Here is a 144,179-nt window from a genome sequence, read left to right on the forward strand (position 1 = left end):
AAAATAAATTAAGTAATTATAACAGTTTTAATAGATTACAGCTTGAACTCAAAAATGTCGCATGTTAAATAGAAATTTTAGTTATTTTGTGATGTTTTTTTTCCTCAACGATTTCAATGGGCACCTATTTTGTTTTTTAGTAGAAATATAAGTAAGTTCGTGAATTCATTTTTACAATTTCCTTGTTGTGTTGAGATTATATTGGCGTTATTGTGATTCGATGTTTGTACATTTTATCTTGTTATATGTGATAAATTTAATAATTATTTAACTTATAAGTTTTATTTTATCGCTGGTAATTTCAAATAATTTAAAACTTTTTTCTTTTGAAAAATAATAACTGTATTTCTTAGATGTATTTATTTTTTAAAATAATTGTAACTCTTTTATTCCTGAAGGAATAACACTGAAATAGTGTGTTTCAGTTATTATTACACATTTCTTCTACTTTTATCGTTAACTTTCTATGGTTTTAATTTTTTCATATTTTTTATTTATATTATATATTAGTTTTTTAAAAATTCCATACAAATCTACTTTTACACATATAGTAAATGTTAGCACTGTAACTCTCTAAAAAAGATAATAATACCCGTATGCAGAGACAAACCTTAAAGTGAGGAGAGTACATTCTATTGTCTTCACCTTCGGGTTATTCTCTGCAATTGAAAGTAGAATGTACTTTCCTCACCTTAAGTTTTGTCTCTGCTTACGGGTATAACTCTTGTGCTTGGAGAGTGACTTACACTGTTGTAGTTGTTTATTTATGAGAGTTTATATAATTTTAAATACGAGTACTCATGTAAGAAAATGAAAGAAAAATAAAAACATAGGATATATAAAGAAAAATCTTAAAACAATAATACATTCATACTATTAAAAATTAAATATTGTTTTTACACGTGTTCAAAAATTTCCTTTAGATTTATTTTAAATTTATTTATCGATATATTATTTTTAATAGTTTTTAGTTCATTGGGAAGATTATTATAATTTTTACACCCTTGAAGACAAAGCTATTTTGACCATGACTTGTGTGGAATTTAGGAATGTTCATATTATGTTGGTATCTGAGTGACTTATTCATGACAAATTCTTTTATTTTTTCTTCTGTATAAATTTGTATAATAGAATTTATTTTATATAGTGTCTACTGTATGAACCTTAAATATTTTATGAAGACTTTCCGTATTGAATGTTGAGGGTTTCTTTAAAAAAAAAACTTTGAAAAAAATTTAAATATTTGCGTTCTTACGATTTACACAAATATTTAATTTTGAGTGCCATTTTCAACGAGTTGTAAATAACTCACTATTAGAAAATGGGAATCAAGTTGGGATAGAGTAGAATTCGAACCACGGACTTTTGGTGCGTGAGTCCTAGACACTAGCCACAGGACCACAACCCTATTCATTACTTTTATCCGATCAATTACTTTAATAATTAATCTTCGTACTATTTTAAGAGGGTTTAATATATTGACATATGCACCACCTCACCCTACAATACCATATTGTAACAAATATCGTACAATTGAGTAACAAGCTATTTTTAAATGATTGATTTTTAAAATATTCCTTAATCTAATAAATATGTATATACATTTTCTAATTCGTTTAACTAGTTCACTAATATGGTCTTTCCTTTTTAAGTTTTGGTCTATGTATACACCAAGATATTTAATTTTATCTGTTTTATCAAGTACCGAACATGTAAGATCGCAGTTAGTTTTGTTGCAATTTCTTTGGTGAATAATTATTTGTACTATCAGTAGTATCTAAATTTAAATTAAATTAAATCTATTTTTTTTTGTTAATGGGAGGATTCTTGTCTTTTCCGTATTTAAAGATAATATATTTTTGTCAAACCATAATTTCAATTTATTTATAACATCATTAACTACTAAATTTTCTGAACTCCAGTTAATTCCCTCAACTAAAACAACCTATCATCGTCATATGATATTATTTTTTAATTTAAATTTTGACAAAATATGTCATTGATACGGAGAATAAATAAAAGCGAACCAAAGTTCTTGCAGTCAGTATATATTATCTCTTGTCAATAAATTAATAAGCAACCATCACTATAACTAAGTCAATATATTATTTTCACACGAATATGGTAATTTCATGTAAAAATTCAATCGAAATCTGTTTTCTAATTAGAACCAGTTTATAAATAACAACAATGAAATAGGGGGGGAAGGGTTGAAACAGTTGAAGACAGTAAGTTTATAAAATATATTTTTAGAAAGTTTGAAGAATGCTTAAATGTTTTTAACCCAATTCTTGGACAAGCCTTTATAATTTTTAAAAGCGTTTATTGAAGAAGTGATTTGTAATGAAATAAAATCGTTTTTTTTAATCTTCGTAAATTTTTAAGTTATAACAAATTGTCGTACTGTAAATTAAAAGCAGTTTTTAACCTTGTGGTAGAACCGAAATCGGTTGTAAAAGTTATTTCATTCAAAATGGTAATTTTTTTTGTGCGTAACTAGTTTTAAAAAAACATGTTTATGTTGTCATTTTTGTGTATGTGTAGTTATGTTTTGATTATTTCACTTATTGCGTATTGTTATTTTTTGCTGATTTTTTAGGTTTTATTTCAATATTATTCTAAGAATATGTTTTATCAACGTTTTTTTTCATGTTAATAAAATCTAGTATTTTATTCGTAATAAAAAATTGAAATATTTTTTTCATTCATTCATTTATTTTTTGCACTCATGTTTATGAGTCAAAGCAAATTAAGCAAAGTATACTTCCTAGTCTCCCGGTTGCGTTTACTTCGTAGGCCGAGTAATCTGGAAATGACTGGAAATTCAGTTGACAATCAAACGCGAGCGGGAGCGCACGCTGGCGAAATTTTTAAAGGAATGAACACCATTTCAACATAATTTTGCATAAATATGCTTTAATTATATATTTTTCATGTAACATCTTGAAATAAAGACCTTTTTTAACACATACCATTGTAAATAATTTGGTATTTTAGCTTATATTTTAAAATATCTCGACTTATACATGCGGTAACATTGTGTGACCGCATCGGCTGTAGAGGTATTTTTTAGCACAGTCTTTTAAGAGTTAATGTACCAAATTTACTGAAATCAAATGGAAATATATTTTTTTAAAGGTTGATCAGACTTTTTGGGCAAAATATCTATCCAGGGCAAAATTTGACGGTTTCGCGGTCCTCAAAGTAAATTACTGACAACTATACTTTTACAATATGATGGAAGCCGTTGAGCTTCGCCCTTATTGCCGCGCCCCCGCACTAGCAGAGAAAGTTTCTTTTTCGCCATTCACCTAGTATCTACTTCATAGAATTATTTAAACTGTTTTAAACTGCAAGACATGGAAACAATAATCGACTAATAAAATTTATCACGTAGTCAGGTACCCAACAATCATAACGTCTATCCGTATTTCTATGGTTGTTTGTGGTTTGCATATAACATTTCAGATTATCTGTGGGTCTTCTGTCAAGCGCTAAGGACGCGTCCCTGTCTAATTATAAATACTTAATTTTAATGTTATTGGACGATTTAACGAAGTTTTTACCCACTAATTACCGCAAAGAGTAAGTTGAAATTCCAATATGTAAATTAGAAAAGTATGTATTTTATTTATAGCACCTAAATAGGCGGCCAGGAGGCGCAAAATTTTAGCATCTAGAGAGAGTTCCCGTTCTTGCTAGGATGTCTTGCATTTTTATGAGAATTCTTCGCCCTTGTGCAATGCCGCATTTAATATTCCATTGTATGAACCATTCATCCAAGGTACTTATAAGAGCTCGCTCGCTCCAATCTTGTACCATTTACAACAATATATATTTTTTTAATTAAAATTTTTATTAATAAAATTTCATAAATGGTACATGTTTTTTAAACATTCTATTCATATCTACTTTTATACATCTAGTAAATGTTATCACTGTAACTCTCCAAAAAAAGAGACCAACTCTTGTGCTTGGAGAGTGACTTACACTGTTTTACTTGTTTTATCTTGAATTCTGTATTTATTTATATTATATTTATAAGAGTTTATATCATTTTGAGTAAACGAGTACATGAGAAAATAAACAAAAACATAGGATACATAAATATAAACAGAAAATAATAATACAGCATCAATGATGCTAATTAATTAATTAGTTAATTAATGTAATTTTTACACTTGTTCAAAAATTTTCTGTATATTTACTTTGAATTTATTAATGGATATATTAGTTTCAATAGTTTTAAGTTCATTGGGGAAATTATTGTAATTTTTGACTCCTTTGAAGACAAAGCTATTTTGACCATGACTTGTGTGGAATTTAGGGATTTTAATATTATTTTGGTATCTGAGTGACTTATTCGTCTCAAATTCTTTTATTTTTTCTTCTTTATAAATTTGTGTAATAGAATTTATTTTATTAAGAGTGTCTACTGTATCAACCTTAAATATTTTATACAGACTTTCCGTATTGAATGTTGAGGGATTATTTAAAATTACTTTAATATTAATCTCTGTACTATTTTAAGAGGGTTTAATATATTGGCATATGCTCCACCCCATCCTACAATACCATATTGTAACAAAGATTGTACAATTGAGTAATAAGCTATTTTTAAATTATTGATTTTTTAAATATTTCTTAATCTATTTTATTATTTGTCTTTACACGTCTCAGCCTTTATGGAATTTCAAACTCACTTCAGACCAATGAAATAAAAGATTATGTTCACTTAACAATTGCCTTTTAATATAAAATTAGATTAAAAACACAAAAGTGTCTACTGTATGAACTTTAAATAATTTATATAGACTTTCCGTATTGAATGTTGAGGGTTGCTTTAAAATTACTTTCATAATTAATCTTTGTACTATTATATCAATACTCGGCGTTTTACTAACAGTGATTATTTTACATAAAAATTTACATGTTATTTATTTTCAGATTGATCAAAGATCCTTATATTTATCGTATCCATTCTCGACAGCAAAAATATGGAGTTCGCTTCAGTGAATATTAAAGCTGAACTCGGGACTGGCGATGTAGATGGAGATATTCTCCTTACTGCGGAAGGGGCGCCATGTTCTTTTAAAAGGGAGGAGCCAGCTGTTGCTACCGTGAAGTCCGAACCGAGTTCTGGCGACGCAGGAAATATTTTACATACTGAGGAAGGGGCGCCATGTCCCTTTGAAAGAGAAGAACTAGCTGTTGCTCTCGTGAAGTGTGAACCGGAGACTGTCGATGAAGAAGAAGATATTCTCCATGCTGGGGAAGTGACGCTATATCCCTATAAGAGCGAGGAGCCAGGTGTTGCTACCGTAAAGGCTGAACCGGGGACCAGTACTGATCAGCCCAGGATAACCAGTGACGTAACCATCCACAGAAAGATTGATATTGATAATCCGGACATTAAACAAGAATGTTTGAATGCCTCTCGTAACCATGAAATTCCCCCAAGTAAGTGATACTTTTTTTAAGCCAATCAACGGGCTCATGAAAGCCCTAACAGATTGGCATTATTGACTATATATTATAAAATAATATTTAATCTAAACAATCTCAAAGTCTCTTTAAATTTACAAAGGTATAATTATGGCATAATCTAGGCGGACATGGCAAGTGTGTCATCGCGAATCAGGAGTGATAACACCGCTTGCTTCTTGAATGCTTACCTTTGCTGTAAGAACACATCGACAGTACCGTTTAATGAGCTTTTGTTTGTTGTTCTGAGGATCCTCGGCGGAGGGGAAAAAGTCCGATGTTAGTTTTATAATTTCCCGCAGTACGGTAAGGTACATTGAGGTTAATCTGAGAAAGAACATCATGGGTAATTTAAGTCAATGATTATGATAAAATTATAAATAAACTTATCAATGAAACTTCTTGGTTTAGTTTTACTTTTTATTATTTTAACCCACGAGCGCTTTCGCCTAAGTAGGCATCTTCAAGACTGGTGACTTGTTTACAACATTTACAGTTTTTATACTATTCTTAACATATTTCGGAGATAAGATCAAATAATTATTTTAACAGGGGACAGTAAACATAAATATTTACAACTAGTTTGCTAAACAGTTAATTTTTTGGAGTTTTGGGACCGAAATTGGGATTAAGCTTTTATTATTTAAAAGGTGGGAAAAGAACAGAAAATAACACATGGCGGAAAATTAACTGTTTAGCAAACTAGCAGTTCATAATGGAGTTCTGGTACCAACCCTAATGTATGGAAGCGAAGCATGGAGTTGGAAAAAAAGGGACGAAAGTAGACTGAATGCTGTTGAAATGCGATCCCTCAGGCGAATGTGCGGAAAAACAATGTATGATAGGTGCCCTAATGTCGAAATTAGAGCAGAATGCAAGGCTGAGTTAAGCATTATCGACAAAATTAAGAAAGGTCTTTTGCGATGGTTCGGTCATGTGGAGCGAATGAATGATGAAAGAACGGCTAAAAAGATTTATGATGCGAATGTGTCTGGTTGTAGAAGTCGAGGAAGGCCGAGAAAGACATGGCATGATCAAGTACAACAAATTCTTGAAAGTGGTCATGTGAAAAGTCGGAATAATCGACGTGCGTGCATGAGAAGATGTATGAATGTGAAGGAAGCAAAGGAAGTGTGCCAGGACAGAGTGGTGTGGCGTTCTATCCTCTCTGCCTACCCCCCTGGGGAAATGGCGTGATGGTTAGTTTTAGTTAGTTAGTTAGTTGTTAATATTTATGTTTTCTGTCCCATGTTAAAATAATTATTTGATCTTATCTACAAAATATGTTAAGAATAGTATAAAAGCTGTAAACGTTGTAAACAATTCACCAGTCTTGAAGATGCATACTCAGGCGTAAGCGCTCGTTGGTCAAAATAATAAAAAGTCAAACTTAGCCAAGAAGTTTCATTGATACGTTTATTTATAATTTTATCATAATCATTAACTATGGAGTTTTATCAAGAAATATCAACAAATAATCAATATATTGAGTTTTTCTACCAACATTTGTTGGTGGAACTGCATTTTAATTATAAAAATAAAAATACGTAGATAGTTTTATTCCACTTTTATTTACACCAGTCTGACGATGTCGGTCGCGACAAAACCCGGTCACGTGTAAAAAATTAATAAAAAAATAAAATTATAAATAAAAGGAGAATAAAACCATATATTTATTTTTATTATTATAAATAATCAGTATTCACAAAAGTCAACAAATGGAAGTTGTATTCTAGTATAGTATAAGTCAACTTCATCTCTGTTGTAATATGCTAATATTAACAGCTCCCCGGGTAGTCGAATCCAGTCCTTGTCTACAAAAATTTGGACAAACTCGAAATATTGTTGATAAATCCACCTGGTCCATGAAGAAGTACAGAAATTGAAAAAATAAAATTTTCATGCGTTGCCTAGTACGCAGGTGAAATAATTCAATTAGATGAATCTCACCCGCATAAATAAATGTTTCAGCTCTTAAACTTTACAAACATCAATAGATGAAAGAGCTGAAGGAATAGAGATGTTCAAATATGGGCAGAATGGTGAATGTTACACATTGTGTAAAGTGGCCACTTAAACCAGCCAATGACAGGTCATACGCCTTTCTTTGGTTTTTTCTTGCAATTGGCGAGAATCGAACCCGATTTTGATTAAATGTCTTCATATTAAATAATCAAATGATTTTGAAAAGCCCCAATCACATTTTAGTGTTTTGTCGCTGTGCTTTTAATAATCAATTTAAATAAAGCGATTTAAAAAATATATTCTATAAACTTCTTTTTACATGTATGAATATCGTAATATTTCATTCCTTTGCTTGTCTCCTTTTTTTATTAAAATACTCACCGGTTTCAATGTTACATTGCTATTTTTTTTGTTTCAGGTTTACAAGAAAGCCAGAAACATTTTGCTTGTTCAAAGTGTCAATTTAAATGTTCACAAGAGAGTATTTTGATATCGCACATGACAACTCATTCCGATGAGAAACCATTCTCATGCTTAGAGTGCCAATATAAGTCTTCACGCAAAGATGCATTAAAATCTCACATGTTCACTCATACTGGTGAGAAACCACTCTCGTGCTCGGAGTGCCAGTATAAATGTTCGCGTAAAAGCAATTTAAAATTACACTTGTTGACTCATACTGGTGAGAAACCATTTTCATGCTCAGTATGCCAGTTCAAATTTTCGCGTAGGGGTTCTTTAAAATCACACATGCTGACTCATACGATTGAGAAATCATTCTCATGCTCAGTGTGCCAATTCAAATGTTCGCAAGGACGTACATTAAAGTCACACATGTTTACTCATTCTGGCAAGAAACCATTCTCATGCTCAGAGTGCCAGTATAAATGTTCAGATAGAAGTACTTTGAAATCACACATGTTGACTCATGCTGCTCAAAAGGCATTTTCCTGTTCAGTGTGCCAGTATAAATGTTCACGTAGAACTCATTTAAAATCACACATGTTAACTCATACTGGTGAAAGACCATTTTCATGCAAAGAGTGTCCGTATAAATGTTCACGTAGTGAATCATTGAAATCACATATGTTGACTCATACAGGCGAGAAACCATTCTCATGCTCAATGTGCCAATTTACATGCTCACTGAGAGGTAATTTAAAATCTCACATGTTCACTCATACAGGTGAAAAACCATTCTCTTGCCCGGAATGCCAATATTCGTGTTCACAAAGGGGCACATTAAAAAATCACATTTTGACTCATACTGGTGAAAAAATTTTTTCGTGCTCAATGTGCCAGTATAAATGTACGCTAAAAAACACTCTTAAAGCCCACGTGCTAACTCACACTGGTGAGAAACCATTGTCCTGTTCAGAGTGCCAATTTAAATGCTCGCACCGAAGTTCATTAAAATTACACATGTTTACCCATACTGGCGAGAAACCATTCTCATGCTCGGAGTGCCAATATAAATGTTCTCGCAGAGATGCGTTAAAATCACACATGTTCACTCATACTGGTGAGAAACCACTATCGTGCTCAAAGTGCCAATTTAAATGTTCGCAAGGACGTACATTAAAGTCGCACATTTTAACTCATACCGTCGAGAAGTCCTAGAATGCAAAATGTTTTGTAATCACGCGCGTTTACTCATCCATGACATAAACCATCGTCATACTCAGCGTGCCAATTTTAATGTTTACAGAAAAATATTTTGCCTTATAACACAAAACACATTTGGCTGTTGTCCACACATCTGTCACGGCAAAGACCGTTGTCCTCTTCTCTTTCGTCTCTGCCCCGCTGACGTCACTCCCATTTCTGCGGTCCGATCGTTCGTAGTGAATTTACATTCACATTCACATTACTTAGATTAAGCACCTACGATATCAATTATTATTATTTTTTTATAAAAAAAAAAAAAAGTTTTATTCATTTTAACAAATCAGTAACATACACAATTGTGTTTTTGTTCCCGCAAAGCCGAAGCTTGTCTGCGGGTTACATTTTTTTTTAAAAATTATAAGTAAGTTCATAATTCAAAAATAAATGAAGAATAAAATATATTTATATGCACACTTCAGTTTCACTTGCTGTTTATAATAATTTTTTGACTATTTTTTAAAAATGAATTTAGGTTTTTTCCCTCAGGATTTTTAGCTGGTATTGAATTGTACAGTTTTGGTACTACACTCCCCATTGTTCTATCTCCATAGTAGTTCTTCTATCGTCGTTCCGTCAGCTGCTGTGCCGATTCTTACTGGTGGGTTATTTTGGATTTAAAAGATCGGGTTGTGGTCCCGTGGCTAGTGTCTCGGACTCGCGGACCAAAGGTCCCTGTTTCGAATCCCTCTGTACCCCAACATGATACCCATTTTCTAATAGTGAGTTATTTAAAACTCGTTGAAAATGGCCCTCAAAATTAAATATTTGGGTAAATTATAAGAACGCAAATATTTAAATTTATTTCAACAGAGAAGGAAAAATTTTGTTGAGAAGGGAATATGGAAGTCTAGGCATTCACAGGGCTTATGACCCGTCATCTGCAAGCATTTGGACATAATCAAACACGCAAATATTTATTAAAAAAAAAAAAAAAAACTGCAATCCAGGAAATGATCTGGCATTATCTTATACTGACACTGTCTGTTAATTGGCAAAACGTTAGCATAATCAAATAATATTTTATTGTTGTCTTTTGCCTCAATCTTTTTATTTTAAATAAACCTGCATTATCAAGTGCGGACTTTTTAATTCCATTCCATAAGTGAGAGGTGACAATAATTCCTAAACTAGCGACCCCGATGTGTTTGTAAAATAATTGAGGGTGTTAGAAGCATATTTAGAAATCTCTACCATAAACAGAAATTTAGTTCATGCCAAAATAAACTATACATAAAAACCTACCTATATAAATAATAGCGTAATTCAAACCCGTCTCTAAATCTTGCCAAAACAGATTTCAATTAGACTTGATACCGCAAACTTAACATTCTCCATTGAGTTGGCGAAGCATAATTAGAAATCTCACAATTATTTTTTTAAAGTTTTTCGCAAATGTCTCAGTAACTCCTTCAATGGAGATTTCTAAGTTTGCTATTAATACCCTCAATTATTTTTAACCATAAAATATTATTAATATTTATTTTTATATTAATTTATTATTGACTTTGTGCGGAATGAAGTAATAAGAGAACGGACGCAGCAAACTCGTGACAACTGTCATCAAACGGAGGCTATACGGTTGGCTTAGCCATGTACTGCGGATGCCTCCTGAGAGCCTTGACCACGCTTGCCTACTTTACAAGGCATCAGGTTCTCGACGTCCTGGACGTCCACTGCTGACTGTTCGCCGGCAGTTCATGTCAGAACTACGGGACGCGACTCTGACTTGGGAGCACGCACAGGAACTGGCAGCTGACAGAGATGCCTGGAGGATCTTAATGGACACCATATGCTTCATCTAGGGAGCGGACATGGAATGATGATAAAATATTTTATCCGATTATTAAATCAGGTGACCTCGCAGATCTGAGATACAGAGGCGCACAATGATATTCGTACAAGCGCGCATTCGGATTTTCGTGAAGAATATCTGTCAAATGATTATATATATAAACATCTTCCTTTTTTATTTTACATCCTTAGCTATTCTGAATTGGATTGCAATAAATAAATGTAAACGAAATTCGAATTAGAATTTTAAATCATTTCGCGAAAAAATACAAAAAACTCACCAATACGAAATTGAATCTCGCACTGATACTCGTACTTTTACAGCCCGCGCGTGCGGAAGCCGCGTTAAAACATGTCCATTAAGAAACAATCTATTGCGTCATCTTCGTCTTTTTTCTAGCCTATATATTTATTTATTTATGCTTTACTATGTTAGTTCATACATTTTAAGAACTAATGTATCATATTCTCTAAAATTAAATTGAAATAATTCAATTCCTTCTTGGTTGCGCGAGTGGTTAATGGAATTGAGTGGTTTGTGGCTGGATGAACCGCCAGTGGATGAAGGTCCACCTATCCTACCCATCCCGTGATCTCCCAACTTGCAGTGTTTGTTATTCTCCTCGTCTCTATGGCCATGGGTAGCTACAGTTGCTATGGAAACTATTTTCCATATCCATATCAACCTACATCAACAACAACACATTTGTTTTCTTCTTGATAATTTCTGTCGACTACCGCATGTTCATAATTTTATCTGCCCGCATCTGCTCGTCCTTTAATCATCTGCCCGCTTCTGAACATCTTTACATCATCTGACCGCCGCTCCACCACATTCATCATTATATTTTGCAAATAGTAAAAGCGCCGTGTTTACCAAAAAAGGAAAAAATTACCCAAAAACCAGGACTTGGAGATATCATCCGGTTCCTGTCCCTGATTCCCTTACCTGTCTTCCTAAAGGTAGGATTTTTGTCTGCTAAAGTTTGTTTGGCCGCATCTGTTCGTTTCCGAATTTTCCATCTTCGCGCAACGCACCTTTTCTCACCCCGCAAAAATTAACACGGATCAAGTAGATTCGGTCAAGTATTATCCATGCAAGATTTTAATCCCCGCCCCACTTCTATTTATTTTATCTCTTGAGGTAACTCATTGAACAGCTTCAATCCCTTGTACAATGAGTTTTGATATTTTGTTATTCTCCTCAGTGGTAATCTTATCTTTTTTTTATCCATTGTTTCATATGTATGTCATAGTTGGTTGATTTTTAACTAACTAACTAACTAACCATCACGCCATTTCCCCGGAGGGGTAGGCAGAGAGGATAGAACGCCATACCACTCTGTCCTGGCACACTTCCTTTGCTTCCTTCACATTCATACATCTTCTCATGCACGCACGTCGATTATTCCGACTTTTCACATGACCACTTTCAAGAATTTGTTGTACTTGATCATGCCATGTCTTTCTCGGCCTTCCTCGACCTCTACAACCAGACACTTTCGCATCATAAATCTTTTTAGCCGTTCTTTCATCATTCATTCATTCGCGGTTAATTTTTTATTTATTTTATTCATCCCCTTAATTATTTTATGTACAAAAATTGCCACATTATATTTTATTTGCTGCTTCACTGTGAGCGAGCCATTCTTTCTATATTAGAATATTTTTTTATGTGTGAAACGCCGATGATGAATTGCATTTAAACCAATCTTCTTATCTACTCGTTATTGTCTATGGGTGATGATAGTACGTGCTCTATGTTTTGTATGATGTGAAGCTCAAGTCTCTATGACAGAGTATTTGACATTTGATGCTTCTGCGCTTGATACTGAGCGGTCGCCTCTGAGCGATAGAGTGGAAAAGTGTATTAGTTAACAGGAGACAGAGACGCAGTTACAGATAACGTTACTTTGCGGTTCTTACTTGGCGTCTCCGGCTGGATAATATCCTGCCACTTCAATATGCGGCGATAGATATCGCCTTGTCATTTGCCACAATTAGGTCCCCGGGAGGGCAGCTTTCGAAATTTGCGCTTATAGAATATGAACCAGGTTAGCTAGTCTTCAAATAGCACAGCCACATTCTGTTCTCGTGTAAAAATATGGATTTCACTTCAGTGAATGTCAAGGCGGAACCGGGGACTCGCGATATAAAAGGAGATGTTTTCTATACTGGGGCAGGGGAGCCGTGGACCTACAGAAGCGAGGAGCTTCGCGGTGCTACCGTGAAGGCTGAACCCGAAACTTGCGATGTAAAAAGGGATATTCTCCATACCGGGGCAGGGGCGCAATACCCCTACAGAAGCAAGGAGCCTTTTGTTGTCGCCGTGAAGACTGAACCGGGGACTGGCGATGAAGGAGATATTTTCCATACTGGGGAAGATGCTCCATGTCTCTACAGAAGCGAGGGGCTTAGTATTGCTACCGTGAAGGCTGAACCGAAATCTTGCGATGTAAAAGTGGATATTCTCCATGCTCAGGAAGGGGCGCCATGTCCCTACAAAAGTGAAGAGCTAGGTGTTGCTACCGTGAAGGCTGAACCGGGGATCAGTACTGAACGGCCTAAGATAACCAGCCTTATAATTATCCGTAAAAAGACTGATAATCATTATCCTGCTGTTAAGAAAAAATATTTAGAATCCTGTCCTAGCAATACAGACGTCTCCAGTAAGTATATCTTGCTTTTTTATCATTGCAATTATATATATATCTAGAAAATATATTTTTTTTTATTTAGGAAACATACAGTACAGTTACAAAGTTTTATATTTTACACAGTTAGACTTAACTCTAATGGACCAGCGAAGTTTCCATATTATAAAGTAATTATATGTAAGGTTATTAATTAAAGTACAAAAAAGAGAAGGAAAAAAAACAAATAGAAGTTGTTTAAAAATTAAAATTAAAGTAAAAAAATGAAGAAAATTTGTAAAAGTAATTAAAAGTTAAGAATCAAAATAATAAATGAAAAACATGCTCAGATGTAAAAATAAAATAATAATATCATTTTTTTAAAAAGGAAAAACATAAATATACACATTTTAGGGATTCAAAAAAACGATGAGACGAATCTTTAAAGAATCTTTAAGTAAGAAAATAAATTTAAGTCAATTTAAAAAAACATCTTCAACATTAATTTTGAACACATAGTAAGAGCAGCAATATATCGATTTTATATACATATACAGTATAAGTAATTAAAAGTAGTTTAAAAGTATAAAAACATGCCAATGCAGCAGAGAAAAATATAGTAAAAACATAGAAAATAATGGTTATAATAATTTTTATTTTTTAGGAAAATAAATAATCTTTTTTCCTATTAACTAACTAACTAACTAACTAACCATCACGCCATTTCCCCGGAGGGGTAGGCAGAGAGGATAGAACGCCACACCACTCTGTCCTGGCACACTTCCTTTGCTTCCTTCACATTCATACATCTTCTCATGCACGCACGTCGATTATTCCGACTTTTCACATAAATGTAATTAAACTTTTTTAATACTAGTAATGATATAATGAAGCCATTCTATCAGTGGAATAATTAGACATTCATCATAGTTATTGCGTAATATTCATTGTTTCAATTTTTATATTTACACATAAGTTATTACTTTAAAAATACTTGGTACACTTCCACTTATTTATTTGACCAATTAGCGCTTTCACCCTCTAATGGGCATCTTCAGACTGGTGAATTTTATACAGCGTAAGGATAATTTATATAAAACTAAATATTATCTTAAGTGTACGTACATTCAAAAAATGTAATTCACTAGTCTGAAGATGCCCATTACAGGGTGAAAGCGCTAATTGGTCAAACGAATAAGTGGAAGTGTGCCGAGTATTTTTTAAGTAACAACTTATGTGTAAATATAAGTTATTACATCATTATAATGGAATTCCATCAAGATTTGTCAATAAATAATTTTAATAAAAAAATATGTATTTCATTTGTTTTAATTTTGTTTCAGATTCTAAAACCCAAGAAAAGTTTTTCTCATGTCTTACATGTCCGTATAAATGTTCCAGTGAAGGCAGTTTTAAATCTCACCAGTTGACTCACAGTGGCCGAAAACAATTCTTTTGTTCAAACTGCGAATACAAGAGTTATCACAGAAGCGCGATAAAAGTACACGAGCTGATTCACACTGGAGAGAAACCATTCTCTTGCAACAACTGTTCGTATAAATGCTCTCGCAAAGCAAGTTTGAAAATTCACATGTTGACCCACAGTGGTCATAAACCGTTCTCCTGCTCAGTATGCCAATTCAAGTTCTCACACAGAAGTGCGTTAAAAGATCACATGTCAAAGCACACTGCTGAGAAGCCATTCTCATGCTCTCTTTGTCCATATAAATGTTCTCGTAGAACCAGTTTGAAATCTCACTCGTTACGTCACAGTGGTCAAAAACCATTTTGTTGCCCAACATGCCAACACAGGTGTTCAAATAGTTACATGCTAAAACTTCACATCTCTCGTGTTCATACTGGCGATAAACCGTTTGCGTGCTCTATATGTCAATATAAGTGCATACAAAAATGTACTTTGAAGCTGCACATGTTAACTCATACTGGAGAAAAACCATTCAAATGTTCGATGTGTCAGTATTCGTGTTCGCAAAGAGGTTCGCTAAAATCACACATGTCAGTTCATACCGGGGAGAAACCTTTCTCGTGCTCAGTGTGTGAATACAAGTGTTTACGGAAAAGCCTGTTAAAATCACACATGTCAACTCATTCTAAGAAGAAACCGTTTTTGTGCTCAGTATGCCAGCATGGGTATTCACGGAGAAATACATTGAATAATCACATGACCAAACATTCCGGGGACAAATCATCTTCCTAGCTAATTTGTTAACGCCAGAAATTCGGAATTTTTTTCAGAAATTTGGAAGGATCAACCATCCCACCTTTCCGCTAAAGTAATACCGTTTAATATTATACTAAGGTTTGTTAATAGAAAGCCGGGTTAAACATTCGGCTACCCTGGCAATACTAACAAAATGTCTACCTTGTTTTATTTAACAATCTGACAGACGGTGAAATTATGGAATACTTAAACTTATTTGCAAATTTTCTGCTTACACATGGAATGTGATCCCATTGTATTCCTTTTTAATCCTAGCAATATTTTGACGCTAACAAACGACACAACAAATGGCGGACAAACTCAAAACATTGTTGATAAATCCACCTGCCCAAGAAGAAGTATTACAATTGAAAAATATTTTCAGGCGTTGCCAAGTATGTAGGTGAAATAATTCCATCAAATGAATCTCTCATTTTTACGGCGTCGTGAACACTCACCCAAAACACTTCAAAAAAGATTGAAGCCTTTGAAATGTGGTGCTACAGGAGGATATTAAAAATCTCCTGGGTTTTTTGAAAAAATTTTTTTTAAATATATATGGACCCCTGTATTTAGTAGCCTCACGTGTCTTGTACAAGGCTAAGGTACTCGGAAAAAAAAAGTTTTTGTTTGTCTTGGAAATGGGATGTTCGATCACTGATTTTGGTTTATTACCTTTATGAGTCCAATCACCATTGTTGTAAAGTTCAAGAACAATGGCACGTGATAACTACTTTTAACTACAGTGTGGATATCTGTTAAGGATATTCCATCTTTCCTGCATTCTGCTTCAAGATTATGGCGTTGCAAACTGAAAAATGGGCACTGAAATAACAGATGTTCTATACTCTGTGAAGAAATATCATCGCATGGACAATAGTCATCATTCCTTCATTTAAACCTATATAGATAACTTCTCATAGCTCCGTGTCCGGTAAAAATTTGGGTCGTTTCGAAAGTACTTTGGTGATGATGACGGAAGTTTGCTGCATCAGCCAGCGTTGGGAAAAATATTTTAGTGATTTAAAAAAAAATCTCCTGGGTGGATAGAGTCCGAAACGATGATGTTCTCCGACGGATGGAAAAAGATAAAGAGGTACTGAAGACCATAAAGAAAAGGAAACTCGAGTACTTGAGAGGTGAAAAATATCAAATTTTACATGTCATTCTACAGGGAAGGATTGAAGGGAGACGCAGTGCAGGTACAAGGCGCATCTCTCGGCTTAAGAACTTGCGCGACTGGTTCCATTGCAGCACTCAGTCCTTGTTCAGGGCAGCTTCCAATAAAGTAAGAATCGCAATGATGATTTCCAACCTCCGCCAGGGAGAGGAACTATAAGAAGAAAAAGAATCTCACCCACAAATATAAAAGGTTTCAGCTCTTTAACTTTACAAACTTCAACAGATAGAAGAGCCCAAGGAATGTAGATGTTCGAATATAGGCAGAATAGTGAATGTTACAGTGTGTAAAGTGGCCAATTAAACCAGCCAATGACAGGTCATAAGCCCTGTGTATAACTAGACCTCTCTACTCCCTTCTGTAAAATGTTCTTCATGTCTGTTGTAACATGTTAATTAAAATAAATAGAAAAACCGATGTGAGTTTACCAATTTCGCTTTTTATTTTGAATTGACGGGGCACGGGGGACTTATGAGCTACCTGCTCAGATTTAAGATATCCGAGATCGATACTCGCCCATGCGATAACGTTACTTCTCAAGATGTCCCCCGTCAGCTGATGCATTGCCCCTTTTTCAGTTTACAGAGAATACAATTGGAGACTTGTCAAGAGCCAAATGCCGAACACTCTTCAAATGGATCGGAAAGTCTGTCGAAGAACGACAACAGTCCGCCTTCCCGTGGAGAGTTTTTGTGGTTTCCTCGACATCAGAGTGAAGGCGGAGAAGCTCCCAAAACAGGCGACAGCTGAAATAAAATACCTGATCCTTAAATACACATTATAAATATCACTTTATAAAGTTTATTTTTAAGTGACACATAAATAATTATCCCTTTAAAGTAAATATAGACCCTAAACATTATTAGCAAGGTAGAAAAATGCAACTCAGATTAAATTAAATATTTAAAAACCGGCAAAACAATATGTTCTTTTTAATTCGTCCATTTGTGTGCTTGGTTTAGGAACGCAATTTCTAGTAAATTTCGATTTTATTTGCCCTTTGCTTTTAACTGCACCCCGAACTTAATGTTTTTAAAAAAATGCTGTCTATGGTCAACTCACAATCTATGCTCTGTAAAACGTAAATTTTCTGCGGTTGACAGGTTCTTCGCTTGCTGCACGCAAATATTATTTAGAACGCGTCTGCACGAGCGGTCCCATCGCTATAAGCTGCAAATTTAGTAGAATATTAGTTGACTGGAGACGGAGACGTAGTTACAGATAATGTTTATTGGCGGTAATGGAATATGAATCAGGTTAGTACAAGTTTCTCTATTCGCCCTTAGGAGGTAATCGCTAGCGTAATATATGTTTTACAAGGAAGCTAACATTATTAAATCATTTGAATAAATCCGTAGCACGTGACAACAAAATAAATTATTTTAATTAAATTACAAATTTAAAAGCTTCAATTAAATTAACTTAACAATAGAATCACCATGTAAAGCGCCCTTGAGGTATTTTATTACGAAAATGGCGCTATATAAGTTATCCACAATAAATTATGCTCACAACAGGACAATATTTAGTCCGCATTACGCTATAGTAGTGGAGCGCGCTCGCCTGCAGTTCTGTAGGGAGTCGCACATGGCTACTTCTTTGCTAACAGTTGTTGTCAATATGAATCCTGTACAGCTAGTTGGTTCGGACCAGACTTGAGAGTGGCTCGGTGATATGGAGTTCGCACGAGGCGAGATATTCCCTCATATCGGAGAGGTATCTCTTTATGAGGGAGTATAATAGTTATCCGTGGCTGTATCCCACTGCATTCTGGGCACGCTTGAGACCCATTATTTCAGACTGAAAAAGAGTTTTATCGAGAACTCATCCATTTTAGAAAGTATCAATTTTCATTTTCCTGCATCTCCGGTAGCGTCAGCACAAACTGTTTTACCAACCTGCCTCTGGTTATGCCGATTGGAAGAGCAGTCAGGCCGCTGAAGATTATCACTTTAGAGATCAACATATTTCACATCAGTGAAACTATGTTTAAGAGGCAAATACTCTCGCTATCAGAGAGTATTATACCTTAACAATGTCAAACCATTGCTCACGAGTTCCTGTGGTAGTATTCTGAACGCAAAAACGCGCGTAGAAAACGCATTTTTAACGCGTATTTACGTACTTAATACACGCCAACAGAGCGATCTCTTTGCGAATACCAGGCCTGGTTTGATATGTTGTCAAAAGTTTGGAGTCCCAGTAACGCAGACCAGAAACCAATCTCTATTTAAAATTTCTAAATGTTCCCCTAAATCTTTTCAAAATTCATTTGTAAATAGAACCTGCAATTTATGTAGTCAGAAATCAAATTGTATTCATATTAATAACATATCTTTATACCTTTATACCCATACCTTTAAAAAAGAAGTTTCCAAAAATAATTCAAGTTATGATGTTGCGCCTTGAATCCGCAGCCTATAATATCCAGGTTATGTTCAGTTCTGTATGTAGGCACATTATAAATGTACACTGTATGGTCAACTACAGTTGTATAATATATTATAATGTGTATGTGTGACCAATATTCAAAAGTAGATATATTTTGAATAATATGTATTACATTTAAATTTCTAGTAATATTATAAGTTTTGAATGATTAGTTATTTTATGTTATGTATAATTTTGATGTGACAACATTTACAATAACAATATTATGTGGAAGCCTCTAATTGGACTTCACGATATGTATTTTTAATATAATTGTATCTTATAAATTTATAAATGTCTGTTGGCTTTCCAATGAAATAAAATAAAATAACGCCCTAAATATTTTGTTATTTGTAATGTTATTTTTCGGCCACTTGGTGTGATGGTCAGCGCGTTTGCCTACCATGCAAGAGGTCTCGGGTTCGATTCCCGACATGGTTGACATGAAATATTATTAAAAGGGGTGTTTTTACACTTGAATATTTCATAGTCCATTGACCGGTACCTGAAAAATAAGACGGATCATCTTACCTTCATGTAACAAAAATGATCAAGATACGTTGCGATTGGTGTACCAATGCAGTGCCCTATGCACCATTAGGTGCGGAAAGGGAATAATGAATGAAGTTAATGTTGTTTTTATCAAATAAATTAATTTGAATTTTTAATGAAAAATGTCCATGTTTGTGTACCATTATTTAAGGTTTGCAGGTGGTTGGTCTTCAGATAAAAAAGCCACAATCTGTATCTAAACTCGAAGCGATGGAGTTCGCTTCAGTGACTTTCAAGGCTGAACCGGCGACTGGCGATGTAAAAGAAGATGTTCTCAATACTGGGGAAGAGGCGCCGAATCCCCACCGAAGCAAGGAGCCAGGAGTTGCTACCGTGAAGACTGAACCAGAAACTGACGATATAAAACGGTTTATATTTCATACTGGGGAAGTAGCGTCATTGCCCCAGAGAAGCCAGGAGCCAGGTGATGCTATTGTTAAGGCTGAACCAGGAACTTTCGATGCAAAAGGAGATATTCTTCATACTAGAGAAGGGGCGCCATGTCCCTATGTAAGCCAAGAGCCAGGTGTTGCTACCGTGAAAGCTGAACCGGGGACCAGTACTGACCAGCCTAGGATAAACAGTGATGTAATTACTAGCTCAGAGATAAATATTGATTATTCTGATACAAAACAAGAATGTTTGGATTCCATTCGCAAAAATAAAGACGCCTCTAGTAAGTTTAAATAAAATATTTAATCAGTGCATGTTTGTCCTAATCAGTGCATGTGCTTATTAAAATGCATGTCGTATTGGTTTTATATTTTTGTGCAACAACTATGGTGAAGGTGTATAATGGGTTTTGCATGTTGGTTTAATTGTTCTCCTGTCGAAGAGACGGGTACGTCTCGAAACCAGTAGAGATAGAAAAGTCCGTAAGTGGTTATATACAAATATTTAATAACATTTCGTGAAATATTTAACTTCGCTTTCTAAAATATAAATTGTTGAACGGTGTTTATTCAACAAATTACAACAGAGCTGAAGAACATTTTCGAGAAGAAAATATGGATGTCCAGGCATTTACATGGCTTATGACCTGTCATTGGTTGGTTTGAGTGGCCATTAAACAATTAAGTAATATAAATGACGGTATAAGAAGCAAACTTAGATATCTCCAGTGAAGGAGTTACGGAGATATTTGTGAATATTGTCGGCTTTTGAGCGCGAGTCAAAGGACCGGCAATATGAGCGCGAGTGGCTGGCCACATAATCCCGCGGTCGCAGTACGCATGTGGTACGCATCGAGCGCTCACACAAGACACACGCGTCATTTTTTCATGATGTATATTTCTTTGTATGACATTGATATAATGAGCTATACTAAAAATGCATAGCGCGCATGCTGCCACGGTTTCATCGTCCATTGTACAGAAAGACAAATGACAAGTGCGGAGCGTCGCGATTAATTGCGCGAGTAGAGCAGCGTGTGGGCGGAGAGGGCAACATCGGGCGAGAGGGCGGCAGCGCGAGGAGCAAAGTGAGGAGCAGCGCAAGGAGCATAGTGTAGCGGGGCTATAAGTTTGCGGTGTCGAGTAGTGTCATTTAATTCGGTTTTTGCAAGATTTAGAGACGGTTTTGAATTACGCTATTATTTAGGTAGGTACGTTTTTATGTATAGTTTATCTTGGCATCAATTACTACTCATTTTCTGTTTTTGGTGGAGATTTTTAAGTTTGCTTCTCTTCACTACAACAAAAGTTTCAGCCCTTTCCTTTTGTATTTTTTTGTACCACAGTAGATCAGGAGGCCTTATTACAGTGGTGAATTACAGCACAGACCATCCAGGCGTCAGAAAAATCTCATTTTATTTTTGTGTTCTCTCGGGAACCGAACCCGGAACCTTCCGTGAGCGGGTCGAGTATCTTCGCCATTACACCACGGAGGTCGCAACTTCCCTAAAACCAACAGAAGAAAGAATTTAAGAAATCTGACGTCCAAAGATCGGCAGAATGGTGAATGTTACGCAATGCGTAAAATGGCCGCTTAAACTAGCCAATGACAGGTCATAAGCCCTGTAAATTCTATATTCCTCTCTCTAAAATGTTATCCGTTGTATTTTGTTTATCTTATCTAGGGGTTGAAATCCGGTATTTTGTCTACAGACATTTGGATAGTCTCAAAATACTGTAATGTTTTTATTTATTATGCATTTTTTTCAGATTCTAAAAATATTAAAGAAAGTTTCCTATGCTCAGAGTGCCAATATACGTGTGAAAAAGAAAGTATATTAAAAGATCACGTGATAACCCACACTGGAGAGAAACCATTTTCGTGCGATGTATGTTCATGTAAATTTCTTCGTAAAAGCAGTTTGATGTCTCACATGTCAACCCATACTGGTCGAAAGCCATTCTCCTGTTCAACATGTCAGTATAAGTGTTCAGAGAAAAAGAGATTGAGATTACACACGTTAACTCATACTGGCGAGAAACCATTATCGTGCTCAGAGTGTGAATTTAGATGCTCACAAAAAGTTTCGTTGAATAAACACGTGTTAACTCATACTGGAGAGAAACCATTCTCGTGTTCGACGTGTCAATACAAATGCTCTCGAAAAGACAATTTGAAAACTCACATGTTAACCCACAGCGGTCTGAAATCATTCTCCTGTCCCAAATGTGCATTCCAATGTTTTCGTAAAGACAGTTTAAAATACCACATGTCGACCCACAGTGGTCGAAAACCATTCTCCTGTTCTATATGCCAATATAAGTTCTCACAGAAAGCTCATTTAAAAAAGCACATGTTGACTTATACCGGGAAGAAACGGTTCTTATGCTCCATATGTCGATGTTCCTGTTCGACAAAATGCACATTGAACGTCCACACGGCGACTCACGCCGACGAGAAGCCATTTTCTTGCTCGGAATGTCAATACACGTCTTCAGAGAGAATTGATTTAATGGAACATTCGTCGATACACGTCGGTGAGAAGATTCTCACGGTGAAATTACTTAAAATGAACGAGAGGGAGGCTTAAAAAAGTTTGATATACTCTCTACTGGAGAGAACACCTTCCATTCCTCAACATAGCACATCATTTTTCAGCTATTCTTTTTCTGTCCATGGTGCTAAACTTCTACCTCTTCATATAAAAAATGCGCCTTCTCTAGCCTCCTTCCAGAAATCCTGACCTCCCTGTATTTATATATTTTGTTCCTCTTTCAAACTCATTATCTGATTCCACATTCTTCGTCCTTTAATATATATATCACATAATGTACTTTTATTGAAGTTAATATGTGCAAGCCTTATATCCCACTAAAAAAACAGCTGTTATTTTTTATTATTTAGGTTTTTACATGCATGTATTTTTTTATATTTTCGTTTTTTTTACTCGCTCGCTCGTTTTAGTACCAAAAAACCTGACTTGGTTGAAGATGTAAAATAAAGTGTACTATTTTGTATGGAGGAATAAGCTGAGGTAATCGGCTAGTTTCATCGTTCACCGAGAACGGGCTGGGTGCACTTTGTAGATTTTTTTAGATGGAAGATTTGTACAGAAAAAACCCTTTTTTTCGTTTTTCAAGGGAGCAAAAAAAAGTGTAAAACTGAGGAAAACGCCAAAGCGAGGAAATGAAAAATGTACGGAAAAAATGAAATATTAAATATAATTATTGTACAAGACTATACTAAATAATATACTGCAATTATTCATATTTACCAATGATTCAATTAAAAATGTTTTGAATTTTTTAAGTTAAATTTTACTTAACCTTAAAAACACGAAAATAAATATTTGAATTAGCATAAAATTCATGCAACGATTTTTCTCCTAAATATTGGAAAAAATTATGTATATGGTATTACTTTTTTTAGTCTGGCGAAAAAAAGTCTTGTTGGGACTCGAACCAAACAATATTCAACAAACATCGTTCCATGTCCGCTCCACCGTTTGAGGAAGCGTCGGGGATTGAACCCGAGACCTCTCGCATGGGAGGCAAACGCGCTGACCACTACACCACGAGGCCGACGCAAAAGAATTATCATTCGCCTGGATTATTTTTTGTACATACTTGCCTGTTCACCATTGCCATAATCACATACATTAAGCTGTATATTGTAAGAGTCCTCTGGGTAAATAAGTAAATATTTACATTATATTTCTGAAAAATACCTTGACTTTTGTAACCCTTCCTTTACTGTGCCAAAAACATCTCCGCGTTACGGTGATGTGTAATGACTACACATGCAAAAAATGAGAGATTTTAAATCGGAAAAATGTAAGTCCATAGGCAATTGCTTCTAGTGATAATATTTTAAATCTATTTGCTAAACGATTACCGAATAATCTACACGCTAATATCACTTATGAAATGTCACGTCCTGAGTATTTGAGTTTTTTTTCTCCCCCTCTACCGCCTCCTCCTCTCTTCATAGTAAAGTGTAGATATTAAGTCAATTTTTATTTCTAAAAAATATATATGTTTTGTTTTACAATAAAAATACAATAATATAAGTACAATATGCAATTGCCACTGATTTCCTCAATTCAAACGGTTTGGGCTTTAAGTTCTGTCAGCAAAAGGGAGAAATCAAATGAGAGATTTTAAGTCACGAGAAACTGTTTTTATTTGAAAAACACAAATTTCATAGCGTTTCACCGGATGTATCTTTCTTTTTGTTTTTCTATGCATTTATCATCTTTCCCATGTATTATCACAGCGTGTAGCATCATTCTCGCGTATCACCACATGTAGCTTCCTTCTCACGTATCATTGCATGTAGCATCATTCTCGCATATCACCACAAGTAGGTTATTTCTCACATATCACCGCATGTGGCTACATTCTCATGTATTATCACCCCATGTAGCTTCCGTCTCACGTATCACCGCATGTGGCTACATTCTCATGTATTATCACCGCATGTAGCATCATTCTCACGTATCACCAAATATAGCTTCTTTCTCGCATATCACCACATGTAGCTTTCTCACGTATCACCGCATGTAGCTTATTTCTCACATATCACCGCATATGGCTACATTCTCATGTATTATCACCGCATGTAGCATCATTCTCACGTATCACCAAATGTAACTTCTTTCTTGCATATCACCACATGTAGCTTTCTCACGTATCACCGCATGTGGCTACTTTATTATCACTGCGTGTATCTTTTTTTCCGCATTTAAAAACAAATACGTGTATCTTTCTTCTCGCATATCATCGCTTGTATCTTCCTTCTCGTGTGTCACTGCTTATATTTGCCTTCTCGAGGTTCGCTGCGCGTAACTTCCTCTCGCGTTTCACTGCACCCATCTTCCTTCTCGCATATCGCCGCTTGCATCTTCCTTCTGATGATTCGCCGCATGCATCTCCCTTCTCGTCTTTCTCGACGCGAATCTTCCCTCTCGCGCTCCCCAGCGGACGGCGGTATACCCTAGACAGGCCGGTGGGGGAAGGCTTGGGTCACCCGCCCGATGCCCTTGGCGTGAAGGGCCTGCCGCAACAGGAGCCCGCTGCCGCAGCGGACGTACTCCGGGTGCCGCAGGAACCTGAACAGCACGGACGCCCGCTCGCCGGCTCCCAGCACGGACCGAGAAGACAGTATACCCTGGAGGAGAAATATTACACATCAGCGAAGACCTTCAAATCACTAGAAGTCCTCAACATAAGACTAATCTATAAAATAAAGTCGTCGATCAAAGCAAGAAACGATTGATTGATACCCAAACCGTGTCCAGCATTATTCCAAAAATCGTTTCTATATAAAGGATCTAAACTAGATGTTGTCCTGCCCGAGCATTCGCTTTCCTGCTGTTAGCTGGTTCAGTCATACTTTTTTTGAAAAACTTTATGTTGATAAATCGAAAGTGATGGTTTTGAAAGGGATGAAAATATAACTAAATGCGAGATCAGCGTGAACGGAGATATTCTGAATCAGGTAGAAGAATTTGTGTACCCGGGAAGTATGTTTGCTAGGGATGGAAAGGAGGGTGAGTGCCGGGAACAGGGTGAACGGTGCACTGAAATCTACTTAGGCAAACAAATGTTTATCGCAGGAGGCTAAACTAGCAGTTCACAACGGAGTTCTAGTGCCAACTCTAATGCATGGGAGCGAAGTATGGAATTGGAAAAATGATGATGAAAGTAGGTTAAATGCTGTCAAAATGCGATCTCTCAGGCGAATGTGTGGTAAAACGATGTATGATAGGTGCACAAATGTCGAGATTCGTGAACCGTGTAAGGCCGAAAAGTGCATTATCGACAGAATCAAGAAAGGGGTGCTGCGTCGGTTTGGACATGTGGAGTGAATGGACAGAAAAGGAACGTGTAAAAGGATTTACGATGCGAATGTTGATGGATGCAGAAAACGAGGAAGACCGAGAAAGACATGGCACGATCGAGTCCATCAAATACTTGAAGATGGACATGTCAAAAGTAGGAATAATCGATGTGCGTGCATGAGAAGATGTATGAATGCAGCGGAAGCGAGGTCTGTATGCAAAGATAGAGTGATATGGCATTCTATCCTCTCTGCTACCCCTATGTATTTATTATTCTTGATATGCGAAGAATAATTACATGAAGGAAAGTGATGCCAATACCACAATAAATCTGTTTTACTGTAAAAGAAAGAGCGAGAGAATAGAACTGGCTTTAAAGAGATGACACTCACAAAAATACGCACTTTTAAAGGTTACCATGAGATGACATTCATATGCACTTTTAAAGGTTACTATGAGATGACACTCGCATTAATATGCACTTTTAAAGGTTACTATGAGATGACACTCGCATTCATATGCACTTTTCAAGGTTACTATGAGATGACACTCGCATTAATATGCACTTTTAAAGGTTACTATGAGATGACACTCGCATTCATATGCACTTTTCAAGGTTACTATGAGATGACACTCGCATTAATATGCACTTTTAAAGGTTACTATGAGATGACACTCGCATTCATATGCACTTTTAAAGGTTACTATGAGATGACACTCGCATTCATATGCACTTTTAAATGTTACTATGAGATGACACTCGCATTAATATGCACTTTTAAAGGTTACTATGAGATGACACTCGCATTCATATGCACTTTTCAAGGTTACTATGAGATGACACTCGCATTCATACTTTTAAAGGTTACTATGAGATGACACTCGCATTCATATGCACTTTTAATGGTTACTATGAGATGACACTCACATTCTTATGCACTTTTAATGAGTTCATAATGTAATTTAAACAAACCTCAATGACCGCTGTTTGTCGAATGCTCCCAATATGGACAGTGGCTTGAAATCCGGGATAGATAGCCGTAGAGTTGTGTAACACAGATACACTTGCCTGAAATAAAACATTGTGATCACTTAACACTCCATGTGGCATTCACCATTCTACCTATGGCCAGTTGACTTCCATATATGAAATTTTAGGATTTTCTATATATTCTCGGTTCGAACATTACTTTCACATGCAGGCTGGCCCACTATAGAAAATTTATGTATGGAGCAAACAAGCGACAGGAATCGAACCCAAGACCACAAGCTACTACTTCTTCACTACTCAGATTATTCCTGCCTGATTTTCTTTTTCAGGATTTTTGCCTAAAAGCGGCCTTCGAGCCACTCATCTAAAGTTCTGGATCTATTTCACATGAAGAACTGTATTCCCGAGAGGGTAAACATTTTTGAGAAAGGAATATGGAAGTCCAGGCATTTACCGGTCAAAAGCTGAAACAAACCAAAGGTCAAGGAGAGGCACCCGAGTACAGCCGAATGTAATTCGACGCGTCCGACTACAAGTTTTGGCCATTTTTTGGCGGAAACCGAAACTTCAGCCGGCCACTAGTAACATGAATTTAAGATGATCTGTCTTACGCTTCAATTGCCAGTCCAGGGACAGCGAAATATTTAAGCGGAAAAACACTTTTTTAATCAAATATTTCATGTCAACAATGTTGGGAATTGAACCCGAGACCTCTTGCGTGGTAGGCAAATGCGCCGGCTACTAGACCAAGAGGCGAACAATAAATAAATAAATAAAAATGAAATGGACTAACTTGGAAGAAAAAACATCCGCGAGGGTCATCAGGATCCTCTTCAAAAATCTTGTCCTCATTCTTCTGGAAGATCGTGCTGTCACTTTCTTTCTTGAACATCATCTCATTACCTCCGTCTCTCTCCCGCCCGGCCGACGCTTCCGTCTCGCTCGTCCCGGCGAATTTGTCGAGAGAGAGCGGCGCAACCCCGCCGATTAAATTCGGCTCCGAGTCGCGAGCGTCCTTGCAATCGATGTCCTCGATCAGCCGGTGGATGAGGGCCTCCTCGGCCGCCCGGGGGCCCGGCGCCGCCGCCGCGCCCCGGGTCCCGTTGAGCCTCTTGCGCAGCTTCTTGCACGCCTTCGGCGAGACCTTCTCGCTGTTCCACGCGCCGGCCGACATGATGGCCTCGCGGGAGACCGCCGCCCGCGCGCCGGCCGCGCCGCGCGGGCGCTGCTCGCCCGGCACGGCCAGCAGCACCATGCCCTGGCGCAGGCCGGGCACGGCCCGCGCGAGGCCGAGGGAGGCGGCCTGGCCGGCGCGCACCACTCGGCACGGTACCTTGTTCCGATGCAGAGACTCGACTCGTATCGGAATAAACTCCCCGCTGTCCAAAGGTCCTAAACCAATAAAAAAAAAATTGCTTTCAATACAATTTATTAATAAAGCTAAAATTCAACAATATTTTGAGTTTGTCCAAATTTTTGTAGACAAGGACTGGATTCAACTCCCGGAAAGCTGTTTATATTAACATATTACAACAGAGATGAAGAACATTTAAGATAAGAAAATATATAAATCTAGGCATCTACAGGGCTTATGACCTGTCAATGGCTGGTTTAAGTGGCCACTTTACACACTGTGTAACATTGACCATTCTGCCTATATTTGAACATCTATATTCCTTCAATTCTTTCATCTGTTGATGTTTGTGAAGTTAAAAGCTGAAACCTTTACTTATGCGGGTGAGATTCATCTAATTGAATTATTTCACCTACATACTAGGCACTGCCTGAAAATGTTATTTTTTCAATTTCTATACTTCTTCATGGACCAGGTAATTTATCAACAATATTTTGAGTTTGTCCAAATTTTTGTAGACAAGGACTGCATTCAAGTCCCTGGGGAGCTGTTTATATTTACATGTTACAAGAGAGATGAAGAACATTTAAGAGAAGGTTATATAGAAGTATAGGCATCTACAGGGCTTATGACCTGTCAATGGCTGGTTTAAGTGGCCACTTTACACACTGTGTAACATTCACCATTCTGCCTATTTTTGAACATCTATTAATAAAGTTAAAATTCAACAATATTTTGAAGACAAGGACTGGATTCAACTTCCGGAAAGCTGTTTGTATGAACATATTACAACAGAGATGAAGAACATTTAAGATAAGGAAATATATAAATCTAGGCATCTACAGGGCTTATGACCTTGGATATTATTATATCCCCCATATTTGAACATCTATATTTCTTAAATTTTTTCATCTGTTGATGTTCAAATATGGGCAGAATGGTGAATGTTACACCGTGTGTAAAGTGGCCACTTAAACCAGCCATTGACAGGTCATAAGGCCTGTAGATTTTCATTTTCTAATTATTTTTTTTTGCACAACAACAGGCCAGGAGGCCCAATTACAGTTGTGAATTACATCACAGAACACCCAGGCTTGAGAAAAATCACATTTATTTTTTGTGTTCTCACCGGGAATCGAACACGGAACCTTCCGTGTGTGACTCAAGCGTCTTGACCACTACACCACGGAGGCTGCCAAGATGCCTAGACTTCTATATTACCTTTTCTTAAATGTTCTTCATCTCTGTTGTAATATGTTAAAGCTAAAAATGTCTAATTTTTTAATTTGTACACAATACCCAATTTAACTATTGCACAACAAGAAAATTTGCTTGTTGAGACGAGAAAAGCTGCCCGAAGGAGCTTTCTGTAATCTGGTAGCCTTAGCATCTTTGTGCTGAATGAAAGTAATCCAGAAGTACATATCGTGTACTTTATCGGATTGAGAAAAGAGGGAAGTGAATTCTTCATTGACTGGGATTAAATTGATTGGACATGATTCGCCTGTATATCCGACAGAACTTATAACAGGGCCACGGATAGTAGCGAGAAGCTCCATTCGGTAATCGTAGAGAAGGAGAAAGAGACAAGACCACAGGATGTGTTCAGAAGATTGATTAGGATATCAGCAGCAGCACGAAGGGGAGTCAACAATACTGTAAGTTGGCGAGGTAACGTCAGCTCAACGAAGTCAGTCTGTTCAACCACTCAATCGGTTAAACTCATCGCCGTTACTCCCAACATAATTTCTTCTGTCAATTCCCAACTGGGGTAGGAGCTTCGACACCCCTAGCAACCACCGAAATCCTACAGATGTAGCTATTTATGTCAGTGGCACAAGCCCGTTAGATACTATAGCAGAGTAACACTCACCGATGAGAAGCTCGGTCCGTTCTGTGATGACGCCTTTAGTGAGTAGACCGGCCACGACGGGTCCGCTGGAGTCTCCGACCTTGAAGGTCTCGTCAACTTGAAACTCGACAGGCTCCTGGAAGAGATTTATATGTCAATAAAGATGTACCACCACAAGTCTATTCCTAACAAATATTTTGCCAAACATGGCCTTCAGTTGTGTCTGCTTTTGACATGACCAGACTTGAGATTTTGGTTTTTCTGATCGTGCCAGGTCTTCCTTGGTCCTCTTCGTCCCATAGAACCGTTAATTCTCGCCATATACATCTGTTTTACAATTCTTTCGTCATCCATTCGTTCTACGTGACCCAACCATCTCAGAGACCCTTTCTCGGTCTTCAATCTCGACCCTGATGTATAAGAGCGTAGTATGGATGTGGGAAAACATAACCTAAAATGATTTGACAGCGAGTTCCTTATGTTCGTACCAGTCCGGTGATGAGAGGGACAGCGCTTTTCAAAATGATTTAGGACGCATGTGTATTCCACCAGTCCAGTGATGAGAGAGACAGCGCTTTACAAACCAGTTCGGTGATGAAAGAGACAGCGCTTTACAAAACGATTTAGGACGCATGTGTATTACTATAAGTGGCATATTGAACATCACGTGGATTCATTAATAATATTTTTTTAATTATTTCATTTATCAATAGGCAGGCAAAAACATGAAACAGTACGCCACGAGGCCGACTAATCTCTACTCAACTTCTTTTAGCAAAATTTTCACTCGCGAGTAGAAACTAAATAAATAAAACCAAAAAAGAAAAGAATAAATGTGTCAACCCACCCTAGTTTTACCGGACGAGTGGATTGGGGCGATACGCGTGAAACGGGCCTGTACATGACATTGTATTTGTACAACAATCTAAAATAAATACATAGCAAAAATGATCAAGATAAGCTGAAGGGAATGACGACGAGTCCGGCGATCAGGGACAAGAAGCCCAGGAGTCTCCCGGCCACGTCGGAAGTAGGGCGGTTTACCTGTTGGCAGTCGCTGCTGACGGCCACGCTGGGCGTGAGGAACAGGAACCAGCGCAGGGCGTCCAGGCCGCCCCCCGACACGCTGGACACAGGGAACACCGGCACCAGGAGCCTCCCGGCCATGTTGGACGCCGACAGCACCACGTCGTCGCGAGTCTGCACTTGCAGAGGGACCTGGCCATAAATTATCACATCGTGAATCCCCTTATTTTCCATTGATGGGGTTAGTCGATTCATTTCATGAAGGGTATTCGGACAAGTAATGTATGTTTGTAAATGGTGTTATCCCTCTCTGTTGCAACAAATTTAATTTGTGTTCAGTCTAAAATATGATTAAAATTTTATAAATAAAAATAAACCTAATTATTAACGACGTTCTTACAAGGTTACGTTAGAGATGGGACAAATTGATCAATGTAAATTGATCGAGTAAAAAAACTTTTCATTTCATGTTGTTCATGAAAAAAGTATAAATGTCTTATTTTTGGTGAATAATTGTCTTAAACACACTATAATAGGCTTGTTTTTGCGTTTTTATATCAATTTTCGGGAACAGAGTTTCATGTTTGCATGAAAAACCTGATAAAATCGATTTGATCGGTACATGATCTGTGCTCAGTACTTCCCCACCGCTAGTCACATTAGTTTGACAGCTGTCATTTTAATCATTAAGATTGTATTTGCTTGAAAAATGTATAGAAATACAGTAAAAAATAGCCTTTAAGAAAATTAGATTTAGTTTGAGACTTTTTTAAAATGAATCCAGGTTCCAGAGTATGGTACGATACCTTGCGACAGCCGAGCGTGGCCAACTCCTGACGAAGCCTCTGCAGCACCGTATTCGGAGGCGTCTGGTCAGTTTTGGTGATGACAATGAAGAACGGAAGGTCCAGAGCTCTCACCAGCTCCAGATGTTCCAGGGTCATGCGGTTGACTCCCGCAGTGGCAGACACCTGGAAATAATTTGAATGAGTACAGCCAGAGGAAAAGGGAAAATTCAAATATTTTGATGGTGACATTTATTATGATTTATTTAAATTTTAAATCATTCTGAGGCAAGCACTTTTTTTCTTAAAAGCTTATTTAAAATTAACAAATTACAACTGGGATGGAGAATACCTTAAGGGAATATGGAAGTCTAGGCATTTACAGGGCTTAAGACCTGTCATTGGCTGGTTTAAGTGGCCACTTTACACACAGTGTGACATTCACCATTTTGCCTATGTTTGAACATCCATATTTCTTCAGTTCTTCCATTTGTTGATTTAAGTGAAGTTAAAGAGCTGAAACCTTTATTGTTGTAAAGAGATTCATCAGACTGAATTATTTCCCATACTAGGCAACGCCTGAAAACAATTTTTCAATTTTTAAACTTCTTCTTGGACCAGTTGGTTTCATTACAATATTTGAGTTTGTCCAAATGTTCGTAGAAAAGACTGGATTTCACCCCCTCGGGAGTCATTAAGATTAACAAATTACAACAGGGATGGAGAATACCTAAAAGTACAAAAGAGAAATAAGTCAACTTTGAAAACAAATAATTTTTTTATATAAATGTCAGTTTAGTAACCAAATGCCTAGATGCAGAGATAATGTGGCTAGATGCTGACTTATTAACATATAGCAGCATTTGACCGTAAAAATATTACCACTTTAAAAAATAAAACTATGGTGAAGGTGACAGCCTCGTGGTGTAATGGTCAGCGCATTTGCCTTCAATTCAAGAGGTCTTGGTTCGATTCAGACATGATATGAAATATTTATTTAAAAGGGTGTTTTTGCACTAGAATATTTCATAGTCCCTGGACAGACACTTGAAGTGTAAGACTGATCATCTTACCTTCATGTAACAACAATGATCAAGTGTACCAATGCAGTGCCCTATGCACCATTAGGTGCGGAAAAGGAATGATGATGAAGTTTTCAGTACAGCCCTCTTTTTTAATTAAAATAAAACCAATCTGGTAACCCCACCTCTACCCCCTCCCTACCAATTCTTCAATATAAGATAACATATTTTTTAATTAAGCTTAGTGCATGTTTAGACATGGTGGAGTTCGCATCTCTATAAATCTGCATGTGATTTATGTATTTTTAGAAAAACTATACATATATTACGGTGATGTTGAAGGTGGGGGTGTATTTTAGTATTTGCATGTTGGTGTAGTGAGCGTCCTGACGAAGAGACGGGTACGTGTCGAAGCTGGTATATAGTCTCTGGACTAGTATCTGAAGCGTAAGACTGATCATCTAACCTTCATGTAACAACAATGATCAAGATACGCTGCGATTGGTGTACCGATGCAGTGCCCTATGCACCATTAGATACGGAAAGGGAATGATGATGAAGGTAGATAGTGGGTTTTGCGTGTTAGTTTAATTGGTGTCCTGACGAAGAGACGGGTACGTCTCGAAACCGGTAGACTTAGAAAAGTCGGTAAGTGTTTATATACAAATATTGAACAGCATTTAGTAAAATTTTCGACCACAAAGCTAATGCTTTAAATATTAATTATTTTTTTTTTTTAAAAAGAAATATTTGCGTTCTTATGATTTACCCAAATATTTAATTTTGAGGGCCATTCTCAACGAGTTGTAAATAACTCACTATTAGAAAATGGAATCAAGTTGGGGTAGAGTGGGATTCGAACCACGGACCTTTGGTCTGTGAGTCCGAGACACTAGCCACGGGACCACAACCCGATATTATATTTTTTCTACATTTTTTCCTATCTTTGTGAGAGCTTGTATCGAAATCTCGATAGAGCCGGCTTTGTTATACGTAGATAGAGATATTCTGAAATTTAACTATACCGTCCTAGGAACTGTCAAAAGTCGTATAAAAATCACGTTCAAGCAAAAAATAAAATTTTTATTCGTTTTGAAGTGGCTGCTTCTTATCCCAGAAGCCTATTAAAACACGAAAAATAAATATTTTTTATTTTAATTTAGTAAGGAACAAAGTTACAGCGTCACTTATTGGTTGATGCGACGTCAGATATGACACGTTAATTAAGATTTATTTTTTAAAAAATATCCTTTTGATGTGGCTGCTTCTCATCACAGAAGCCTATTAAAACACGAAAAATAAATATTTTAAATTTTTATTTAGTTAGGAACAAAGTTGCAGCGTCACTTATTGGTTGAATTCGATCATGTGACGTTAGATATGACAAGTGAATTGAGATTTATAAAAAAAACCTTTTGGTGCGGCTGCTTCTTATCACAGAAGCCTATTAAAACACGAAAAATAAATATTTTAAATTTTTATTTAGTTAGGAACAAAGTTGCAGCGTCACTTATTGGTTGAATTCGATCATGTGACGTTAGATATGACAAGTGAATTGAGATTTATAAAAAAAAACCTTTTTTTGCGGCTGCTTCTTATCACAGAAGCCTATTAAAACACGAAAGATAAATATTAAAAAAAAATAATTTAGTAAGGAACAAAGTTACAGCGTCACTTATTGGTTGAATTCGATCATGTGACGTCAGATATGACAAGTTAATTGAGATTTATTTAAAAAAACCTTTTGGTGTGGCTGCTTCTTATCACAGAAGCCTATTAAAACACGAAAAATAAATATTTTAAATTTTAATTTAGTAAGGAACAGAGTTACAGCGTCACTTATTGGTTGAATTCAATCATGTGACGTCAGAGATGACAAAAATACTCACGACGAGCATGGCGAGGTGAGGGGAATAGCCCGTGAGACCCTGCACCGTGGTCTTCAGATACTTGCGGTGTCCAGCGAGGTCTATGAAGGACACCAGCTTGGAGCTCTTCTCGAGAATCTCTTCGGGGGTGATGAGGTCACTGTAGGCGTAGTTGATCGGTCGGCCCTGAGGAACAATGCCAGTTTGAGAGGATGGCGGGTATATTGAGAGATTGAGAAAATTTTATTTTTATTTATTATTACATACGCCCAGAGGGCTTTTACATGACAGGTACAAAATAAAAAATCAAGCGTTTCACAGTATGCCAAGTCTATATGTAAGTCAAATAAATATGTATTTTAACGCGTCGGGTTATATTTCATGGCCGAAGTAGCCGGTTAAACCAAATAAGGTAAGCGACTAGGTGGCAGAGGCAGATCAGTATAACATGATCTTACGGAGGGAGAGCCAAGGCGCCAAGTCTATATGTAAGCCTAATAAATGTATTTTAACGCGTCGGGTTATATTTCATGGCCGAAGAAGCCGGTTGAACCAAATAAGGTAAGCGACTAGGTGGCAGAGGCAGATCAGTATAACATGATCTTACGGAGCGAGAGCCAAGGCGACAGGTCTATATGTAAGCCTAATAAATGTATTTTAACGCGTCGGGTTATATTTCATGGCCGAAGTAGCCGGTTAAACCAAATAAGGTAAGCGACTAGGTGGCAGAGGCAGATCAGTATAACATGATCTTACGGAGCGAGAGCCAAGGCGCCAAGTCTATATGTAAGTCTAATAAATATGTATTTTAACCCGTCGGGTTATATTTCATGGCCGAAGAAGCCGGTTGAACCAAATAAGGTAAGCGACTAGGTGGCAGAGGCAGACCAGTATAACATGATCTTACAGAGTGAGAGTGAATTAAAGGGGGATGACAAATTTAGGGGTCCCGCGGGGCTTGTTTTTAATTACCTATACATATATTTTTTTATGATTTTACGGTTATGTACTAGGAAAAGGACAATAGACCCTGTATACCTAAAACTGGAACCCCTCGAGTTCGAGCATCGGTCACCGCTTCCGACATCTTGCTAACCTAAATAATAAGTTAAGGAGTGCCATCTTTGTTTGGTTTTTTTATCGTTTACTTTTTGTGCTGATTCATGTTCACTAAATTGTCATACTTACTAGTTCTTTGCTAGATGTATTATTGTGTTTTTTTTTTATTGTAAACTTTTTTAAATCATTCTTATGTAGCTAAAATTCCACTCGTCGATGCGCTTTGTAGCTGCAAGAGTTTTTGTGATGTTAGCTATCATATTATACAAATCATATTATGTAAATGTTATCAAATATCTAAATTTAGTAAATGGGGTCTAGAATTTCAACCGTCCATGCGCTCAGTAGCTGCGAGAGTTGTTTTTTATTTCGTTTTTTAAAATATCAATTGAACTTTAAACTTCATTGTCAAATATTTTTTTTTTTAAATGTAAATAGGGGCTGGATTTCTTACTGTCCATGCGCTCTGTAGCTGCAAGACGTGCTGTAATCTAGCTCCTATATATCAAAATTGTTATATATCATAATTGGAGACGAGGAACTAGAAACCCAACCGTCCATGCGCTCTGTAGCTGCAAGACGTGCTGGGATATTTATTTATTGTACAACGCCCTTGCGGTGTTTTTCACAAAAATGGCGCTATATAAATTATCTAAAAATATAACATATATATTTATATATATGTAGGCAAACATTTAAAGATTATTTACTAAGATTAATTTATAGTTAGTGAAAAGGGTTACCTTACACATTTATTTTTGTTATTAAAGGATTTCATTCACGATGACCAAGTTTGGTCTTTATGATCAATTTTGTTCACAGTGTCTGAGTCTGTTTGTGGTGACTGAGTTTGTTCGCTATAACTGAATTTGTTCACTATGACTGAATTTGTTCACTATGACTGAATTTGTTCGCTATGATTTGAGTTTGTTCGCTATGACTGACTTTGATTAATTTACCTGCGAGTCGAATCCTAGAGCCTCATGACTGACCGAGCTAGTACGTCCAGTGCGCACTTCGTGCAAATGTCGGAACATATTCAGTCGGGCACTACCTCTTCCATTGTCCAATTCGCCTAAAAAATTACAAATTCGTCAACCACAATTTACGTTTATTCAATAAAGAAGCAATCCGGTGAATACGGTAGCTGGGGGCATCAATGCAGTCTGGTTTTTTTTCAAAAAGATCATGCCATCTCTCCGTAGGCGTAGGCAGACAGGACGGACCACCACACACGTCTATCCTGACATATATCTTGCTATACGTGGCCTACTGTTGGGTCTGCTTGACATGACCAGACTTGAGATTTTTGTTCATCAGATCATGCCATGTCGTCCTTGATTGTCCTCATCCTACACCATTCATTCTCACCGCATATTTTATCATTTTTATCATTGATTCGTCATCCATTTGTTCTGCATGACCAAACATGTTAATGATATAGGAGCCATTCAGAAATCAATTCTCAGTGTCAGCACCTGCTATTGTATCAAATACAAGTTTCCTGTTTGTAAACAACTAATTATCAAAACATTCAATTTACTATTAACAAACTGCTGACACGAGCGGTTGAAAATCGCTGAGACACAGGGAATCAGTACGCGACCTCAAAATCTCATCAGGAAGTAAAATGAACACCGGACAAAATATAAGTGATAACATCCTCAGTTACAATAGGCAGTTTATGCAGCGAGTTCCAATATTATTGTATTAAGTACAAGTTTCCTGTTTGTAAACAACTAATTATCAAAACATTCAATTGACTATTAAAAAACTGCTGATACTAATGAAAATCGCTGAGACACAGGGAATTAGTACGCGACCTCAAAATCTCTTCAGGAAGTAAAATGAACACTGGACAAAATATAAATGATAACATTCTCAATTACAATAGGCAGTTCATGCAGTGAGTTCCAATATGTAGTCCACTAACTTCTCTGTTAACCTATTTATTCAATATATAATAAATACACTTCAACTCGCTACATCATTCTCTTCTGTCAGCCTCCAACTGGGTAGGAGCTCCCGATGCATCCACATGCATTCAAATCCTACAGTAATAATAAATAAGGGCGACAGTCAATTTGTTTACCTTGTGTTAAAACCCCCACAAGAGTAGATTTCCCCGCATCGTTGGATCCCATGACCGCTACTCGGAGCTCTATATTATGCTGGTCATCTGGAATCTAAAAATACAAAATATCACATTTAATTTAATTAACCTCTACGCTTCCCAATCCAGAGATTCTAGATTAGGTTTTACTTTTGAATTTCAAATATTATCCAAACAAAAGATTCACGCTTCTACGAGGCACAAAAATTTAAACAAATCGTAATTAAAGGAAAAACTGCCCGGTGAAACAAAATAATTGACACTTCATGCGTAGATAGGAGTGCCGAAAGGTACTAGACCCGTAGATACATACCGATGTACCTGCCTCAAAACTTGAAGGTTGGGGAATCGGTAGTGTATCTTTGTAATCACTCGAAAGAATTTATCTTCAACTTTACCGTCATGGTAAAGGTATGACATCCTTAGCTTCCCATAATAATCGCGGCCCTCGAAGTATATATTTCTTGTTCATGTATGTCTCCTTGTTTTGTCCATATTTATCTTATTTTAATATATAGTAGATTTATTATTTATATAGTTTAAACTTTAAGCCGTCGTCGCTTTATTACAGTATTATTTAGTGAATACATATAATTGGATGGCAGGCCCTACTATGTATACATTTTTTAATTTTTTTTTTAAATATTCATTTAACCTGTACATCTGTTTGTATTCAAAATAAATAAAAAAATATGTAAAAATAAATGTTTAATTCATAATAAAAAATCATTTTTAAAAAATCTAATTCAACCAGCGCGGCAACGTGAAAAGGAGTGACCTTTCGGTAGGAGAATATGAAAGGGGGTTACCTTGTCGGTAGGAGAACATAAAAAGGGTTTTTTTTTGTCTCTAGGAGAGTATGAAAGGGGGTTACCTTGTCGGTAGGATAACATAAAAGGGAGTTACCTTGTCGGTAGGAGAACATGAAAGGGGGTTACCTCGCCGGTAGAAAAACATCAAAGGGGGTTACCTTGCCGGTAGAATAACATAAAAGTGGATTACCTTGCTGGTAGGAGAACATGAAAGGGAGTTTACCTTGCCGGTAGGAGAACATGAAAGGAAGTTTACCTTGCCGGTAGGAGAACATGAAAGGAAGTTTACCTTGCCGGTAGGAGAATATAAAGGGGCTTACATTGTCGGTAAGAGAACATGAGAGCGGGTTACCTTGCGGACCAGCACCTCGGCCGTGTAGCGCGGCGGCGCGGGCAGCACGGCCAGCAACGCGCAGCGGGCGCCCAGGCGCGCGGCCATGCGGCGCAGCGTGCGCAGGGAGGCGCGCAGGCGGGCGGCGCGCAGTCCGCGCACGCGCCCGCAGTCGCGCACGCCCACGCCGTACACCGCCTCGCCGCGCCCCTCGCGCAGCCGCCACTTCATCTGGAGCAGAGGAACAAACACCTGAGCGAACTCTCGTGGGGAATCGGTAGTGACAAAGGTAAAATAAAAGGGCAAATACCTGGGTCACGAGGTGCTCGAATCTTTGCTTGGAAGGCTTCACCAACTTGAGTTTGTATTCGACGTTGCCTATTTGCGGTTCCGGCGGCAGCAGGACGCCGTCGCTCTTCACCGCCTCGTCGTCGGACTCGAAGTCCACGTCGTCGGAGCCGGACTCGCAGTCCGAACCGTCGTCCGAACCCGAGCACTCGAAGTCGTAGTCGTCGTCGAAAATCTTCTGCAGGGAGTCCCTGACCGCCGACTCGCATTCCGACATCACGGCCGGGGCCGCGAGCCCGGCCTCCCCGGCCGCCGCGGCGGAGCCCGAGAACAGACTGCGCTTGTTCTCGACGGCGGTTTCGCTCAGGAAGCTGCACAGGTTGTTCGGGATCTCCCAGGCCGTGTGCTCGGCGACCGGCTCCCTCTTCGCGCCGCCCGGCTCGCCGACGACGCCGTCAGACTGCTCGGCGAAGTCGAACGGCTCCGTTTTCCGCCGGCTGCGCTTCGTGCCGTCGAACTTCTTGCCGAGGGCGTTGACGTTGACGCCGATCTTGTTGGCCGCCGCGTCTCTCGCGACGGCCTTCTCGTTGTTCCACGAATCGCACCTGACCTTGACCGCGTCACCTTTTTCGCACGCGTCCAGGCTCACCGCGTCGTTTTTGCTGAATGTAAACCTGCTTTTGTACGCGTCCAATTGGACGTTATTTTCCCTAATATTCTTGCCGGCTTTGGCTTCCGTCGGCCTTTCTATCTCGACGGCCGGGCTCTCTTCCTCTTCTAGCGAGAAGTCCAACCAGCTCTCGTTGTTCCTGGCCTTGCCCGCCTTCCTATCGTTGTGCATTTGTCCTTTAATAGATACATTTTGCTCTAACTTATTATTATCACAACCAAATTTCGGAGGACTTAATCTAGATTGCGTTTGCTTTGCGCTATTTTTTTTATTCTTTTCCTCTTTTGTTTCACATTCCGCGAACCCAATTGCTTTATCTTGTGTTGAAATCGCGTCCTCGACACAAGCTTCCTTAATATTAATGCTAATATTTTCTGGCTCCGGGGTGCTCTCGATTTTAGGAGTATTGATTCCCCTCTTTCTATGCCGCGCCCTCCTGCGTTTCTTTTTTTTAATAAGTTCTAAGGCTTCCATATCTGGTGTAGTTTCTCTGCTGCTTTCCCGACTGTATAAAAGAGTTTCGAGCACTTTGACAGAGTTCCCTGTTATTTCCGATACGATGTCTATCTCATTTGACTCGCACGAACCGACGACAAAATCCATTTATACCTGTAACAAAATAAGGCGATTAAATAATATTAAACCATTAGAGACTGTTCGAAAATTTATCTTAAAAATAATGCTTCACAAAAATCGCACTTTTCCCAATTTCCGATTGTTCCAAGAAGCTAAACTTTTGGAAATAAGACAATTATATTGTTTTCAAACAAACAGGCAGAGAGGATAGAACGCCATAACACTCTATTTTGGCATACAGGCCTCGCTTCCTTTACATTTTTTTAATTTTTTTATTTAAATCTTAAAGTAGGGCACACATATCATACATATTGTTATGTGTGTTCTAATAATAACATTGCAAATATATTTAATTTATAAATTGTTTATCACATATGTCTTGACCATTATTTTAAATTTTGGTATGTTTTTTTCCATTTCGTAATACTTTTTAATTGCTTTAAATAAAATGGAATTTTGTGACTTTGCCTTTTTCCTAAATGGAAGTCTAATTTTGTTCTTTTCTCTAGTATTGTGATCGTGTTCAGCTGGTTCCGATCATTTTTTTTCCAAAATTCTGTTTTTTTATTAGAGTTTATAATTTTATGAACAAATATCATTGTATTGTAAAATATTCTTTGTTTATATGTTAATAATTTCATTTCATTTACCATCGACTTTACCCTCGTATATCTGTTTTTGTTCAAAATGATTCTAAAGGCTTTATTTTGTAATACAGTTAGTTTATCTATGTTTTCTTTGTTTGATAAAAATAAAATGCTACTACAGTAGTTAACGTGTGGTTCAATAATTGCTTTGTAAATAGTTTTGCAAGAGTCCTTATCAATAAATCTTCTGATCCTTCCCAAAATTGATATTTTATATCCTTATCCTCATTCATACATCTTCTCATGCACGCACGCCGATTATTCCTACTTTTGACATGTCCATCTTCAATTATTTGATGGACTCGATTGTGCAAACGACCTTGCAGATTACAAATATTATTTGAAGATTATCTATTTGGAAACTAGTACTTCTCAGTAGAATCGAAGACGAGAGGCACCTAATCAAAACCATCTCAGAGAGGCGAGCCCGATGGATCGGCCACATGGCAGGGGTGAATTCTCCTTATAATCGATTATTTGCAGCTTACCATATTTTTTGACATCGAAAGTGATGTTTTATTTTACATTATTATAAGAAAAAACACACAACCAAAAAAATCATTGGCATTTCTTGGGTTAGTAAATCATCATATTCCTTTATCGCGTACAGCGAGCCAATTGCGCCTCTATCGGCCAAAATTATTACTACTGGATTACACGAGATTACTCTGCTGAAGAAAAAACATGAACGTCTTAAACGCAAAGTTTTAGAATCATGTTCATAAAATTACGCCTGCAATTACAGTAGAATCTCGCGGCTTTTCTTAATGCAATTTGGTCTTTCAACACTTCTTCATAAGGACTATTATTCTTTAAAATAAATCTATTTGACTTACGACGGTCCAAAAGAGGTGGCATTATACGCACTCGTTATGTGTGAGAAAGGGATGACGAATATATATCTTATTACGATGAATTATACAGTTCTATAAATTACTTTTAAGGCCGCTGGTGCCATTTGTTATGGATTTATTTATCAAATATAAAAAAACTGATCTTTTAATGCATAAAAAATGGCACCAGCGGCTTAATTTTTTTTTATAGATATGCTTAATAATTTATAGATACCGCTATGGACATTTTATCAGAATTTTCGTAGCTTACCAATCTAAAAACTAACCGCTCGCCACTGCCACATGGGGTCTCCTGCATTTATTTATTTAACTTTTTGTACATAATGTTATTTGTACATTGGCGGGCTTATTGCCAAATGGCAATTTCTTCCAACCAACCAATAAAATAAAAGTTTTATTTTTATAATTCAAGTTACAGAACATATTCAATAGAAAAAAAAAAAAGGATTAAAAAGTGAAAAATATATAAAAATAGAAATAAACGTATTTGTTTATAAATTACCTTAAATCAAAACTATTACTCAATGGGAAAAAGGAAAAAAGCGGAAAGAGGAAAAAGGAAAGGAGGAGAGATTAAGGAAGAGAAAGGAGATGTTTCTTCAGACGTGATTTAAACAGAGATAATGTAGTAACATCTTTGATGGTGGATGGGAGATGATTCCACAGTCGAGCCGCATGGACACTATATGAGTTAGAGAAGAAAGAGGAATTGTGTATGGGTATTAAGAGAGTGCCTTGAGAATGAGAACGAAGAGGTAAACCATGAACTGATAAGCGTTGAAATTTTTCACACAGGTATATAGGAGCGTTAGGACTATGAAGTACATTGAACAGAAGTGAGAGGGAGTGATAGTCTCTCCGCTGTCTAATTTTGAGCCATTTCAGTTGCCTACGATAATCAGAAATGTGGTCATATTTCCTAAGACCAAAAATGCATCACATAATGGAGGGAACGGCTGAGGGGACAAAGCGCAGAGAGCGCCCCGGATGGGAGTATTTGGAGCGAGTGTGCGAGGATTCGAGCTGCGCCTCGCATGTCGAGCTGAAGGGGGCGGCAGAGAACAGAGAGCAGCGGAGGACGAGATGCGGGACTTTGCTGCGAGCCGATCCCCAGGATTGGGACTGCGATGAAAGCAGTATGCATGTCAAAAAAAGATGCGAAACTACATCCACAGTACCGGATTTAACAAGGAGTATTGGTGTTCAAGGTTTGTTAAGGTCAAGTCGTGAATAGAATTGCTTTGGCTCATTTCTCGGTCAATACGAATACACTTTGTTTGTACTTTCGAATGCCAAATTTTAATCACATGCCAAATATGTTTCAAATTGTTTCAATTCTTGATAAACACAAGCAACAGTATTATGAGTTTGTCCAAATTGCTGTAGACAGGGACTCTATTTTTTATCCCGTAGGGTGTTGTCTATTTATTTATATTTGGATAATTTATATAGCGCCGTTTTTGTGAAAATCACCTCAAGGGCGCTGTACAATAAATAAATATCCCAGCACGTCTTGCAGCTACAGAGCGCATGGACGGTTAGGATTCTTGTTTCTCGTCTCCAGTTATTTATTATGGATAACTTATACAGCGCCATTTTCAAGGGCGCTTTACATAGTGATTCTATTGTTAAATTAATTTAATTGAAGCTTTTAAATTTGTAATTTAATTAAAATAATTTATTTTGTTGTCACGTGCTACGGATTTATTCAAATGATTTAGAGAACAAGTGGGTTTTAAGTTTTTTCCGAAACATCACTTCACTTTCACAGCCTCGCACCTCTGCTGGGAGAGCATTCCATGCACTAGGGCCTGCGACCGCAAATGCGCGTTCACTAAATTTAGTGGGCTGTTTGCGTAGAGGTATAATAACTTTTCCTTTCGCCGTAGACGTCGCTGATCTAAGCGTGAGACGCCTGTCAGCTAGTTCACCTGGAATGCATAGTTCCCTTAGATATTCCGGAGCCGAGTTGTGCAGTGACTTATACATAAGCCAACAGAGTTTGTATTCGACCCTCTGTGGAAAACGTAGCCAGTGTAGTTCCCGAAGTAGTGGAGTGATATGACTGGACTTAGAGATTCCGAAAATAAGTCTCGCTGCGGCATTCAATACAGATTGTAGGCGAGTCATTTTGTTCATTGGTAGACCTGCGTAGATACCATTACAATAATAGACTCTAGACACTACAAATGCATTTATTAATTGACGGGCGGCATCAACCGGCAAATTTTTGCGTATGCATTTAATTTGTCTCATCTGGTAGAAGCATGAACTTATCGTTCTACTAATTTGAGCGTCAAGAGATAGGTCAGAATTGAGTAAAACTCCCAGTAGTTTAACGGTGGGTAAAGCGGTACTCCCTGCATTGGGTAGAGCCGTATCCTGGATCAAATTCTGTCGTCTGGCTGAAGCCACCCACAGTTGTTCAGTTATGATATATAGGAGCTAGATTACACGTCTTGCAGCTACAGAGCGCATGGACAATAAGAAATCTAGCCCCTGTTTACATTTCTATTTTTTTATTTGACAATGGAGTTTAGAGTTTTAGTGATATTTAAAAAAATGAAATAAAAAACAAATTTATAAAAATAGAAGTAAGATAAAAACAAGTCTCGCAGCTACTGAGCGCATGGACGGTTGGAATTCTAGACCTCATTTACTAAATTTGGATATTTGATAGTTGATAACATTTACATATTGAAGCTAGATTACTAATCGTCTTGCAGCTACAAAGTGCACGGACGAGTGAAATTCTGGCAACTTAAAATTATCAATAAATTTACAAAAACAAACATTGAGCATAATAGTAAATTTGTAAAGTGTTCGTGCTAAAAAGTACACAATAAAAAACTAAACAGATAAAGCACTTCAACACTATGGATAGCAAAACAGATAAAAATATCCGAAGGGTAGCTTTCGTAGATGTTCGGTAGTCACTAGTCACTGTCGCAGTATCGCACAAGTGCAAACAAATGTTTTTTCTAAATTCCTAGAAGATGGTCCGGTCCACGTGTAGTTGCCGGGGGGGGGGGAAGAAGCCTATTGTTATTTATTTTATTATGTAAACAAACAGTATGTACATAAATACTGACAATTTCTTTGTGAGACACTCGAGCACAAACCAAAAAAATTGTTTGTAGGTGAAATAATTCAATAAGACGAATCTCACCCGCATAAACAAAGATTTCAGCTCCTTAACTTCGCAAACATCAACAGATGAAAGAATTGAAGGAATATATATGTTCAAATATGGGCAGAATGGTGAATGCGCCAGCTTAAGTTAAACCACAAGAATGTGTGTCGAGGAAGCGAGGTTTGTGCGTATCGATCTGAACCGTTTAAGTTAGGGTTTCCTAGGACAGCGGCGACCGTATCTTAACGGCCGTAGTGAACGGTGATGCGGTGGACAGCCATCGTAACGGTGACTAGACAGTGGTTTTATTTTTTAACGGGGTTATCAATACGATTTTCCTAGGAAACCACTTTCTAGTCACCGTAACGACGGCTGTCCACTGCATCACCGTTCACTACGGCCGTTAAGATACGGCCACCGCTGTCCTAGGAAACCCTAGCTTTAGGGGTGTGTTATTTATTCGCCCAGATACAGAAGCGTATTGATATATTCCCATGGAAACGTGTGCTGATGACCTCCGTCGCATTATGTATGGAGTCGATTTGGCACCTGGCCAAGAATGTTGGATAAAAATATGACATTGCCAATTCTATTTCAAACAAATAATCAAAATAAAAACAGTCACGCCATTTCCCGTAAGGGTGGGCAGAGAGAATAGGGGGAGATATTATTATTATTATTATTTATATCTTAAAGTAGGGCACACATATCATACATATTGTTATGTGTGTTCTAATAATAACATTGCAAATATATTTAATTTATAAATTGTTTATCACATATGTCTTGACCATTATTTTAAATTTTGATATGTTTTTTTCTTCATAAATATTTTTTTCCATTTCGTAATACTTTTTAATTGCTTTAAATAAAATGGAATTTTGTGACTTTGCCTTTTTCCTAAATGGAAGTCTAATTTTGTTCTTTTCTCTAGTATTGTGATCGTGTTCACGCTGGTTCCGAGCAATTTTTTTCCAAAATTCTGTTTTTTTTTTAGAGTTTATAATTTTATGAACAAATATCATTGTATTGTAAAATATTATTTGTTTATATGTTAATAATTTCATTTCATTTACCATCGACTTTACCCTCGTGTATCTGTTTTTTTTCAAAATGATTCTAAAGGCTTTATTTTGTAATACAGTTAGTTTATCTATGTTTTCTTTGTTTGATAAAAATAAAATGCTACCACAGTAGTTAACGTGTGGTTCAATAATTGCTTTGTAAATAGTTTTGCAGGAGTCCTTATCAATTAATCTTCTGATCCTTCCCAAAATTGATATTTTTTTGCAATCTTATTTATTACCATCTTAGCGTTTTGGTGAAATTAAGTTACTCTGTCTTTGCATAAATTTGAAATTTGGTAAAGACGAATTTAAAGATAGCATCAAAAGTTTAAAAAAATGGGAACTAGTACTTCGATTCTTAAATAGGTAGAAGAATTATTTATATACTAAAACAAGTAGAGGAATTTTTGTATCTGGGAATTATGTTTACTATAGTCCTTAATTTTCAAGAGATGGAAGAGTAGAAAAAGATGTTGGAAGAAGAGTGAATGCGGGCAACAAAATGAACGGAGCACTAAGCACAGTAATTTCTAATAAAAACATGTCGATCGAAGCTAAACTGGCAGTGCACAACGGAGTTTTAGTCCCAACACTTATGCATGGAAGTGAAACATGGAACTGGCGGAGGAAGGATGAAAGCCGAGTGAACGCGGTTGAAATGCGATCTCTTAGACGAATGTGTGGGAGATCAATGTATGACAGGGTTACGAATGATGAAATCAGGCGAGAGTGTAAATCTGAGACAAGTATAATTGATAAGATTAAGAAAGGGTCTCCGACCGAGATGGTTCGGTCACGTAGAACGAATGGACGACGAGAGAATGGTAAAACAAGTATATATGGCAAAAATGAACGGCAACGCGAGACGAGGACGACCGAGGAAGACGTGGCATGATCGGATAAACCAAAATCTTAAGTCTGGTCATGTCAAAAGCAGACAGAACCGAAGGGCGTGTATGACAAGATGTATGAATGTGGAAGAGGCTAGGATTGTATGCCAGGATAGACGTGTGTGGCGGTCCATTCTCTCTGCCTACCCCTACGGGGAAATGGCGTGATGGTAGTAGTAGTAGTAGTCCTTAAAATACAGCTTGATTAGAATGACAGCCGTCAAACTAATTTCATTAGTGATGGGAAATTACTGATCACTGATCAAATCGATTCTATCAGTTATTTCATGCAATCATGAAACTCTGTTTCCGAAAGTTGATATAAAAACGCAAAAACAAGAATATTATAGTGTGCTTAAGACAATTATTCACCAAAAAATAAGACATTTATACTTTTTTCATGAACAACATCAAATGAATTATTTTTTTATTCGATCAATTTACATTGATCAATTTGTCCCTCTCTAACGTTTTTGCAAAACGATGTAACCTTGTAACGTCGTTAATAATTAGGTTTATTTTTATTTATAAAATATTAATCACTTTTTAGCCTGAACACTTTAAAAATTAAATTTGTTGCAACAGAGAGGGATAACACCATTTACAAACATACATTACTTGTCCGAATACCCTTCGTGAAATGAATCGACTAACCTCATCAATGGAAACTGTATTGGACGAAATAAAAATATTTTAATTTATTGCAACAGAGAGGGAAAACATTATTGAGAAGGAATATGGAAGTCTAGGCATTTACAGGGCTTATGACCTGTCATTGGCTGGTTTAAGTGCCACTTTACACACTGTAACATTCACCATTCTGCCATGTTTTAACATCCACATTTCCTCAACTCTTCCATCTGTTGACTTTTGTGAAGCAAAGGAGCTGAAACCTTCATTATGTTCACCATTTTGCCTATGTTTGAACATCCGTACTTCTTAAATTCTTCCATATGTTGATTTTACTAAAGTTAAAGATCTGACACCTTTATTGTTGCGGAGAGATTCATCTGACTGAATTATCTTTCATACTTGGCAAAGCCTGAAAACAATTATCCAATTTTTAAACTTTGTCTTGGACCAGTTGGTTTTATTACAATATTTTGAGTTTGTCCAAATGTTTGTAGACAAAATACTGGATTTAACCCTCTAGGGAGTCATTAAGATTTAAAAAAATTACAACAGCGATGGAGAACATTGTAGAGAAGGGAATATGGAAGTCACAACAATAAAGAATAGAAGAAAAATGGATGTTCAAGCATAGGCAAAATGATGAATGTTACACAGTGTGTAAAGAGCTCACTTTGACCAGCCAATGACAGGTCGTAAGCCCTGTAAATGCCTACACAATAATCAGAAATTTTAAGCGGGAAACATGCGTCTAATAATTGACAAGAAGCGGATATATCCCTTGGTACCTACACTCTACACTACGCACACAGATGCGTTTCTACTATCATCTCCCGGGGAACAGCCAAATGTGAACCAAATGTTTTTACAGTTATTTACTAGGAAAAGGACGATAGATCCTGTTTACTGCATACCTAAATAAAACAGGGACCCTTCGAGTTTGAGTATCGTCTATCATGTTGTTAACCTTAATAATAAGTTAAGGAATGCTATCTTTATTCAGTTTTTTATCGTTTACTTTTTGTGCTGTTACATGTTCACTTAATTGCCATGCTTACTACTTCTTTGCCCGATGTATTATTATTGTGTTTTTTTAAATTATTTTTATTGTTCTTTTTGAAATCATTCTTATGTTGTTGAAATTCCACTTGTCAATGCGTTTTGAAGCTACCAGAGTTTTTGTGATGTTAGCTATCATATTATATTTATCAACAATATTTTGAGTTTGTCCAAATTTTTGTAGACAAGGATTGGATTCAACTCGCTGGGGAGCTGTTTATATTAACATATGTTGATAAATCCACCTGGTCCATGAAGAAGTATAGAAATTGAAAAATAACATTTTCAAGCGTTGCCTAGTCTAGTATGTAGGTGAAATAATTCAATTAGATTAATCTCACCCGCATAAATAAAGGTTTCAGCTCTTTAACTTCACAAACATCAACAGATGAAAGGATTGAAGGAATATAGATGTTCAAATATGGGCAGAATGGTGAATGTTACACAGAGTGTAAAGTGGCCACTTAAACCAGCCATTGACAGGTCATAAGCCCTGTAGATGCCTAGACTTATATATTTACTTCTCTTAAATGTTCTTCATCTCTGTTGTAATATGTTATTATATTTATCATATTTTGTAAATGTTATCAACTATCAAATATCTAAATTTAGTAAATGGGGTCTAGAATTTCAACCGTCCATGCGCTCAGTAGCTGCAAGACTTGTTGTTATCTTACTTCTATTATTATAAATTTGCTTTTTATTTCGTTTTTAAAATATCACTTAAACTTTAAACTTCACTGTTACATAAAAAAAAATAAAAAAAATTGTAAATAGGGGCTAGATTTCTTACTGTCCATGCGCTCTGTAGCTGCAAGACATGCTGTAATCTAGCTCCTATATATCATAATTGGAGACGAGGAACTAGAATCCCAACCGTCCATGCGCTCTGTAGCTGCAAGACGTGCTGGAATATTTATTTATTGTACAGCGCCCTTGAGGTGATTTTCACAAAAATGGCCCTATATAAATTATCCAAACATATATATAAATATATACACTTTCATATTACCTTCTTTAAAAATTTTCCCATCTCTGTTGTAATTAATTAATATTCCAGCATTTTTCAAACAGCCGGTGATCAATTAAACCACAATTAAATACTTTAATTATTGCTAAAACCTTTCTAAACTACATACGTTTTATTCAATTGCTAAATTCACAGTAAAATTTTGAATGGTAAGAAATTTCCGCACGCAAAAAGGAATCTTATTGATATGAGCAGTAAGAACTAAAATCGCTTGCTTGTCAGATGCGAAAAATGGCGGGCCAAAACAAAAGAAAACCGGAAGAAAAAAATCGAATAAGAATCAAATTTAAAATATTCAAACGTCTGGTGTAATTTGTGATTTAAATACATCCGCGTTCAGCTCGCAATGTAAATAATGTTTTAATTACTGATTTTTCTTACCTTAAACCGCGTTCTTGAACCGACAGCTGTTGCGCTCGGACGTCAGAACGTACGTAAACTAAACTGTATACTTGATTCTAAACTAAAACAAATCTGTTCACAGGGTAACATCACAACACCGAGTTATGCAATAGTCAGACGGTGCCAAACACAGTACTTTGCGTCATCACACGTAAACTCGCGTACAGATGCACTCAAAACAAACAAAGGAACCTCAAACGAGCATTAAAATCACGACAGCACATCGAAAATTGTGCAATTCGCGATATTCCGATAACCTATATCCCCACACATGTTTCTCTATGTAATCATATTAATATGTCTGCATTGACTAGTTAGCATATTTTTTATAATTTCGCGGTGAGTCACAGCGGTGAATTTCATCAATCCACGCAATAATTACACATTACCTGTCAGCCGACCTCTATTACAGCGCGGTTATGTCAGATCGTTCAACACTATAATTCGTATCGAATTAAGTCTGTGTTATTCTTGTTTGCACTGTCGAATTCCGCGCATACTTGCGTCGTGATATGTTTTTATTTTGTTTACGTATTTACGCGGGATTTGGTAAAGTTTCGAGGCTTTTGACAGCGGGCGAGCGGGCGCCATCGATTTTCACTCGCGATAATCGCGATGTGCAATGTGCATTCGAATCCGATTCGAGCTCGAATCGAATACATTAATTCAAAAATATTCCGAATAATTATTTTATTAAAGCTAGGGTTTCCTAGGACAGCGGTGCCCATATTTTAACGGCCGTAGTAAACGGCGATGCAGTGGACAGCCATCGTAACGGTGACTAGAGTGTGGTTTCCTAGGAAAACGGTGTTATCAACACCGTTTCCCTAGGAAACCACTCTCTAGTCGACGTTACGACGACTGTCCACTGCATCACCGTTCACTACGGCCGTTAAAATACGGGCGCCGCTCTCCTAGGAAACCCTAGCTTAAGAGGATATGCGGCAGCGTTGTCAACCCCTTTTCGGTAGATCTACCGATTTTGAAACATAAAAGAATAAAAGTGAATTTATTGTCGGTTAATATCGAAGTTTTCCGTGGCATATGTGGAAGCAATAATATTTCAAATATCGTCTTCAACGTGAAAGACTCTTCTCTCTTACTTGAAAATCTACTCATCACTTAACATCGGTTTGACATATTGAGATATGATTATTATTTTTAAAATAATGTACACAGGGTGTTCATTTAACCATGTCACATCCGAAACCACGATGATCAGTATGAGCAAGAAGACATATTGGCACATTAAAATATTTTTTAGAACGAATAAAATTTTAAAAAATAAAATACCAAAAAAAGCAAATGGTTATACTTCTACAGGGGTGAAATGGCGAGGGGAGGGGGGGAGTCTGATACTGCGCCCCGTTCCATCTCTTCTCCCCTGCAGAAGTAAACAACCATCTGTTTTTTTTAAATATTTTATTTTTTAAACTTTTCATGTTCTACATATTTTTTTAAATATCCTATGTCTTCTTGCCCATACTGATCATCGTGGTTTCGGATGTGATAGGGTTTACAGAACACCCTGTATTTTTAGAAAAACAAAACATGAACTAAACAAAATGATGTTTTTAATGTAATTTATAAAGTCGTTATCATTATAAATACAATTCTTACACCTTATCGGTTCAAAAATAACACAAGGTACTCAATAAAACGATCAACGCACAGTTCCATAGAGATAACGTAATACGACACTCGAGATACGGCTTGAGGTCACTGCCGAGCGGGAAGTTTAAAACTATTGCGTCATTTTTTCACCCGCTCTGATTAAAATCTTTTATAACATAAATAAATATAATCATAGGAGTTATTCAGAGATGTCAACAAATGTTCAAGAAATTTTTCGATACAAACTTTTTGGCCATCTATCGTGCACTTATCAAAGTTGCTCGTAAAGTCGAAAATTAAGACATTTGCCACGTACGGGGCACGATTTTTCATACTGTCAAAAGATAGTCCCCGCTGGAATTGGGTTAAAGGCTTTTGCATGGTCCTAGCTCTTATTAATGACAATTTATAATAAAATCGATCAATATGGATACGCCCGTGGTGGATATCTATAGTGTGAAAAAATCATCATTCTAGTGTTATAAACTAGGGAGCAAATAGAAAAATACGTTTGTATAAAGAAAAGGCAGACCTCTTAAGATTTAATTTAATTCGGGAAAAATCAATAGAATTTTTATACAAATTAGAACAAAACTATGGTAAAATTCGCATATTGAACTATTACTGTTTCTTCGAATACAGTGCAATTTATAAAATGATTCGATTATCTTAACCATTCGATTAATTAAAACTTGTTTTTTACCGATGTTATCATATTTTGGTAAACGGCCCTAAAAAAGAAAGACTGTTACCAAAAACAATATTCGTAATTTTACCACAGACAAACGGATGCGTATCGAAAACGTGACGCTCAAATACAGCATCCAAATGATTTTTGAATTGGTTGACGGAAATGGAATGGACCACTTGGCAATTTATTCCAGTCCAAAACTACCCTGCTGGAAAGGAAGTTTATCTTGGGATTGAGGTGGAATTGGGGACGATAGAGCTTCCAGTTATTACCCCGTAAATTTGTATTGGGATCAGTTAGGGGAGATTATTATTTAATTCGTAAATAAAAATGTGTATATTTTACAAAATTTATTTTATTTATATCTGGCCGAAAATTTACGGCGCCTACCGCGTACTTATTGAGCGATTAATTCCTAACAATATTATATACAAAACTTCAAACAAAACTAACAAACCACTACGCTGTTTCACTGAGGAGAAGGCAGAGAGGATAAAACGCCACATCACTCTATCTTTTTTATTATTATTATGAATAACTTATATAGCGCCATTTCCGTAATATAATACCTCAAGGGCGCTTTACAAAGTGATTATATAAATATGTAAATTTAATTTTAACTTTTTAATTTAAGAAAAATAATTAACTTTGTCACCACATGCTAAGAATTTATTCAAATGATTTAGAGAACAAGTGGGTTTTAAGGTTTTTCCGAAATATCACTTCACTCTCACAGCCTCGCACCTCTGCTGGGAGAGCATTCCATGCCATAGGGCCTGCGACCTCAAATGCGCGTTTACTAAATTTAGTGGGCTATTTGCGTAGAGGTTAAATAACTTTTCCTCTCGCCGTAGACGCAGCTGATCTAAGCGTGAGACGCCTGTCAGCTAGTTCATCTGGAATGCAGAGTTCCCTTAGATATTCCGGAGCAGAGTTGCGCAGTGACTTATACAAAGGCCAACAGAGTTTGTATTCGACCCTCTGTGGAAAACGTAGCCAGTGTAGTTCCCGAAGTAGTGGAGTGATATGACTGGACTTAGAGATTCCGAAAATAAGTCTCGCTGCGGCATTCAATACAGATTGTAGGCGAGTCATTTTGTTCATTGGTAGACCTGCATAGATACCATTACAATAATCGACTCTAGACACTACAAACGCATTTATTAATTGACGGGCGGCATCAACCGGCAAATTTTTGCGTATGCATTTAATTTGTCTCAGCTGGTAGAAGCATGAACTTATCGTTCTACTAATTTGAGCGTCAAGAGAAAGGTCAGAATTGAGTAAAACTCCCAGTAGTTTAACGGTGGGTAAAGCGGTACTCCCTACATTGGGTAGGGCCGTATCCTGAATCAAATTCTGTCATCTGGCTGAAGCCACCCATAGTCACCCATCTTTGCATACAGACTTCGCTTCCCCTACATTCATATATCTTCTCATGCACGCACGCCGATTATTTCTACTCTTGACATGTCCATCCTTTCTCCGTCTTTTGTGTTTTCTGCATCCATCAACATTCGCATCTTTTTAGCCGTTCTTTTGATGTCCATTTGCTCCACATGTCCAAACCAGCGCAGCACCCCTTTCTTGATTCTGTCTATGATGCTCGTCTCAGCCTAACACAGTTCACGGATCTCGACATACGTGAACCTATCATGCATCGTTTTACCACACATTCGCCCGATAGATCTTCTGAGAGATCCATTATATACGAACTCTTTTCTTTTAAGAAAATTAAGGTAAAAACAAACAAAAAACAAATTAGGATAACAATTGGTACTTTTATTAAACAGAACAAAGTTATATTTAAATTCATTTCAACAGAGAGGGAAAACATTTTTGAGAAGGCAATATGGAATTCTAGGCATTTACAGGGCTTATGACCTGTCTGGTTTAAGTGGCCACTTTACACAGCCAGTCTGCAAGCATTTGGACATAATCAAACATTGTTGAATTACTACCTGGTAAAAGAAGAAGTATAAAAAATGGAAAATTGTTTTCAGGCGTTGCCTAGTAGGTGATTTGGTTCAGCCGGATGAATCTCACCAGCGTGATAAAGGTTTCAGATCTTTTACTTCACAAAAGTCAATAGATGGAAGAGTTGAGGAAACGTGGATGTTTAAACATGGGCAGAATGGTGAATGTTACACAGTGTGTAAAGTGGCCACTTAAACCAGCCAATATCATAAGCCCTGTAAATGCCTAGACTTCCATATTGCCTTCTCAAAAATGTTTTCCCTCTCTGTTGAAATTAATTTAAATATGAACAACTCCCTAGGGAGGAAATCCAGCCAGTCTGCAAGCATTTGGACATAATCAAACATTGTAGAACAAAGTAATTTCATGACTTCAAAATTTAAAAAAAGCATTGTGATGATAATACGATACATAAAAATATATATTTTTTAATTTCAGCTTAGTTTGAATGTCTCTGTCGGCCTCGTGGTGCGTTTGCCTACCTTGATGTCATTTTCACAAAAATGGCGCTATATAAATTATCCAACTATATATACAGGGTGTTTTTTAAACCCTGTCACACCGAAACCACGATTATCAGTATGAGCAAGAAGACATATTGGCACAATAAAATTCATTTTTAGAACGACTCTTTAAAAAAAAAATAAAAAAATATTTAAAAAAAAACAATGGTTGCTTACTTCTGCAGGGGAGAAACGAGGAGGGGGGAGGGGGAGTCTGATACACCATCATCCGCGCGACCGCACCCCCCTCGCTTTTCCCCTGCAGAAGTTAGCAACCATTTGTTTTTTTTTAATATTTTTTTTTTTTTAATTTTCTTCGTTGTAAATATTTTTTTCAATATGCTTATATGTCTTCTCGCCCATACTGATCATCCTGGTTTCGGATGTGACAGGGTTTAAAGAACACCCTGTATATATGTGCGAGAGGTCTCGGGTTCGATTCCCGACAGGGTTGAAATGAAACTTTTATTTAAAAGGGTGTTTTTACACCAGAATGTTTCACAGTCCCTGGACTGGTACCTGAGGCGTAAGACTGATCATCTCACCTTCATGTAACAAAAATGATCAAGATACGCTGCAATTGGTGTACCAATGCAGTGCCCTATGCACCAATATGTGCGGAAAGGGAATGATGATGATGATTGAATGTCTATTAATAAATCACAAAAATCGCACTTTTCCCTCTTTCCAATCGTTCTAAAAAGCTAAACTTTTAGATCTAAGACAAATACATTGTTTTCAATGTTTAAAATATACATTTAAGTACTAAAATTTATTTACAAGTAATTCAAATAGATCAAGTCAAAGAAGGAATCGTGTGTTAAATAAAACATTGTAAAACGAGGCTCGCACAGAGACATGCATATTTTATAGGCCCAAAAATTTTTAATTCTTTTTTTACTGATAATATTTCATTAAACCCAAACTTTTGAAATTTTCATTCTTTTAAAGAACACGCACTATCCTGGATTCAAACTAAAGATATAAACTCTTTTTTTCTATGATATATTTTGTGGCCCTTTAATAACAAGGAATATTTATATGTTATTTTATATTTTTTATTTCATTTTTTAATTACTATAAAAAATATAAAAATACCATATAATCTTTTACAGAATATTTTATTTTCTCTTTCATATGTTACAAAAAAATATTATAACTGTCTATTTATTATAGGAGCAAAAATTCTTGTATACCCACGAACAGGCTTTGCCTTTGTGGGATATTTTTGTTCACTATTTTTACTATTAATATGTAGTTCATTGCTATGTAATTATCCTTTATTTCTTTAATACTGTTTTACCTCTTATGTATATTGCAAAAAAAACTAAAAAAATTATATAATAAAAAAAAAATTAAATCACTGAACTCCTAATTTTTGTGTGATGAGCATTTTTGCTCGTCGGCTAGGCACCGCCTTCCGTCTGCATGGAATGCAAGCCACCGTTCCGCGGAGGACTGGACGCGCGCGGCTGGGTCTTGTGAACGAGCTTCACGTGCGTCCACCGCCCCGCCGGGTGGCGGAACGTCTTCCCGCAGTGCGCGCAGGCGTACGGCCGCTCCCCGGTGTGGGTCAGAAGGTGATGCTTCAGCACGGTCTTGATCTGAAAGTTCACATTCATCGTGTGTTTTTATTTTAGAGCAGTAGAGATACATTTCGTTTACGTCCTGACTTTTACACCCCCGGTTGCGTATTGCCAAACTACTAGGTTGGCTAGAAAGTCAATTTGGTTTAGTAATATTATTGGTTATGGGCAGGCAGCCTTCGCTGATATAATCGTCTACATCTCGTGTACTGCTTTTTGTCAAAGTACTTCTTTCTTCAAAAAAGCGTCCAAACGGTTTTTTAACTACAATATTTTGAGTTTGTCCAAATTTTTGTAGACAAGGGCTGGATTCAACTCCCTGGGGAGCTGTTTATATTAACATTTTACAACAGAGATGAAGAACATTCGAGAGAAGGTAATATAGAAGTCTAGGCATCTACGGGGCTTATGACCTGTCAATGGCTGGTTTAAGTGGCCACTTTACACACTGTGTAACATTCACCATTCTGCCTATATTTGAACATCCATATTCCTTCAACTCTTTCATCTGTTGATGTTTGTGAAGTTAAAGAGCTGAAACCTTTATTTATGCGGGTGAGATTCATCTGATTGAATTATTTCACCTACATACTAGACTAGGCAACGCCTGAAAATATTTTTTTTTTTAATTTCTATACTTCTTCATGGACCAGGTAATTTATCAACAATATTTTGAGTTTGTCCAAATTTTTGTAGACAAGGGCTGGATTCAACTCCCTGGGGAGCTGTTTATATTAACATTTTACAACAGAGATGAAGAAAATTCGAGAGAAGGTAATATAGAAGTCTAGGCATCTACGGGGCTTATGACCTGTCAATGGCTGGTTTAAGTGGCCACTTTACACACTGTGTAACATTCACCATTCTGCCTATATTTGAACATACATATTCCTTCAATTCTTTCATCTGTTGATGTTTGTGAAGTTAAAGAGCTGAAACCTTTATTTATGCGGGTGAGATTCATCTGATTGAATTATTTCACCTACATACTAGACTAGGCAACGCCTGAAAATATTTTTTTTTTAATTTCTATACTTCTTCATGGACCAGGTAATTTATCAACAATATTTTGAGTTTGTCCAAATTTTTGTAGACAAGGGCTGGATTCAACTCCCTGGGGAGCTGTTTATATTAACATTTTACAACAGAGATGAAGAAAATTCGAGAGAAGGTAATATAGAAGTCTAGGCATCTACGGGGCTTATGACCTGTCAATGGCTGGTTTAAGTGGCCACTTTACACACTGTGTAACATTCACCATTCTGCCTATATTTGAACATACATATTCCTTCAATTCTTTCATCTGTTGATGTTTGTGAAGTTAAAGAGCTGAAACCTTTATTTATGCGGGTGAGATTCATCTGATTGAATTATTTCACCTACATACTAGGCAACGCCTGAAAATATTATTAGTTCAATTTCTATACTTCTTCGTGGACCAGGTAATTTATCAACAATATTTTGAGTTTGTCCAAATTTTTGTAGACAAGGGCTGGATTCAACTCCCTGGATAGCTGTTTATATTAACATTTTACAACAGAGATGAAGAACATTCAAAAGAAGGTGTTTGTGAAGTTAAAGAGCTGAAACCTTTATTTAAGCGGGTGAGATTCATCTAATTGAATTATTTCACCTACCCACTAGGCAACGCCTGAAAATATTCAACATCAACCGATGAAAGAATTGAAGGAATATGGATGTTCAAATATAGGTAGAATGGCGAATGTTACACAGTGTGTAAAGTGGCCACTTAAACCAGCCATTGACAGGTCATAAGCCCTGTAGATGCCTAGACTTCTATATTACCTTCTCTTGAGGTTTTTTAACTGGTTGACTGAAATGGAATGGACAACTATAGTCCTTAAAATATAGCTTGATTAGAAAGACAGCTGTCAAACTAATTTCATTAATGATGGGAAATTACTGATCACAGATCAAATCGATTTTATCAGTTATTTCATGCAATCATGAAACTCTGTTTCCGAAAATTGATATAAAAAACGCAAAAACAAGCCTATTATAGTGAGTTTAAGACAATTATTCACCAAAAAAAAGACATTTATACTTTTTTCATGAAAATTATCAAACAAATGATTTTTTATTATTTATATCACTGGAGAGTTGGGTAGAATTTTTGTTTCAAGATTATGGATATTCGAGCGTTTACAGGGCTTATGACCTGTCATAGGTTGGGTTCAAGTGGCCACTTTTATGTAGAATTCTACAACATTCCCCATTCCGCTTATTAGCGAATATCCATATCGGTGACATTTTTGGTTTTTGTATATATGTCATGAAACAAGGAAAAGGATTCTACATAAAAGTGGCCACTTGAACCCAACCTATGACAGGTCATAAGCCCTGTAAACGCTCGAATATCCATAATCTTGAAACAAAAATTCTACCCATCTCTGTAGTGATATAAATAATAATATACCTACTCCCCCTTGGGATAAAACCCAGAATTGTGTGTGTATAAATATGTAAATATATATACACATACCAAAAATAATATTGTGTAAATGATTTTTTCATTCGATCAATTTACATTGATCAATCTGTCCCATCTCTTAAACATTTTGCAAAATGATGTAACCTTGAATGAATGTCGTTAATAATTAGGTTTATTTTAGTTTTAAAGCTGATTTTATACATTTATGTTGATTTATATGTATTGTATTAAAAAAATTAATTAACATACCAAATGCGAATGATTTTTTGTGTGTCAATATAAATCACTCCTTAGACGTTACTACAAAGTTATGTCATCAGTTTTTCTGACAACTGTCATTCTAATCATTTTATATTTTAAGGACTATAAATGTACATACTTATGTTTCACTGTTGCACTCGAATGTATTTCTTATAAATGTAAAAGCCCATAGGGCGTGTAAATTAATAAATAAATAAATGTTAAGTGTAATAGTAATGATTTAATTTTTGTTATTTTCTATAATACTTGATGTACTTTTAACTGAATATTGTAAGAGCCCCTGGACGTTTATAAAACAAATTAAATATTTTCCAAAACTTTTTATTTTGTTTCAATTAATCTGTTTGATTCTGTAAAAGGCACCAGTGCCATTTATTGAATAGAATGATAATTGTGTGGATTCTATACTTACTGCGAAGGCTTTGGAGCAGACTCCGCAGACGTACTTCTTCTCCCTCTCGATGCCGAGGTGCTTCCTCTGGTTGTGCTTGCGCACGGCGCTCGAGGTGCGGAACACGCGCTCGCAGCCCGCGCAGGGGTAGCCCGCGCCCGCGCCGTGCCACACGCTGCGGTGCTCGCGCAGCTGGAAGGACGTGCCGTGCCGCGCGCCGCACTCGCCGCACGCGTACCTGCGCCAGGGGCGGTCCTCAGAATGTGCATTGCTATTATTTGTTGCAGGAAGACTGCCTTCGCTGGTGCGCCCGCATACTGCTTCTTTTTAAAGTTCTTCTGATGCCAGACGCGCGCCGTGGTACAGGCGGTTAGATGGCCAGCTGTAAAAATGGCGTCGCGGGTTCGATTCCCGTCAGTCAAAAAAAGATTTTTGCTCATCTGGTCTAGGTGTTTATTAATTTATAGAGGGCTTTTACATGTCAGGTATAAAATTACAATTCAAGAATTTTATAGTATAACAAGTTAATGTGTAGATCCAACAACGTTTGGAGAGTATCCAAATGTTTGCAGACAGGCTGGATCATGTAACATCTTAGTAAATGGACAAATCATTGAAAAGGTTGATAGTTATATATACCTAGGACACGAAATAAAGCTCGGGAAAGATAATCAAGAGGTAGACATAGAAAGAAGGCGAGGTTTAGCATGGGCCGCCTTTGGTAAGCTCTCATATATCCTGAAATCTCCCAAGTATTCACATTACTTAAAGAAGAAACTTTTTGATGCTTGTGTTCTCCCTGTACTGACATAGGGCTGTGAAACTTTTGTATTTGCGAAAAAAAAATTACACAAATTATCAGTGACACAGAGAGCCATGGAAAGGAGAATGCTGGGTATTTTGTTGAGAGACAGAAAAACCAATACATGGATTAGAGCGAGAACAAAGGTCACCGATGTGGTCCATAGGGCTGCCAACCAGAGATGGAGCTGGGCTGGTCATATAGCCAGAATCGCAGATTCTAGATGGACCAAAAAAGTCCTGGAATCGCGACCCAGAACAGGTAGAAGAAGTGTCGGCAGGCCTCAGACAAGGTGGTCTGATGACATAAGACGAGTTGCAGGAAGTGGTTGGCTGCGGTTGGCTCAGGATAGGGAGATATGGAGACTAAAGGGGGAGGCCTATGTTCACCATTGGACAAGAGACGGCTGATGATGATGATGATATATCATACTCCTGTATTTACACACAGCACAGATCACAGTACTCACTTGAGAGAGCCCGGCAGCGCGTGCTTGGAAGAGCAGTTGAGGTGCAGCTTGAGGGACGAGGCCGTCTTGAAGCCCGTGTCGCACTCCACGCAGTAGAACATCCTCTGCTCGGAGTGGGTGAGAGAGTGCGACTTCAGGGCCGTCTTGTTGACGAACAGCTCTCCGCACTTTGGACAGGAGAAGTTACGAATTTTAGTATGCGCACGCCTGGAAATGATACAAACATAATAGTGTCTCGCGAGAGCTGCCGATACAAGGAAATAAATATATACCCGCGAGAGCATAGCCCCGTGAGCCGACACTTCTATCTATATTGCCTTCACTAGAATGTTTTCCATCCCTGCTGTAATTTGTTAGCCATTTTACTTTGGGGATTTCTCTATAATATTTGGCTGATTTATATAGCGCCATTTTTGTAAAAAATCACCTCAAGGGCGCTTTACAATTGTATTCCTAAACTTACATTCTAACTAAACTTAAGTGATACATTATATTTCCACATTTAAAATTGAGGGTATGATAGTCTAAAGAAGGGGGATTTTAGTTGGGATCTGAACTGACTGGGACTGTCGATGATTCGTAAGTTTGAAGGCAATCGGTTCCAAGCAGAGGGGCCGGCGGCGGCAAAAGCGCGATCTCCAAATCTAGTGTTTGGGGAGCGCCGGATTTCGACAAGTTTTCCTCTTCCTGAATCAAATGCTGACCTAAGAGTAGATTTTCTTTGACATGTATTTTCCCTAATGTAAAGGTCCGATAGGTATTTCGCAGTCATTTCATGGCATTACAAGTATACACTGTCCGTGAATTGTTGCTACAAAACGGTGGCACCTGTCTAGTCATTCTTCCAGGCACCCTGAAGTTGATGGGAGATAATAGTTCAGGGCAATCCCATATTGAATTTACAATTTTGAATACATTTAAAAGGTCTATAATTTTTCTTCTATTGTAAAAAAGTATTTTAGTAAAAAATCGTCATTTAAAAATTCATGACTGATTATAAGTTTAAAATTTATATACTGTAAGAATTTTTTTGGACTCTTTTTTAAGAGAATTTTGGTGACAGTTGTAGTAAGGAGTCCATGTTGTGGAGTTATACTCTAACTGGCTTCTCACTAATGAAGTATACATCAACTTCAAAGTGCCTATGTTTTTGAATTCCTTAGTCACAAGTAACATGAAGCCTAACATTTTTAGAGATTTACTAGTTATGTTATTTATGTGCCTAATAAAGGATAATTTTTTATCAAAAACGATACCCAGGTCGCGCACCTCAGAAGTTGAGCCTAATTGCATATTACCCATCAAATAATCAAATAAAATTGGGTTTTTTATTCTAAAAAATCTCATTATGTGGCATTGTTTTATATTTAATTGTAGTTTATTGGTGGAGCCCCACTGGAACATTTTATCTAAATTACGTTGCAGAGTCACACAATCATTTACGGAATTAATAACTTTAAAAATCTTCATGTCATCGGCAAACAGCAATATTTCTTTATTGTACTTACATGATGTGTTCATTCCTCGATGTGGATGATGAGAACTGTCTATCGCACGTGGGACACTTGTACGGACGCAGTTTGGTGTGAGACCGCTCGTGGGATTTGTGAGTACTGATGCTCCTGAACAAATGCAAAATACAATAATGTTTTGAGTATTTATTTATTTATTTTAATGAAACAAACAGTCGACAATGATATAATAACATTTTTTAAAATACAGTTTAAAGACAGACCAGCAAAGTTTCTAAATTAAATTGTGTTACAACAAAAGGATTAGTTTACGTGTATTTGTATGAGAGTAATAGTAGACGTGTGTTTATGTGTATTAGTGTGGGAGTAAGTGTTCAGGAGTGTGCGTCATTAAATAGTAAGTGAAATCGTATCGCAGCCAGAAACAATAAGTCTTAATTTATTTTTAAATAAATTAAGGGGTATGTAAAATATATCAATAGATGAAAAAAAACATTATAGTTAGAGCAAGAACGATAGGGGAAAGAGTGTTGTGCATAGTTAGTGGTACAGACTGGCAGATGGAATAAATACTTATTTCTTGTCACGCGAAAGGGGACATTGAGATTAATTTTGGAGAGTAGGTTAAAAGAGTCTAATTTATTATTTAATAATTTATGTAAATAGCATGATTCAGATACAGTGCGTCTATTTTCAAGGGTAAAAATCCATTTTGTTTGGCAGATTGGCTGTAGGTAAAAAGGGTTTTATTGTTTTTATAATCTAGGTATTTAAAAAATTCCGTTGAACATTTTCAATCATTTCTATGTTAGTTATGAATGTATGTCCTTTGAGTATGTCCAAATGTTTACAGACAGGCTGGATTTCCTCCCTGGGGAGTTATTTAAATATATTTTTTTGCAACAGAGGGTAAAAACTTTTGAGAATTATTGAAATATGTTATGTTTATGTAATAATTTTATATAAATTTTTGCTATTATTTAACAATGTAAATGCTTCCACATTTCATAATGTTGTATACCAACTCAACACAGAGCCCTTGGCCTCATAGAGTTTGGGATATGTTTTTATATTTTTTTGTAATATACGTTTGAACATATTTTGAGTTTGTCCAAATTTTTGTAGACAAGGACTGGATTCAACTCCCTGAGCTGTTTATATTAACATATTACAACGGAGATGAAGAACATTTAAGAGAAGGTAATTTAGAAGTGTAGGCATCTACAGGGCTTATGACCTGTCAATGGCTGGTTTAAGTGGCCACTTTGCACACTGTATAACATTCACCATTCTGCCCATATTTGAACATCTATATTCCTTCAATTCTTTCATCTGTTGATGTTTGTGAAGTTAGAGAGCTGAAACCTTTATTTATGCGGGTGAGATTCATCTAATTGAATTATTACACCTAAATACTAGGCAACGCCTGAAAATATTTACCACTTAAATTGGCCACTTAAACCAGCCATTGACAGGTCATAAGCCCTGTAGATGCCTGGACTTCTATATTACCTTCTCTTAAATGTTCTTCATCTCTGTTGTAATATGTTAATATAAACAGCTCCCCAGGGAGTTGAATCCAGTCCTTGTCTACAAAAATTTGGACAAACTCAAAATATTGTTGATATTTAGAGTTTGTCCAAATTTTTGTAGACAAGGACTGGATTCAACTCCCTGAGCTGTTTATATTAACATATTACAACAGAGATGAAGAACATTTAAGAGAAGGTAATATAGAAGTCTAGGCATCTACAGGGCTTATGACCTGTCAATAGCTGTTTTTTTTTATTTTTATTTTTATTTAATATACATAATAATAAAACAGAGTATAAAAAAATAAAGCATAATTACATATCAATGAAATACATATTAATAGAAAAACAGTAAACAAAAAATCCCACAAAGGCATAGCCTGTTCGTGGGTATACAAGAAAATGTTAATCAATTTTTGCTCCTATAATAAATAATGGACAGTTATAATATTTTTGTATAACATAAAAAAGAAAAAATAAAATATTCCGTAAAAAATAATATGGTATTTTTTTGTTAGTAATTAAAAAATAATTTTAAAAATATTTAAAAAAAACACAAAAATATTCCTTATTATTGAAGGGCAATAAATTAAATCATAGAAAAAATGAGTTCATATCTTTAGTTTGTATCCAGGACAGTGCGTGTTTTTTAAAAGAAGGAAAATTTTGAATGTTTGTAATCAATGAAATATTATCAGTAAAAAAAGAATTAAAAATTTTTGGGCCTATAAAATATGCATGTCTCTGTGCGAGCCTCGTTTTACAATGTTCTATTTAACACACGATTCCTTCTTTGACTTGATCTATTTGAATTACTTGTAAATAAATTTTGGTTCTTAAATATATATTTTAAACATTGAAAACAATATATTTGTCTTAGATCCAAAAGTTTAGCTTCTTGGAACACTTGGAAAGAGGGAAAAGTGCGATTTTTGTGAAGCATTTTTTTAAATATAAATTTTAGAACAGTTTTTCAACATTCACCATTCTGCCTATATTTGAACATCTATATTCCTTCAATTCTTTCATCTGTTGATGTTTGTGAAGTTAAAGCGCTGAAACCTTTATTTATGCGGGTGAGATTCATCTAATTGAATTATTCCACATGCATACTAGGCAACGCCTGAAAATGTTATTTTATCAATTTCTATACTTCTTCGTGGACCAGGTAATTTAAACCAGCCATTGACAGGTCATAAGCCCTGTAGATGCCTAGACTTCAATATTACCTTCTCTTAAATGTTTTTCATCTCTGTTGTAATATGTTAATATACGTTTATTTGTATGAATAAGTAAATAAATCAAAAAATATATAGGGCAGTAAAAAATATTATGAAATAGGAAAAAATATTTAAGAGGATGAAAAAAATCAAAATTCAAACAGAAGATCAAGAAATATGTGTTAAACAAATTATTCAAAATAAAATTAGGAATGATTTTCTTTTTTTTTAAGTACGTACGTGCTAATCTTCCCGCACGTGCTGCACACGAAGGTGTGCCCGGTCCCGTCGTGGGACTGCGCGTGCTTCACCACGGAGCCGCGGTACTGGAACACGACCGGGCAGCGCGCGCACCCGTAGCGGTCCGAGTGCGTGGACACGTGCTTGCGTAAGGCGGGCGAAGAGCTGTAACGAAGCGTGCACACTTCGCACTGGAACTCCCCTGCGGACTGGAGAGACTCTCGTCAAATAACATAGAATCTTTCATTCCAATCAATCATTCAATTAGTTTATTTTAAATATAACATATGCATTACAAACATATATTCAATACGTACATATTATAAAAAATAAAAAAAATACACGAAAGACTCATGTCAAAGTAGTAGGAGAATCCTGCTCCGGAAATACCCTTCGGATACATGGAACAGATCGATATCCAGAGCGATGTTGTTCAGCATAGCGATAGCCCTTCTAACGGCAGGGTGGTCCTGTATATCGGAATATGAAACAATCTATGCTGACGCTGTCTTAGGTAATTATCAGGAACATACAAACCAGTGCTCGTCATAATCTCAGAATTATCGATCAAACCGCGCAACAATGGATAAAAATGTGTAGTCAAATACACATTCCTTCTAGTCTCTAAACTGTTGTAGCCGAGCATACCCCGGGGACACTCGGTCGGGTAGAGCCGAGGATAATACCCGCACTCTCTCATGTAGAGATATCTCCTTTTGGATTTTCCCTATCATAAGAGAGTACTTCCGTTCATGTGGCCCCCGAATCATCGAGCCCCTTTCGAGTCTACTTCGCACCGAGGAGTCGTAAAGAGTTCTCAGTACGCGGGTGTTTTCGAAAACCCTGGCAGTACGCAGAACAAATCCTAACATCTTCAATGCATTACCACTGATTGTCTCTATGTGTTCATGAAATGTCAGGGTGCTCACAAATCTAACGCCCAGATCCTTGAAACAACAGATAAAAAATAAATCCAGTGCATGGTGGAATGATAACCTCAAGTTTTTTGGGCCCTAGTGAATAATTCATAATTTGATCTTCACTATTGTACGAGGTGTGTTCAGAAAATAACAGTAATTTTGTAATTTTGCGCTGCCATAGACAAAGTAAAAATGAAAGCAGCTGAAAATTTTAGCATACTTTAGGGGCATGTATACCAACGATACCAACCCACCCTAAAAATCAGCCAAGTGTCCAATTAGCGAAAACGGTCGATTATAGTATTCGTTATTCCCCTTTGAACCGAATGGTGCATAGGGCACTAAATGGCGCACCAACAGCAGTGTATCTTGATCATTTTTGCTACATGAAAGTAATATGATCAGTCTTACGCTTCGGGGTTGGTATTCTGAATCTTCTCCACCCCCCAGAGAGTGATTAATTTACGGATTATTTTTTTTGCATGCGTTTACAATTTGCTTCAAATCTGGCCACACTGATGATTAAACGTCAAATAAACATGGACACGTGAAATCAAACATGATGATTTTCAAATTTATTTCAACAGAGAGGGAAAACATTTTTGAGAAGGGAATATGGAAGTCTAGGCATTTACATTAGGAGAAGGTTCAGAATACCACCACAGGTGCCAGTCCAGGGACTATGAAATATTCTAGTGTAAAAACAGGTAGACAAACACGCTGATCATTACATTACATAATTAAGCGGTTTTTTCTGAGCATAAGACTGATCACCTTACCTTCATGTAACAGCTGATCGTAATGCTCTGCATTTGCTTTACAAATGCACTATGCAACAATCGTTCTGGAAAACGGAATGATGATGAAATATGATAAATTGTGAAGGGCAGAGAACAGCGCCCTGCGGTACTCCCGACGTACCTCTTTGTGTCTCTCGTCGTGAAGCTCCAAGCTGTTCTGGGTGAGGTAGAACTTGGCACAAGGGACGCACTTGTAGGGCGCTTCCAAATAGGCCTTGGAGGATCGCACGGCCTGCAGCTCTGCCATTTGTTGCTCGCGTGTCTGCTTTATTATGTTGGCCTTGCTCGGGTCAAACGGGTTGTAGATCACTCTCTTCCCGGATCGGGCTGGAACAGTGGCATACTGAACACGCAGAACATAAATTTGGTATTATTTTTGAGGAGAATTTACATTTAAGTCCCATATTACTAGCGTTGGAGATAAGCTAGTAAGATGCTTGGATTTGTACTTCAAAACTCTAGATATTTCAATAATACTACTGCAATTCTACGAGTACAGCCTGATGTTATCTGACACATCCCGACCAAGTTTTGGCTGAGCCGAAGTTTTGGCCGAAACAGAAACCATGAACAAAACTAGTTCTATGAGCCAAAATTGCCTGTCAGTAATAAACGCGTTCAGACTTTCAGAGACGTACCCGTCTCTTCACCAGGACACGAATTACACCAACATGCAAATCCCACAATTCATTTTCACAAAAATACAAAACCAACATGCTGACAGGCCACTTAAACCAGCCAATGACAGATCACTAACCCAGTAGATGCCTAGACTTCTATTTTATTTTCATTTTCATTTTATTTTTTCACCACAACAGGCCAGGAGGCCCAATTACAGTGGTAAATTACATCACAGAACACCCAGGCTTAAAATCACATTTTAATTTTTGTGTTCTCACCGGGAATCGAACCCGGAACCTTCCGAGCGTGACTCAAGCGTCTTGACCACTACACCACGGAGGCCGCCATATTCCCTTCTCTGAAACGTTATTTGTCTCTGTTGTAATATATTATCAACTAGGAACCTTTTTAAAAGCCTTGAAATTCCTTTCGGAAGCCATCGGATCTGTATGTCCGACAGAACCTATAACAGGGCCGCAGATAGTAGCGAGAAGCTCCATTTGGTATTCATAGGGAGGGGGAAAGGGACAAGACCACAGAAAGTGTTAAAAAAAAATATTAGGATATACACAGCAGCACAAAGGGGCATCAACAATATTGAAAACATGTATTTTTTTTTATGTCCAAAGCATTTACTTTGTATTATTAATATTCAAAGCATTAACTTTGTGGTCCAACAATTTAATATTATGTTAATAAAATTTGTATAAAACTATTTTTCAAAGCCTTTGAAAAATAATGTCCCATTAATTAATAATCAAGTAACTTTCCAATATAGTCCATTATTCGATATTTCATTGTAATGGTCACCCCACCCTCCCCCTCCCTTTTTCCTCCTTTTCCGATTGTTAATCCTTTTGAAATATTAGCTTCATGAGTCATCAACCCTCGGTGGTGGCGTAGTGAAGCATGTGTCTAACCTGCATGTCGATTTTATATTTTTGCAAATCTACTATGGTGAAGGTGTGTAGTGGTATTCGCATGTTGGTGTAGTGTTGTTGTCCTGACGAAGAGGCGGGTTACGTCTCGAAACCGGTAGACAGATAAGTCGGTGAGTGGTTTTATACAAATTTTATTAACATAACATTTACTTTGTGATCATTATGGTTTTATATTTTATTTTTTTTTTTTTTTCAAAAATATTTACAAAAAAAATTCTTAATTAAAGTCCTGCTGAGTTGCATACATACAACTCGTCAGCAGGTTCTTATAAATTACATTTATTATTTACACTTAGCCTACATTAACAATAATTTTACTTGAAAAACAATTACAGATTACATTTTGAAAAATTAAAAACTATCACTAATACAAAAAACTTTTTTCTAATAACCATAATTTGAGCAAACGTCGAACTCCTGTATTTAACTCAGTATTTTTAATATTGTTTGGTAACATATTAAATATTTTAGGTATACTGTATTGCAGTGTCCTTTTGCCATATTTATTGCAGTATCTAGGAACAGCTAGCCCTTCCATACTAGTAAACCTGGTGTTGTAATCATGTACCAACTTGAGTTTATACTCGGAGTGCGACGCATGCTGACAAATTAATTTGTACCAAAGTAGAGCCCTAACAGATAATTTATTTACAGATTTATACATTAATGATATTGAAATATTGTGTCTCTGGCGGTATACATCTTTATGTAGTAGCAATTTGATCATAGAATTTTGCAAGGTTTGAATAAAATTAATATTAGTTTCACTTGATAACCCCCAGGAAGTTATGGCGTATCGTATAATTGATTCAGAGAGAGATAAATAAATAATTCGTAAAGTATTAACAGGGACATAATATTTTAATATGTACATTCTATTACTTATTGCTCTTAATCGCTTACACAATTTTCTAATATGTACATCCCATTTAAAATTACAATCTATAGTTAAACCTAAATAAACATACTGCTCAATATTTTCAATATTTTCACACATGCACGGTTGCATAATATCACTATGGATACACGTATAGTTATGTGATAAAATTGACGGTGTTGTGTGAGTTTTATAGTTCGGTGATCTTATGTGCATAAGTTTGGTTTTCTTTGAATTAATTATTAACCCTGCATCATGGGACCATTTTTGCAGGTTTAAAAAGTCTTCTTGCAATAATTTCTCTGCAGTTTTGAGGTCCTTATGAGACACAACTAAAGCAGTATCATCGGCGTATACATAGTGTTTGACATTATTAAATAGTTTATACATGACTGTCACATATATTATATACAAGGTAGGGCCCAATATTGATCCTTGTGGCACCCCCGAAGAAACATGTTCTATTTTACTATTTTCATCTAATACTTTGACACATATTTTTCTATTAGTTAAATAATTTTTGAAAAGTTTTAAAAGGTTTCCTCTGATTCCAATGTCATTTAATGTGTCTATTAATTTTGAATGGTTAATTGTATCAAATGCCTTTGAATTGTCGATAAATAGAACAAGGGTGTGATATTTTTTATTTAGTTCATTATTTATTCCATTTGAAAAATCTTGTAATAATAATTCCGTACTCTTTTTCTTTTGGAAACCATATTGATATTGATCAATTATAGAAAATTTTGATAAATAATTAATTAATTTTTGAGCTATGTATTTTTCTAATATTTTTTCAAAAACAGGTAAAATACTTATTGGTCGATAGTTACTAATGTCTGAATGTTTACCACTTTTATATATGGGTCTGACTATACTATATTTAAGTAATTCTGGTATTTCCGCTTGAAGTATAATGCAATTAATAAAATGTGTTAATACTGGTCCTAATAAATCAATATGTTTTTTTACATCAAACATTCTAATATTATCAAATCCAGCAGATTTACTATTTTTAAATTTTTTAACTATATTAACGACATCTTTTATTTTTGCTCTAGGCAAAAACATGCTCTGCGGTTGTTTGTCAATTGACGCATCAATTGTTTTTTTATTACAATGATGTAGCATGTTATTTATACTTTTTGTAAAATGATCAACAAAATCGTCACTAATATTTTTAGGAGTAGTATCATTCTTTATTAAATATTTATTTATGGTTTCATCGCAACTGCTTTTACTCCTTTTCCCTAACAACTTATTTATTTCGTCCCAAGTTTTCTTAGTATCATTGAAGCAATGTTTGAATTTATTTCCATAAAAAGCAGTTTTATTTATCTTAATTAATTTAGTAACATTATTTCTTAACAATTTATACTCTTTTTCATATGATTTATTTGTAGGAGTACTTTTCCATCTTTTATAAAACATGTCTCTATTTCGTATTTTTTCTAATAAATCATTTGTGACCCATTCTTTAATAGCATAGGGTCTAGTTTTTGGTTTAAAATGTATGTTTTTTTTACTTTTTTTATAAATTTCATTGAAGCAGACATATAAGTTATCATAAAGTATAAGACAATTTGATTCTTCTATAAGAGAGTTCCAGTTATATTTCCTTATTTCATAATCAATATTTTTTTGAGATAATATAGACAAACGATTAAAATTATTTTGTTGAGGCATGGATTTATTTTTATCAAATATAATTTGAATTGCTGTTATAAAGTGATCAGCAATCATCGTGTCGGTGACACAAGCAGCTATATTATTTTCACTTATCAATCTAACATAAATATGATCAATACAAGACTTAGTAATTTTGCCACTAACAATCGCTTCCCTAGTTACATCATTTATACACTTTATAAAATAGTTATTTGCAAGTACGTTTTCATATGATATTATCACAGGATCTTGAGTATTGAGCACATTTAAATTTATGTCTCCCATAAGAATTGCTTCCACATGTTGAAAATTACTTTTAAGAATATGATCTATTTCATTGAGAAAATAAGTTTTATTCATATTTGGAGGTCGATATGCAGCGAGTAGGTTAATTTTGGTTTTATTTTTTAATGTTAGTGTGCCAAAAATATTCTCAAAGTTTACAGAACATATTAATTCAGGTTGAAAAACAATATTTTTATCTATGAAAAGCAAAATGCCTCCTCCAGATCTTTTATTTCTACAAAAACTATACGAGTTATATCCCGGAATATTAAATAAGTTGACTAACTCACTTTTTAGAGACGTTTCGCACAGCATTATTACATCAATTTTATCCAAACAATTTTTAAAATATATCATGAATGAGTCCCAATATTTAGTAACAGATCGAATATTAATTTGGACACATGTCAAGTGTGTGACTGTGTCATCTTGTTTCATAATCCAGTCTTCTATTTTTGTTGTTCTTGTATAATTGATTTCAATATCTTCATCCATATATGAAAAAGCCATATCTAGTACTCAATTTTTTGCTGCGCAAATAAGAGCATTTTTTTATATATAGGACATGTTTTATCATTTGCTTGATGATTTACAGCATTTTTTTTATCGTTTTTTTCATTGTATTTAGAGCAGTTAAGACAGATTGGTGAGCTTTTGTCTTTTTTAATACATTCTCTATAAGAATGATCATCGGCACAAAAAGAACATTTAGGTTTTGTATTATCTTTGTGGAGACATCTAGCAGACGAATGTCCAAAGAATAAACAGTGAAAACACTGCAGTAGAGGGTTTGCATCCTCAACATATATCCTTTGATAGCCCAAATATAATTGACCTTTATTTACCAAAAGTCTTCTCAATGCACAATCGGTTTCTACAATATAATTTGAAGTATCGTTGTATTTACTCTTAATAATTTTCTTTATTTCAAAATGCGCATCCTTAATTATTTTTATTTCTTCATTTTGACCCATCAAATCATTGAATAAATGCTCTTTATCATATTCATTAAACACACCTTTCAAAATCACTGTAGGTTTTCTTTTCTTCATCTCCTGGGCCTCGACATCATCCAATTCCTTGGTTATAATTTCACTAAGTTTTTGAGCATCAGCCTTATTAGAACACTTAACAATTAGTCGATTTTTCGATATTTTTTTTATTCCATACACTTTTATACCGAATTTAGATATTTTAACGCCTTCTGTTAACTAATATTGTATAATCAAAAATCTTTTCAATACAGCCCACTTTTTGATTTAAAAATTAACAAATCGTGTAACATTCAACCCCTTAACCCCTCCCTTTCCTAATCCCCCCCGCACATTCTGCAACATATTGCTAAATATTATCAACCTAATGTTAGTGCATGTACGGACATGGTGGTGTTTGCATCCCCTTTAACTCTGCATGTAATATATGTATTTTTTCGTAAATACTACGTATACTACGGTGATGGTAAAGGTGAGAGTGCATTTTAGTATTTGCATGTTGGTGTAGTGAGTGTCCTGACGAAGAGACGGGTACGTCTCGAAACCGGTAGACATAAAAAGTCGTTAACATTGATCAACACATAATTTTCCATTAACTTTACCATACCCTGATAAAAACTGAGAAATCTAGAAAAATTGTGTTATTCATTTTACCAGAATACATTAATTAATAATAATCAGAAATAAAAACATACCTTTTACAGGAGTATCTCCCAAATTCTTCTCACGTTTTTCCTTTTTAACGCTCAAAGACTCAAATTCGCTTAAATCATCTTCCTCATTCTTCAAAATAGAGACTTCATTTTCTCTCGAATTCTTCGTGGAACTTTTAGCCTTACGAGAAAGTTTCTTCAATTTTCGCTTTGATTTTTTATTACTTTTCATAGATTTGACTTCCATCGCACCACGGCTTACAATATCATCGTTGTTGACTGAAGAGTCATCTAATTCTAACTTGATATTTTGTACTGAGATCAAATCTGCATCTTTTTCATCACCACTTTCAATGTTGTTGTAATTGTTTGAAGGACGACGGCGTGTCACTCTCGCGGACCTTTCGATTTGGGTGAATGTCTCAGTTTGTGAACTGTTTAGGTGTCTGTGGCGCGTTTGGATGGGGAGGTGATTGTGTCCGTCGCCGTCCAAACACTCCAGAGTTTGTAATGTGGAACAAGCGAGGCCCCCGACCGGGGCGAGGTTAGCCAGCGTACTGTAGTCCTGCAAGAAGCACTTAGTTAGGGCAAACAATCTCATGGTATGGAGACCAGTGGCAAACGGTGATTTTATTTACAGGTAAGCTATAAAAAAATATCATTTATTTGTACTGACATAGTAGGTATATAATATAATGTAAGTGATATATTCTATAAATTGCTATTATTTCTGTGGTTTTGTGTGATACAACAACTCTCATCTATGAAATCCACTCAAACGAAGTAACTTTGTAATAAATTATATTGTGTAGCTATATTATCCATTAATTGAACACATAACTAGTTTGAAAGTTTATAAAAATTAGCACAATAAATTCAGTTAGTGTTAGGTTTTATCATTACGATTGAAATGTCAACTGGCCGATTAGTTCTTAGATTCTGTAATGGAATATACGCAAATCTCCCAAAATATCAAACTAATAAACTTCAATCTGTTTTCAATGCAGCGGCGAGGCTTATTACGGGAGTACAAAAATATTCTCACATCTCACAACATTTTGAGATTCGCACTGGTTAAAAAGCCCAGAGAGAATAAAATACAAGCTTTGCTGGACAGTATTCAAATCCCTTTATGAAATGACTCCAAAATACCTATCAGATCTTTGTATTAGGGAAAATACATGTCAAAGAAAATCTACTCTGAGGTCAGCATTTGATTCAGGAAGAGGAAAACTTGTCGAAATTATTATATTATTATAAACTGTCATTCTAGAGTTCTAGAATTGAAAAATGACAAAAACAGCCGTGTCGAGCGCCACATGTGTTGTGCGAGTCATATGTCAAAAGTATCATCTCAAAGAAAAACAGTCCTTAAGAAATAATGTTTGAAAAACTGTTTTCCAAATTGAGAATCTTCAAAGAATTTGTGTGATCTGGAAGTTTAAGATGTTCAAAATATAGTACATTTATTTGTATGAAGAAATAAGTTGGAGTAATCGGCTAGTTCCTTGGCTCATGCTAGCGCTGGGCGCACTTTTTTTTTTTTTAAAGTTTGGAGCAAAATACAAATGGTGGCAATGATTTATAAGAAATAGAAATTATTTGTTTGTTTTTCTGTAAATAAAGTTACCGTAATACATTATTATGTATTGTCAAATATAATGGTGAGCTGCGCATAATGGCTTCTATACACGATTCGCCCCTGATGGGACAGCTAAGCAGAACACATATTACCGTGGGACCATCATGTCTCGTGTACTGTTCCAGCCACAGTAAGATGGCGCTGTTGGCTCTGCGGCAGTTGGAACGGAACTGAGCTGTCAGACACAGCTTGGAGTAACACCATATGCACAGTCTGTATGGGAGCTCGTCATCCTTCAGTATCTGCAACAGGTCACATGTTAGTTATGGCCAAACTAGGCTGTTACACATAATGAAGGCACCCACCCCTTTTTCCGAAACTGTTCATGAAGACTTGTGTCTTTCTTCAGTTTCGCATATTCACTATCTGTAACCGACCAGTTACAGGGGGGGGTGGCGGCTTCGTCTCCCTGGTTCCACTCAACCGGCCCACCCAGCGTAAATGGGGGGCCTGAGCCCGGCGCACTGAGAAAGCACTGACCGCAAAGTCAATCCCAGTAGCCCTGAAAAGGGCTTTCCAACGCGTCCTGTTGGTGTAAAGAGGCGAGCGCAGTCAGGGCAGTCACGGCGGAAGGCAGCAGCGAAGCGAAGTCCAGCGGGAAGCGGAGGGCGAGGAGGCGGAAAGTAAAACACGATACAACTGTCTTGAGCGAACTGACGTTTATTTCCAAGTGTACCCATTATAAGGCCCTCGCGGCGCACTGCCCGACGCCCAGGTGCGCGACCGCCCGAGGGTATGGGCGACCACTCGCCCGGCCTCCCCCGCTCACTCTGCCCGACGGCCGGCCACGTAAATAGCGGCGTCCGCCCGCGCACGGGTTTAGTCAACAGTACGCCGCGCGGCGAGCAACATACAAATATGAGTAATGAATACACAATATACAAATATTTAAACCGATCCAATATTTTACACTTTGTACCTATATTCATTATCTAAACTATATTTTGCCTATTACAACAGAGATGAAGAACATTTAAGAAAAGGTAATATAGAAGTCTAGGCATCTACAGGGCTTATGACCTGTCAATGGCTGGTTTAAGTGGCCACTTTACACATTGTGTAACATTCACCATTCTGCCTATATTTGAACATCTATATTCCTTCAATTTCATCTAATTGAATTATTTCACCTACAAACTAGGCAACGCCTGATTCAATTAGATGAATCTCACCTGCATAAATAAAGGTTTCTAACGGTAAAAGGTAACCCTCACTCCGAGAGGCATCCAGCTTCATATACTTACTTCAATGTCGCATAATTCCTTGAAAAACCGAACTGCACTCTCGTCAGGTAGCTTGGTGGAGCCAGTTATTTGTAAACACGCTCTGCAAACATTTTCAAGCACAATTTTTTCGTCTTCCAAATTATTCATTTTGTTTCGAAGATTTCCGACAGTTCACAGCGGATAATTATGTCAAAGTCCATTAAAGACTTGTAGCGTTCTTGTCAAATATTATCTCAGTTGTTTTCTCAAACTGAAAGTTGTAATAATAAATATTATACTCAATAATAAATTAAATAAAATTGACATGACACGAAACGTCAAAGAGTAGTAAAGTCAGTAAACAACGAATGACAAGTAAGCAAGTAATATAGACTCATGAGTGAAAAAGTCAAGACATAATATTTTCTGAAATTATCAGTAGCGTTTCTTCTTCTTCTTTGTTTATTGTCCCTTTCACCTCCTTCCTTACTGGGTGTCCTAGCAACATCCCAGAACTGGGGAAATTGTAGTAATTAGTAATAGTAGCTAAAATTACTATTCGCGGCATCTTTAATATCGATTATTAATTTCTTACCTACATTTGATTAGCTAGGTATTTATAATTAAGAAGTTTTAGTTTTAGTTTTATTTGTGATTGTTATATTAGTATGGAACTACTTATACTTTAAAAGATAAAAAGTGTCCATCTTAGAACAGACTGAGCCATGTTAGATGGAGACTATCCTAAACAGAGAACGCTCCGTTTTTATTTTCTATTCACTAGTTTTATATATTGGTATTGTAGAATGGGGTGGTTCATACGCCAATATATTAAACCCTCTTAAAATAATGCAAAGATTAATTATTAAAGTAATTTCAAAGAAACCCTCGACATTCAATACGGAAAGTCTACATAATTTTTTTAAAGTTCATACAGTGGACACTCTTTTTAAATAAATTCCATTATACAAATTTATAAAAAAGAAAAAATAAAAGAATTTGAGATGAATTCAGATACCAACATACTATTAAAATTCTTTAATTCCACACAAGTCATGGTCAAAATAGCTTTGTCTTCAAAGGCGTAAAATATTATAATAATCTTCCCAATAAACTTAAAACTATTAAAAATAGCATATCAATAAATAAATTTAAAGTAAATCAAAAGAAATTTTTTGAACACTTGTAAAAACTACATTAAATTTTAATTAGTATGAATCTATTATTGTTTTTTCTCTAAATATCCAATGTTATTATTTTTTTCTCATGTACTCGCATATTTAAAGTGATATAAACTCTTATAAATAAACAACTACAACAGTGTAAGTCACTCTCCAAGCACAAGAGTAAGTCTCTTTTTTTGCAGAGTTACAGTGATAACATTTACTGGATGTGTAAAAGTAGATATGTATAGATTTTTTTTAAAAACATGTACCTTTTATGAAATTTATTAATAAAAAAAATTCAAAAAATCTAGATTCCCTGTTATTCAATATGTTTACTTATATTTTGAAATAAATTTATAAAATAAATAAATGATCAATCACAAATAACTATTGATATATTTATTGTGTATGCAGACAATTGGTAGAATTCCATATTTAATTTGGTAATGTATCCAAAATAAAACAAGTTTATTGGATTATAATTCTACTTTATATTTTTTATAAAATATACAAAGGGTATATTGTGACGCGTTTCGTCTTGTTAGGACATTTTCAAACAAACTAACTTAAATATTTACAAAGTTTCCTTATATACTAAAAATAATTGCTATTTTATGTTTGTGGATTTCTATACAAGCCAAAATAAGTAGAGTAATTAAAATTCAATAAGGGTGTACTGAGTATATTAGAGGAATATTTTGGTTATATTGGGGAAAAACCTTCCATTATTTAAAAACATTTGTAAGGGTATGACTTTAAAATTAATGTAATAATTATAAAAATATTGATTTCATTTATACAGGTTTATTTTGAAAATTATTGTTGAAACTCTACATTGATGTTTTACACAGGTTTCACTCATGTTTAATGTCAACTAAGGTAAAATACATTCAGATTTTATAATATTATTTCATTTTAATTTAATTTATTGAGAACATGACAAGTTTTATATATTTAGTAGGTATATAATAAAAAATAAAAATAAAGTTTTTTTAGTTTGTTTAAAAATGTCCTAACAAGACGAAACGCGTCACAATATACCCTTTGTATATTTGATAAAAAATAAAGTAGAATTATAATCCAATAAACTTGTTTTATTTTGGATACATTACCAAATTAACTATTGATATGCTTAAAAATATGCTAAGCATTTGAGCGATAACAATGAATAATAATGAACATGCTTAAGTTATCGCAGTCATAATTCAACGCTCGTGTGCGTTTGTTTTTTGTTTTCCTCGTAAAAAAAACACAGTTTATTGGCGAAAAATCTGCGTTTACTATTAAAAAGAATACAATATATTGCATTTGCAAAACAGTAAGGAGTATCTAATACAAAAAATGCAAATTAAATTACAATTACTATGGCGACTGATTTTCTTGACATTTGGCTCGCCAACCGCCGGCACATTGCAATGAATAGCGTGATAAATAATAAATTAAAATAGCAGTTTTGGAATATTTTCCATATTGACACAGGTAAAATCAAAATATGTGATTGAGCAGCAGGATTATACGTCGCGAAACGTAAATATTTTGACATTTAATATTAGGTGTTCACGGATGTTCGATACGATAAACAACCATGGTGAGAAAATGGTATCACGTCGCTTATTAACACGTCGATAGTCATTTGTGATTGAGCTACTGAACATCATTCGTGATTCGGTCAAGCTTTCGAATGAATCAAATAATCGAATAAATTCGATTGTTTTCGCTCGAATGTACAGCTCTATGTTGTTTATAAGTCCGATTGATGAAACGTCAAACGTCAATGTAAAATGTATTTAATTTTTTATATTGGCTTAATGTCTTATTCTCTGAACGCTTGATGTGATGTAAAATTCGTATGCAGCGCTCTCGAACATTCTTCGTCCGGAGCAGCTTCCGCGGTTTTCTCAAAGTAAATATTTGAAAATGGAAGAGGAAAATAAAAATATTTTACTTGAAAATATTTGCAGGACATGTTTAGACATTTCCAAATACACTAGAGTCCTAGACGTCAACGCCGCGAATCTCATAAAAGAAATATGCAATGTCGAGGTATGGAGATTATATTTTACTTTTCCTATGTTTCTAACCTAACAAAATAGTTCCGCTTCTAAGATGAAGCATATGCGTGTTATGTACTTACATAGTACGTATTGTCATGTAGTTAGCTGGTGGTAGAATTTACGTTCTCCACAGGATGAAATATACCCCGAGTTCTGATGCATTTGGCACCTAACCATCTGGTAAAGCCCCTGGGACCAATATTAACATCTTACGGAATGCAGAAATCATGTATTTTTATGAAAAAGGGTCGTTTATAGAATGCACTTGAAAACCATATGCTTCGGTGCGTGAGAAATACCTATACTTTTGCATGAATCTCAGGATCTTGCGTGGGAAGAATAAATGTACCTATTTTTTGTATCAAACCCAGCATAGGACCAAAACTTGCATTACATAAATCTATACGCAGTCCTTTGATAATGAATTAGAAATGTTATCTCTCGTGGCTACTACGTCACTCTGATGTAATACTTTGTTTTAATATACACGGAAGCTTTCAAGTATAATAGTTAATTGGCTTTTTGTAATGTCGATTAAATAATAAATTTATATACAACATCATCGTGTCTTCCCAATTGATCTGTTGGACTCTCCTTGAATCTTCCGAACACATCCTGTGGTCTTGTCCCTTTCCCCTTCTCTATGGTTACCGAATGGAGCTTCTCGCTACTATCCGTAACCCTGTTAAAGGTCCCGTTGGAATATCAGATCTGGTGGCTTCCAAAAAGAATTTCAAGGCTTTTAGAAAGTTTTGTAATCATTTCGGCGAATTGATCATGTCCAATCAATTTAATCCCAGTCAGTGAAGAATTCACTTCCCCCTTTTCTCAATCCGATGAAGTACATATTATGTACTTCTGGATTACTTTCTTTCAGCAAAAAGATGCTAAGGCTACCAGATTACAGAGAGCTCCTTCGGGCAGCTTTTCTCGTTTGACAACGAGCAAATTTTCCGTGTATGTAGGCACCGCCAAGGAGACTTATGTCCTCAGATGCGGTGTGCGGTATGTGGTGGGCAAGCTGATCTGTTGGACTTCGAATATTCATTCTCTACATCGGCACATAACATGCGGGGACATACATCGTTGAAGACCTGGAGCACTCATTGAAACAGAAATGCCTATTTGTGTCACGAAAGCCCGTAAAAACCTTTTGGATAACATTGTAAAAAGAATTGTGTAACTTTTCATTGATAAGTATTCGTTCGCAAGTGATCAAAAAATCTTAAAGCAATTAAAGAAATATGTAAATATTATTTTTAGTAAATGTCAAACATTTTTAGGAATTATTCTCGTACTGATATTTTATTTTATTTTATTTTATAAACATAAACGGCAAATCTGCCTTTTACAAACATTTATAATATTAACATATTTGGCTTGATATATTTTTTTTTTTAAAACATGAATTACCTTATACCCAAGATTTATATAATAAAAAATTAAACAAAAATTATACAAGATTTATATTAAAAAACTTAACCTAATAATCATGCAGCATATTCAAGAAAATCATAAGTACTGTTTCCCACAGCTAGGCAAAGTGAACAAAAAACTGTATATATTATGAAATGCATGAATAAATAAATATAATTACCATTCACCATCTTTGAAAAAGTTCAAAAGGTTTGTTCCATAGGAACAATACCCTACGCTAAATATATCAGATACGTGGGAATAACTATTGCCGAGTTCGTGAAGTCTGTTTAATACGGCATTACAAGTATACACTGTCCGTGAATTGTTGCTACAAAACGGTGGCACCTGTCTAGTCATTCTTCCAGGCACCCTGAAGTTGATGAGAGATAACAGTTCGGGGCAATCCCATATTGAATTTACAATTTTGAATAAATTTAAAAGGTCTATAATTTTTCTTCTGTCGTTAAGTTTTAACAAATTTAATGTTTTGAGTAAAAAATCGTAATTTAAAAATTCATGACTGATTCTAAGTTTAAAATTTATATACCGTAAGAATTTTTTTTGGACTCTTTCAAGAGAATTTCATATTTTATATTTTTTGATATAGTCAATGTTGAATATTTCTCCAGATACTGAAGGATGACGAGCTCCCGTACAGACTGTGCATATGGTGTTACTCCAAGCTGTGTCTGGCAGCTCAGTTCCGTTCCAACTGCCGCCGGGCCAACAGCGCCATCTCGCAGTGGCTGGAACAGCACACGAGAAAGGATGGTCCCACGGTAATATGTGTTCTGCTCAGCTGTCTGCGTCAGGGGCGAATCGTGTATAGAAGCCATTATGCGCAGCTCACCATTATATTTGACGATCCGTAATAATGTATCATCAATATTTTGAGTTTGTCCAAATTTTTGTAGACAAGGACTGGATTCGACTCCCTGGGGAGCTGTTTACATTAACATATTAGAACAGAGATGAAGAACATTTAAGAGAAGGTAATATAGAAGTCTAGGCATCTACAGGGCTTATGACCTGTCAATGGCTGGTTTAAGTGACCACTTTACACACTGTGTAACATTCACCATTCTGCCTATATTTGAACATCTATATTTCTTCAATTCTTTCATCTGTTGATGTTCATAAGCCCTGTATATGTCTAGACTTCTATATTACCTTTTCTTATATGTTCTTTATCTCTGTTGTAATATTTTAATGTAAACAGCTCCCCAGGGAGTCGAATCCAGTCCTTGTCTACAAAAATTTGGACAAACTGAAAATATTGTTGATAAATCCACCTGGTCCATGAAGAAGTATAGAAATTGAAAAAAATCAAATTTTCAGACGTTGCCTAGTATGTAGGTTAAATAATTCAATTAGATAAATCTCACCCGCATAAATAAAGGTTTCAGCTCTTTAACTTCACGAACATCAACCGATGAAAGAATTGAAGGAATATAGATGTTCAAATATAGGCAGAATGGTGAATGTTACACAGTGTGTAAAGTGGCCACTTAAACCAGCCATTGACAGGTCATAAGCCCTGTAGATGCCTAGACTTCTATATTACCTTCTTTAAAATGTTCTTCATCTCTGTTGTATTATAATAATGTTTTATGTTAACTTTATTTACAGAAAACAAACAAATAATTACTAGTTCTTATAAATCATTGCCACCATTTGTATTTTTCTTTAAAAATAAATAACAATATTAATAAAGCGTGCCCAGCGCCAGCAATGAGCCAAGGAACTAGCCGATTACTCCAGCTTATTTCTTCATACAAATAAATGTACTATATTTTGAACATCTCAAACCCAGTGGCGGGATTTTTCTCCTAGAGCAAACTTGCAGATGACACAAATTCTTTGAAGGTTCTCGATTTGGAAAAAAGTTTTTCAAACATTATTTCTTAAGGACTGTTTTTCTTTGAGATGATACTTTTGACATAAGACTCACACAACACATGTGGCGCTCGACACGGCTGTTTTTGGCTTTTTTCAATTCTAGAACTAATAATATTAATAATATTTGGCTGATTTATATAGCGCCATTTTTGTAAAAAATCACCTCAAGGGCGCTTTACAATTGTATACCTAAACTTACATTCTAACTAAACTAAAGTGATATATTATATTTCCAGATTTTAAATTGAGGGTATGATAGTCTAAAGAAGTGGGATTTTAGTTGGGATCTGAACTGACTGGGACTGTCGATGATTCGTAAGTTTGAAGGCAATAGGTTCCAGGCAGAGGGGCCGGCGGCGGCAAAAGCGCGATCTCCAAATCTAGTGTTTGGGGAGCGCCGGATTTCGACAAGTTTTCCTCTTCCTGAATCAAATGCCGACCTAAGAGTAGATTTTCTTTGACATGTATTTTCCCTAATACAAAGGTCCGATAGGTATTTTGGAGCCATTTCATGAAGGGATTTGAATACTGTCCAGCACAGCTTGTATTTTATTCTCTCTGGGCTTTTTAACCAGCGCTAATCTCGAAGATGTTGTGAGATGTGAGAATATTTTTGTACTCCCGTAATAAGCCTCGCCGCTGCATTGAAAACAGATTGAAGTTTATTAGTTTGATATTTTGGGAGATTTGCGTATATTCCATTACAGAATCTAAGAACTAATCGGCCAGTTGACATTTCAATCGTAATGATAAAACCTAACACTAACTGAATTTATTGTGCTAATTTTTATAAACTTTCATACTAGTTATGTGTTCAATTAATGGATAATATAGCTACACAATATAATTTATTACAAAGTTACTTCGTTTGAGTGGATTTCATAGATGAGAGTTGTTGTATCACACAAAACCACAGAAATAATAGCAATTTATAGAATATATCACTTACATTATATTATATACCTACTATGTCAGTACAAATAAATGATATTTTTTTATAGCTTACCTGTAAATAAAATCACCGTTTGCCACTGGTCTCCATACCATGAGATTGTTTGCCCTAACTAAGTGCTTCTTGCAGGACTACAGTACGCTGGCCAACCTCGCCCCGGTCGGGGGCCTCGCTTGTTCCACATTACAAACTCTGGAGTGTTTGGACGGTGACGGACACAATCACCTCCCCATCCAAACGCGCCACAGACACCTAAACAGTTCACAAACTGAGACATTTACCCAAATCGAAAGGTCTGCAAGAGTGACACGCCGTTGTCCTTCAAACAATTACAACATTGAAAGTGGTGATGAAAAAAATGTAGATTTGATATCAGTACAAAATATTAAGTTAGAATTAGATGATTCTTCAGTCAACAACAATGATATTGTAAGCCATGGTGTGATGAAAACCAAATCATCAAAAAGTAGTACAAAATTAAAGCGAAAGTTGAAGAAATCTCATAAGGTTAAAAGTTCCTCGAAGAATTCAAGGGAAAATGATGTCTCTGGTTTGGGGAACGAGGAAGATGATTCGGGCGAATTTGATCCTACATACAATTCCAACATTGAAAGCGGTGATGAAAATGATTTGATCTCAGCACAAATTATCAAACACGAAGATAACGTAGATGACTTTTGCAGCGATAAAATTAAAGTAAGAAAAACCAAATCCAGCATAAAATCCAAGCGAAAGAAGTCTTTGCGTAAGGGTGCAATTACTTCGAAAAAAAAGGCAAAAAAGATTCTAGCTTCCCTGGAAAATGACGACGAAGACGCAAGCGATTCTGAGCTCTTGAGTGTTAAGAAAGAAAAAAATGAATTATATAATTTAGTCACCGTGGAAAGAGGTTTGTCACATTTGCCCAATTTTTAATTGTTTAGGAGAGATGGAAGAGTAGAAAAAGATGGCGATGAACAAAAATATAAGGTATTAGAAAGGGGAAGTGTGGTTACTGATTTGCATAGTAAATGTAAACAACGACTGTCTCGAACAAGTAGAAGAATTTGTGTATCTGGGAAGCATGTTTTCAAGATATGGAAGAGTAGAAAAAGATGCTGAAAGGAGAGTGAATGCGGGCAACAAAATGGAAGGCGCACTAAGCACGGTAATTGCTAATAAAAATATGTCAATTGGTGCTAGACTGGCAGTGCACAATGGGGTTTTAGTCCCAACACTCATTTATGAAAGTGAAATATGGAACTGGCAGAGGAAGGGCAAAAGCAGAGTGAATGCGGTCGCTTAGACAAATGTGTTGGAAATAGGGTTACGATTAAGAAAGGCTCGCTGAGATGGTTCCGTCATGTAGAACGACTGGATGAAAAAAGAATGATAAAATAGATACATATGGCTAATGATCTGATGATCAAGAAAGGCGTGGCATGATCAGATAAATCAAAATCTCAAGTCTGGTCACGTCCGAAGCAGACAACCGGACATACATATATGACAAGATGTATGAATGTGAAAGGAAGGAATGTATGAATGCAGAATAGACGCGTGTGGTGGTCTATCCTCTCTGCCTACTCCGAGGGGAAATGGCATGATGGTAGTAGTAGTATAATTCTGTATGTCACTGTCCCAGCCCGATCCGGGAAGAGAGTGATCTACAACCCGTTTGACCCGAGCAAGGCCAACATCATAAAGCAGACACGCGAGCAACAAGTGGCAGAGCTGCAGGCCGTGCGATCCTCCAAGGCCTATCTGGAAGCGCCCTACAAGTGCGTTTCTTGTGCCAAGTTCTACCTCACCCAGAACAGCTTGGACCTTCACGACGAGAGACACAAAGAGGTACGTAGGGAGTACCGCAGGGCACTATTCTCCGCCCTCCACAATTTATCATTCATCATCATTCCGTTTTCCAGAACGATTGTTGCATAGTGCATTGCGATCATCTATTGCATGAAGTTAAGGTGATCAGTTTTACGCTTCAGGCGCCAGTCCAGGAACAATGAAATTTTGCAGTTCAAAAATCCTTTCAAATCAATATTTCACGCCCACCCTGCCAGGAATCGAACTCAGGGCCGCAATTATGGACGCTATCTTTTTCTTCTGTACTTTCTCTATTTACCTCGGCATGTTCTACCGACTTCTCATCTCGGCGTCATATGATCGAGTCCGACCAATGAATGACCCCAAAAATTTAGTCCGCGTTCCTTACTTCATTAAAATTTGAAATAGTTCTCATTTATATTTTAAATAGGCTTCTGTGATAGAAAGTGCCCACTTCAAAGCGATTACAAACTCCAATAAATTCTAATATAACATAATTTTTATGACAATTGCCAAGATGGTATGCTAAACGATCGTCTGTATTTATCTACTGAGCGATTACAAAGCCAGCTCCTTTAACGTCACAATACGTACACTCAGGAAGATAGTAAAACATATGGAAAATATATATAAATGATTTTTATACAGTTGCAACATTTTACGGCTAGATGCTCTTGTATGTTAATAGGGCAGCATCTAGCCTGTCTAGCCACTGCATCTAGCCACTAATTTTCAAAACTGACAATTATGACAGAATTTAATTTGACATCAAAATTAACTTATTTCTCTCTCATATGTTTAATAGGCTTTTAAGAAAAAAAATGCCAACCTCAGAATCATTAAAAATTTAAACAAATCGTAATTAAAGGAAAAATTGCTCGATGGAACAATTTTTTTTATGTGTATTTTAAGGGGTGCTAGACTCATCGGTACAAACCGATGTACTTACATCAAAAATTTATGGGGGAGGAACGGTAGTGCGTCTTCGTAATCAGTCGGGAAGATTTTATCTTCAACTATGACGTCATACTGAAGCTATGTAACTTCAGTGCGTAGATATGTGTACTGTGACATACGCTTCCCCCTGTTTCACATCGATGTACCAAAAACTTGAAGGTGGTGGGTCGGTAGTGTATCTTCATAATCGCTAGAGAGAATTTATCTTCAACTATACCGTCATGGTAAATGTACGACGTCTTTAACTTCCCATCATAATCGCGGCCCAGGACCCTTAGACTGGCAGTCAAACTCATCAACCACTAGGTGGAGTCATCTCTTCTTGAGTGGCTTATTCAGGATTTTTCCCTTAGAGAAGCCATTGAGTCAAAAACACTTATCCAAGGTTCTTGTTCTATTTCACTCACAAAACTGTATTCTTCATGCGCCTGGATGCAGATATTATAGATCATATTTACATTTATTTTATTTCAGTTTCAACATGTTTTATTTATTTATTTTAAAATGCATACCAATCTTAAACTCCCTTGTAAATTCCACCTGTCTACAAGTATTTGGATGCATTCAAAATATTGTATCGTTGTGTGCGCAGGCTGCGGGAGAGTACGTGTGCTCGCTGTGCACGCAGCGCTACAACTCGGCGCCCGCGCTGCGCAAGCACGTGTACACGCACACGGACCGCTACGGCTGCGCGCGGTGCCCCGTGGTGTTCCAGTCGCGCGGGTCGGTGGTCAAGCACGCGCAGTCTCACGACGGCACCGCCCAGACGTACGTGTGCGCGCTGTGCGGGAAGATCAGCACGTGAGTAGAGATGAGAGATTAGCGCGTGAGCAGAGAAGAAAGATTAGCGCGTGAGTAGGGATGAGATCTCGAGTAGAGATAAGGGAATAGCACTAAAGCAGATGTGAGCAGATGTTATGGTTAGCATTAGTAGAGACTATTAAACTTTTTGTACGTAAATATATTTGAACATTGGCGAGATTATTGCCAAATGGCAGTTTCTTCCAACTAACAAATAAATGACGAATGATAAAGAGATTAGCGTGTGAGTTAAAATTAGAGCCTAGCTCTTGATTAGAATTTTTCTTACATCAATAAAAGTTTGGCTTTTTATTAATTTAACTTTTTGTACATAATGTCAACTACACATTGGCATGCTTATTGCCAGATGGCAATATCTTCCAACCAACCGACAATTTACGTTTTTATAATTCATGCAAATATTGAATTTTGAGGGTCATTTTCAACGAGTTTTAAATAACTCACCATTAGGAAATGGGAATCAAGTTGGGGTAGAGTGGAATTCAAACCACGGACCTTTTTTATTTATTTTTTGTTTTTTTTTCACACAAAATAAATAAGAGGTAAAACAGAGTATTAAAAATAACATGAATAATTACATAGCAATGACTAACTAACTAACTAACCATTACGCCATTTCCCCGGAGGGGTAGGCAGAGAGGATAGAACGCCACACCACTCTGTCCTGGCACACTTCCTTTGCTTCCTTTACATTCATACATCTTCTCATGCATGCACGTCGATTATTCCGACTTTTCACATGACCACTTTCAAGAATTTGTTGTACTCGATCATGCCATGTCTTTCTCGGCCTTCCTCGACTTCTGTAACCAGACACATTCGCATCATAAATCTTTTTAGCCGTTCTTTCATTGTTCATTCGCTCCACACGACCGAACCATCGCAAAAGACCTTTCTTAATTTTGTCGATAATGCTTAACTCAGCCTTGCATTCTGCTCTAATTTCGACATTGGGGCACCTATCATACATTGTTTTTCCGCACATTCGCCCGAGGGATCGCATTTCAACAGCATTCGGTCTACTTTCGTCCCTTTTTTTCCAACTCCATGCTTCGCTCCAGAACTCCATTATGAACTGCTAATTTAGCCTCTTGCGACAGACACTTATTTGCTACGACAGACTTTAAGGTACCATTAACTCTGTTACCGGCACTAACCCTCCCTTTCAATATCCTCGTCCATATTTCCGTCTCTAGTAAACATGCTACCCAGATATACAAATTCTTCGACCTGTTTCAAACTATATCCATTTACTACAATCTTACATTCAGTCATAGTTACATTTCTTTCAAAGACCATGACGTTCGACTTAGCAATGAAATACATATGAACAGTAAAACTAGTAAACAAAAATCCCACAAAGGCACGGCCTGTTCGTGGGTAGAAAGAAATATTTAGGAATTTTTGCTCCTATAATAAATAATGGACAGTTATTTTATTTTATTTTATTAGGGAAATCAACAGTTCTACATACATATTTTTAGTAAACAAACAGATATAGTGTATAAACTCGGAACTAATAACAGATTTCCACATAGTATACAAAGTTAGTAAAGAAAATATACATTACATATCAAATAAATACATACAATTTATACATATAAAAATGTTATTTTCATGTACTTGTTGGGGCCAAAACTAAATTGAGCAATATTCCGTTTATTAAATAATTCTTTACAGAACGCATTTAAATTACTAACTTCGTTCCGAAGATTTGTCGGGTTGAAATAATACTTTACAAAGAACGCTTTATTGGTTAATTTTGTATACCGACTAGCAATTTCGGATGTTATTGTTTTGCTTTGCAACATGTTTATTTCAAAAGTGTCGTATATAGTGAATTATTGTTTTATGCCCTTTTAAATGTCGTCTACTGAAGTTGAGATATTTATTTTTCTGTGTATACTTTGTACCCTTGTATTTTTTTATGTAATATTTCAAAGAACCGGACATTTGTCCTGTGTTAAGATCCTAGTTTAGTTTATTGTTTCTTGTCATAGGATGTCACATATAATTTAATTTATTGAGGAAGAGAAATCTCGTAATTGTTTGAAAAGGTCTTAGATATATTTTGTTTGGCACTAAAATATCAGTATTTTTTGTAGAATGTAATCGAAATAGGTTTTGGAAAGCTTGTGAGAGAGGAACAAGCTTCAGTCTTCATCTTAAGTCTGCAAGTGCTGAGCTTGTAGAGTTGCTGACGGAAAGTCAGACCGTAGCAGGCGAGGAGTGTACGCATCCTCGAGTGTTACGTGTATTAGGTAAATGTGTATCTATGTAATCATTTAAAGAAACTGCGGTTACCTTTTAGAACAGTTACAATAATGATTATTTCCGTGACATTCAATAGTGAGCCTCTAGAGACGATGACGGAAGGTCCTAAGTGACAGGCGAGGCTTGTACGCATCCTCGAGTGTTACGAGTTGCGAGTGTGAGGGTGTGATTGCCCTGTGGTTTTATTTGAGCTGATTTGTGTGTTTAATGAATATGTGCCCGCTCAACTTTTTCAGACTATTTTCAATTATGATTTATGTGACATTGCGGAATTAGAAAATAAATAATATTTTGAAGGAACTGTGTGTCTTTTTCCTCGTTCGCATGTCACCCGAGATTGGCGAGACCGTCGAAGCGAGAACCCTGCACCAGCTGGCGTGAACAGTACTCAATAATCAAAGATTTTTAAATATCAATTTTAAGAACATTAAGTTACTGTAAATTGGGCGGGATAAGGACAAGAATGCTTGAAGAGAGGATAAGGAGGGAGGGGAGATGTACATATTTATTATTATAATGTCTACTAAGTTACATAATACATTTTTAGTGCAAATTTTAAATCTGACAGAGTGATGTTTGTGTAATCTATATTTTTAAATTTTGTATTGTACATTGAAAAAGTCCTACGAAAAAAAGCATTTTTAACATACGATGTTTTACTCATTGGTACATGAAACAGGTTGTACCTAGTTAGGCAGACTAGACATGATCCAGAGAAATCTATCACCTAAGTGTGTATGTAGTAGATAAAGAAATTGTTATTTTTGTTATTAATTTTAATTTTCGTAGACAAGGACTGGATTCAACTCCCCGGGGAGCTGTTTATATTAACATATTACAACAGAGATGAAGAACATTTAAGAGAAGGTAATATAGAAGTCTAGGCATCTACAGGGCTTATGACCTGTCAATGGCTGGTTTAAGTGGCCACTTTACACACTGTGTAACTTTCACCATTCTGCCTATATTTGAACATCTATATTCCTTCAATTCTTTCATCTGTTGATGTTTGTGAAGTTAAAGAGCTGAAACCTTAATTTATGCGGGTGAGATTCATCTAATTGAATTATTTCACCTACATACTAGACTAGGCAACGCCTGAAAATGATATTTTTTCAATTTCTATACTTCTTCATGGACCAGGTGGATTTATTAACAATATTTTGAGTTTGTCCAAATTTTTGTAGACAAGGACGGGATTCGACTCCCTGGGGAGCTGTTTACATTAACATATTAAAACCGAGATGAAGAACATTTAAGAAAAGGTAATATAGAAGTCTAGGCATCTACAGGGCTTATGACCTGTCAATGCCTGTTTAAGTGGCCACTTTACACACTGTGTAACATTCACCATTCTGTCCATATTTGAACATCTGTATTCCTTCAATTCTTTCATCTGTTGATGTTTGTGAAGTTAAAGTTGATAAAGTTGATGTTTGTGAAACAAAAATTTGGAGAAACTCAAAATATTGTTGATAAATTACCTGGTCCATGAAGAAGTATACAAATTGAAAAAAATAACATTTTCAGGCGTTGCCTAGTCTAGTATGTAGGTGAAATAATTCAATTAGACGAATCTCACCCGCATAAATAAAAGGTTTCAGCTCTTTAACTTCACAAACATCAACAGATGAAAGAATTGAAGGAATATAGATGTTTAAATATTGGCAGAATGGTGAATGTTACACAGTGTGTAAAGTGGCCACTTAAACCAGCCATTGACAGGTCATAAGCCCTGTAGATGCCTAGACTTCTATATTACCTTCTCTTAAATGTTCTTCATCTCTGTTGTAATATGTTAATATAAACAGCTCCCTAGGGAGTTGAATCCAGTCCATGTCTACAAAAATTTGGACAAACTCAAAATATTGTTGTTATTTATTTATCTTTCACACAAAATCAACAGATGAAAGAATTAAAGGAATATAGATGATCAAATATAGGCAGAATGGTGAATGTACACAGTGTGTAAAGTGGCCACTTAAACTAGCCATTGACAGGTCATAAGCCCTGTAGATGCCTAGACTTATATTACCTTCTCTTAAATGTTCTTCATCTCTGTTGTAATATGTTAATATAAACAGCTCCCCGGGGAGTTGAATCCAGTCCTTGTCTACGAAAATTAAAATTAATAACAAAAATAACAATTATTTTATCTTCTACACACACACTTAGGTGATAGATTCCTCTGGATCAGTTCTAGTCTGCCTAACTAGGTACAACCTGTTTTAAGGCAGACATTTTTGTATTAAAAAATTATTGCTTTTAATACTTATTATGTATGACTGTGTGTTTCTGAATAAAAAATACAGATGCTCAAATGTAGGCATAATGGTAAATGTTGCTCAGTGTGTAAAGTGGCCACTTAACCAGCCAATGACGGGTCCTTAGGCCTGTGCACGCCTAGACTAATATATTCCCTTCTCTAAATGTTCTTCATCTCTGTTGTAATATGTTAAACTAAACTATATCATATGTGTAATTTTACAGGAGCAACGGCACGCACAAGTCCCACGAGCGCTCCCACGCCAAACTGCGTCCTTACAAATGCACCGTCTGCAGCAGAATGTTCTCGTCGTCCACGTCGCGCAACGAACACATCATGTGAGTAGCAAATTGCGTTATCAAATTAATGTTTCTGATAAAATCATCTAAAAACTCCTCGCTTTGATTTAACTTTATTTATATCTTAATTTGTTGCTAGGGAATTTGGAAGTCTAGGCATTTGCAGGGCTTATGACCTATCAGTGACTGGTTCATGTTGCCACTTTACACACTGCGTAACATTTACCGTTCTCCCTATGTTTAAACTTCCACATTTCAACTAATCTTGCATCTGTTAACTTTTGTGAAGCAAAAAAGCTGAAACCTTTATCGTGTGGGCGAGATTCATCCGGCTGAACCGATTCACCTACTAAGTGAGACTAAAAATTACAACAATTCAATCAATAATGTATTCTCCTTCATTATTTTACAACAATTCAGTCAATAATGTATTCTCCTTCATTATTTTGCAACAATTCAGTCAATAATGTATTCTCCTTCATTATTTACAACAATTCAGTCAATAATGTATTCTTCTTCATTATTTACAGTGAAACATAGAACTGGCAAAGGAAGGATAAAAGCCGAGTGAAACGCGGTCAAAATGTGATCTCTTAGACGAATGTGTGGGAAATCAATGTATGACAGGGTTACGAATGATGAACTTAGGCAGAGTGTAAATATGAGTCAGGTACAACTGATAAGAACAACAAAGGGTCTCTGAGATGGTTTGGTCATGTAGAACTAATGGATGACGAAAGAATGGTAAAGCAAGTATATATGGCAAAAATGAACGTAGCATGAACAGATAAACCAAAATCTCAAGTCGGGTCATGTCAAAAGCATGCGAAATCGAAGGGGATGTATGAATGAGGAAGAAACATCAAAGACGTCATACTTGACGACGTCACGAATTGTTTATTTTTTGCACCATTTAAATGACTAGAATTGAATCTTTATATCTCCCTTATTTCTGAACAGATTTTAGTAGAATAGTACCATCGGCTTGTGATTTTTGAGATTAATTTATTAGCTAATAAAAAATCCATTATAATTGCCCATTGTGCCTGTATGTATCATAAGGAAATGTGTTGATAAATAAATAAACAATTATAATCTGCCACTTCTTACAGGAGGGCTCATACAACGATCCGAAATTTCTCCTGCCAGAAATGCGGCATTACTTTTGTGAACAAGACGGCTCTGAGGTCTCACTCCCTCTCTCACTCCGACGAGAGATCGTTCTACTGCGTGGAGTGCGACATGGGCTTCAAGACGGCCTCGTCCCTCAAGCTGCACCTCAACTGCTCCTCCAAGCACGCGCTGCCGGGCTCTCTCAAGTGAGTCTCGTTCTCTCGTTCCGACGTGCTGCGAGAGAGGCAACTCTGGCGCGTGGGGCTCCCGACCGAAAACTGGCGGTCCGTTGATGACCCGGGACGTCAGCTCGATGCGGAAGAACGAAAGCGGTCGAAATGCATCTCTTGGACGGAAATCAATTTATGACAGGGTTACAGGCTGACATTCAATTCAATTCACTTATTTAAATATAACATATACATTCAATGCGTACGTATTATAAAAAAGAAAAAAATACATCAAAGAGACTTATGTCAAAGTAGTAGGAGAATCCTGCTCCGGAAAACCACTTCGGATACATGGAACATATCAATATCCAGAGCGATGTTGTTCAGCGTACCGATAGCCCTTTCAACGGCAGGGTGCTCCTGTATGTCGGAATATGAAACAATCTATGCTGACGCTGTCTTAGGTAATTATCAGGAACATACAAACCAATGCTCTTCATAATCTCAGGATTATCGACCATATTCCTTCTAGTCTCTAAACTGTTGCAGCCGAGCCGACCCTGGAGAGACTCGGTCGGATAGAGCCGAGAATAATACCCGCACTCTCTCGTGTAGAGATATCTCCTTTTGGATTTTCTCTATCATAAGAGAGTACTTCAGTTCATGTGGCCCCCAAGTCATCGAGCCACTCTCGAGTCTACTTCGCACCGAGGAGTCGTAATGAGCTCTCAGAACGCCGGTATTTTCGAAAACCCTGGCAGTACGCAGAACAAATCCTAACATCTTCAATGCATTACCACTGATTGTCTCTTGCCCGCACTGGCATTGCCCTTAATACGCCACGATTCGGTTCAGTTTCGAACTTTGTTTGTGACCGCTCAAATTGAAATAGAACTTCGTCATTAATCCCGGTGTCACAATAAATTATATGTGGAAATATTTCTCCACAATAATCCATATTGATTTTGAAAATACAGATAAACGTCGTTTTACGCCAGACTTCTGTTCCAAGAGGCACTGGCGTAAAGAAAATCAGCATAAAATGAACACAAATATAATAGAAGATATAAAATTAGGTTCCATGTCGAAATTCTAAGAACAATCTAACATGTTTATTTAATACATATCTTATATATATCTGGTTTAATATCTTGTCCGAGCTGACTTTGCAGCGGATTATGCGTTGCGGATCAAAGTGGGGTTTGGCTTTGCTAACCACACGGCTTTTGGTGTTACTCTCCACAGTACAACAAAAGGGTGTGTTTGAGTGTATTTGTATGAGAGTAACTGTAGAGGCGTGTTTGTGTGTATTTGTGTGGGAGTAAGTGTTCAAGTTTGTGTAAGCGCGAGCATCATTAAATAGCAAGTGGAAGCGTATCGCAGCCAGAAAGAATGATCCTTAATTGTTTTTTAAATAAATTGAGGGGCAAGTTAAGTATAAATTATTAATTTTGGAGAGAAGATTAAAAGAGTCTACTTTATTATTTAATAATTTATGTAAATAGCATAATTCAGATATAGTGTGCTTTTGTCAGAGAATCATAATGAAAAAGAGTTAGAAGATGCTCGCAATTTTAATATAAATGATACCGTGCACAACATGGACTATCTCTTCATTTTAGTAACAAGAGAACTCTTTCAATACCCATTCGCCGCTCTAATATTTTTGGCTCCTCCTTCACAGTAGTATCTGCTCGATTATGGAATAATCTACCCGCTATTGTCAGAGAAGCCCCTTCTGTATTCACATTTAAATCTAGATTGAAATATTTGAGTTGTTTCTTTCTCCTTCTTTCCTTCCCATCCCCTCTGTTTTCTTCCTAGTGTAGTGTAGATTTTTAGTTAATTTGTGCTTATAATTTTCTCAAACTGAACGGTTCGTGTGGTCAGAAAGAAATTTAAATATACTCCGAGCACCGCCCCCTGGCGCAGGTACGCGTGCGGCGAGTGCGGCGCGCGGCACGGCACGTCCTTCCAGCTGCGCGAGCACCGCAGCGTGTGGCACGGCGCGGGCGCGGGCTACCCCTGCGCGGGCTGCGAGCGCGTGTTCCGCACCTCGAGCGCCGTCCGCCAGCACCACAAGCGGAAGCACCTGGGCATCGAGCGGGAGAAGAAGTACGCGTGCGGAGTCTGCTCCAAAGGATTCGCAGTGAGTCAAATCCATCGACCCTTTTCACTATGTTTTACACTCACTATTTCTTGCCAATCAATGTCAAGCAAACTACAGTCCTTAAAATATAGCTTGATTAGAATGACATTTGTCAGAAAATGTGACGACATAACTTTGTAGTAACATTTTAGTAGTGATTTATATTGACACACGAAATATCATTTGAATCTGGCATGTTAATTAATTTTTTTACTACAATGCTTGACACATAAATCAACATAAATATATAAAATCAGCTTTAAAACTAAAATAAACCTAATTATAAACGACGTTCTTACAAGGTTACATTATTTTGAAAATACGTTAGAGATGCGAAAAATTGATCAATGTAAATTGATCGAACAAAAAAATAATTCATTTGACGTTGTTCATGAAAAAAGTATAAATGTCTTATTTTTTGGTGAATAATGGTCTTAAACACACTATAATCGGCTTGTTTTTACGTTTTAATATTAATTTTCGGAAACAGAGTTTCATGTTTGCATGAAAAAATCGATTTGATCATTGATTAGTAATTTCCCATCACGAATGACATCATTGAGAGAATTAATAAAAATTGGATCTCGGATTGAACAACTCCGTGGTGGACATTTGACCGACATTATCTTCAAAACATCAAATATTCTTTAACATGATATAAAAATATCCGTTTTATGTCATGTGAATGTTTCCGCGTGCACAACAAAATTTTAAATAAATTAACCGATTGCTTTTTTTTTCCCCTTAAATTTGTGTTATGATTATATTTTTTCCCATCGTGCAACATTACGCGGCGACTTCACGAATGCGCGCGGCGAAAGTAGGGCATAGTGGGGAATTATTGGACACAGTCCGATGTATTCAAATATGATTCTACGCTCCTTCTGAACTATTTTTAATTCTACGTTGACAGCACTGTTTTCGACAATCTGTCAAAGTTTGACGGCGATCGGATGCTCAGTATTCTGTCAGCGTCTGTTTGAGTAAAAAATGCTGTGTGGCAATTTTTACAATGGATAAAAAATTGGCACGACGAGCGTGCCTCAAATTTTGTGTTGCTAATGAAATTTCGTTTGCCGAATCATTGAAAATGTTGGATAAAGCCTTTGGAGAGTCGTGTATGTCGAAAACACGGGCATACGAATGGTATAAAAGCTTTAAAGACGTCCGTGAATGCTTAGATGACGATTAACATACTGGGCGTCCGGCAATGTCACGTACCGAAGAAAACATCGAATCGGCAAAGCAAATCGTGTTGAATTAACGTGTGCCAATCCGAGAGCTTGCTGTGTAATTGAGCATCTCATCATCGAGATCTTTTGGGTATGAAACGCGTCACTGGCCCCCTCGTCCCCAAAACGCTGAAGGAATGTGGAAGGGCAATTTGTTGATTTTACACCACGATAAAACACCGTCTCATACAGCGGTGATCGTTTGGGAGTTTTGGGCCAAAAATTCAACTAATCTCATCAACCAAGCGCCGTATTCTCCAGACCAGGCCCCGTCTGACTTTTTTATTTTCCCAAGATTAAAGTTGCTATTAAGAGGAACGCGCTTGGAGACGATTGATGCAAACATTTGTCTGCAAAATTTCAGCTTACTAAAAATGTCGTCGAATTTCCATTTGTTTCAGACTAAGACCATACTGAAGCACCATCTCCTCATCCACACCGGGGAGAGACCGTATCCCTGCTCCGAGTGCGGTAAGACATTCAGGCACCCAGCCGCCCGGTGGACCCACACCAAGTTGGTTCACAAGAAGAGGAAATTGCAAGACATAGGAATCTCTCCTAAGAAGAATATGGATGTAGAACATTTGGAATAAGACAGATTTGACGCTGGTCGTATACTCTACCTCCGAATACTAGAGGTACTGGACACTTCACCCTGCTGCTGGAAAAACAAGCTAAAACTAACAAGACTTTCGATCAAAGAGGATTGGTCTACTTCTCCATGAACCCCCCCTTCCTGGTGATGTGTAGCTAATACACATTGCGTCTAATAACTTCGATATATCCATTTAATATCTTGTCATCAAATTTTGCTTGGGAAACATTTCTATAAGCTGATTTCTGGAAGTATATTACGTTATGTGCACTGGCAACTCCAGGTGCCAGGCCTACCAACACAGAAGCGCAACACGCCACCGACGACTGAATAACTAAATTCAGACTCTCTCCGCCCAGCATTGTTTTTGAATCAGGTAGAAGAAATTGCGTATCTGGGAAGTTTGTTTACTAGGCACGGAAAGGCTGAGGAAGATATTGAAGGAGGGTGAGTGCCGGGAACAGGGTGAACGGTGTAGTGAAATCTACTTTGGCAAACAAATATTTATCGCAGGAGGCTAAACTAGCAGTTCACAATGGAGTTCTAGTGCCAACTCTAATGTATGGGAGCAATGTATGGTAAAACGATGTATGATAGATGCACAAATGTCGAGATCTGTGTAAGGCTGAGACATGTATTATTGACAGAATCAAGAAAGGGGTGCTGCGTCGGTTTGGGCATGTAGAGCGAATGGACAGCGAAAGAACGGCTAAAAGGATCTACAATGCGAATGTTGACGGATGCGAAAAACAAGAAAGACCGAGAAAGACATGCCACGATCAAGTCCATCAAATACTTGAAGATGGACATGTCAAGAGTAGGAATAATCGGCGTGCGTGCATGAGAAGATGTATCAATGTAGAGGCAGCGAGATCTGTATGCAAAGACAGAGTGATGTGGCGTTCTGTCCTCTCTGCCTATCCTTACAGAGAAACGGCGTGATGGTTTGTTTGTTTGTTTTGTTTTTCGAAACAACGTTGTTAATTACTTACATTTAACGTAAATTAATTTCAATTTTCACGGTTAGGTTCAGCCAGTACTGTGCGATATTCATTTCATTGTATTTTGTATAGTTATTGTAAATTAAATTGAAAATAAAACTTCAGATAAACATGCAAGTTGGATTTTTTTTATTTAATACAAATATTTTCTTTTGGACACAATGCGATGTATGCAGACATGACTCTAAGCGCCTTCTGGTGTATTATAATTCTATGCGTTTAACCTCGGAGTAATAATGCGTCAACCTATAGATTAGGTTGTTGGTTAGCAACAAATTGGCGGCCATTTTGTTTCGTTTGACAACTAACACATGATGGTTCTATCGGATGCTTTTGTCGCTGTGCTTGACTTTGTAAATAACTGAAATATTTACGTTATAATAAATAAAAATCGACTATGGTGAATCGCAGTGTGTTTGGTTGCAGCAGTAGGAGCGTCAAAGCTGTTAAAGGAGACAGTTTTCGCAGGTAATTGATTTCGAATATTTTCCCATGATTTACATTGATTTTTGGCATTTATTGTCCCGACACGTGTATTATGTTGCTTAAAAACTTCCTTTTATCAGATATAATTTTTTCACAATTTAGGGGATAAATTTGTAAATTAAAGTATGTTTACTGTTGATAATGACAGTTGATTACGGGCAATATGTCGGGGCCGCACTAGGCATCCATATAAAGTTCGAGTCTTTATCGAGTAGAGGTCGGTTCAAATTTTACTCGAAAATAGCAACGTTAACCTTGAAACCGCATCTTAAATGACGTGTCCAAATTTCAGGCCGCTACGACTCGCCGTTTCGGAGATGTGACGGACAAACAAACAAACTCAACACAGGACTTCGACCCATGGAGTTGAGATTTATGTCTCTAAATGTAACATAAGTGTATTGTGAATAAAATTAATAAATAAAGAAAAAAATAAACACCAACATGTATTTTCAGTTTTATAAAATAAATATAGGGGAATTATAGGAAAATAAATTGGAATAACCCAGCAATGATAAATACACAGGTACACATTTAAAAGTATTTACAATGCAAATTAATATCCATTCCGCAATTCTCGACCCGAGTACTACGCCCCATTGTTTTGCTGCGAACTGTAGCTAACTTAATACCCAATAGTCATAGAATAGTTTTCTTACGTTTGGGCTCCACTATAGCTTGGCGCATTATTACTCTGAGCTTTTAACAAATAAAAAAGTATGAAAAAACCACTGAACTACCTCATTATGTTACTAAAATATTAACCATTTCTGTTCCATCGACCTCACTGGGGCCACTGCCCTAGAGAGTTCAAAAAAAATTTAAAAACATACAAAATAACTTTTATTAAAAATAAAACTGATTATTTTATTACAGACAAGTCAAAAATTGCGTTAATTAAAAAAATACATAAATACTCCAATGAAACTTTTTGCGGCAAAAATGATTATATGACACCTGAGCTTGTCGGCTTTTACGAATTCCAGCGATATTAGGTCTAATATTTGATATGGCTACTCGCATTTCTTCATCTAAATTGCTAAGTTTTTCGCGTTTCTTCGTTTTAATATGTCGAGAAACCTAGCTCACACAAATATGAGGTTGAAAACTGTAATATATTTAAAAAAATATAGATGCACTTATGTTATAAACAGCGTCGAAATAAACACACAAAAGATTATTTAATGACAGAGTCTGTCTATTAGCTTTATTTTTTATTTATTTATTTAACTTTTTGTACATAATGTTATTTGTACATTGGCGGGCTTATTGCCAAATGGCAATTTCTTCCAACCAACCAATAAAATAAAAGTTTTATTTTTATAATTCAAGTTACAGAACATATTCAATAGAAAAAAAAGATTAAAAATTTAAAGATATATAAAAATAGAAATAAACGTATTTGTTTATAAATTACCTTAAATCGAAACTATTACTCAATGGGAAAAAAGAGGAATGAGGAAAGAGGAAAAAGGAAAGGAGGAGAGATTAAGGAAGAGAAAGGAGATGTTTCTTCAGACGTGATTTAAACAGAGATAATGTAGTAACATCTTTGATGGTGGATGGGAGATGATTCCACAGTCGAGCCGCATGGACACTATATGAGTTAGAGAAGAAAGAGGAATTGTGTATGGGTATTAAGAGAGTGCCTTGAGAATGAGAACGAAGAGGTAAACCATGAACTTTATAAACGCAATAACGCGAGGGGAATCCCCCGCGTGGATGTGCTAGTAACCGAGCAACGGTTCTCGAGAGAGTACTTGACCGCTGGCGCTGTTGTGAGGTGAGCGCACACAACTTCACTTTGCAAGGCTGCTGCCATTCAGCCATTATATCAAAACATTTGAACATACTCAAAATATTTCATGTAATATCGATGGTCTAGAAGACAAACATGCCATGTACAAAAAAGACTTTGGACTTTGGAGCGTGTACCATTTGCACCCACTACACTTCTAATTTTTCATCTCTTCTAAAATCGCAGTTGCATATTCGTAATAAATGACATGAAAACAAAGACAAAAAGTAACTTATTTATTTATATATACGCCCAATGGGCATTTTAAGGACGAATTTCTACATAGAAAGTTATTATGAAGGAAAGTAGAAAGACACAATGGCATATAGTAGACTCAGTGGGAGTGGAAGCGGGAGAGAGGTGTTTATAATTGAATTTGATTCAGTGATCGTTTGAAAGAAGACAACTTGTTATCGAAGAAATCAAAACTGGCATGTTTGTTGGCAGACCTGAGAATTCTGGGCATAGGGGAATGAAAACCATACTTAGTTCTATGGTTATCGGTATGAAACAGTAAGTTTTGTCTGAGGATTCTAGTTGGGACATTTAATTTTACTGAGTTCAGTAGTTCAGGCGCATCAGAGTGAGTTGAGAATTTTAAATAGGACAAGAAGGTCGTATTTCTTTCGACGGTCTTGAAGAGAAGATATATTTAAGGTAGTTTCTAACTCATTATACGTATTATCGGTCTCTGGATAAGTCCAACTTCCAGCCTATCTTTCTTAAAAATCGATGTAGAACTGATTCAATATTCTTGATGTGAACGTCATAATATGGAGACCAGATAACGGGGGAATACTCTAGGTGCGGGCGAACTAGGGAACAAAATATTTAGGTGCTCTCCAGAAAAATTAAAAACTCTGTAATAAGCACTTTGTCTTCTAGACTACGATATAGTGTGTGTTAAACTAAAAAAATATTATAATTTAGTCATGAAGTGCCGGTGTGGGTCAAAATATGGGTTTTTAAAATCACCTTTCTAGAACATTTAAATGGACACTCTAAACAGGAAAACGGTTTCTCTCCGGTATGAACCAACAAATGTCTTTTAAAGTTACTGTTGTTTGAACACACAAATGAACACTCGGAGCAAGAGTATGGTTTCTCACCAGTATGAATAAACATGTGCGAGCTTAGTAAACTTTTACGCACGCTTTTATATTCGCACTCTGAACACGAAAATGGTTTTTCGCCCGTATGAGTTAGCAGGTGCAATTTCAAGTCTTTTTTGTGTAGAAATTTACTTTGACACTCTAAACAAGAAAAAGGTTTCACAAATGTTTCTATCGCTTCATTTTGTGATATTTCGAAGTGACAATTGGAACTAGAAGCTGGTCGATTATTACTGTGAGTCAACAAATGTCGCTTATAGTTACTTTTATTAGAACAAGTGTACAAGCATTCTGGGCATGCGAATGGTTTCTCGCCAGTGTGAGTTAACATGTGTGACTTCAAGGCGAATCTTCGTGAGCATTTGAATTCACACTCCGAACACGAGAAGGGTTTTTCCCCGGTATGGGTAAACATGTGCGATTTTAAAACCTCTTTTTGCGAAAAACTTAGATCGCACTCTGGGCACGCGAATGGTTTCTCGCCGGTGTGAGTCGACATGTGCCGCTTGTAGTTACCTTTGCTGGAACATACATAAGAACACAGCGAGCACGAAAATGGTTTTTCTCCAGTATGAGTCAGCATGTGCTGTTTTAAAGAACCTTTTTTATGGAATTTAAATTGGCACTCTGAACATGAGAATGGTTTCTCCATTGTGCGTTTCGACGACTTTTGCGCACATTGTTTACTGTTAATAGAAGACTTTTTAATAACAGTGCTTTTTTCTGGATTCCTGTGGAGTCTTCTTCTTTTTGAATCTAAAAATAATATGAACACATTTAAAGTAAAATTTGTAAATAAAACTTTTTTCCAAGCCACTTTTTTAACTTATTGTTCAGAATCAATAATTTATTTCTTCCATACTCGACGTGTCTAAAAAAATGTGGCTTGGGAAACAAGATTCTAAGTTAAATCCTTGAAATTTCACTAGTTAGTTATTGGCTGGTTTAAGTGGCCACTTTGCACTGTTTAACATTCACCATTCTGCCCGTATTTGAACATCTATATTCCTTCACTTCTTTTATCTGTTGATGTTTGTGAAGTTAAAGAGCTGAAACATTTATTGATGCTGGTGACATTCATCTGATTTTATTATTTCACCTACATACTAGGCAACGCCTGAAAATATTTAATTTTTATACTTCTTCTTGGACCAGGTGGATTTATCAACAATCTTTTGCGTTTGTCCAAATTTTTGTAGACAAGGACTGGATTTAATCCCTTAGGGAGCTGTTAATATTAACATATTACAACAGACATTAAAAACATTTTAGAGAAAGAAATATGGTAGTCTAGGCATCTACAGGGCTTATAAGCTGTCATTGGATGGTTTAAATGGCCACCATTAATGGTGAATGTTACAGTGTGTAAAGTGGCTACTTAAACCAGCCAATGACAGGTCATAAGCCCTGTGGATGCCTAGACTATTATATTCCCTTCTCTAAAATGTTCTTCATCTATGATGTAATATGTTTATATGAATAATGATTTAAAGCTTCAGTTATATTGTATCTGTGTTAAGTTAAATTATTTGGCAATCCAGCGTTTCGAGAATTTCGTAAATTAGTGGTGTCTTTTTCTTTGAAAGTTTTGTACAAAGATGCTTTTTTAAAGATGTCATCCATTGAGGATATAACCAGTTCTTTATAAATTAAATTTAAGGGTTAATTCTAAGCTTTTATAATTTAATTTTAGTGATGGACTTACTAGAGATATCTTTTTTATTGAGAGACGATTCCAAAATTTCATGTTTAATGTCATGATAATCAATATCCATCTCTGTGTAGAGAATTACATCACTGGTTGTCCTAGGCTGGTCAGTACTGGTCCCCGGTTCAGCCTTTACAGCGGGAACACCTGGCTCCTGGCATATGTAGGGATATGGCCCCTCTTCCCCAGTGTGGACAATAGCTCCTTCTACATCACCAGTCCGCGGTTCATCCTTCACAGTTGCAACACCTGGCTCCTCACGTACGTAGAAACATGGCGTCCCTTCCGCGGAGTTAATAATGTCTCCTAGATCGCCAGTCCCCGGTTCAGCCTTCACACGCACTATAGCGAGATCCATCTAATTCTCGGTTTCATTAACAATTTAGTTCTCTAATATATACATAAAACACTCGGAAGTATTAGGCCTTCTTTAGCAAACGATCGATCAATAAAATACGCATTCTATAAAACGGATCAACAATTATTACTATACGCAACGTATACAGCGATGTCACATTCATCACAGCGGCCATTTCGTCCATCGCTCATAGACAATATGCTTGAATAACTTTAATAGACAATCAAAGAAGTGAATTAAAGCATTAGTGCTTACTTACCGAAATAGGGTCTTTGCAGGTTTTTTAAATTTTAATATTACTAAATAATAAATTCTATCGTAAATTTAACGAGTAATTATTTTTAATCAATTTTGTCGCGCTTCTAATTTAATTTAACTCTGCTACTTGTATTACCCCTTTCACTGTACTTGGGCAAATTATATGGACGGCCTATGTCAGAGGTGGTTATTTTTCCTACAAATATAAATTAAAGAAAAACCTGTTAACTCATACAAGTATCAAACAAAAGGCGACAAAACTACTTGTAAATAAGTAGATATAAGTTTTGACCTATTAGTTTTTTTGTCGACGTCACTCAGTACGCAACTCCTGATTTAAATTTAACTATGCCGTGTTGTGTCCTTTTAGTGTGTAGGATACTGAATTTCAAATTGCTTTCAATGGACAATGAAGAAAAATACTTAATTTTTGAATTCATTCAAAAATGAAGTATTTTTAAAGGTTCACATTAAAGGAGTTAAAAAAAAGTGTTTGCAATTTGAGGTTACATAATTTAACAAATTACAACAGGAATGGAGAATACCCTAAATAAGGGAATATGGAAGTCAAGGCATTTACAGGGCTTATGACCTGTCATTGGCTGGTTTAAGTGGCCACTTTACACACTGTGTAACATTCACCGTTTTGCCTATGTCTCCATCCCTGTTGTAATTTGTTAATCTTAATGACCCCCGAGGGGGTGAAATCCAGTCTTTTGTCTATGAACATTTGGACAAACTCAAATATTGTTACATAATTTATTTTTATTTTACTCTTACAAACTATAAACAATAATGAAAATAATGTGACCTCACTGGGGTTGTCCGTGCCAAGGACACTTTACAATAAACTTTTTTGAAATGTTTTTACATTTGAAAATAATAAACAGAGATGACTAACTTAACAAACAGAGATAATTAACCAAATATTCAGACTGTTTTTAAAACTGTGTATATATGTTTATTATTTATATTACAAAACGCACAATAAAAATACAAAAACCTAACGTAAGCTATAATTTTGTGTAGTAGTGAATTCAATATTGGTTTGGGCGAATGAGACAATGGATTTTACTTCTACCTAGCTTCACTATCCATTTCTTATAGCTTTTTAATTGAATTGAATGGGGACGTGAGTTAAAGGGTAAATTAGGACATTAAAAATAAACTCGGTAATACAATTATCTAAATGTAATTTAATGTTGATTTATAACCACTTACTGACTTTTCTATGTCTACCGGTTTCGAGACGTACCCTACTAGACGTTAAATAACATTTAGTAAAATGTTTGACCACCAAGTTAATGCTTTAAATATTAATAATATACTTTTATCGGGTGAAAAAAATATGATTGACTTTATTTATAAACATTTTGGACAAGCGTAAAAAGGATTGCTGTTCTTTTTTGCTATCCCGATAAATTTTACTAAACAAATCGATGTTCATATAATTGATCGTATATATAACTTTCATTATTGTAATATTTGTAGATTTTAATTTATTTATTGACTAAGCGAGTCAATTTTAAACAGAAATTATATTTTTAAACTTTTTTTTTACTTATTTGCGCATGTTGTATTTATATAGTTTAAATGATGAACAGTATCTAGATAACATATTGTGATTATTAAATTAATTTCCTAAGTATTGTTTATCGTTTGTGAACCATCTATCCATCTTTTATTTTCTTCTTCCATATATATATATATATATATATATATATATATATAAATGAATCGCCGTGTTGTGTCTCGCAAAAACTCAAAAATGGCTTGACAGATTTAGGTGCGGATTTTTGCTAAATTTTCTTATTCAGGTTTGCAAGGTTTACAAATAAAAACATCTATAATATGTTGAGTAGAAAAAAAAAATACAAGCATATATGTGTTTTCATCGATTTTTCAGGGTTGTATTTGACTGAAATGCATATTTTAAAAAAATTGGAGGATGTTGTTTTTTGTATAGTAAAAAAGTTGGATTTTTTAGGTTTACAAACAACAATTATTTTAAATGATCACTGAATTGATTAATTTCCTTACAATTTCTTAAATTCTTCATATCAACTTATTTTTAATAGATTTTTGTAATGCTATCATAATTTCAACTGACATTCGAGACATTTATGAAAAACAAACTCTTACCAGAATGCACCACTGACAAATAAAATATGTAGGTAAAGTAAAAACGATTTTTTTTGTCATTTTTGTAATTAATTTTGGTTTCGAATTAAATGTTAAGCTCACATTAAAACACTGCTGGCGATTAAATAATGACTAAATTCGCGTTAGGCACGAGTTGACTGTCATAATTTTAGAAAGTTCAGCTTAAAACGCGGTATGACTTTTCTTCACTAACACGCATTTACGTATTTTCTCCATAGTTTGTAGCGCTAGAGTAGCGATTTTCGCACAGTTTTTATTTGACCATGATGAGGCTCTTAACCAACTACATGTGGAGATTAAACAAAAAACAAACCCTTATTACAAATATATAAATAGCTCAAAGAAGTCCCAAATAAATAACGTGTATAATTCATTACAAAAAATGTTTGTTCAACCAGCTAATAGTGGCCATGCTAACGTTTGGGCAGAACAACGTCTGCCGGGTCTGCTATTATAAATAAAATAAAAAGAAACATCCTCGTTAGTACGTTTAATTCAAGCACGTCACGCTTTAAGTACGTAGTAAGGTAAGCTGGCAACATTTTCTCCGGCATTTCACAAAGGCCGCTATTTTGTGTTTTGACAGTGTCTCAAACTTACTCCCTAGTTGAGTGTTAGTTGGTCTATAATATAATAGGTACATGGGAGGTGGAATGATCCCCATCAGCAAAGAAGCAACTTTGTTACGTTTCCAGGGCATTAACTTTTACTCAGAACAAGGTGGGTTGTTTCACGAAACATAATCATGGAACTCGCTTCAGCGAATGTGAAGGCTGAACCAGGAAATGGCGACGTAAAAGGAGATATCCTCCGTACGGGAGAATGGTCGCAACGTCACTACAGAAGCGAGGAGACAAGTATTGCTACCGTGAAGGTGGAACCGGGGACTGGTGATGTAGAAGGAGATATTTTTCGTACTGGGGAAGGCACGCAACGTCACTACAGAAGCGAGGAGCCAGGTGTCGCTACCGTGAAGGCTGAACCGGAGACTGGTGATGTAGAAGGAGATATTTTCCGTACTGGGGAAGGCGCGCAACGTCACTACAGAAGCGAGGAGCCAGGTGTTGCTACCGTGAAAGCTGAACCTGGGACCAGCACAGACCAACCTGAGATAACTAGTGATATAATTATCCCCACAGAGACGGATATTTATAATTCTGATAATAAACGAAAGTGTTCGGATTCTTCTCGTAACAATGAAGTTCCTTCAAGTTAGTAATATCTTTCATGTTTTGCTCTGAAATAATAAGTCTGTGAACTATGGATGACGGTACTTCTCTCTTGCAATGGTTGCGTTTAGGCCATGGTTTGCTTTGAGTGGATTTACACTAATTTTGTGGCTAGTGTGTCCACATTTGAAACAAGTAATCGAGGTCCTTAATCTTTGGCTTTTGTCCATCGCATCTGTTTTTTTGACATTTAAAGGTACTATGGTGTGGGAAACCACCGAACGCCACGACATTTGCGGACTAAGTTTTGCATAGTCTCGCAACTTTAAAGTTGGCGATGCGTTTGCTGGTTCTCGGTAGGAGGTATATAAAATTTTGTAAATGTCACAGCGCAAATGGATGCAAGGAAATGGAGTGAATGAACTGACCTTTTTTGTTGATTTTCTTGTTTTCTCCGAGCTTAGCTGAGGCGGCGATACGGCGGAGCGAGCGGCAAAACTTCAAACCGAACATGCACTTCAATCGCGGTCAAATCGGACACTGACCCCGGGTGGCAAGATTATTAACTCAATAGTTATTTGAACTATAAAGGTGCAAAAGGGACAGGATTCAAGTGGGCGAGAGAAAAGGAGACAGGTATCGGAATTTATTTACGCTGTGACACATTTTCAATCGGCCTAACCACAAGTACAACACTAATTCTTTTATTTGTAATGTCTGCTAGCAAAACATCAATTTCCTGTCTTCGTCTGGCTGCTTTTATATTTGACAATGTCTTCAATCCTCGTGATGAAAGTCGGTTTACGTGGATATGATAGCTGGAAGTCGGCAGTAAAATTTTCCCAAGAAAGTCTGTGTTTTCTTTTATGATGAAATTAAAAGATTCTTATATATCTACAATATTATGGTCATATGTATCAATACTTATTTTATCAAATCGAACGGTTTGACTAGGTAGAAAGAAATCGCATTAAGACAATATTCCCGCCCTTTTGCGTTTATAAAATGTTTAAATTAATTTAATAACTTAAACCTCGGACCTCCGATCCGTGAGTCCGCAACACTACCAAGAGACCACATTTCTGTTCTCTTGGGACTCTTTTATTGTGTATGTAAAAAAAATACTATTCATGTTTATGTTTCAGGTTTACAACCATGCCAGAAAAATATGTCCCGCAAAGAGTGTCAATATAAACGTTCCAAGAGGTCTTCCTTAGAAGATCACAAGCGATCTCATACTGGAGAAAAACCGTTTTCATGCTTCGAGTGTCCATATAAATGTTCTTATAACTCGCATTTGAAACGTCACATGCAAACTCATACGGGCGAAAAACCATTTTTATGTTCAGAATGCTCATACAGGTGTTCGCAAGAAGTGAGTTTACGATATCATATGCGGACTCACACTGGCGAGAAACCGTTTTCATGCTCTGAGTGCTCATTGACGTGGTGTCAAAAATCGCAATTAAATCGACACATGCTTACTCATACTGGTGAAAAACCATTCTCATGCTCAGAATGTCACTATAAATGCGCACGGAAATCTGATTTGAGATTACATATCCAAACTCATACTGGCGAGAAATCGTTTCCATGCTCAGAGTGCTCATTGAAGTATCACCGAAGCTCTGATTTAAAGCGTCACATGCGTATTCATTCTGGCGAAAAACCATTCTCATGCTCAATGTGCAGCTATAAATGTGCGCAGAAATCTTTTTTGAAAGTGCACATGCTAAATCATACCGGCGAGAAACCATTCTCGTGTTCAAAGTGTCAATTTAAATGCACACAAAAATTTGCTTTGAAATCACACACGCTTACTCATACCGGTGAGAAGCCGTTTTCGTGCTCAGAGTGCTCGTTTATTTGTGCACGAAAAGACGGTATGAAATGTCACGTTAGAATTCATACCGGCGAGAAACCATTCTCCTGCTCAATATGCCAACCTAAGTTTACTCGACAATCGTCATTAAAACATCACATGATAACTCATTCCCGCAGTGAAAAATTCGTCTGTTCCGATTGTCAGTACACGTCTTCCAAAAAAAGTGATTTAATTCATCACTCTTTGATTCACATTAGCTAGAAAGTTCTTATTGTAAAATTGTAACTAGTTCCGCCAAATCAAAGGTTCGAAACTCCAGAGTATATTTTTTTAAGTTTGTAGAAAGGAAACTGCCCTTTACAATGAATGAGGAAAGTTAGTGGTTTAAAAAAATATATGTTTGTTAACAGTCTATCAAACTAAGTCAAATTTGTGTTTTTTGTATCGTATTATCATAGTTAGGATTTTTTAAAGTTTTGTAATTTCGAAATTCCACGCCCCTGACGTCGCGAGTTCAACTCGGTGAGTTTTCCTGACGTTTAAAAGTAGAACCCCGCACCTGTCAAAACACGCTAAACGTCGAAAAACATGGCTAGTCGGAAACCGGAAATCTATCACGACGCTATAATTTATCGGTTATTGTTGACACGTGTTGTGACATTTCAAAGTAGTTAATTTTCGTTAACGTTTTCATACATTTTGGAGAAAATTCAATTAAAGTACAATTAAATTTTTAAAAATTACCGCGTGTAAGAACACACTTTTCATTTCGAATTTTCCAACCTCCTTATTGTTGACGTGCCCGCCAGCAATCTTGCCTCACGAATAACTCTTCAGTACACATACCAAAATGAGGGATTTAAAATCTGAAAAATGGAAAATTCATAGGGAATTGCCTCAATCTTTGACAATATTTCAATGTAATTACTTAAAACATGAAAAGCCATTTGCTGACGCTCACAGCGCGAGCAAACAGATCACCCTTATATACATGCTGGCCTGCGTCAAATTGTCTCTATCGCTGGAATGTATCTATAGCATCGAGAATGTTGAGATAATCGTATATTCAGTACTATTTTCCTTCAGCGCCGTGAAAATACGGTACATCGGTAAGCTTTTGATTGCGTTGGTGATTTGTCTTCGATTTCGGTTAAAATGATTTTTCTGCGCCCAATAAATATTTATTATTTAATAATAAATTATTTTAGGCTATCCGTAAATGTATAAGAAAGGAATACCGAAGATCTTAACCGAATTATATTTACTAAGTTATAAAAGTTGTTAGGTGAAATGTGCACTGGCTACACACCACCTGGAAGGGAGAGTTAAGCGAAGGATCAGCTCTCCACTCTGCATACTCCTCCACATTTATTTATTTCCGCTAGATTTTAGGGAATGCATAAATAATATTAACTCAAATTTACATAGAATTAAGAATAGTCCAAAAGGAGCGTACAATCATATTTAAATACATCGGACTGTGTCCGAAAATCCCCCCACTTTCGTCACTGCGTAAGGTTGCCAGATGGGAAAAAGTATAATCATAACACAAATGTAAGGTTAAAAAAAAGCAATCTGTTAATTTCTCTAAAATTTTATTGTGCACGCAGAAATATTGATTGACACAACAGAGAAGATAAGTAAAGGTTCATTTAATAAGAGTAATAGAATTAATGAACTTTAAACTTAAAATATAAAACAAATTTTATTTTTAAAACGGATATTTTTATATCATTTTAAAATAATAAATGTTTTAAAGATAATTTCAGTCGAATTTTCACTACAGAGTTGTTTAAACCGAGGTCCAATTTTCATTATTTCTCTCATTAGATGAGCAAAAAAGGGTAAAAAAAAATACTACCCTGGCAACACTAACGAAATGCCCATTTTGATTTCTTCGACAATCTTACAGATGGAAAACTAATTAAAAGTAATGTATTTGCTACAAACACATTCATTTGCTAATTACACATGAAATGTGATCCCATCCTGTTTCTTTAAGATCCTAGCAGTATTTCTACGCTTTAAAATGACACAACCCGGCATAGTTGAATTCAAATCGAGAGTTGCGTACTGAGAAACTAATGGGTCCAAACGTAAAACTACTCTTTTAAGAGTAGTTTAGTCGCATTATGTTTGATGCGCGTATGCGGTTTGTAGACTATTCTTAATTCTATGCACATTTATAATATTTTAAAAACGTGCTAACTAGAAGATCTTCGCAATTGTAATGCAAGGCGTAATTTGACGTTTACAAAAACAATATTTACATTTGCTCATTGTTTTAAGCTTTGTTAATCACTCGTTAACAAACATTTACCAATGAAAGGTTACACAGTCCTTTTCGCAGTGTTTATCCAAAAGGTTTTTTACACATTTTCATGACACAAGCAGGCATTTTAGTTTCGATTCTAAACGTCACGCCAGGCTGGAGGTCAAAAGACCACAAAATACGTCTCGGGCATGACTGAGCGTTTAGACATGAATTAAGAGTGTCATCATTTTTAAGGGCTCAGGGCATGTCCTATGTGTATTTATTATTTATTGTCAATGCATTCCAGTGAAAAATAAAAGATCATTTCATTAAGTTGTCTTTGATTGTTTCCGAATTTTAGTGCAACGACACACCCGTCCTTAATCCTTCACCTTTGTCCGGAAAAAAATGATCCGTATTGACTTGACGGAATACATGGCTAAAGCGTGCCTTTCGCCTTTTGACAGAGGGTACCTAATTACAGATATTAATTACATAATTGACCGTTACATCTCTCTACGAGGAGAGTTCGGCGTGTCTAAGGGTTAATGTGGATTCACATCGTGGATTGCGATCTCAAAAGGCGTGAAACGGATTTGTAATGTCACTATGGTGACATTACAAATCCATCGACAACTGTATGAAAGATAAAGAATGTACGGGAATTAGGGCGAAAATTGATAATTTTTCAGTAAGCTGCTTGTTGTACGCCGATGATGCAGTTTTTTTTAGCAAGCAGCAAGGATGATTTGCAACAAATAGTCTCGAAAATGTATGATGTGCCTGGAGAGCGAATTGGTGATGAACGAAAGCAAGTCAAAAGTGATGGTATTTAAAAGGGGAAGTGAGGTTACTGATTGCATAAAAAATGTAAATAACAATAATAAACAGTTCGTAAAATAACGCAGAATACAATTTATTGTCAAATAAATAAATATAAACAAATGTTGTATCAATATTTATCACATTTGAACTAATAATATCAAAAACCATCAGCGAATTACTCCCCTTGCATACACCGTAGACTCCTGTTATCAAGAATTGCAGGTCCATTTTGTTGCGAACAAGAAACACGACATCATCAGCAAAATACAGATCACATTGATTTAAATGATTTATTTTTGCTTCTGTCCATACTGATTGTTTTTTATTTAAATCTTAAAATAGGGCACACATAACATACATATTGTTATGTGTGTTCTAATAATAACATTACAAATATATTTAATTTATAAATTGTTTATCACATATGTCTTGACCATTATTTTAAATTTTGATATGTTTTTTTCTTCATAAATATTTTTTTCCATTTCGTAATACTTTTTAATTGCTTTAAATAAAATTGAATTTTGTGACTTTGCCTTTTTCCTAAATGGAAGTCTAATTTTGTTCTTTTCTCTAGTATTGTGATTGTGTTCATGCTGGTTCCGATCATTTTTTTTCCAAAATTCTGTTTTTTTTATTAGAGTTTATAATTTTATGAACAAATATCATTGTATTGTATAATATTCTTTGTTTATATGTTAATAATTTTATTTCATTTACCATCGACTTTACCCTCGTATATCTGTTTTTTTTCAAAATGATTCTAAAGGCTTTATTTTGTAATACAGTTAGTTTATCTATGTTTTCTTTGTTTGATAAAAATAAAATGCTACTACAGTAGTTAACGTGTGGTTTAATAATAATTGCTTTGTAAATAGTTTTGCAGGAGTCCCTATCAATAAATCCTCAGATCCTAAAAAAAAATAATTAAAACAAAATATTTTCAGTAATTTTTACTAAAATAATTTAACAAAATTTTAGGAAATACTTGAATAATATTGTTTACTTTTTTCACCAAGTCTCGTGTTATTTATTTAAAAACGTCACACTCCAAGTATGTAGTAAGGCGTTTAGACTGGTAACATTCTTTGCAGTAAATCGCGATGGCCGCCATTTCGCGGTCGCGTCTGTCAGTGCCCGGTGTATGAAGAGAACTTAATCCTTACTTCAATGCAACTATAATATAACACAAGGGCGATGGCATGATCCCCACAAAGAAGTATTTTTGAGTAAATTTCCTAATCTTTTTTGGTGGAGTTAACAAGTCAACATGACGGGCGTTCGGTCTGTGTGAGCATATCTGTGGCAAAATTCTTGCAGCTTTATTTCATGTCAGTGTCAAGCGTATATACCTGAAGTATTTCTGAAGAAAATATCAATAACTGTGTGAGCTAACTTTACTTTCGTTGGTAGGAACCTACAGTTAGGATTAATCGAAGATTTACTTTGTATTTGTTAGTTTTAAAAAGTATGGAATTCGCTTTCGTGAATATTGAAATGGGTCCGGGGACTGGCGACGAAGAAAATATTTTCCATACTGGGGAAGGGACGTCATGTCCCTATATAAGCGAGGAGCCAGGCTGTGTTACCGTGAAGGCTGAACCGGGGACCAGTACTGACCAGCTTACGATAACTGGTGAAAAAAATACCTATACCGACATGGATATTGATTACCCCGACATTAAACAAGAATGTTTGAATTCCTCTCGTAACGATGAAATCCCCTCAAGTAAGTAATACTTCCTTCCACATTATCTGTTCTCATATTACGTCGGCGGACGATGGATGACGGTACGCATAGGATTTCAACTTATATTACTTTATTTCTGACATAAAATTGAGGTTGCAAGACAGTTGTATTATTCATGCCATGTACCAAAAAAATAAGAACAATCATTCGTGGAAGTTACAGCCGTGGGTTTTTAAAGACTCGCCGTCAAATTCTTCTTTTGAAACATTTCTATAAGCTGATTTCTGGTGATTTCTGATTCTTATAACTATCATTGTTCCTAGCAGGGACGCTGGGTTATAACACCCTCAAATCTCGTCGTCAATTTTTTCTTGGGAAGCGTTTCTAGAAGCTGATTTCTGGAAGTATATATAATCCAAATTTACTGCAAGAGATCTGTTTGTATGTTCCCAATAATTATACCAGAGCGAGATCTCATGCACTGTTTTACACACCTAGAAGCACGCCCGCTAATGCAAATCTGAATGTACCCATTTACAGGGCTATTTGATTGCTGAATACGTCTTCTGCGGATAATACGGATCTATTTTTCTGTACAAATCGGCAGTTTAGCAGCTATCTGCTTTCTATTCATTAGCTTCTCATTTATGTTTGCAGTCTGCATTACGTGATGGATTAAACAGCCCGTAAAGTAATGCAGACTACAAGTCTCAAATAAATAAATGAACAACGTTTGACTTCCCCATATAACTGCCAATAAACATTATTTCCGTCACATCTGTTTTATTTGTTTATACGCCCTACGGCCTTTTACATTTATTAGCAATACATTCAAGTGCAGCAGTGTAACATGCGTATATAAATGAAAACTTATAATATAAGAAATCAAACACTGCTTTGAGTCTACTGAACACTTTATTTTATTTTTACAAATATAAAAACAAATATGGATATTATCCGTGGTTGTACCCGCCTGACTTCATACTGGGAATGCTTGGCTACAATAGTTTGGAGAAAAGAAGAAATGCATACTTGCTTATGTATTTTTTCCGATTGATCCGTGGTATTACGATCAACATAGGTGTAACGGAGAGTATTTATGTTCCTAATGACTACCTTAGACAGCTTAAGCTGGTTTATCTTCCTGCTTGCAGAACCAACCTGTCGATGGTAATGCCAGTAGGAAGCAATGTCTTTACTCAACCGTATCTCTTCGGATATTGACATCTTTCATATTAGTGAAAAAAAGTTCAGAGACGATAGAATCCTTTCTCTATAATTGCTGGGTATTTTTATTTTACCATTTTTGTATATTTAAATTTTAGTATTCATTTTTTCGTTTTATGTATGCATTGAACTTTTTTGTAATGTACATAAACGTTTATAAAATAAAAAAAATTTAATTAAATTGAAATGTTACACTCTGTGTAACATTCACCATTCTGCCCATGTTTGAACATCCACATTTCCTCAACTCTTCCATCGGTTGACTTTGTGAAGTAAAAGACCTGAACCACTTAAACCAGCAAATGACAAATCATAGGCCCTGTGAATGCCTAGGCTTTCATATGCCCATCTCAAAAATGTTTTCCCTCTCAGTTGCAACAAATTAATAAATAAACACTGCTCAAGTAATCAGCAAATAAAGTGGCTACGTCCTGTGGCCTGTGGCGCATCTGCCTTTCTGCGTTCGCAATAATCGTACATCGTTGACGGAATTCCAGATTCCCTGCTGTTGAGAATCTTGGATTTAGACGAGTCCCTGTCATTTATTGTAAATAAAATACAAGTAAATTATAAACAATATTTTGAGTTTGTCCAAATTATTGCAAACAAGAACTGGATTCACCCCCCCCTCCCCCCTAAGGAGCTGTTAATATTAACATGTAACAACAGAAATCATAAACATTTTATAGAAGGGAATATAGAAGACTAGGCATCTACAGGACTTATGATCTGGTTTAAATGGCCACATTAGATCCCTTGAATTCTATATTCATCATCATCATTCCATGTCCGCTCCCTAGTTGAAGCATATGGTATCCACAAAGCGCCTTCATGCATCTCTATCGGCTGCCAACTTCTTTGCGTCCTTCCAAGTCATGTTTTCGTCCCAAAGTTCTGACATAAACTGCCGACGAACAGTCAGCAGTGGACGTCCGGGACGTCGAAAACCTGATGCCTTGTAAAATAGGCAAGCGTGGTTAAGGCTCTCAGGAAGCACCCGCAATACATGGCCAAGCCAACCGTATCGCCTCCGATCGATAGCAGATGTCACCGGAGTTTGCTGCGTCCGTTCTTTTATTACTTCATTCCGTACAAAGTCAAACCACCGCACACCAGAGATTCTTCTGAGACACCTATTCTCAAAACTCAGTATTTTACTGTTTAGGGCTCTAGTGAGGTGCCACGATTAGCATCCGTAGAAGAGAATAGGTGTCATGCAGGCGTTATATAGGCGGCATTTGGTTTTCACTGAGTAAATATCCGATCTCCAGACAGCCTTCATCTATATTACCTTCTGTAAAATATTATTAATTTCTGTTGTAATATGTTAATATTAACCACTCCCTAGGGCATGAAATGCGGCTTTTGTCATAAGTTCGTTGTATTATATTTAAATAATAATCTATTAAGGCTCCGTCAGCCTGTTGATTGGCTTAAAATAAACAGTTTTTGTCTCGATACTGGCCTGGCATACCTAGTGAGGCGATTAGTGAATAGTCAAATAACAAATTTAAAAGTCATGTAAATACGAAATTTCAATCAAATAAATAATCTAAATAATTGAATGTTTCATACAAATCTTACATTTTGCTAGTTTTATTCCAGAAATACTCCAACTTTTTATTTCATGTTAGTCAATTATAAGATTTAAAGCATTTATTTTCGTTTTTGTTTCAGGTTTACAAGCAAGCCAGAAGTATTTCGCCTGTTCAGAGTGTCAATATAAATGTTCACAGAAGGGTACTTTAAAAATCCACATGTTAAGTCATACCCGGGAGAAAACCTTCTCATGCTCAGATTGCCAATTTAAAAGCTCCTGGAAAAGTATTCTCAGACGACACGTAATGATTCATACAGGTGAAAAACCATTCTCATGCTCTGATTGCCAATTCAAATGTTCTTGGAAAGGTACTTTAAAGCGACACATGCTAACTCATAGCGGTGAGAAACCATTCTCGTGCTCAGACTGCCAATTTAACTGCTCTTTGAAAGGGACTTTAAAACGACACGTGTTAACTCATATCGGTGTGAAACCATTCGCGTGTTTGGAATGCCAATTTAAATGTTCGCAAAAAAGTAATTTACTATCACACATTTTGGTTCATACCGGCGAGAAACCGTACTCATGCTTAGAGTGCCAATATAAATGTTCACGGAGAGACAAGCTGAAATCACACATGATAACTCATAGCGGTGAGAAATCATTCTCATGCTCAGAGTGTCAATTTAAATGTTCTCGAAAAAGTAATTTGAATAAACACATGCTTACTCACACCCGTGAAAAATCATTATCATGCTCAGAGTGCCAATTTAAATGTTCTCTTAGAAGTCATTTGAAAAAACACATGTCTACTCATGCCGGTAAGAAATCCTTCCCATGTTTGGAGTGCCAATTTAAATTTTCACGGAGAGATACTTTAAAACGACACATGTTAACTCATACCGGTGAGAAACCATTCTCATGCATAGAGTGCCAATTTAAATGTTATATAAAAAGTCAGTTGAAATCACACATGTTAACCCATACCGGTGAAAAACCGTTTTCGTGCTCTGAGTGCCAGTTAAAATGTTCTCGAAAAAGTCATTTAAAACCACACATGTTGACTCATACTGGCGAAAAACCATTCTCATGTTCAGAGTGCCAATTTAAATGTGCTCGGAAATGTAATTTGAAAGCGCACATGTTAACTCATACAGGCGAGAAACCACTGTCATGCCCTGAGTGCCAATTTAAATGTTCTCACAGAAGTAATCTGAAAAAACATATGTCAACTCATACAAGCGAGAAACCATTCGCATGCTGAGTGCCAATATTGATGTTTACACAGAAATAGACTAAAACATGTCTACCCGTCTAAGCCCAGGTCTATAAAGAGCCTGGTTGTTGTGTGGAAGGCGAGAGTTTACATTTTGCTAAATCTCCCTCTCTAAGCCCACATCCGTAAAGTATCGGGCTATTAGGTAGGGGACGAGCTCTTTGATATCCTAAAATTTAACCAGAGGTCTCCCGAGGACGAGGCTTTTTTAATGATGTAAAGCATCCCATTCGCAATTATAAGTTACATAATAAATTGTTATTTTTTCTGTAACTGATTTTGAGAATAATTGTTTACTATGCATTTTTTGTACCTAACTATATTACACATTTTAAATTGATATTACACACTTGTTTTTTATTATCTCCGCCTTACCATATATTTTTTTAAATATATTAAGGATATCAACAGTAATACAGAAAGTATAAAATAGTATTAAGGAAAAAACATAAAATAAAACCAATAACAGATATCCACAAATACTCAGTAAACAAAAACAAGTATAGAATGAGTGTGTGTGAATAGTATCAATTTTGTATGGAGTGTATAAGTGTTTTTTTGTAAAAGTGGAATATTTGTAGGTTAAAAATTATTATAATTGTTGAATCTCTATTCATACTCTCGTGCTCTTACGGTACTGTCAAACAGATTTATTTTACATTATTTTAGTTCCATTTTTTGTTTGGCGATGTTTTTTTATTACTTTTTGTATGAGTGGGTTTATTTTTTTATTATTTAACACTTTATACAATCTTCTAAGGGCGGGCATATTGATTTAAGGCAATTTCTTCCTACCTACCCAAACCGTTTAGTTTGAGAAAAAAACAAGTACATAATCAAATTTAATCTCATGATTTTATACAAAACTAAAATTAAAATCAAAAATAAACTTTAAAAAAAATTAAAAATTCACACTATACTATCAAGAGAGAAAAGGGGGTAGGAAGTAAAGAAGAAGGATAAAAGAACAACTTAAATATTTAGATAGTGACATTTCAATCTGGACTTTGGTGTAAATAAAGAATGGTTGTCTCTAACATTAGTGGGTAGCTCTAACATGCGCAATGGTTGTCTCTAACATGCGCAATACTGAGCCAGTGTATATGGTTGAATTTGCGAAGGTTAAAGTTATAACGAATACAAATATTCTGCAATCGTTCTAACTTATCAAGCAATTCAGAGTTGGCATCTAGATAATATACATCCGCGTAGTCGAGGAGTGGAAGAAGTAAGCTCTGGACTAATATTATACACTATCTATATAAAGATATAACGAATACAAATATTCTGCAATCATTCTAACTTATCGAGCAATTCAGAGTTAGCATCTGGATAACAATATACATCCACGTAGTCAAGGAGTGGAAGAAGTAAGCTCTGGACTAATGTTTGCTTAACATTAATAGGCAAGAAATTCTGTAATATTTTATGTGAGTGCAAACTGCTATAAAGTTAACGACTAACTTCGTTAACCTGATCGTGCCACCCTATATGCTTATGAATGATAATACCTAAGTTTATTTTTATTTTCTATGTTCGCTTTATTATTAGGGGTATTAACCCCCAAATATTACATATCATAACAAGGAATAGTGTGAACACAAAAAATATAAACAAAATATCAATGAGCAATTTGTACAAGAAAAAAATCAAATACATGAATTGAAAAAGTAAAAAAAACACAGGTAAAAAATCAAATAATTTTTGCCTCCCAGTCATTTTGATAAGAAATTCTTAAAAATAGAAATATTGTATAATAATACATTTATGTTTATATAAATTTCCTCATAATATTTCAATCATGTTTTAAAATTAAAATAAACAGCAACCCATTTTAATATTATTGATATTTTTTCGACAGCAATTATCTAAATTTACAAAACTATAAAGCTTCATCAATTATCTCACAATACATACTTGTATGTCAATAAATACTTACTTTGTTATATTTTTCCCGAAATTCAAATATAAATACCTAAATTCCCCATTACCTATTAAACACTTAGCCTCACCATTGGTTTTTCCTTCAATTATGATTAATGTACATGCTATAGTTCATAAGATTATTTTTATTTTCTACTTAAGTACCTTGAATTATATAACTATTTAAGGACATTCCATCCAAATCATCTTCACATTCGTTTGAAAATGCCCTAACAAGGCGAAACAATTGTCACGAAGTTTTTATTTTTATAAATATTGATTGAACTGCAAAACAATGTCATTTTTTAACAAGAACTATAATTATTGTCTAAATTAAACTAATTAACTAGTCAGGTACCTAAAGGAAATAATAAAAATTATCTTCTAGCCATAATTTCTATACCAGTTTGTCTCTGGTATTCCATTTCGTCTGTGATTTCGCTGTCAAGCACGAAGTACGCGTCACTTTCTCGTGGATTCATAAATTACAATATTATTGCACGAAAACGAGATTTTTGTGTACAAATCACATCAAAAAGTAAGTAAAAACTTCACCATGTAAACTAGAACAATATATGCGTTATTTGTAGAAAGTTTAAAGGCGTCTCTATACGTTCGTCAGAACGCTGGCAAATGCGTATTGGCAAACGTGTGAAGCGGGTATTTGTGAATGGAATAGCGAGCACACGCGCTGGCACATACGCCGGCGAGCAATCCGCTCATTGTCGGTTTTTCAACACGGATTTATTTGTTTTTTTATTTAACGAATTAACGGACAATATCCAATTTAAACTAATTATATAACGAAAAACAATAATAATACAGTAACAAATAATATAAGGAATACAATAAAGAAAAGCAAAGACAAGTTAATACATTAGACAGACATTATGGAATCCAGGTTCATTCTACAAATATGTAGTCAATTTAGTGGGAATATTTCTTCAGCCTATTTGCAAAAAAACTTCATTTACAATCGAAATAATTTAGATCTTGATTTTCATTTACCAATCCAATCATTCTGGGTAGAGGCGCATGAAAACCATAATCAGTCTTATGATGACCGAGGAACAGAATCCAATTAAATTTTAAATCAAATTCAGATCAAAGGGAGCTGACAACGGTGGTGATCGCGTCCACACTTTGGGCCAGATCTTATTGCGCTGCGAGTATCCGAGAGAGCGTTGCTTACGTCCGCTCATTGGCCCCTACGGATAGATACTGAATCACATTCAAAACAAGTAAAAAAAAACAGGGTTATGGGAGCCTTAATTGATTGGCATAATTGATATTTATTTATTATACGGCACAAGTTCCTTTTACAATATAAAATATACAAACGAATGAGTTAGTTAGATATACTAAAATTTAAAAACAATTTTAAAACACGGGTATAAAAAGAAAAATAACAAGAAATACATAAATATACATGTATGTATGTTAGCATACAAAAGATATATAAAATATAAAATGAATAAACACCAGATCATTAGCATAAGTAGCTTTTGCAAATAATACGTTGATCGTTACTATATAACATCATAAAATATTTACAAATAGATGATTTGAATCCACAGAGACTCGAGTTAAAAATGTCGATATGAGAGGTACATTCGTTTCCTTGTCTGTGTATACGCGGTATTGGTGAGTGACAAAGATAATTGGTTTGAGAAGGGTAACAATAATATGGACTGTTTTGTCTAGTTCTACGTATTGGTATATTAATGTTTATTAAATCCAGGAGTTCGCGACAGTAGAATTTAGATTTAATGATTTTGTATAAAAATATTAGGTCAGTTATTTTCCTGCGATCCTCCGGAGTAGGTAAATTCAAAAAGTTTAACAAAGACATATAGTTAATTTGTTCTATAGGAATATGCAGTTTGAAATTAATGAATCTTAAACATTTTTGTTGGACTCTTTCAACATTATTTATGTGAATTTTGTAAAAAGGGGACCATATAGTAGAGTTTTACTCTAATTGGCTTCTAACCAAGGATATATATTATACACGAGTTTCATTATTTTAACTGATTAAAAATCCTTTATGGTTCTAAGAATTAAACCCAAAATTTTCATACTTTTAGAAGTAATGTGGTTGATGTGGCTTTTGAATTTAAGTTTTTCATCGAATATGACACCAAGATCTCGAATCTCTGTGACTTTCCAGTTGAATGTAGATAGTTAGATAGAATAGATGTAAAATAGTTTACATTTAAAAACAAATTATTAGAGATACACTAGTTATTTAATCTATTTAAATTTATTTATTTTTATTTATTTACTTAACTTTTTGTACATAATGTTATTTGTACATTGGCGGGCTTATTGCCGAATGGCAATTTCTTCCAACCAACCAATAAAATAAAAGTTTTATTTTTATAATTCAAGTTACAGAACATATTCAATAGAAAAAAGATTAAAAAGCTAAAGATATATAAAAATAGAAATAAACGTATTTGTTTATAAATTACCTTAAATCAAAACTATTACTCAATGGGAAAAAGGAAAAAAAGAGGAAAGAGGAAAGGATGAAAGATTAAGGAAGAGAAAGGAGATGTTTCTTCAGACGTGATATAAACAGAAATAATGTAGTAACATCTTTGATGGTGGATGGGAGATGATTCCATAGTCTAGCCGCATGGACACTATATGAGTTAGAGAAGAAAGAGGAATTGTGGATGGGTATTATTTTTATTTAGTTTTTTAAGAGAGTGCCTTGAGAATTAGATCGAAGAGGTAAACCATGAACTGATAAGCGAAATTTGATTGAAGTGTGTGGCAGTCATTTTCATCTGTTATTTCCTTGTAGATCTTAATGTCGTCAGCAAAACGTAAAAATTCAACATCAATAAAACATTCAACAATATTATTTATAAACACTAGGAATAATGCTGGCCCCAGATGGCTTCCCTGTGGCAGGCCACTTGTTGCGGGGATAGCGCGAGATGTAGATGATTTTATTTTAACGAATAGTTCTCTGCTTGACTAATAGCTTTCAAACCATTTATGCAATGGGTCGTTTATACCTAGAGAGTGAATTTTTTAAGTACCTATATTTTTTTGTGATATTTTATCGAAAGCTTTTGTGAAATCCGTATACATGATATCATAACACAATGGATTAAATTAATGTAAACAATCTTAGAATCTATTTAAATTTACAATGAGTATTGTCATGGCATGATCTAGGCAGACATGGCAAGTGTGTTATCTCAAGTCAGGAGTTATAATACCGCTTGCTTCTTAAATGCATGCCCTTGCTGTAGAACACATCGACCGTATTGTTTAGTAAGATTTTGTTAACTGTTCTGAGAAACCTTGGCAGAGGGGAAAATAATCCGACGTTGATTTTAAATTTCCCACAGCAAAGACAGCATTGGTACGCAAGTTACGGTGAGGTACATAAAGGTTGATCTGAGCAAGGATATCATGGTCATCTATATAGTTCAATATTACTTTGTGCAAGAATATTAAACCAGCTAAAACTCTTCTGAACTAACTGTTTTATAAATTATAATATAAATTTCCAGTGCAGCAGCGAGGCTTATTACGGGAGTAGAAAAATATTCTCACATCTCACAACATCTTCGAGATTAGCACTGGTCAAAAAGCCCAGAGAGAATAAAATACAAGCTTTGCTGGACAGTATTCAAATCCCTTCATGAAATGGTTCCAAAATACCTATCGGACCTTTGTATTAGGGAAAATACATGTCAAAGAATATCTACTCTTAGGTCAGCATTTGATTTAGGAAGAGGAAAATTTGTCGAAATCCGACGCTCCCCAAACACTAGATTTGGAGATCGTGCTTTTGCCGCCGCCGGCCCCTCTGCTTGGAACCGATTGCCTTCAAACTTACGAATCATCGACAGTCCCAGTCAGTTCAGATCCCAACTAAAATCCCACTTCTTTAGACTACCATACCCTCAATTTTAAATCTGGAAATATAATATATCACTTGAGTTTAGTTAGAATGTAAGTTTAGATATACAATTGTAAATCGCCCTTGAGGTGATTTTTTTACAAAAATGGCGCTTTATAAATCAGCCAAATATTATTATTACTAAAACAGAGTATACAAAAATACAGGATAATTACAAAGCAATGAAGTACGTTCTAATAATGTGACGCTGATAGAAATAGTTTTTATTAACACGTCACAATGACAAATCATAATCTGTAAATGCCGAAACATCCATATTCTATACCTCCCCTCAATTTAAAATATCTTAATAATATGAAGGTATTATTTTTTTTATTGAGAAAATTTTAATTGTGGAATAAGTGTCATTGGAGGACTAAAAAACGACTTTTTATTATAGCATACTATTCCATCATATTGTATTTAATTTCATTTTTTTAAACATTAAGTGACTTCATAATATTCTTTCTTTAAGAATGTGCTATTTTATTTTTAGTATAAATATTTTTTTTGATTCCTAAGAATAATAAAAATTTGCATGTTTTCTTTTAAGAAAAAATATGGAAATCGCTTCAGTGTATATTAAGACTGAACCGGTGACTGGCGATGTAGAAGGAGATATTCTCCATACTGGGGAAGGGACGCCATGTCCGTATATAAAAGAGGAGCCGGGTGTAGCTACCGTCAAGGCTGAACCGGGGACTGCCGATGAAGAAGGAGATATTCTGCATACTAAAGAAGGGGCGCCATATCCCTATATAAAAGAAGAGTCAGGTCTAGCTACCGTGAAGGCTGAACCGGGAACTTGTGATCTAGGAGATATTCTCTCTACTTGGGAAGGTACGTCATGCCGCTATATAAAAGAGGAGCCAGGTGGTGCTACCGCGAAGACTGAACCGGGGACAGGCGATGAAGAGAGAGATATTCTGCATACTAGAGAAGGGGCGTCATGTCGCTATATAAAAGATGAGCCATGTGTCACTACTGTGAAGGCTGAACCCGGGACCAGTTCTGACCAGCCTAGGACAACGAGTCAAAAAGTTACCTTCACAGAGATAGCCATTGATTATCCTGACATTAAACAAAAATGTTTGGATTCCTCTCGTGACAGTGAAATTTCCTCAAGTAAGTAATACTTTATTTCATATTATCTGCTCAGATATGTCTATGGACTATGGATGCTAGTACGCAGAGGATTTAAACTCAAATTTTATAATTGTTGACAAAAAAATGTGGTTGCAACATGCCATGTATTAGACACAGCCCTGGTCTCTTTAAGAGGTTCGCGTCAGTATGAACGGAGATATTCTGAATCAGGTAGAAGAATTTGTGTATCTAGAAAGTATGTTTGCTAGGGATGGAAAGGCTAGAAAGGAAAATAAATATATTGAAAGGAGGGTGAGTGCCGGGAACAGGGTGAACTGAAATCTACTTTGGCAAACAAATGTTTATCGCAGGAGGCAAAACTAGCAGTTCACAATTGAGTTCTAGTGCCAACTCTCATGTACGGGAGCGAAGTATGGAATTGGAAAAATAATTATGAAAGTAGGTTAAATGCTGTCGAAACACGATCCCTCAGGCGAATGTGTGGTAAAACTATATATGATAGGTGCACAAATGTCGAGATCCGTGAACTATGTAAGGCTGAGACATGCATTATCGACATAGTCAAGAAAGGGGTGCTGCGTTGGTTTGGACATGCAGAGCGAATGGACAGTGAAAGAACGGCTAAAAGGATCTACGATGATCGCATCGTCAACAATCGTGTTGATGGATACAGAAAATAGATCTTAAAACCACCGGGGCGTATGGCAGCCCTATTCTAGACCCTAAGGTGTCAAGTTTATGAAATCTTCCGCATTCTTGATCTAGTCAAATGTAAGATTTAAAGAGCTCTCATACATTATTCTTGTTTTTGTTTCAGGTTCTCAAGCGAGCCAGAAGAGTTTCGACTGTTCAGAGTGTCAATATAAATGTCCAAAAAAGAGTAGTTTGGTAACGCACATGTTAACTCACACAGGCGAAAAGTCGTTCTCATGCTCTAAGTGCCAATTTAAATGTTCTCAAAAACGCAATTTGAAATCACACATGTTTACTCATACCGGTGAGAAACCATTCTCTTGTCCGGAGTGCCAATTTAAATGTGCGCGGAGAGATACTTTAAAATCACACACATTAACTCATTCCAGTGAGAAACCATTTTCATGCTTAAAGTGCCAATTCAAATGTACTCAAAAGAGGCATTTGAAATCACATATGTTAACTCATACCAGTGAGAAACCATTCTCATGCTCACAGTGCCAATTTAAGTGTTCTCATAAACATACTTTAAAGTCACACATATTTGTTCATACCGGTGAGAAACCGTTCTCATGCTCAGAATGTCAAATCAAATTTTCTCAAAGAAATCATTTAAAACGACACATGTCAACTCATACCGGCTTAAAATTATTCTCATGCACTGTGTGCCAATTTAAATTTTCTCAGAGAATCCATTTAAAGCGGCACATGTTAACTCATACTGGTGAAAAACCATTCTCATGCTCGGAGTGCCCATATAAATGTAATCTGAAAAGTAGTTTAAAATCACACATGTTTACTCACACAAATGAGAAACCGCTCTCTTGTTCAGAGTGCCAATTTAAATGTTCTCGGAATGGCAGTTTAAAAAGACACATGTTAAATCATTCCGGTGAGAAAAGGTTCTCAAGTTCATAGTGCCGAATTAAATGTTCGCAAAATGCAATTTAAAAGCACACATGTTTAATGATGTCAATGAGTAAACATTATCATTCTCAGATTCTTGGAAAATATTTTCTAAAAACAGAATTTAATTCGTAAAATTATATTGGTCGTTCTTATACTGTGAAATTTTACAATAATAAATATATTTTATACTCAATCTGCAATGGATTGTTGATCCTCAGCGTTCTGTATTATTTTCAAGACTAACAATAGATCTGCGATTAAAGTTTCGCGTTTATAGTGCGCGGGCAGGCCGGTATATACGTTGTCGGCCGTCGGATAGAGTAAGAGTAGGGGGAACCGATCGTGCGGTCTCCCGTACCCCCTCTCCTCGGCGGCGGCCGCGCGCACGCGTGGTGGGCAGTACACCTTCGACGCTTTATAATGCGTGCGCTAAAAATAAAAGTTTAGTTCGCTCCAGACACTTGAGTCGTGTGTTTCTTCTGTTGCCTCCGCCCTCTCCGCTTCCCGCTCGGACTTGGCTCTTCGCTGCTGGTGGCCGCCTTTGCACCAACACGGCCCGTTGGAAAGTCCTTTTCAGGGCTACTGAGGGTGACGTAGCGGTCAGTGCTCTCTCGGTACGCCACAAGAAAACATATATTCAAATTTTTTTTTTTTAAATAAAAACCTTTATTAGCATAAATAAACTATACATTCAGTAAAAAAATAGAACACTCATACCCGTATGCAGAGACAAACCTTAAGGTGAGGAAAGAACATTCTATTAGAATGTACATTCCTCACCTTAAGTTTTGTCTCTGCATACGGGTATTAAGGTTGAACCCGCCAAAAAGGAGTCTGGCTCTTGCGTTTGGTAAGTTTACAAAATTACATAAAAAAGAAACAAAAAATGCAAAACAAAATTAAAAATTGAGAAAATTTAAATAAAAACACAAAATTTATAAACACAGGCACATATTAAACATACATCTTTATTTTCAAAATTCATTTAAAATATATTCAAAATATATTCAATATCTAAAGCACGACAAAAGACAAATCACAAAAAAACAATTAACAGTAGCTACTAAATAAATAAATGAATACTACTGTAAGTTAAATTTTAAATGTAATGTATTTAAAGAGAATAAAAAAAATAAACACTTTTCCAATATGAATTGTAAAAGCACGTCACACTCCAAGTATGTACAACGGCCATTAGACTGGCAACGTTCTCCGCAGTATTACGCAATGGACGCCATTTCGTGTCTGACAGTGTTTGGTGTATGTAGCGGGCTTTTAACCCTAGTTAAAGGTACCTATAATATTATACATGGGCGGAGAAATGATCTTCACCAACGAAGAAACAACTTTGGGTAAATTTCCTAATGTTTTATAGTAGAATAGAAGCATTACTCAGTAGGTAATAGGAGGTGTCGGTTTATGTCAACATGACATACGTTTAGTACATGTAAACAATTCTGTGACAAAATTCGTAAACACGCGGCTTCATTTCGACCCGTCAATAATGTTAATGTTCGGATAATTTATATAGCGCCATTTTTGTGAAAATCACCTCAAGGGTGCTGTAATATAAATAAATATCCCAACACGTCTTGCAGCTACAGAGTGCATGGACGGTTGGGATTCTAGTTCCTCGTCTCCAGTTATGATATATATGAGCTAGATAACAGAATGTCTTGCAGCTACAGAGCGCATGGACAATAAGAAATCTAGCCCCTATTTACATTTTTATTATTTTTATTTGACAATGAAGTTTAGAGTTTAAGTGATATTTTAAAAACGAAATAAAAAGCAAATTTACAAAATTAGAAGTTAGATAACAACAAGTCTCGCAGCTACTGAGCTACTGTTATCAACACCATTTAACACCGTTTTCCTAGGAAAACCACTCTCTAATCACCTTTACGATGGCTGTCCACTGCATCACCGTTCACTTCGGCTGTTAAAATACGGGCACCGCTGTCCTAGGAAATCCTAGCTTAATCAGTGTGTCACTTTTCAGTAGTGACGTCATGAAACGGTTGGCGTTCTTACTTTCACTGACCTGACAAGAATCTATGGAATATTGCTTTGATTACTTTATTTAGTTCATCGTAATTTGCTCATTTCTATGTTATGGTTGTTTTTACGAACGTTTCGATTTAGAAAAACCTAGAAAGTTGACATAATCTCTAGTTGAAATGTCAAATTATACAAATTATACTCTTTTTTTCTATAGTCTAAACGTTGCGGAGACTTCAAAGCGGAAACCGGAAATACTACACGTAAATATAAGGAGTGACGTCATTAATTACGATTTTAAAATGAATACTATTTTTAATATTTTCTATTTATTTTTGCGTGCGTTTTCGAGATATTTCATCCTACTCCGAATTTTTTTAATATTCACGTGTACACGAAAACATTTTAAAAATTTAATTCCGGGTTGGGCTGGAATTCCTCATTAAAATCGTATTAAAAAAATTGTATTTAATTTCAACCAAAGTTACTATCTTTTTTTACAATTCGGTGTTAGATTAGAGGGTTGTGTACATGAAAAAAAATGCAATAGATTAAGAAAATGTAATATTAATTTACTCAAATACATTGTTTCATTATTTTATATCTTTCAAATCATTTTTTAAAATGTTGCATTTTACTAATTATAGTCCTTCCAAGGAAAAGGGCGAATTTAAATTTGAAAAAATGTATTTTTTTTTAGTGAATTACTCTTGAACTAGAATGCGAAGTTGTGTCAATTGTTTTAAGTATATGAATAATAACAAGATTTATTGTTTATCAATATATGTGTATACATATTTTTTCCGATATAATTTGTACTGTGCATTTTATTTACACTTTATTAATTATTAGTATGATGAACACAAAATATTAAATTAAAAACATACTTATTTAAAAAATAAATACTCGTAAATATATGACATTTTCTTAAGTTATTGTATTTTTCGCTCTAATCCAAAAGAGATTTTTAAAAACATTAAAAATAACAAGATAAACATCAAGATTTTTTTAATCAGTATTCTGTACATTAAAAAGGTTTGTGTGTAAGTTTTGCGAAAGCGGCATCACTACATAATAGACATATTTATGGTTTGATTAAATGAAAATACCTACTTGTTTATAAACCTGTGTTTTTAATCCATTACTTCGTCAGATTTTTTTGTTTACTATTTTTACTGTACATATGTATTTCATTGCTATGTAATTATGCTTTATTTTTTTAATACTTTGTTTTACTTCTTATGTTTATTGTAAACAAATAAATAAAAATAAAAAACACAAAAAATAATAACCTGTTAGTAAATAAATAAATTGAGGGCATGTTTCAAAATAACGTCATTTTTTTCCTCGGCACGGGACACCACGGTTGTCGCAATTATCAGGCACCACATTATCTTGATTAAAAAAAATAAATGCAACAAATGTTAAATAGTGCACAAAATATCTATTTTTTATAAAGGAACTTAAGGTCTGGCTTTTGGAATTCATGATTTTATTTTTTATCCAAATGATTTGTTTGTTTTCCAGGATTAATCAAAGTTTTACTTTGTATATGGTTTTGATAGTAAAAATATGGATATCGCTTCTGTAAATATTAAGACTGAACCGGAGACTGATGATGTAGGAGATATTCTCTATACCGGGGAAGGGACGTTATGGCCCTGTATAAAAGAGGAGCCAGGTGTTGCTACCGTGAAGGCTGAACCGGGGACTGGCGATGTAGAAGAAGATATTCTTCATACCTGGGGAGAGGCGTCATGTTCCTATATAGCGGAAGAGCTACGTTTTGTTACCGTAAAAGCTGAACCGGGGACTGGCGATGTAGAAGGAGATACTCTCCATACTGGGAAAGGCGCGCAACGTCACTACAGAAACGAGGAGCCATGTGTCGCTACCGTGAAGGCTGAACCGGGGACCGGTGTAGGAGATGTTTTCCATACTGGGGAAGGTGTGCTATTTCCCTACAAAAGCAAAAGGTTTGGTTTCGCTACCGTGAAGGTTGAACCGGGGACCGGTGATGTAGAAGGAGATATTCTCCATTCTAGAGAAGAAGCGTCATGTCTCTATATTAAAGAAGAGCCAGGTGTTCTTGCCGTGAAGGCTGAACCGGGGACCAGTGCTAACCAGCCTAGGAGAACCGGTGATATTATTACCTACACAGAGATGGACATCGAGTACCCTTATATTAAACAAGAATGTTTGGATTCCTCTCGTTGCAACGAACTTGCCTCAAGTAAGTAATACTTTCTTTCATATTATCTGCCCTGAAATGTATGTGGAATATAGATGATGGTACTCAGAGGACTTACGGCTGTAGTCTGGTAAAACGAACGCAAAATGAGGAAGTCATACGATTGTGCCATTTTAAAACGATTGCTTTTTTTCAATCGCGCAATAATAAAAAGATAAAAACAAATAAATGAGATTAAAACAATAATTGTTAAAGGTATTTTTATTAAAAAATATACTTAAAAGTTTTATGTAAATAAAATATAATTACTTTTAGACCGGCAGATTACGCTATTTCAAATTAAGAATCAACTAAGGTATCTAACAGCAATATATTTTAGCCAACTAAAACACAGGCTGGTCAAAAAACTTCTCGTTGTAAATAACTAAAGATTGAACTATGTAAATATCAAGATGTAAAAGAGCTGAGTTTAAACGTCGGACCTTTAGAGGTGATTCCAAGTCCAAACATTACCTCTATGGTCCGAACCGATAAACTCAGTTTAATTCAACGCAAGTTTATTTTAATGTATTGAACACACGAATACATCTCTCACTTCTGTTGAATTCTCCTTGATTTTGTTTCGAATATTCTTATAACGGGATTATTGAGCGAGAATTTCACTGCGGAATTTTCGCACCAAATATTCAGGATAGATTTTACCGAAATATAAAAGCAATGTTAATATAATCATTGCAATATTACATTATTTTGATTGATTACCTCTAAATAAAAAGTCTCTTATTTTTTAAATATTTTTTTTATTTATTTCTTAAGTTAGCTTATATTAAAACTAATATAAACTATTTTGTACATTTACATCATCTATATATATTTACATTTCCTTGCTTATACATTTATTTTTAAATTCTTTCAGACACTTTTCATTCTTCATACATTCAGGCATCTCATCATACATTTTTAAACCCTTATACATCAAACAATTTTGCGACTCAGCTCTTTTCAATAATGGTAGTCTTATTTTATTCTTTTGTCTAGTAGCATATTCATGACAATTTTTGTTTAAGACAACTTTATCCTTAAAATATTTTGGTAATTTATCGTGAAAAAATTTATGTATAAATTTCAACATGTTAAATTGAAGTCTCCTTCTTACAGATAACCATTTTAGTTCATCTCTCATTTTTTTTACATTGCTATATTTATTTTTCATAAGAACTATTCTCATCGCTTTTTTAATATCACCAGGGCCGCGATTATGAACGTTTTCTTCATCAGTACATCTCGAGACGGTATAAATTTATTTATGACAAAATACAAGGTTTTTTAAACTTTACATATAACATTACATTACATATTTTATTTGTACGAAATATTCCCAGTCAGCAAAAGTGCTGGTATAGTTTTAATAAAAAGTCGATAAAAAAAACATCATATATCACTCATCACACGGGCTGTAAGAACTGTTTTATTTATGTGTTTTTTATGTACGTACTTATATGTTTTGTATATTTTTCAGGTCATTAGAAAGTGAATTGTAAAAATTGCTGCAAACACTAAACTGTTTCTTTTCTGTTAGTCCTAGGTTGTTCGCAAGTTAAATTATTTGTCGCTCTTGTATTTATTTTATGTTAAATTTCATATTTGTCTTTATTTTATTATTTTTCATCTTAAATATCATTTTTATTTTTTCTGTGTAAATTAATGCCCCTCGATTAAGCATTTCTGTAATTCTATATACATCTGTGGTTCTAGTATATTTATAAAAATTTAATGTTACTTTACGTACTTCATTGTTCTTTGTATTGATTCTTGCATTTATTTACTACATTGCGACCATATTATTAATCCATATACAAAGTGTGGAAGCATAAAAGCATTGTTTATCATTAATTTACATCGATATTTTAATTATACCGTTAAATCGTGCTCTTGTCTATTTTTCTCCGTCTATTTTTCGATAAAGCTCGTGTTATTTTAGAAATGTTAAAAAAAATAAATTTGTAGTGTTAAATTATTTATCCCTTTTAATTTTTCGAGAGTTGATTATAAGATTCATACATTATTCTTTCATTATTTTTTTGTTTCAGGTTTACAAGCAAGCCAAAAATATTTCGCTTGTTCAAGATGTCAGAAGAATAGTTTGATAACGCACATGTTAACTCAAAACGGCCAGAAATCGTTCTTATGCTCAACGTGTCAATTTAAGTGTTCTTTAAAAAGACGTGTGTCATCTCCATTCTCATGCTCAGAGTGCGAATTCAAATGTTTATTTAAAGGTTCTTTGAAATTACACATGTTTACTCACACCACTGAGAAACCGTACTCATGCTCAGAGTGCCAATTTACATGTTCTCTAAAAGGTAGCCTTGAATCGCATATTTTAACTCACACCGGTGAGAAACCATTATCATGCCTAGAGTGCGAATTTAAATGTGTATTTAAAGGTTCTTTGAAATTGCACATGTCTTCACACACTGCTGAGAAACCGTACTCGTGCTCAGAGTGCCAATTTAAATCTTCCCTCAAAGGTAGCCTTAAATCACACACGTTAAATCATATCGATAAAAAACCATTTTCATTCAAACGTAAAGGTTATTTGAAAACACACATGTTAACTCATACCAATAAGTATTCGCATGCTTAAAATTCTAATTTAAATGTTGACTAGGAATGATGAAAGAAAATAAATAAATAAACAACCAAAAAATATATATTTTTAAATAATATATTTTTATATATAATAAAAATATAGAAGCTTGTCCTGTTGGGTACAATATATTCAAACGTGCAACAAATATAACAGTTTTCTGGATTTTTGATTTTGAAAAATAACTTAAATTAAAAATTAACTAACCGTGAGATTAATCGAATTTAATTATTTTACATTTATACTGGGCAACGCTTAATTTAAAAAAATAATAATTTCTGTTCTTCTTGGACCGTATGGATTTATCAAAAATATTTTGAGACTGTCCAAATTTTTGTAGACGAGGACTGGATTTATGTTCCACGAAGAAGTATAGAAATTGTAAAAAAGAATCATTTTCAAGCGTTGCCTAGTATGTAGGTGAAATAATTCAATTAGATGAATCTCACCCGCACAAACAAAGGTTTCAGCTCTTTAACTTCACAAACATTAACTAATGAAATAATTGAAGGAATATAGATGTTTTTATTATATATATTTAGAATAAGAATGTTTGTGAAAGCAAATTATTCCACCAAATCCCAAAAGGAACACTCCCACACTACCAGAAGTCAAACTAGAGGATGGGTCACGGGGCCTACCGCAAACGCTGAATTCGGGCAAAAAAAATTCAGGTTTCTGGGCCCCAAAATATTTAATATGTTACCCGGACATTACAAAACCATAACCCGAATTTTATTAAATAAATTTTTAAGAAAATGGTTACTGAATTTAGGCAGAGAACATCGGAAAACTTACTTAAAAACATTCTAAAATAATAAATGGTAATTTTATATTATTCAACTAGTAGGTACTCATGTTATTGTTTATTTTTGCATAAAAATGTCTGCCTTAAACTACTTGTACCTAGTTAGGCAGACTAGACATGATCCAGAAAAATCTATTACCCAAGTATGTATGTAGTAGATAAAGAAATGGTAATTTTTGTATGTTTTTTTTATTATTTTTTTTTGTTTTTTTTTTACAATATACAAAAGAGGTAAAATAAAGTATTGAAAAAATAAAGGATAATTACATAGCAATGAAATACATATTAATAGTAAACAAAAAAATCCCACAAAGGCATGGCCTGTTCGTGGGTATACAAGAAAATGTTAATGAATTTTTGCTCCTATAAATAATGGACAGTTATAATATTTTTGTGTAACATAAGAAAGAAAAAATAAAAAATTCTGTTAAAGATTATATGTTTTTTTTCTTGGCCATGTACTGCGGATGCCTCCCGAGAGCCTTAACCACGCTTGCCTACTTTACAAGGCATCAGGTTCTCGACGTCCTGGACGTCCACTGCTGACTGTTCGTCGGCAGTTCGTGTCAGAACTACGGAACGCGAACCTGACTTGGGAGGAGGCACAGGAGCTGGCAGCGATGCTCGGAGGATCTTTGAGGACATCATATATGCTCCAACTAGGGAGCGGGCATGGAATGATAAATGTTTGGAACAGTAAAATAATTTGGTGTAACTTGTACACGAACATTAGAGCACGGCTATCGCCAGCAAACAGATGTTATTATGGCTTGTTTAAACATCTTGGATCAAAATTGCTCACGAGAAAAACTAAGACCATTATTTACAAAACTCTCCTCAGACCGGTCATTACATATAGTGCCGAATGCTGGGTTATGACCAAAAGAGATGAAAATATGGTATTAGTATTCGAAAGAAAAATATTAAGGAAGATATTTGGTGCTGTCAACCAAAACGGAGTGTGGAGGAGACGGTTTAATCATGAATTAGAGGCACTGTATGGCGAACCCAACATTACACATTTCATTAAAATAAGAAGATTACAGTGGTCGGGCCATGTGCACAGAATGAATGATAACCGCACCCCAAAAAATATTATTTATACCACTCCGGAAGTCAGACGAAGCAGAGGCAGACCAAAATTAAGATGGCTGGATAATGTGGAAAGTGACATAAGAGCGATTGGCCTGACGAACTGGAGAAGAGCCGCGGGGTGCGGGGACGAATGGAGATAAATTCTGCAGGAGGCCAGGACCCACAACGGGCTGTGGCGCCACTGATGATGATGATGTACACGAACATTAATTATTCTAAGTAAATTAGGGCAGTGAGTAATGCTATTTAAATGACAGACATTTGAACAATTTATTTTCTTTGTTATTAGTGTAACTCAATTTTTATTATTTTACAAGAATACTACTACAACGTAAACAAAATAACAAATTGAGTCAAACCTTTTTATATTCTAGTGGTGGTGGTGATATATCTAACTACCCACAAACCTGGCGTAGAATTATATACATTGGACTTCGGTCTAGAAAAATAAGTAATCACTTCCCCACAGCTATAAAACCTTCTTTTTACACTAATAATAATATTGCCAAATCTCTGTTTAATTCCAAGTCTAAAACAGAGCTGTTAAACAAGAGTGGCATTATCAAAATATACCAAATCTCATGTGAATGCAAAGAAGTATATATTGGACAAACAGCGTGAAATCTTAAAACTAGGCTAAACGAACACCGCCGTTGCCTGACCAATAAAAAAATATTGAAATTCGCGAATCATATAATAGATATTAACCACTCATTTCGTAATCACACCCTAAAACTGACTGATTTAAGCTGTGAGCAACTCGATAAACTTGAACGACTTCAGAATACATGCATAAGGTACATTTTTGGTCTTAGGAAATATGACCACATTTCTGATTATCGTAGGCAACTGAAATGGCTCAAAATTAGACAGCAGAGAGACTGTCACTCCCTCTCAATTCTGTGCAATGTACTTCATAGCCCTAACTCTCCTATATACCTGCGTGAAAAATTTCAACGCTTATCAGCTCATGGTTTACCTCTTCGTTCTAATTCTTAAGGCACTCTCTTAATACCCCTCCACAATTCCTCTTTCTTCTCTAACTCGTATAGTGTCCGTGCGGCTCCACTGTGGAATCATCTCTCATCCACCATCAAAGATGCTACTACATTATCTCTGTTTAAATCACGTCTGAAGAAACATCTCCTTCTTCTTCTTTCCTCGTTTTTTCTTTTTCCTATTGAGTAATAGTTTATATTTAAGATGATTTATGAACAAGTACGTTTATTTCTATTTTTATATATCTTTAGCTTTTAAATCTTTATTTTGTAATGAATATGTACTGTAACTTATAAAATAAAACTTTGATTTTATTGGTTGGTTGGAAAAATTTGCCATTTGGCAAAAAGCCCGCCAACGTACAAATAACATTATTTAAAAAAAGTTCAATAAATAAATACATTTGATTATTCACTCTTTTCAAAAGTTTATCTCAGTTTCCCTTTTCTATGGTTGGTTGTTTTCTGCATAACTACGTTCAATTATTGCACGCTCATAAACACTTTCAACTTTTTATTTTCGTGCTGCTATATACAAGTAGGCGCTGGGGTCGTTTGATCCCCCGTACGGATCATGTGTGATTTTTGTATGCTTAATGAGAAAAAGGTTAAGTACGTACCGATGCATATGGAATTTATACCTGATATTAGGAAAACTGTCCGTTTTATCCAAATTATTGTTCCTGTAAAGCAGATTGTAGTTCCCAAAAAGAAATTAAGATTGTTTTTATATTAAAACATTTTAGGGGATTGACGCGCCCGCTTTAGCGGCAGCATGAGTGGACAGTAGACGCGATGTCTATAAGTGAAAGTATAACCTTGGATTGAATCTTTAGGGCTGGAATAATATTAAAACACTTAACAATTTACAGTTTTTTATATTTCACAGTAAGAATTTTCCGACCAATGTGATTTAAAATCGAATTATTCATAAGAATGACGAATTGAATTCCCTTTTTTGGAAAACGCGTATTCACAATCTGAGCATTAGAATATTTTTTCCGTTAACGTGTGATTTTAAAATACCTTTCTGGGAACATTAAAATTGGCACTCTGAGCATGAGAATGGTTTCTCACCTGTAATAGACAACTAAGAGCGATTTAAAATTTGCTTCCAGAGAACATTTGAATTAGCACTCAGAGCACGAGAATGGCTTCTCTCAGGTAAAAGCAAATAAATTTCAAAGAACTTCAAAGAGAACATTTAAATTTGCGCTCTGTGTATAAGAAAAGCTTTTAAACGGGATGAGTTGACATGTGTGAATTTAAAGTAGCTTTCTGAGAACATCTAAATTGGCATTCTGAGCATGAGAATGGTTTTTCACCGGTATGAGTAAACATGTGTGATTTCAAATAACTTTTTGTAGAACATTTATATTGGCACCTTGTGCACGAGAAAGGTTTCTCACCGGTATGAGTTAACATGTGTGTTTTCATGTTACTCTTTCGTGAAAATTTCAATTGGCACTCTGAGCATGAGAATGGTTTTTCACCGGTATGAGTTGCCATGTGCGAATTCAAGTGAGTTTTTTGCGAAAATTTTAATTTGCACTTTGAGCATGAGAATGGTTTCTCACCAGTGTGAGTTAACATGTGTGATTTAAGATTATTTTTTAGAGAGCACTTAAATTGGCATTCTGTGCATGAACATGGTTTCTCACCGGTATGAGTATACATGTGTAATTTTAAAGAACCTCTGTGAGAACATTTAAATTGGCACTCCGAGCATGAGAATGGTTTCTCGCCGGTATGAGTTAACATGTGTGATTTCAAATGAGTTTTTTGAGAAAATTTAAATTTGCACTCCGAGCATGAGAATGGTGTTTCACCGGTATGAGTGAGCATGTGCGATTTAAACGTATTTCTCCATGAACATTTGAATTGACATTCTGAACATGAGAATGGTTTTTCACCGGAATGAGTTAACATGTGGGATTTTAAATGGCGTTTTCGGGAGCATTTAAATTGGCACTCTGAGCATGAGAAACGTTTCTCGCTCTTATGAATCACCTTGTGTTTTTTTAAAGCATCTTTTCCAGAAAATAATAATTGGCAATTTGGGCATGAAAATGATTTTTCGCAGGTATGTGTTAACATGTGCGAATTTAAGCCTCTCTTATTTGCACATTTATGTTGACACTCAGAACAGGCGAAATATTTCTGGCCTGCTTTTAAACCTGAAACAAAAAAAAATAATGTTTGAAACCTCTTAAAATCTTACTATTAACTAACGATAAATGAAAAGGGATAAAAAGTGTTAAAAAAAGGATTCAAAAAACTTTAATTGAAAATTTGACATCAAAAAATTTGTTGTAAAATTGTGTTATTATGACAAATTAGAGGTTAATCATTTACATAGTTTTTTTAACTATTTCATAATCTCCTAACAAGGTTAGCCTGTATCGGGGACGGTATTTTTTTTAGTGCGTACTAAAATTTTTGAAGTAATTTTGTATGGGAGGTACACCTAATATTTTTTTTTCTTTTGGCAAAAATAACCTGCTTGTTGAAATTTTGTTATGAATATAAATGTACATAAAATTGTACATTTATACAATAAGGATTTTGGAATATCGTGTCGCTGACAGTACAATTTTTTTCAATCAATTATTTGATCATTGAATTTTGTAAGTTCCTTACAAGGTTTATGATTGTATTTGAACACATCCTGTGGTCTTGTCCCTTTCCCCTTCTCTATGATTACCGAATGGAGCTTCTCGCTACTATCCGTGGCCCTGTTATAGGTCCGTCGGATATACAGATCTGTTGGCTTCCAAAAAGAATTTCAAGGCTTTTAAAAAGTTTTGTAATAATTTCGGCGAATTGATCATGTTTAATCAATTTAATCCCAGTCAGTGAAGAACCTCCATCTTTTCTCAATCCAATGAAGTACACATTATGTACTTCTGGATTACTTTCTTTCAGTACAAAGCTGCAAAGGCTACCAGATTACAGAGAGCTTTTTCAGGCAGATTTTCTCGTTTGATAACGAGAAAATTTTCTGTGTATGTTGGCACCGCCAAGGCGACTTTTGTCCTCATATGCGGTGTGCGGTATGTGGTGGGCAAGCTGTACATAAATCAGATGATTGTCTTATCCTTTATATACTTATTTTGTGTTTTTATTTTTATAGACAGCATTATTTTATTTTGAGTTTTTATCTCTTCTGTATCCATAATCAATATATATGAAATCTGTAACTGTTGTTATTTTAATGATTTTTTCTCCTATAACTTGCAATTTGGTAAAGATTATGATTTCATTGAAAAATTAATAAAAAAAATGAAAGGTATAAAACTTACGTGCAGCGATTTCATTTTTCGGAGAAGAAACCAAACATTCTTGTTCAATGTCAGAAAAATAACTCTCCATCCTAGGCTGGTCAGTACTGGTCCCTGGTTCAGGCTTCATGGTAGAAAGACTTGGTTCCTCGCTTTTGTAGGGGCATGGCACCCCAGATTCAGTCTTAACGGTAGCAACTCTTAGCTCCTTTCTAAAGGGGCATGACGCCCCTTTCCGAGAATGGAGAATATCTCCTTCTGCATCGGCAGTCTCCGCTTCAACCTTCACGGTTGCAACGACTGGCTCCTTTTTATAGGAACATGACGCTCCTTCCCAAGAAAGGACGATATTTCTTTCTGCGTCGCTAGTTCCCACTTCAACCTTGACGGTAGCACCACCCGGCTCCTCCTCTCTATTGGGACATGACGCTCCTTCCCGAGAATGGAGAATATCTCCTACATCGCCAGTCCCCGGTTCAACTTTAATATTCACTGCGGCGATTTCCATATTTTTCTTAAATGAATAGAAACAAAGTTGATTTTCAATTTACCTTATTTATTTATTTACAAACATAACAATATTATGAGTTTGTTAAAATTTTTGTAGACAAGGACTGGATTCAACTCCCAGGGGAGCTGTTTATATTAACATATTACAAGAGAGATGAAGAACATTTAAGAGAAGGTAATATAGAAGCCTAGGCATCTACACGGCTTATGACCTGTTAATAGCTGGTTAAAGTAGCCACTTTACACATGTACTCATTGTTTATCATTTGTCAAAATCAAAAACATTCCAACTGTTGTGTAGATTTGATTCTTCACTCGTTTCATAAAGGTGCTATTATCCTAGTTTCACTTTTCTATGGCTGGCTGTTTTCTGCGTAAGTACGTTCAATTATTGTGTCCACCAACGCAACGATTTTAATGAAAGGCAAATTGCTCTATTGGACAGCTTTTTTCTTGAATAAGAAGCACAAAAGTTTAATTCCTGGGGTTAACGTTACAGTCGTATGTCATATTCAACATTGCCCTCACACAACACGCTAAAGAATAACCTTAGGGAAGACGCAAGGAGCAGGAAACATCAACTCTAGCGGCAGCCCTTTCCTCAGCACGGGAGTTTTGGGCTCGACTCCCGGCGAGAATAACTATTATAAATTTTCTCAGACATGACTGTGATTTACCACTAAAATTGGGTCTCCTGCGGTGCTGTAAATAACATATTTATGCTTCTACTTTACAAAGTGGAATCGTTACTTACTTTTGGCGATATTTGTACGTGAAAACTCAGTTTTATGGTCCAATAATATTGCAATTTATGAATTTACACATAGGGACGCGTCCTTAATGGTTGACAGGAAACCATAGATATAATGTAATGTGATAGAAAATCCTTATAAAAAATTAAACGATTAAATTATTGCTAGAGGATAAAAATAATTATTCTCTTAGTTACCTATTTGTAGACAAATTATAATAATTTTCATAACATTAAAGATAGCCGCATGTAGATTCGACGAGTACCGCGAAACCGTCCAATTTTGCCCAAAAAGTCTAATCTATGATCAACCTTTAAAAAAATATATTTCCATTTGATTTCGATAAATTTGGTACATTAAGGACGAAAGTAGATTTATGTCACTAACTTCCCTCATAAGCTTTAGTCACTAACTTTACCCAGTGGCTTGTCAGAACCTGTCAAAGTGCGCGTGTAATTTGTTGCGGGCCAATTACGACTCAGTGTTTTTTAATATACTGCTCGATAGCTAAGACAAAGGTAAGTTTTTCTTGTTGCATAATATGGACAAAAGCTCACAGATTATTTCCTGTTTAAATTATGTGCTGTCCGTAGCTTAAATCAAGAATTATGACGATGGAAAAATTAAAAGGCATAAGTTGAGCCTCTGGGTTGTCAATTTTACCCAAACGAAAAAATGCGTTAGGGTTGTCACTTTCTTATTTTAATAATTAGTTCAAATTAAATTTGAACTATTATGATGGTTTTGCACTCATTAGGTCTTTTAGATTTTCAAAAATATTATCATTAGTGTGGATAATTTAATGTAATTCTTATTTGCCTTTCTTAATTCATTTAATAATGTGTTTTTATATTCCTTATATTGCTTTTCAATAGTTTCTGTAGCATTTATCATTGTTTGCATGGTAAACAATTTGTTGTTTCTATATGAGATCATTTTCACTATATCTGAAGCCAACCAGCCTCCATATTATCCACCCTCAAACGATTTTTTTTTCACTTTTGTAGCTATGGACTAAGATTCCAAAATAATTTATATTCATTTTAAAAATTGATGACGTCTAGTTTTGACCTTCTTAGTTGTTCGTTAACTATATTCCTGAAACAGTTATTATTTCTCACAACATAGGTATAAGTATTTGCCATTTCGAATGTACCTCCCTGATATTAAAGAATGCCATTTAGGTAATTAAGACTAAGATTATTGGCATGTGTACTTAAATAAAACATTTCTTTACATAAACAAGATTTATTAATTTTTCTTAAGTTATCAACCAGATTTTGACAACCCTAAGGCCTATAAATTGCTTGTATGAAAATAAATAAAGTTTGGCGGGTAAATTTACCCAATTGTTTATAGACGAATATTTTTTTAGTTAGCCATTGAAAATATGCTCCAACAACAATTTTGCCCTTGAATTAATAATTCGATAAAGTAGTTCTTAGACAAGAACGCCATCTTCTAACTCTTTTTCATTGTGATTTTCTGACAAAAGCACACTATATCTGAATTATGCTATTTACATAAATTATTAAATAATAAAGTAGACTCTTTCAATCTTCTCTCCAAAATTAATCTTAATGTCCCCTTTCGCGTGACAAGAAATAAGTATTTATTCCATCTGCCAGTCTGTAGCACTTACTATGCACAACACTCTTTCCTCTATCGTTTTTGCTCTAATTAAAATGCTTTTTTTCATCTATTGATATATTTTACGTACCCCTTAATTTATTTAAAAATAATTTAAAAATAATTTAAAAATAAATTAAGACTCATTCTTTCTGGCTGCGATACGACCCCACTTGCTATTCAACTATGCTCACACTTACACACACCTGAACACTTACTCCCACATACATACAAACACACCTCTACACTTACTCTCATACAAATACACATAAACACACCTTTTGTTGTATCAAAATTTAATATGAATGATTCTTATTTAGAAACTTCGCTGGTCTGTATTTAAATCATATCTTTTTTATTTTATTATATCATTGTCGACTGTTTGTTTCTTTGAAATAAATATAACGCTTTTAAAGAACCTACGTGTTCACGTATCGATGAATATATTCGAATATTTTTTACTTTATATTAAGAATAAGGTATCCTATTTTTTATTATATTTTTATTCTAGTTTTGCGAAAGCTTGGGCAATCAACGTAACCCTCTCACTGGCAATAGCAGGACGGTATCCGCACGTGAAGAGGTAACCTTAGGTCTAATGTTTAGGGCTGCAAAATAATTACTATCACAGGTTTAGTACAATATTTATCATGAGTAATTTTACAGTTGGAACTTAATGACCAATATGATTTAATGAATGACGAATCAAACTTTTTTTTTTTGAAAACGAGTTTCCACAATCTGAGCATGAGAATCGTTTTTTACCGGTATGAGTTAGCATGTGTGATTTTAAAGAACCTTTCTGAGAAAATTGAAATTGGCACTCTGAGCACGAGAATGGTTTCTCACCGGTATGAGTTAACATGTGTGCTTTTAAATTACTATTTCGAGAACACTTAAATCGGCACTCTGAGCATGAGAACGGCTTCTCACCAGTATGAGTTAACATGTGTGATTTCAAATACCATTTTTTTGAACATTTAAATTGGCACCGTGAGCACGAGAATGATTTAACACCCGTATGAGTTAACATGTGTGATTTTAAAGTACCTTTCTGAGAACATTCAAATTCGCACTCGGAGCACGAGAATGGTTTCTCACCAGTATGAGTTAGCATGTGAGCTTTTAAGTTACTATTTCGAGAACATTTAAATTGGCACTCCGAGCATGAGAATGGTTTCTCACCTGTATGAGTTAACATGTGTGATTTCAAATACCATTTTTTTGAACATTTGAATTGGCACTCTGAGCATGAGAATGGTTTCTCACCTGTATGAGTTAACATGTGAGATTTTAAATGCCTGTTTTCAGAACATTTAAATTGGCACTCTGAGCATGAGAACGGTTTCTCACCGGTATGCGTTAATATAATATGTGATTTCAACATATCTCTGCGCGAACATTTA

At 35.8% G+C, this 144,179-nt stretch overlaps 10 protein-coding genes and 1 long non-coding RNA gene across 18 annotated transcripts in view; 7 read left to right on the forward strand and 4 right to left on the reverse strand.

Moving 5' to 3' along the window:
- Positions 1–3,486: 3,486 nt before the first annotated feature.
- LOC148274833 (uncharacterized) lies at positions 3,487–9,219 on the forward strand. Its single transcript, XM_088236555.1, has 3 exons — positions 3,487–3,585; positions 4,948–5,460; positions 7,868–9,219. The coding sequence occupies exons 2-3, from the start codon at positions 4,998–5,000 to the stop codon at positions 9,067–9,069; spliced, it is 1,665 nt and encodes a 554-aa protein (XP_088092681.1). The 5' UTR covers positions 3,487–3,585; positions 4,948–4,997; the 3' UTR covers positions 9,070–9,219.
- A 3,528-nt stretch (positions 9,220–12,747) lies between these two features.
- LOC148274834 (uncharacterized) lies at positions 12,748–15,917 on the forward strand. Its single transcript, XM_088236556.1, has 2 exons — positions 12,748–13,577; positions 14,885–15,917. The coding sequence occupies exons 1-2, from the start codon at positions 13,013–13,015 to the stop codon at positions 15,757–15,759; spliced, it is 1,440 nt and encodes a 479-aa protein (XP_088092682.1). The 5' UTR covers positions 12,748–13,012; the 3' UTR covers positions 15,760–15,917.
- Positions 15,918–18,011: 2,094 nt separating this feature from the next.
- LOC148274835 (uncharacterized) lies at positions 18,012–24,041 on the forward strand. Of its 4 annotated transcripts, XM_088236558.1 has the most exons (4): positions 18,053–18,198; positions 20,076–20,600; positions 22,087–22,205; positions 23,747–24,041. In XM_088236558.1, exons 1-4 carry the CDS (start codon positions 18,183–18,185, stop codon positions 24,014–24,016), a joined length of 930 nt encoding a protein of 309 aa, XP_088092684.1. In that variant the 5' UTR covers positions 18,053–18,182; the 3' UTR covers positions 24,017–24,041. The 4 variants fall into 4 exon arrangements, with proteins under 4 accessions (XP_088092685.1, XP_088092686.1, XP_088092684.1 ...); XM_088236559.1 differs by lacking the exon at positions 22,087–22,205 and having other exon boundaries at positions 18,012–18,198; XM_088236560.1 differs by lacking the exon at positions 22,087–22,205 and having other exon boundaries at positions 18,012–18,198; positions 20,084–20,600.
- Positions 24,042–24,474: 433 nt separating this feature from the next.
- Positions 24,475–51,250, reverse strand: LOC148274836 (uncharacterized). 2 transcript variants are annotated; one of them, XR_015824188.1, is made up of 13 exons: positions 50,598–51,250; positions 39,683–40,939; positions 39,394–39,603; positions 38,209–38,302; positions 37,076–37,191; positions 35,079–35,243; positions 32,189–32,353; positions 31,401–31,574; positions 30,378–30,492; positions 27,944–28,542; positions 27,133–27,228; positions 24,775–25,486; positions 24,475–24,718 (listed from the first exon to the last, which is right to left on the reverse strand). XR_015824188.1 is itself a non-coding variant. In XM_088236549.1 (12 exons), exons 2-12 carry the CDS (start codon positions 40,931–40,933, stop codon positions 25,313–25,315), a joined length of 3,159 nt encoding a protein of 1,052 aa, XP_088092675.1. In that variant the 5' UTR covers positions 40,934–40,939; positions 50,598–51,250; the 3' UTR covers positions 24,475–25,312. The 2 variants fall into 2 exon arrangements, 1 of the variants encoding a protein (XP_088092675.1); XM_088236549.1 differs by having other exon boundaries at positions 24,475–25,486.
- Positions 51,251–56,556: 5,306 nt separating this feature from the next.
- Positions 56,557–76,802, reverse strand: LOC148274837 (uncharacterized). 2 transcript variants are annotated; one of them, XM_088236552.1, is made up of 9 exons: positions 76,472–76,802; positions 75,320–75,469; positions 73,628–74,150; positions 67,670–67,875; positions 65,829–66,037; positions 62,873–62,986; positions 61,365–61,571; positions 60,115–60,331; positions 56,557–57,007 (listed from the first exon to the last, which is right to left on the reverse strand). In XM_088236552.1, exons 1-9 carry the CDS (start codon positions 76,598–76,600, stop codon positions 56,810–56,812), a joined length of 1,953 nt encoding a protein of 650 aa, XP_088092678.1. In that variant the 5' UTR covers positions 76,601–76,802; the 3' UTR covers positions 56,557–56,809. The 2 variants fall into 2 exon arrangements, with proteins under 2 accessions (XP_088092678.1, XP_088092680.1); XM_088236554.1 differs by lacking the exons at positions 56,557–57,007; positions 60,115–60,331 and having other exon boundaries at positions 61,366–61,531.
- Positions 76,803–79,324: 2,522 nt separating this feature from the next.
- LOC148274838 (uncharacterized) lies at positions 79,325–98,729 on the forward strand. Of its 2 annotated transcripts, none has more exons than XM_088236550.1 (9): positions 79,325–79,641; positions 81,701–81,850; positions 84,052–84,811; positions 85,547–85,752; positions 87,284–87,492; positions 92,278–92,391; positions 93,465–93,671; positions 95,568–95,784; positions 97,418–98,729. In XM_088236550.1, the coding sequence occupies exons 1-9, from the start codon at positions 79,516–79,518 to the stop codon at positions 97,607–97,609; spliced, it is 2,181 nt and encodes a 726-aa protein (XP_088092676.1). In that variant the 5' UTR covers positions 79,325–79,515; the 3' UTR covers positions 97,610–98,729. The 2 variants fall into 2 exon arrangements, with proteins under 2 accessions (XP_088092676.1, XP_088092677.1); XM_088236551.1 differs by having other exon boundaries at positions 79,327–79,501.
- Positions 98,730–101,684: 2,955 nt separating this feature from the next.
- On the reverse strand, positions 101,685–104,240 carry LOC148274839 (uncharacterized). The gene is made up of 2 exons (XM_088236563.1): positions 103,714–104,240; positions 101,685–102,764 (listed from the first exon to the last, which is right to left on the reverse strand). The coding sequence occupies exons 1-2, from the start codon at positions 104,072–104,074 to the stop codon at positions 101,827–101,829; spliced, it is 1,299 nt and encodes a 432-aa protein (XP_088092689.1). The 5' UTR covers positions 104,075–104,240; the 3' UTR covers positions 101,685–101,826.
- Positions 104,241–107,070: 2,830 nt separating this feature from the next.
- LOC148274840 (uncharacterized) lies at positions 107,071–109,845 on the forward strand. 2 transcript variants are annotated; one of them, XM_088236564.1, is made up of 2 exons: positions 107,071–107,215; positions 108,810–109,845. In XM_088236564.1, the coding sequence occupies exons 1-2, from the start codon at positions 107,137–107,139 to the stop codon at positions 109,748–109,750; spliced, it is 1,020 nt and encodes a 339-aa protein (XP_088092690.1). In that variant the 5' UTR covers positions 107,071–107,136; the 3' UTR covers positions 109,751–109,845. The 2 variants fall into 2 exon arrangements, with proteins under 2 accessions (XP_088092690.1, XP_088092691.1); XM_088236565.1 differs by lacking the exon at positions 107,071–107,215 and adding an exon at positions 108,170–108,300.
- Positions 109,846–120,636: 10,791 nt separating this feature from the next.
- Positions 120,637–127,321, forward strand: LOC148274841 (uncharacterized). Its single transcript, XM_088236561.1, has 3 exons — positions 120,637–120,762; positions 124,703–125,274; positions 126,074–127,321. The coding sequence occupies exons 2-3, from the start codon at positions 124,710–124,712 to the stop codon at positions 126,865–126,867; spliced, it is 1,359 nt and encodes a 452-aa protein (XP_088092687.1). The 5' UTR covers positions 120,637–120,762; positions 124,703–124,709; the 3' UTR covers positions 126,868–127,321.
- A 759-nt stretch (positions 127,322–128,080) lies between these two features.
- Positions 128,081–133,720, forward strand: LOC148274842 (uncharacterized). The gene is made up of 3 exons (XR_015824190.1): positions 128,081–128,210; positions 130,387–131,092; positions 133,141–133,720. It is a non-coding gene; the product is annotated as an uncharacterized LOC148274842 (long non-coding RNA).
- Positions 133,721–143,403: 9,683 nt separating this feature from the next.
- Positions 143,404–144,179, reverse strand: part of LOC148274843 (uncharacterized) — a 6,615-nt gene continuing 5,839 nt past the window's right edge. Inside the window, exon 3 of the mRNA XM_088236528.1 lies at positions 143,404–144,179. This exon is cut by the window's right edge and continues 214 nt beyond it. Within this exon, the coding sequence (XP_088092654.1) occupies positions 143,447–144,179 (733 nt within the window). The 3' untranslated portion in view covers positions 143,404–143,446.

Source organism: Micrasema longulum, unplaced genomic scaffold, assembly GCF_059751315.1.
Source record: "Micrasema longulum isolate JH-2025_06_02 unplaced genomic scaffold, ASM5975131v1 h1tg001567l, whole genome shotgun sequence".
NCBI lineage: Eukaryota > Metazoa > Arthropoda > Insecta > Trichoptera > Brachycentridae > Micrasema > Micrasema longulum.

Excerpts from the sequence above, each read along its gene's own strand:
- LOC148274838 (XM_088236550.1), top strand. The coding sequence starts at position 79,516 with ATGGAAGAGGAAAATAAAAATATTTTACTTGAAAATATTTGCAGGACA. Across the intron at positions 92,392-93,464 it reads TCGCGCAACGAACACATCAT|GAGGGCTCATACAACGATCC; the intron begins GTGAGTAGCAAA and ends CACTTCTTACAG. Across the intron at positions 93,672-95,567 it reads GCGCTGCCGGGCTCTCTCAA|GTACGCGTGCGGCGAGTGCG; the intron begins GTGAGTCTCGTT and ends CCCCTGGCGCAG.
- LOC148274836 (XM_088236549.1), bottom strand. The coding sequence starts at position 40,933 with ATGGATTTTGTCGTCGGTTCGTGCGAGTCAAATGAGATAGACATCGTA. Across the intron at positions 32,354-35,078 it reads CTCACCTCGCCATGCTCGTC|GTGTCTGCCACTGCGGGAGT; the intron begins GTGAGTATTTTT and ends AATTATTTCCAG. Across the intron at positions 28,543-30,377 it reads ACGGACCGAGCTTCTCATCG|GACCTTTGGACAGCGGGGAG; the intron begins GTGAGTGTTACT and ends TTATTGGTTTAG.
- LOC148274833 (XM_088236555.1), top strand. The coding sequence starts at position 4,998 with ATGGAGTTCGCTTCAGTGAATATTAAAGCTGAACTCGGGACTGGCGAT. Across the intron at positions 5,461-7,867 it reads TAACCATGAAATTCCCCCAA|GTTTACAAGAAAGCCAGAAA; the intron begins GTAAGTGATACT and ends TTTTTGTTTCAG.
- LOC148274837 (XM_088236552.1), bottom strand. The coding sequence starts at position 76,600 with ATGAATAATTTGGAAGACGAAAAAATTGTGCTTGAAAATGTTTGCAGA. Across the intron at positions 66,038-67,669 it reads ACGACGAGAGACACAAAGAG|TCCGCAGGGGAGTTCCAGTG; the intron begins GTACGTCGGGAG and ends GAGTCTCTCCAG. Across the intron at positions 60,332-61,364 it reads GCGCTGCCGGGCTCTCTCAA|GTACGCGTGCGGCGAGTGCG; the intron begins GTGAGTACTGTG and ends CCCCTGGCGCAG.
- LOC148274835 (XM_088236557.1), top strand. Across the intron at positions 20,601-22,086 it reads CAAAAATAAAGACGCCTCTA|ATTCTAAAAATATTAAAGAA; the intron begins GTAAGTTTAAAT and ends CATTTTTTTCAG.
- LOC148274834 (XM_088236556.1), top strand. The coding sequence starts at position 13,013 with ATGGATTTCACTTCAGTGAATGTCAAGGCGGAACCGGGGACTCGCGAT. Across the intron at positions 13,578-14,884 it reads TAGCAATACAGACGTCTCCA|ATTCTAAAACCCAAGAAAAG; the intron begins GTAAGTATATCT and ends ATTTTGTTTCAG.
- LOC148274840 (XM_088236564.1), top strand. The coding sequence starts at position 107,137 with ATGGGAGGTGGAATGATCCCCATCAGCAAAGAAGCAACTTTGTTACGT. Across the intron at positions 107,216-108,809 it reads TAACTTTTACTCAGAACAAG|GTTTACAACCATGCCAGAAA; the intron begins GTGGGTTGTTTC and ends TTTATGTTTCAG.
- LOC148274839 (XM_088236563.1), bottom strand. The coding sequence starts at position 104,074 with ATGGATCTCGCTATAGTGCGTGTGAAGGCTGAACCGGGGACTGGCGAT. Across the intron at positions 102,765-103,713 it reads CAATAAAAAAGATATCTCTA|ATTCAAAAAGAAGAAGACTC; the intron begins GTAAGTCCATCA and ends TATTATTTTTAG.
- LOC148274841 (XM_088236561.1), top strand. The coding sequence starts at position 124,710 with ATGGAAATCGCTTCAGTGTATATTAAGACTGAACCGGTGACTGGCGAT. Across the intron at positions 125,275-126,073 it reads TGACAGTGAAATTTCCTCAA|GTTCTCAAGCGAGCCAGAAG; the intron begins GTAAGTAATACT and ends TTTTTGTTTCAG.